This window comes from Podarcis filfolensis, assembly GCF_964270895.1.
Source record: "Podarcis filfolensis genome assembly, chromosome: 14".
NCBI lineage: Eukaryota > Metazoa > Chordata > Lepidosauria > Squamata > Lacertidae > Podarcis > Podarcis filfolensis.
In genome coordinates, this window is record NC_139616.1 from 23,093,635 (window position 1) to 23,237,813 (window position 144,179).

General features: G+C 43.5%; 1 protein-coding gene across 5 annotated transcripts; it reads right to left on the bottom strand.

The window, feature by feature from the left end:
• Window positions 1–2,995: 2,995 nt before the first annotated feature.
• Window positions 2,996–112,992, bottom strand: MCTP2 (multiple C2 and transmembrane domain containing 2). Of its 5 annotated transcripts, none has more exons than XM_083586407.1 (24): window positions 112,848–112,906; window positions 99,433–99,562; window positions 94,008–94,524; window positions 92,440–92,505; window positions 88,480–88,588; window positions 79,389–79,531; window positions 76,490–76,566; window positions 74,832–74,943; window positions 73,358–73,393; window positions 65,539–65,703; window positions 64,387–64,517; window positions 57,763–57,949; window positions 56,068–56,161; window positions 53,075–53,177; window positions 52,296–52,398; window positions 47,254–47,355; window positions 46,915–46,989; window positions 45,314–45,433; window positions 25,475–25,597; window positions 17,642–17,683; window positions 11,276–11,385; window positions 7,913–8,022; window positions 6,770–6,867; window positions 2,996–4,155 (listed from the first exon to the last, which is right to left on the bottom strand). In XM_083586407.1, exons 3-24 carry the CDS (start codon window positions 94,473–94,475, stop codon window positions 4,087–4,089), a joined length of 2,643 nt encoding a protein of 880 aa, XP_083442533.1. In that variant the 5' UTR covers window positions 94,476–94,524; window positions 99,433–99,562; window positions 112,848–112,906; the 3' UTR covers window positions 2,996–4,086. The 5 variants fall into 5 exon arrangements, with proteins under 5 accessions (XP_083442533.1, XP_083442535.1, XP_083442534.1 ...); XM_083586409.1 differs by having other exon boundaries at window positions 99,433–99,557; window positions 112,848–112,865; XM_083586408.1 differs by lacking the exon at window positions 112,848–112,906 and adding an exon at window positions 112,784–112,814.
• Window positions 112,993–144,179: the final 31,187 nt, after the last annotated feature.

Consider the following 144,179-nt stretch of genomic DNA (forward strand, 5'->3'; position numbering starts at 1 on the left):
CAGTTCAGTACATTTTAAAAGTGTGCTTGGAGAGCAGATTTAGGCTTCTCAAAATTTGTCACCTGGGATGTCACCATCATACTTCTCACAGCATAGCCTTCCAAACCATGATAAGCAAATTTAGCAGTAGCCATTCAAATTTCAGATATTTCTTTCTGCTTTTTCAAATTTTCACTGCTTCTGTTTCAGTACCTTTCCTTCAATGTTGTCAGCTGCATGTTATGTGAGAGCACAATGCATCGTGGGATTTGTAGTCCCGGTTGTTGCCATTCTGGTGATGTTTATCACGGGCTGCATAGTTGTACAAATGTATCCGTAGTATGGCATGGTGCTTGCAGTATTTATCTCTGCACAACATTATGGGATTTGAAGAGATGCCAAAATACCAACATTTTCACATCAAAGCTTTACAACGACACAGATATCGCAAGAATGTATGATCGTCACGAAAAGAAGAAGAAAAAACCATTGTGTTGCAGGTGGAACACTCCACTGATTTGTCAAAAAAAATTGGCAGACTTTTAATATGGATGCCACAGTTTTTGAGCAGGATTCAGAAGTACTGAACTGCAGTAGAAATCCACAAAAATTGCCAATGGCAATTCTTTCAAATACGTGGAGAATTATCACCATGGCTGGGTCTTCCCTTGTTGGACGTTTCTGTGCAACTCATCTTTTAGAAGATGGGTATGCATGATTTAAGACTGATAAGACTTAGGGACCTCCACATTCTTGGAGTATCCCTGTCCATTTAACCCACCAGCTTACTTTTCTGTCTCCTTGATGTTTAGACTGACAAGTCTTAGGTTACATCCTGTTTGCAACTCCCTCATTCTCATGCTGCTTTGGGATTTTTCAAAATGAATTTTCTTTTCTTGAAAAACAAATAAACACTGCCCTTCAATTTGTGTCCCCAGTCTGACAAAGCCCATATTTCCCCATGCACATTCTCTCTATGAGGATTATTACATTTGTTTTACCATCACATTACATTTCAGTAGCCTTCTCCATTCACTTCAGTGGAATACAAATGGAGAACGGTCCTCTACTGAAGTCAACGGGTAAGCCATACATATTCTGCTTCTCCCCCATAAGGCATTACTGGATCAGATTGTAAATGAACACAGCTATAGAGGCAAACACACAAATACACAGATCTTGGCTGGATTTGGATGAAATAAAACCCTAAACTCATGCAAGAAGAAGATGACCCTTTACTTTGAAATAAAATATATTCCACGTTGATATTTATTGTGCCATCAAAATGCTTTCTGTATATAAAAAAGGAATCTCCCATAAACCAAACCCACAGAAAGCTGCTCAAAGTAACTGGATACATCTGATGGAAAGCAAGTGGATCCAACATCAACTGATCTGGTATGAATTTTCATGGCATGCATTATGCATGTGGGTCTAGGAAGAACAAATGGATATCAAGACCCAGGATATTTCTATCCAAGGCAAAAATGTTCTCAGATATGGATTTGGAGCCCTGCTGTCTTTGTAACACGCCCCCCAGCTTTCAGTGAACCAGTCTTGGATCAACTGAAGGAACTCAATCATCCTCTGCTAAGAAACTTTCCAGAGTTGTCCTCAACCCAATGTGATGTTTCTTCACCTGCTTCACTCTGATACTTCACAGGAACTTAAGGATGTAAGAATTGGCTTGCAGGATCAGAGAAAGACCCATTTAGACCAGTATTCCAAAGCTAGTCAAGGAGAAACCCACATTGGAATCTCACATATTGGGCATAAAGGATATTACATTCCACACTTGCCGTCTCATGTAAGAAAGCAAAAATCTGTCAATCCTGGTTTTCTTGCTTTAACCATCTTATATTCTACTTCCCACATTTCAGCAGCAATTTGCAATTTTAGAAAACCCTTATTCACCAGTGTTTCTCCTAATATATACACATACACATTTTTCTATGCAGCTTTGACAAATATACACATGTTCCCAAACAATTTCCCCCAGTATAAGGCATTTTGTATATTATTTTCATTAATATATGCACTCGTGTGCCCACCTTCCCCTAATGTATGCATTTTTGTATTCAGAGAAATGCAAATTCTGAAAGCTGCCTGTGTTTCAGTATGTATATTGTTTTAGAAAGTGCACATTAGGTAGGTTCACCTTTAATTGCAAACGGAATCCATTCCTCCCCCCATCCCCACCAGAGTTCTTTGTTTTTTAAAAAATAACTTTTTAAAAAGTTATGTTCCCTCTTGCCTTTCCTCTGGAAGGATAAGGCTTGCCTGGGAACTCAATCATTATAGCCTTTTCATATATAAAGCAAGAACTATTCTTCTAGATTTGCCTTCCTCAACCACACTCCTCAATTACTGGACTACAACTCCCATTGTCCTTGGGCAATTCTAGCAGGGGTTGTAGTCTAACAACACCTGGGACCCATCCTAGAGTGGAAAAGGCTGCTCTTGGGAACCAGCAATTGGGAACCTTCAGCCTATGAGCCTAATTAAGCCCAGCAGGGGGTCCTAATTCACCCACAATGCTTTTTTTCTCCAACCATGGTCACCTCTCTTACACCTAATGTCTTATGATCAGGTTTCGGTCAGGTAAAGATTTTGCTCTCTACCAAAAACAGGGCTTGGAAGCACTACTGATCCACTGACTGCCAGTGGTTGCAAAGCCCTGTGCCTTTACCCACGTGATTTAAAGACAAACTGCATGGGCTAAGGAAGTAGGGTTTGCAGTCTAATCAGTGGTCCTTACAGAGCTCTGCCAATCAGCTGGTCATCAGTGCCTTTGCCCATGCAGCTTGACAATGGAAGCACTTCACCCAACATCATGGTGATTGGCAGGTTCTGCAGCCATGCCCACCTGTCAAAATGATCTGTGGGTGTCGAGTGACCTGAGAATTCAGCCCACTAGCTGGAAAAGTATCACCGTCTCCACTCTTGACCAATGCGTGGCATCAAAGGAATAACTAAAATACATTCAGGGGATTTGATGAACACACACAACTCTGGATTCCACAACCATGTTCTCTTCTCTTCTGCTTTTCTGGCATAATTTCCCCTGTTTGCAAGACAGACTAGAACTCAAAAGTCACTTCAGTCCTCTAAATGCAACTAGCAATGTATAATGTAACACAACCACCATCCAGATTGCACATTTTTAAAATAGCTCATTTTAAAAAAAAAAAAAATCATAGGCATTTTTGTTATAGCATTTCCTTTGGCGTGATGCAAATCAATGCATATAAGGTTATAAAAAATACTTTGCATATGTAGTGTTGGCAAGTCTTTAGATGAAGGTGTGGAGGGAAGGGACAAAGAGTTTGATAAGATGGAATTTTAGAAGGTAAAATCGGAAATCCATAGGGTCCAGAGAAGATTTGGTTCTGGTATTCCTGTTGAGTGGCTGATTGAAGGAAGTCTGTTGCCAGCAAAAGACTCCTCCCAAGAACAGCAGCAGGTACAAACAGTTCATAATGAATAAACATCAGCAGCAACTGCTGGGTGAGAAAAAATCGAGACTGCTACAGCACTAAGCAATTTCTCGTAATTATGATAGAACAATTTTTCAAACTGTACATTGCTTATAGCCGAAGTTGGGCATCAAAGACTCACTAATTGAGAGTTGAATACCATCTACACACTGTCATTTGGCCTAACAATGACTCTTTTCTTCTGTCTCGATGCCAATCTGCTGGATATGTTTTAAAAAGTAAAGTAACCCAGAACATTTCATATCAGCTTTGTTGATCTGCTGTGTGAAGCAAAAAGAGAGAGATTGTTTTTCTATGATACAAAAATCAGAGGAAGTCCCTTGTATGGTTTCGACTCCAAAATCCACACTGAAAGCCCTTCCAGCTTCTCCAGTTCTCATTTGGTTCTTACAGGGGCATATCAATGTGCTTGGGAAAAGAGTCAGATACACGGGATATATCTATAGAGGTTGATGCATGTCTTGCAGATGAAACATCTTGGATACAAGGCAGGGACCACAGCACTGGACTGATCAGGAGAAGGCAGGGGAGATCCTGCGTGTACATTTGCAACGGAGTGTGTCTGTCTATGTGTGTGCGCGTGTGCATGACGCATTCCAAGCTTCATATCCTACAGAGCGCTCCGTTTCTTCCTAATGGGACTAGAGCCACTGTATGGTTTCAATTCAGCACGTTGCACCTGTAAAAACAAACAGACGTCACGTTTGCAACAAGGTAACCCAAGCTCACTACGCTGTGCATTAATGGCTCCCCAAGGAAAAGCCGAGGGAAAAACTAAGGAAGGTTCAAAAGTAATGAATCATTTTCTAAACACAGTAACATGGGGGATTAATTGCAGGAAGGATTTGAGAAGTCATGCATCATTTCTTGAAAACCAAAATATTAAAACCAGATTTTTTTTTCCTAATGAGATGCAACTGAGCGGGAGGTGGGGAGAAGGGTCTTCCACCTGACTTTGGCATTTGGCAGAAAAGGCCTCATTCCATTTTATTTTTAGTTCTCTTTCATGGAGTTTGATAAAGGAATGGGACCCCCCCTCCCACCATGTCATGTGGTAAGTGTGTAGTTCTTTCAGAATTTGGAGAACATAGTGTCTACATTTGTTTACAATACTCAACGTAGTGTCTACAATTATCATTTCTTATTTGCTTCCATCCATTACAGCTGTATTCAAAGCAGTGCTAAGGGAAGTGTTCCATCAGCACAAGGAATTATTGCTGTGCAATGGAACTTTCTTCCCTTCTCCTTCCCCTGTATGCCCCCTAAATCTGTTCTGGGGTTCCCGCAACCCCAGAGCAGATTTGGGGATGGTGCAGGGCACACACATGGGGGTGCAAAGTGGGATACATTAGTGCTAGTGATAATCTTTGCACCCGCACAATTATTTGGTTGAATATCACTCTCAGGCATATTCAACAATAACATACTCAACAATAACGATAAAGGAAACCCAAAGCGAGATGTCTGAACAAAACCTTATTTCATGAAATGCAAGCCACAAGGTCACTAATACAAGTTAGTTTTGGTTTGACACAGTAAAGCCAAACTTTATCTAAACTTGGATGTTCCCGGTCCAGTTGACCCTTTGTGACTGGACCTGCTTCACTCTGACAGATTGACTTGTGTACAGAATTTCTCTTTCAAAGCATACAACCACTCTCTTTAAATTTTGCATTTAATTAAGCAAATTAATTAATATACCGCCCTATACCTGGAGGTCTCACCTTGCAAAACGGTTGTTCCCAAACCTAGTTGGACCTGAGTCTATGCATATTTAGCTTCATGAATTTCATGAAGCGGTCCTCTGTGTACAAAACCTCCTCCAAAAATAAGCCTATTGGCATTTAAATTAAAGTGTCGTGAGACTCTCTGTCTTATGCTTCAGCGACAGACTTACACAGCTACTCATCTAGAATTTATCCAGGTCAAAACACAATAATGACATCTTCCTCTCTCCAGCTCCACACTTTAAAAAAACACAAATTGAAAACAGAACCACCACCGAATGTTGTGTTTGTGGAAGGATTAGAAAATGTATGCAACAATTCTAGGTAACAACAACAACAACAACAACAACAACAACAACAACAACAACATGTCGCCCATCTGGCTGGGTTTCTCCAGCCACTTTGGGTGGCTCCCAACAGAGTATTAAAAACACAATTAAGCATCAAACATTAAAAACTTCCCTAAACAGGGCTGCCTTCAGATGTCTTCCTAAAGGTAGGCAATGGTAAACTGTTTGCCTCTGTTAGGGTGCTTCCAGATGACCTGTTTATTGAATATTGAATATTCATATTTATTGAATATTCATTTTGATTTGTTGGTAGGGAGTTTAGATGTTGCTGCATCAGGGCAAAAGTTATCACACACTTGCCAGTGAATTTCCCCATCCTAATTGCAAGAAGTCCAAGCTTTGGGGAAAATGGGTAGATAAAGGGGCCTGAAGGGCCACATTTGTCCCCCGTGTCTGAGGTTCACTGCCCCTGCTCAAAGGCCACCAAGGATAAGAGAAACCACTCAAGCAAAATTCATAAATGCAAAACCTGAAATGCAACCTAAACAGAAAAACAGGAAAGCAACTTATTTCTGTATATAAATATTAATGCATGCCGCCAGTACAAATCCTGCAACTTCTACAAGAAAGAATTGGTGCAGACAGCGAGAGCAGAAAATACACTTAAGCTTAATGACTTTGTAGACTGGGCAGAAGCAAACAAAGATAAACTGGGATTCTGTCTGCCCAGAGGGTTTCCTCTAATGACTAGCCTGTTGGACCTTGATGCTTCTGGTCAAGAGCTGTTCGTCAAATGGCATAAAAGGATGTCAAGTTCACATGCCTTTTAAAACAAACCGGGAGCCAGAGATGTTTTGCTGCTTAAAGCAGAACTTAAACAGCGTCTAAGGGTCAATACTGTTGTAAAGTCTTGCTGTACCATTCAGACACCAGTTCAGGGCTGCCCTGCCCATGACACAGAGTGAGGCAGGCGCTTTGAGCGTGGGAACCCCAAATGAAATAATGTTAAAATCAGAGCAAAGGTGGCTGGGAGAAGTGGGTCTGTGACCGTTTTAGAAAGAGAGCGCTTTGGGGGATACAATTCCTTTCCATTCGGGTTTTCATCCCTCCCTTTTCCTGTGTCCGCCTCCTCCTTTCCCTTCCCACCCTGGTTTATGGTTTCTTCAGATGCCTTATCTCCTCTAGCCCAAATGCCCCTTCTGTGTGTTCCTCCAGCGCTGCACCTGGTGGCTCTTTGGGCTGGTGTCTCTGTTGGACGCAGCCATTCATTACTTACCCTTTGAACATCAGATGGCACCCTGGAGAGGAAGTCGAGCAACTCATTATTGTCAATGGCATAAGGGTTTCTAAGCTTCTTAGTAAATTTATTTATGCCTGCAAATGAAAACACCAACATAAAACATGGTTTGGTTTTGGTTTTGTTTTTTTTTAAAAAAAAGGCAGTGATAAAACAGACACATCACACTATAGAATAGGCCTTACTTGCTCAGGCAGGAAAGGGAGGAGGAGTTTAACAAGAAAAAATTAGTGCGAAAATACAGACAAGCCAGACACGTGTTGCTGTCATGTGGAATCATTCACAAGCATCTTTCCTTAAAGGAAGTGGTGGGAGGTTTATTACAAAGCAAGCCGGCTTGTCTCGGCAATGAAAAGTCTCATTGTTCAAAAAAGGGGGGGGGCAGAGAAGCAAGAACAGCCATCACTCAGAACTTAAGGGTGGCGTTTCTGGCTACATTTTGGCCTTGGGGAGGGGATGACCCATTGCAAAATATACCAAGTTGTGAGTGTCCCCTTCCATTCTGTGCATTCTCATTAAGGAGAGTGACAATTTAAATTCATGGGCCATTCGTAATTGACAAGGCTAGGGATGGGGGCAGGAATTCAGTTTGATTCACATTTTTAATGCAGACCTACCTAATTTGCAATGTCCAAAGCAATATATGAATTGAAATACAGTTATCCTTCAATATTCACACATCTCTGAATTTGTGATGGGGTTTTCTAGCCCAAATAAGGTATACAAAACCACATATATACAAGGGGAAACTGCACAAAATTGCATATTTCAGTGACAACATACAGAGCTACAATTTCCAGAGTGGTTTAACAAGCAGTCCCTCTTTCCATGGAACTCCGGGAAGAGTAGGTCTGTGAGGGGAATAAGGTTCTCCTACCAACTCACAGCGCCCTTACAAACTACAGCTCCCAGAGCTGAAGAGGGGGCAATGACTCTTCAGAGTGGTACCATAGTGCTTTATTTATTTATTTATTTATTTATTTATTTTATCATAATTTTTATTGAGTTTTCCATATTTCATTTCAGTTCAATACACATATTCACAACTTATATTATTTGCTCAAAATGAGCTTTGACTTCCTTCCGTACCATAGTGCTTTAAATGTATGATGACCAACTTACCCCAGATTAAAACGATGTACCTTAGTGGTATGTAATACAGGGTGATCATGGCTACTGCAAGGACTAAACAGGCCAGGCTAGAGAGGAAAGGAACTGTCCAGTTGAATGTGCTGTGGAAAAACAGGAAAAATCAAGAAGAGAGAAGTTTGTTGTTTCGTGTTCACAGATATTTCACATTTTGCAAATGCAACCATGACTCAAATGGTATTCCATTCAACAAGAGAATGCCACTGGAATGCACAAGTGAAGGCTACATGTTCTGAATTTCATTTCCTTGGAAACCAATGAGATATACAGCTGAATCGCACATGTTAGAGCTTTGCTCAATGACGTGCAGATGTGAACAGGCCACCACAGATAACAGCACCACACGCAGACTCAAACACAAGGCCAGTTCACACATTTGGGCTAAATCTAGTTGTTATAGCTGCCGCTAAGGCAAGTCCCTGCCATCTCCAGGTATGGCCTAGTAAACAAGCATGAAGTAACACCTTCACTTTCCTAGGAAAAGTGGCATCTTCATGTGCACCTCCAATGTTATCTCTCCCCCACCCCAAGGAGTCTATTTGTGTACTCATCAAAGTATGAGCATTTTTGTATTCACACAACTCTGATGGATATGACTTCTCCAATGGCTTCTGCAGGGACCAATCTACTACCGGTAGTGAAAACTGCTGCTAGGAGGGCAAACCCATCCCTTACAATGAATTTTCTTAGAGGAAGTGACCCTTTGTTTCCACCCCACAATAGCAGCTAAGTCAAAAAGCCCTGCTGGAAATCGAAGGAGACCCTGTTTCCATGAGAGTTGCTTTGTTGTGTGGCACTTGGTCTGGGGGTAAAAGCACAATCAAGGGGGGGCAGATAAATTTATGGAGCCATGATAGGAATATGCTAGCTTTAGTGTCATGGGTCGGGGCTGCCTCTGAATACCAGTGGCTGGGAATTGCAAGAGGGGAGCTCTTGTGCTCAGGTTCTGTTTGTGAGCTTCCCACTGGGGCATCTGGTAGGCCACTGTGAGAACAGGATGATGGACTATATGGGTTATTGGCCTGACCAAGTAGCCCTCCAGATACAGTTGGGGGTCTAGCTCCCCTTAGCCCCAGCCAGTATGGCCAACAATCAGTGATGATGGTTCAGCAACAGCCTGGAGAGAGGTGTATCTTGGGGAGGGTGAATCTCCTAGGGAGAGTCTCAAGAGCCAAACAGGGATGCAATGTAAACATCTTCAAAACCTGATGCTGGTGCAATCAGATGTGCTGAAATGGAGGAGCACCAATTGAGTCATGAAGAACACTTTGTCTTTATTGATTTCTCTTTTTTTGTTTTTGTTTAAGGAAGTATGGTGGGGGCCTGAGAGGAAATAATGCCTCTCTCAGCTTCAATGAAGGCCTTACAATTTGAATTAAAGCAGGGGGTAAAGCGTACTTGCCCACAAACACATGGAAAATATTTTTAAGTCTGCCAACCCCAACAGAACAGAGCTATTTAAAGATCCCTTTGATAGGAAGGGTTATGCAGATGGAAGCGCTTATCCAAACCGTCATGACACTCGCTAAAACCACACTGGTGGACTTCTCCCCCTTCCCTCTCAGTCCCTAGCAACTTCAATATTGAGTTACAATGGGATTCCTGGAGGATTAGAGATGGCAGCCATATTAATGCCCCAGTGAGTTCTTAGGGATCATTGTAATCAAAATGAATATGGGTCACCCGGCGTCCCAAGCCTTCCTGCCATCCAGCTGCAAGGAGAACACAGCCCTCTGTTCACAGGCAAGGCCATCCCTTGGCCATTTCCCGCACAGCTGGGACAGATGTTGCAGAATAACAACACACATGGATCTGTTGCATTTTTAGACCCCACACGGCTGTTCTTTTAAAGAGCGGAACTGTTGACAAGCCTCAATTTGTGTGTTTCAAAGAGGAAGGTCACACAGTTGTGCCAGTGCATGAGAGAGAGAAGATGTAATCACTCTTTGCTTCTTGGGGGATAAGCCATGCCAGAGAGTGGCCCAGTGTATATTACACAGTTTTGCCACTGAGGCTAAGTAGGACTGGAAGCTGTAAGTTGGAAGGATGAGAGCCTGAGTGGGAACCATACGTAAGATGTTCTGAGATCCTTGGAAAATATGTGGGATGGTACATATGTAAAGAATTAAAACAGGGGTGGACAACATGTAGCCCTCCAAATATGGTTGGAGTCTAACTCCCATCAGCCCCATCCAGTAATGCCAATGGTCAGGGATGATGGGAGTTGTAGTCCAACAGCATGTGAAGACCCCAGGTTCCTCATCCCTGGATTAAAGCAAATTAGTAGGTGTAACTAAAAGGCAACCAAGGTTGCTTGCCTTTCACTCTTCCTCCCAACTTGATGGTCACCAACTTAGAAGGCTTTAAAAAAAGATAAGACAAATTCATGAAGGATAAGGCTATGCATAGCTACTTCCCCCTCTGCTGTTGGGGGAAGCATGCCTCTGATTACAAGTTGCTGGATGGAAATCACAAGTGGAGAGAGCATGCTGTTGCACTTAAGTCCTGCTTGTGGGTTTCCCAGAGGCATATGGTTTGTCACTATGCAAACAGAATGCTGGATTTGATAGGCTGGGCGTTTGGCTCAAGTCAGCAGCACTCTTCTTCTGTTTCCCATTTCCAGTAGGGCTCAGTAGTTTAATAGTAACACAGAAACACAAGGGTAGGTCAGAGGGATGTCACTGTTAGGAACCAAGCCTGGAGGCTTCTTGCAGGCGTGAGATAGCATTTCAGAAGCACAAGACAATAATTTGGTCTCAGTTCATCTGAACTATCCTGAAATCAGTCTAAGGGACTCTGCCCCATCTTAGTTTCCCAAATAAAGCCTTTAGCTGCTTCTGGATCAGGGTATTTTTACAGAGGATGAGATGGATGAGATTGGCAGAGCTAAGGTAGTGCCAGTGAACACACACAACATACTTACTCAGATCAGCTGCCCCTATTGATAGTGATGGGGCAAAGAAGGCAATGTTGGAGCTTACTGCTGTATCATTTTGTGCTCCTCTGCTGGGGGCAAGGGAGAGAGAGGTAGTTTTGGAAAATCCACGAGCACAGGTCTGAAAACAGTTTCCAGAGAGACTGGAAACAATGTCCAGAGATAAACCGAAGCATGCTTTTTCAGAAGCTTCCATGCATAATTTGCATGAAAGAGACCGAAAGAGAAATGAATGAATTGTTACAACGATGGGTGTCATCACCAGTGAACTGAAAACACAGTGTAATAAATGAGCATTCTGCCATTTGATATTTGCTTCCAGCACTTCCCAGTTCAATCTTTTGTTTTCAGTCATGGCATTCAGAAACATTTCAGAGCATGGGAGCAACACTTGCACTTACTTCTTTATCCTCTCTGCAAAAGATGCGATTTCCTCCAAAAGTGTTTGGACTGTTATAACAATGTCTTGAACCATGTGGATTCTTTCTATCAAGCCTTTTTTATCAGATTCCTGGGAGGATTAAGGAAAAGAAAGGCAAGGGGGTGGGGGAGAAAAGAAAAACACAAATGCATAAGGTTTGCATGTCCTAAAATTGTCCCAGACAATGTGGGTTGTAGGAAGATTATTGTAAGATGTTTGGTAATATCTTTCAGCACAGCAAAGTTTGAAATTCAGGCACTCAAACCGTCTGGAGAGGTAACCTGGAAACCTATGGTATTCATTATGAATATTCTATTTCAAGACTTAAAACAACAGAAACCTACTCTTCTGTTTTTAGCACTTTGGTGGAAGGTTCCTTCAGGTCACTTGAAAGTTCTTGGAACTGCAAAGCTGCTTATAAGAGAGGCAAAATATAGCACAGAAAGAGACATTTTCAGAAATTCATATCCTTTGAAACAGGCTCCCCCAACCTGGGGCCCCTCTAGATGTTTTGAACTACAACTTCCATCAGCAACAGTCCACACAGCCATATCACTGAGGATGGAAATAAACCAAGGATTGGCAATATGGTGTCTTCTACATGTGGCAGGCCACAATTCCCATCAGCTCCAGCTAGTCAGGGACGATGGGAATTGTCACCCAGGACACCCAGGACACAACACTGGCTACCTCAAAACTATACACTACAAGGCAAACACAGGCTGCTCATCCATGTGTTTCCCCCATAAGACCATCCTAGCAGATGGATGGGGATGCTTAACCCTCCCAATCATTGTTTGTTCCCTACAAATGCTTCCCTCCCCAGATGTTATCTCTGTACACACAGGTTTGGGCACATGTGTTTGCCAGCATGTAGCTCCATGTAGCCTTCTCCTGTCTTGGCACAGGTCACAGCACACTGCTTCCAAGGAGGAAATGTGAGGCCTATGCTTAGAGATCTAGTAGGGTTACCCAGTGCTTTGCCTGGCTCTCTCTAACTTCTGGCCAATTCTTCATGGCAACAGAATTTAAAACACACACACACACACACACACACAATACCAAGATATTCCAGGGCAAGCCTGTTCTTGCAACCTGGAACTGTGAAGAATATCATCTGGCAGCTGGATATGCATCCTGCTGACTTTGTTTACACATCTTAGATTGTGCTACAAAAATGTGGTGATGACACACTTTAGCAAACACAACATTAAATCTTCTTGTTGCAGACTATCTGGACTGCCTGCGACTCAGAGATCAAGTTAAAATGAAGTCACCACTTTATGCTGAAGGACATCCTAAGAGTCATATGGGGGTCCGTATCTATATTAATACCCATATGAATCTACATCTGTCTCTATCAATCTGTATATAACATAACAAGGGCTAAGAAATCCAGTGAACATATGAGTGGACTGCTGGTTAATCTGGGTTAGCTTCTGGCCTAAACTATAATTTATCACAGTGATGGGAAACTACTGTATTCTTACATGACCACTGTGCTCTCCTAGTAGAGGCCTAGGGCGGAGATTTCCAAACTGTCTGTTGCAACACATTAGTGTGTCGGCTGCAGTGTGTAGGTGTGTCGCCTGAATGCTCTCCGTGCTTCTCCTGGGGCTGGAAAGGGGTTAGTTTAACCTCTGGTTTGCTAATAAAACAGAATTATTGTGTCAAGAATATGTCTAAAAAGTGTGTCATCAACATGAAAAGTTTGGAAAGCTCTGGTCTATGGGCTAGAAATAAGCTGCAAGACTGAAGATCTGTCCCCCATACACTTTTAAAATTGGACACAAGCCTCATATTTGTACATGATTAGGCAGGGGAAAGTTTAAGCCTATGGACTTGCTTGTCTTTTCTTGAATCACACTGTATTTTATTTATTTACCTAAGCATTTATAATTTGCACTTTCATGCAAGTATAACAAGGCGGTATACAACATATACCATTCTTAAAAAGAAAAAGAATATTGCAAAGGCATGTCAAAATTATAGTTTTCAGAGAAGTTCTAAAAGAAGACATGGATGAATCCTGCCCAGTGTCTATGGGTAGGGACTTCTACAGGGCAGGGCCACACTTGGTTCCTAACAAGGTTGACTGAACTTTAGGGGTGTAGGAAACCACAAGAAGTGCCTCATCAGAGGAAATCAGTGATTGAAGTGGAGCATAAGGAATTATACGTTCCTTAAGATACTTTGGGTCCAACTTGTTTAGAGCTTTGTGAATGAACACAAGAACCTTGAACCAGACCCAATAGCAAATCGGCAAACAGTGCAGCTGTGTCAACAGTGGTGTAGCCCATTGTCAGTAACCTGCCCCTTTGAGCAGTCTGTCTACTGCGTTCTGCAATAGTTGAAGCTTCTGGGCTAGATACCAGGGCAGCTTCACACAATGTGCATTTTGGTAAGAGTCTCGAGGCTGCATTGTATTGAAGAATCCATTTCACTCCAGTTGTTCTGCATTCCACTTCTTTTGGTGAATACTATTTATTTTGATTGCAACTTCTTTGGCAACGTGGTCCTCTTAAGCCAATTTTTAACTGGCTCACTGAAGAAACACACACAGATGGACATCAGTGACTTGATACCCTGAGCTCAGAAGCCTTTGTTTAAAATTAAGGCGAAAATTCCCTGCCTGTATGACAAATCTGTCCTCTCAACCTTTCCTTCTCATCCTGAACTAAGCAGAGGGAGACCCCTTTTTCTTCACAGCCCCTTTCTTACTTCAACTGTTTCTCACCCGGCTGTGCTACTCAGTGTAGAATAAAAGCAGCCCTCTTCCTCTGGGAAAGCATTAAAACCATCAAAACGAATTTACAACTGAGAATTAATTACATGATCAGTGTGTTGCTTAAAATCTTCCCTGCATATTCTGAGCTAAGAAAAGACCTTGCTTCTCCATTAATTGCTTAAGCAAAACTACAAAAGAGGGTCTTGGTGAAGATTAAGCATGTCAGAGAAAAAGAACTAAGGGAGGGGTGGAGGAAAGTTGAACAGAGTCGGAATTTAAAGGCTTTTGTGTCTGAGTAATTCACCTCAGCTTGAACTTGGAAAATGAATAAGATGTGTAGCTCTTGCCCAAGGGAGGCCAAAATGTTCAACATCTAACGTTTGTCAAGCACCCATCACCCAATGGCTTACAATGAACACGCTGGGTGTTCACTCCAAGAGGCCAAGGTTTTGTGACATTGTGCAACAGTGTGTCCCACTTTCATCACCTCTGACCCTAGAGACAGGGTTATGCACATTGCCTGCAAAGCTGTCTAAAAATATATTTAATAAATAAAATGAGCCTCTGCAGAGCTAGCCCCCTGGAGAACAGGAAGCAGAGAAAATTGGGGTTATCTGTACAGGCTCCACCAGGAAAACAGGATGGATCAAAGACTTTGGTGAGAGGGTTAATTGGGCCTATGGCTGGACAGCCATACTGAGAGTAGCTTCCAAACAACTCAAGTTGGAGTGTAGGGCACAATGGTAGTTTTAACAGATTTCAATATTTGGTAGTTGTTGTTTTGGTAAAGAAAAAGTTATGCTACAGCCAGGGATCATTCAATACAAGGTGTATCTCGGTGACATCATAAACACAGTTTCTCAAGTCTCAATTAAAGAAAATTCCACTTGATTCCACTTGATGTAGATGAAAGATCAAGACAACCATCAGCAATGCAAGGCTAAGTTGGCCACACCCACCAAGAAAAGTATAGGTTGTATCCAGCTAAATTTTACTCAGAATAGACCCAATGCAATTAGTGGACTAAGTGAGTTATGTCCTTCAATACCAGTGGGTCTACAACCCAATGCCTTTTGAATTTAGATCCAAAAGCTTCTGGAGCTGATTTTACAGCATCAGGTGGTTTTGTGCTCGAGTCTCCTGAAGACAGGCAAATTTAAGATCGGGAAAATGAGAAATGACACTAAAATGCAATTTGCTGCTTTATATAGGATGGGCGAAAACTCAGCACTGTCCTCCAGCTGAGGAGCAGTCCTATCCCCTTTTGGGAAGTCAAAGCTAAGAAGTTATTCTGGTTTTGTAAGCGGAGCTGGACTGTGGGTTGGCGTTCCCTTGCCCATATCCCCAGGAAATTTGGATGAAGCTCAAGCGAATTAGATGACAGGTTGAAAACTGATCAATGCAATCAGGTTTTTAATGCGCGGGTGACACTGTGGGTTAAACCACAGAGCCTAGGACTTGCATCAGAAGGTCGGTGGTTCGAATCCCTGCAGTGGGGTGAGCTCCTGTTCCTCGGTCCCTGCTCCTGCCAACCTAGCAGTTTGAAAGCATGTCAAAGTGCAAGTAGATAAATAGGTACCGTTCCGGCAGGAAGGTAAATGGCATTTCCGTGCACTGCTCTGGTTTGCCAGAAGCGGCTTAGTCATGCTGGCCACATGACCCAGAAGCTGTACGTCGGCTCCTTTGGCCAATAAAGCGAGATGAGCGTCGCAACCCCAGAGTCAGCCACGACTGGACCTAATGGTCAGGCGCCCCTTTACCTTTACCTTTACTATCCTGAACAGTACAGCTCGAACAACATTCTTCCTTGGCAACAACTGTCTCTGTCAGATAGGAAACATTTTTTGTACTGTCCCTAGGACATTACAGCTGGAAATTTGGATAATGTGTATGGATTCATAAGAAGTATCCATGTTATATATAAAAAATATTTTTATTTTTTTAAAAAAGACCCTCTGTGTGTATGCAGTCCTTGTTGTAGAAGCAGAGCCCTTGTTGTAGAATCAGAGTTTCAGAGCTCTTACAATTTTACGCAAGAAGTTGAAATATACATTTAAAATGGCAATGCTATGGAGCGAGCATTCGAGAAAGGAAAAGTGCCCTGGGAATGAACCACTGTTATCTTCTGCTGCTGTCTCCTCTGTTGGAAAAGGGGGAGCTGGAAGCTCAGCCCTTCCACTTTTAAAGATTGATCATTCAGATGGAAGGGAGTTAATCTGCTTTTCTGTTTTTGAACTAAGTGTCTATGTGTTTCTAAGTCGTAAACAGTTAGTCTCTGAGGGTGTGTTACAATTCCCAGAAGCGAGGTCTGTTATGTCTGACATGCAACAGAATCCCAGAAAGCTCCTTCTCCCCCTCTTTTCTCTGTATACTTTTGATAAAACACACACACGTTTGATAGAAACCATGACCTTCTGTGTCAGATCCCAGCCAACAGCTTTTCCAAGTTTTAGGAGTCATTTCATTGGGGGGTGGGATGTATTTTAGAAAGTTTACTTTTGTGTGTTTCGGTGACACAATACTAAAATGTAATAATTATCCCAATGTTTCTGTGCAACAATCAGTATGCTTGGACCTCACCAGTACTCTTCTAAAGCACCATCCTTGGAAATCTAAATGGCCAGCAAAGATTCTAGGGCTGAAATGATTCCATTCATACATGTAGCAAAGGTGTGAATGCTACTTTAAGAAGATAGGGTAGGGCCAGCCCCCCTGTCAAGGTGGTTTGTGGAGGTTAGGGGATGTTGGGATCTGGCTGGCTAGTCTGATCCAGTTCCCCAGCCCGGGAATCAAAATATTGTTTCACCATCTCTTTACAGATTCACCACTGTCCCAATAGACCAACATGGCTGCCTCTCTGTGTATGTGTGTTACATTTAGAGATGCTTGAAGACCTAGTTTGGTCTTCGTTTTTAAATGGAACAACCTGATTTGTGCCTCCTGGATGGAACACAATTGTCTTGCAGTTTCGCAATTCTCTGAAATTTACGAGATAGTTCTTGGCTCCAGAAAAAAAGTCTATGAGGCTAAAGTGTATATTTTAGGATAAAACGTGAACAAAAGTGTGTATTTTGTGGGGTGAAACACAATAAGTAATATTCAAGTCCTACTCAGAACAGACCCATGAAAATAAATGAACGTTAGTCCTGTCTACTAGCTTCAGTGGGTCTACTCTGAGAAGGACAAGCATTGAATACCACCCACTGAAGTTAACAGACATGCCTAACTTAGGTTCAATAATTTTGGTGAGTCTACTTCAAGTAAAATGCAGTTGGCTTTAACCCTATAATATTAATTTTGGGCTTTTTTAAAAAAGTTGATGGCTACAGAAATGGGACTGAGGTCACTTCCAGATGACCTGTTTTATGTCAGTGGAGAGATTAGACAACACGGGCTGTTTAGTGAGCATTCATTGTGGTTTGCATGTGGGGAAATCAAACGATGTTGCATCAAGCATCATCCCACACTTTTTCATGCATTTCCCTGCTACTTTCCTTTGCCATGTTGTGAACGAATCTCAACTGAAAATAATGACAACTTGGAAGTGCCCTGAATGGACTCAGCAATGAACACATGGGACACTTGCTTTTATCCAATCTGCTCTATATTGCATCTTACCTTGTCGTCGTCATCTTCATCCTCCTCTACATCAATGCAGTCCTTAAAAAAACAAAACAGAAAATTAATCCAAATTCCAAATTGCTTAGCATAATTAATATCATTCTATTTATTTAAACATTTAAGGGGAACCCTGCTGGATCAGCCCAAAGGTGAATCAAGTCTATCATTCCACTGTGGTCAAACTGGATGTCTATGGGATCCCATAAACAATATATGAAGGCAACTAGTCCTTTCCTGATGTTTGTTCCCTGGCAATTGAGAACATGAGAAGAGGCCGCTGGATCAGGCCAATAGCTCATCTAATCCAGCATCCTGTTCTCACAGCGGCCACCCAGAGGCCTGTGGGAAACCCTCAAGCAGGGCCAGAGCACCATGTGGTTTCCAGCAAATGGCATTCAGAAGCATTACTGTTGCCAACCATAGAAGCAGAGCGTAGCCATCATGGCTAGTAGCCATGATCATCACCAGTTGCATTTTGCCTCTAGTGCTATAGGTCCAGACTAGGTAACAAGTAGCCCTCTAGATGTTGCTTAGTTACAATTCCCATCCTCCGTGATTACTAGCCAGCCTGGCTGAGGCTGATGGAAGTTGGAGAGTCCAACACATTTGGAGGATCACAGGCTCCCTAACACTGCTGTCGGCATTCGTTCAACTAGGCTTGCTATTTGTGTGAAGTGTTGTATCCAATGTCAGACCTGCTCCGAGTTGACCCTTGAAATCAATTAACTTGGGTTTATTACTTTCAGTAGCTCTGCTCTGAGTAAACCCCATTTAGATAAAGCTCAATGTCTTTATAATGATGCATCAATAATGGCTAATCAAAAATGGCTGGTAATCATCAATTCATTTGATTTCCTTCTCCACACAACATAGTGTAATTCCAGAGTCACAACTTCCTTTAAAAAAATTAATAATTAAGACCTTGGATTATGACATTTTAAAACAATTGCTTTTTAATCCTCAAGGACTCTTCCCATCCTTTGGTCCATGTTCAGAAAACGGTAACAGAAATAACTCTCAACCATGACACAATTTTATGTTGGAACAAAGCTATCAGCAGCAGATGCAAGCCGAACCGTTCTAAAGGCAAGAAGGTTCAATTCTTGTTTTTTTCTTTTTTTAACGCTATTTTAATCCATTGCCACGTTCTACTCTCGGTAAGCAGCTTTGTTCTTCCTCTGACAAATGAACCAGTTGGAATGCCAAGGCTGAGAATTCTTCTACACTCAGTTTATTCTATTCTCATTGCTTGTTTCAATGGCTGTTCGCTCCCTTTAGGGCCATTACCGAAACATTAGGGGGCAGAAAATACATTAGCACACACATAATCAATCTTAAGAATCAGATACAAAATTCTATACAGCATTATCACTCCACTTGCTAAGAAAAATGGGAGGGGGCGGTGGGGGAAAGGTTATGATTGAAGTGTAGGGGTAACAGGCATTTCAACACAGGTTCTTTGCTAGCAACACATAACAAAAGATTCTCCAGGTCAGCAGGAACATTTCTTTTGAATAGGCAGGTTTATTTATTTATTTTTAAACACAATAAGTGGAATGGAGGAAATGTTGAAGTGCAGAATTAAAAGTTGAGTTGGTAAATAAAATAAAATAAAATCCATTTTCGGGGCACAGGACTAAGCTCTTGAAAAGATTCAACTTGCGTTCCATTTTCCAGAAGGTGGAAGAAGCAACAATGAGATTGATGATCTTGGACCTGATCCTCACCAACAGGGAAGAACTGGTCAATAAGGTGGAAGCAGTGGGGACCTTGAGAGGAAGCGACCACATCCCTTTGGTATTCATTATACAGAGGAAAAGGAAAGCCAAGTGTAGTCGGACATCCACTTTGGACTTCTAGAACGTGGACATCAAAAAGCTGGGTTAGATTCCATGGTCAGAAATACTCAAAGAGAAGGGAGTCCAGATGGGGGTTTCTTAAAGGTGAGATACCGAAGGCACAATCTCAAACAATTCCAACAAGACAGAAAAGTGGGATGCATCTAAAGAAACTGGTGTGGTTGCACAATGAGCTTACAGATGAGCTTAGAGTTAAGAAGGGCATGTATAAGAAATGGAAGAAGAGGTATCTCATGAAGGAAGAGTATAAATGAGCAGCCGACACTTGCAGGGGGAAGGTCTGGTAGGCTAAAGCTCAGAATGAGCTCAGACTTACAAGAGAGGTTAAAAATAATAATAAAAATGTTTTGTTTTTCTTGGCTATGTTCGAAGCAAGAGAAAGAACAAAAATATTGTGTTCTTTGTGTAGAGAAGATGGAGAATATTGGGTGATGGAAAGCAAGTCAAAGTACTCAATACCTACTTTCTCTCTGCCTACTTCCAAAAGAAAAAATAGTGCCCAACCGGGTGATAATAAAATAAATGATGCAGAGAGGGAGCCCAAAACAGAAAAAAAGAGGTGGTAAAGGAACAGCTGGCTACTTTGAATGAGTTCAAATATCCAGTGCCTGATGAACTGCAACCAAGGGTACTAAAGGAACTTGCAGATGCAATTGTAGAGCTTCTGTCTATAATCTTAAGAGAATTCTTAGGGAATTCTATGGACTGGAGGTGGTCGAATGTTGTCCCCATCTTCAAAAAGTGGGAGAAAGAGGACCCAGGCAACTTCCAGCTGTTCCAACAGGAATGGTCCAAAAACAGAAAATTAAACAGTCGTGTGTGATCACTTAAAAAGGGATGTCATGATTACTAAGGAGCTGCAAGGGTTTCTGAAAAGCAAGTCATGACAGATCACTCTTTTTTTATTTTGATAGCGTTATAAAGCTTGGTGGATCAGGGGAATGTTGTGGATGCAATGTATCTTGATTTGAGCAAGGCTTTGGACAAAGCCCCTCAAGATATTCTTGTAGAGAAGCTGGTGCGGGGTTGGGAATGGTGACATCTGGAATCAAAAGGAGGTCATGGGGTCACTGACAATGCACCCAAGTTTGCACTGACAATGCACCCAAGTTTGGGTGCAGGTTTGGAGGGAGTATGAAATGCCCCTATGTGCATACAAGTGTACACAGGAATAGCCCTCCTGGAACAGGCCAATGGACCATCAAGTCCAGAATCCTCTTCTCACAGTGGCCAACCAGATGGCCATGGGAAGCCTTGAAAGCAGAATCTGAGTACAACAGGACTCTCCACAGTTGTGCTCCCCAGCAACTGGCACTCAGAATCATACTGAAAGTGGAGATAGAACATAGCCATCTTGGCTAGTAGCTATTGATAGACTTATCTCCCATAAATCTGTCTAATTTCCCGTTAAATCCATTTAGGCTGGTGGCCAAGGCTCCCTATTGTGGGAGCAAATTCCATAGTTTCACAATGCACTTTCTTTTGTCTGTCCTGAATCTTCCGAAATGCAGCTCATTGGATGGCCTTGAGTTCACGTATCACAAGGGAGAAATACCTTTCCCTATCCATGAATCCCATCTTCCATGAATTTGTCAAATCCTCTTTTAAAGCCATCCAGGTTAATGCCCATCACCGGCCCTTGTGGAAGCAAATTCCATAATTTAACTATGTACTGTGCAAAGAAATACCTTTTGTGCGTGTCTGTCTTGAATCCCCCAAAGTTCAGTTTCATTGGATGTCCATGAATTCTATTGTTATAAGAGAGGGAGAAAAGCTCTTCTCTATCCACTATTACCACACCTTACGTAATTTTGCACACTTCTATCGTGTCACTTAGGGACGCAGGTGGCGCTGTGGGTTAAACCACAGAGCCTAGGACTTGCCGATCAGAAGGTCGGCAGTTTGAATCCCTGAGACGGGGTGAGGTCCCGTTGCTCAGTCCCTGCTCCTGCCAACCTAGCATTTCGAAAGCACGTCAAAGTGCAAGTAGATAAATAGGTACCACTCCGGCGGGAAGGTAAACGGCATTTCCGTGTGCTGCTCTGGTTCACCAGAAGCAGCTTAGTCATGCTGGCCACATGACCCGGAAGCTGTACACTGGCTCCCTTGGCCAATAAAGTGAGATGAGCGCCACAACCCCAGAGTCGGTCACGACTGGACCTTATGGTCAGGGGTCTCTTTACCTTTATCATGTCGCTTCTTACTTGCCACTTCTCTGAACTAGAAAGCGCCAAATCTCATAGCATTTCTTCACAGGGAAGTTGCTCCTTTCCCTGGATCATCTGCCCTTTTCCAAGCCTTTTCCAGCCCTACAATATCCTTTTTGAAGTGAGGTGACCAGAACGGTACACAGTGTCAATGTAATGCTTACATGTGCAAGGTCTCCCGTATGTGAGAGGGAATCAGCCTAGGCTAATTGGGATTTCCCCTCATGTAGGTCCCTTTCACACGGTCCCTGAAAGTGGGCACGGCTAGTCAGTGTGAACCCCTGCTCCAGCCCCTCACACATGCTTTCAATGGCATAAGAAGGTCCCTATGAACCCTCCTAAAATGAACTTTTGAAAATAATATGTGATGGGGAAGGGGAGGCTGTAAAGAAAAATAGTGTGCTCAGCAAGACGAATGGCAAATCGCAACATCCATCACCCGCTTAGCATCAGTGGACAGAATCCTTGGGATTTCAGTGGGACAGCAACGTGTCGTCAGAGAATGAGTGATGGAGAGGGGTTGTTTTTAACTCTGTGTCCTCAGCCATCATCAGGTTTGCTGGATTTCACTATACCATTTTATCCCCCATAAAAACCCAATACAAACCTATCCCCTTTGCATTCAATAATGACTTGTTTGTCCCAAATTCCACCTAGAGAGTAAAACTTCAATTTTCCAGATGTAATAAAAGCCATGTTAAATGTTTTTACGGCTCCATCTGTAGGGATTAGGACTTCACTCTGATTACTTGGCCTCTAACCATTTGTCTTCGTATTTGATGTGCCTGAAATGGTCAGCTAACTGAAAATGCCATTTGCCCCAATCTGCAACTCTTTTCTCTCAAGTGGGGGTGGGGGTGGAGAGCAGACTCTGAACAGAACCAGAAAAGTAAAAATAAATAAAAATAAAATGGCAGGAAGATGCTTGAATACAACATAATTATAACCACAGTGCTATTATAATTGTTGCTGTTGTTGTTCTCAACATGGCATACATGGTCTACCTCCTCCTCATTTTACCCACACCCTGTGAGGTAGGTTAGGCTGAGTGACAATCAATAGCCCAAAGATGAGCATGGATTTATGGATGAGTGTGGATTTGGGGCCTGGGTCTCACAGTCCAACTAACCAATACACCAAACTGATTATTGCTTCCCCCAAGGTCCTATCCAGATTAAAAGTAACATAAAGTTGCTCATAAGATTTGCTCTCTTTGAAGTTTCACAAGGTGAATCACAGAGAGTTGCCTTTTGACATACAGGTTTAAAAACAGAGCCCTGCACGTTACGAAGAAGCATCCTGTTCCTTTCTAACTCCACAGACTTCCTGAACTTTTTTTAAAAAATGTGCAGGAAAGAATTCCTCTTCAGAGCCCCCTCGCCTCATTTTGCCACCTTAGGGCTCTCGTGGAAAAGGATTTGGGCACTTCAAAAGGGCAAGAGTACCAAGCAAAGTTACTTCAACTGAAGGTGGAAGAAGAGAAGGCAAAACCATTAAGCAAAGTTTAAAAGCTGACCCGAATTAATCTTAGTTTGATTCAAACTGATGACAAAAGGAGCTCGTTTTAAGAATATCTGTTGTGGTTTTGTATATAATGACTATAGCGATGTTAACAGAACCAGCTGGACACAAGCAATTGTGTTCAAGATGGATGAAGTTACTATAATATATTTTCTGTGGTGTACCATATCCATTTCTCTTATCTCACAGTCATATTGGGTCAAATATGACTGGCAGGCTTGTGAGGCATTATGCCACCTTTTCCAACCTTCCTGGTGCCCTCCAGATCTATTTTGGACTGTAACTCTTTATCAGCCCCAGTTGGGTCCTTCCCAGTCTTATCTAACCCATGGAAGTTGTAAGTCCAATACATCCGACAGGTTCCAGGTAGGATACAGCTCATCGCAAAAAAAAAATCTGCAAATCCCCCATATCTCTTGTTTTGACTTATTTTGTTGTTGTTTTATGGTTTCAGGTTGCATTTTGGTTTTAATGGATATTGTTTTGCTATTTTATATAGTGTCCACGACTTAGAGATTTCAAAAATAAATAAAGAAGTGGTTTAGAAACACTTTTAAATGAAATAAATAAATGAAATAAAGGCAGTGAACAGATGCATTATGGGGCAGAGTGTGCTCAACACAGGCCTGTCTCGTAACACCTCCAACAACTGCCCTAAATTGATAGATTGAATTTGTACTGAAGACGTGTCCGAACAAGCTGTGTGCTGCCTGTGGGGTTTGCTTTTAAGGAAACACATATAGGGCCGTATTCAACAATAGTCCTACTCATAGGAGATGTACTGAAATTAGAGGACATGGCTAAGTTAGGTCCACACATTTCTAAGGGTACAAACGTAGTTGGACCTAGCTGGAAATAACCCATAGGGCTGTTATAAAGAAGCTTGGCACAACAAGCGATGATAGGGCTGCCATATGTCCAGTGTTTTGTCCTGAATCAATAGAAAAAGCACTTGTAAAAAACACTCAAAAACTTTAAAGTCGCTCTTTTTGCTTTGGCAGCCAAAAAGCTAAGAAAGAACACCTTGGACAATATAGCAGTGAACTGTAAGGGAGACACAGGGATCTAACCAGAGACCATTATTTGTGGGGTGACACCCCTTTTACTTCTTAACACCCCTATGTATATTTGATTCAGATTTTTCATGGCCAACGGCTAGTACAAGAAAGTTATTTGAATTGGAAATGAAAAAAGCTCAACAACTTTCAGGGTGTCCTGGTTTTTTTACTTTTTGAAATATGGCACCCTAAGCAATGAATGCAGGGAAATAAATTCAGAGAAACTTTGGTTTTGATTCAAGCTATGTGTGTGAATGCTAGGGGTGGAAGGCCCTATGAATTCCAGTTTTCCTGGGTTTCTGATTTTTCTAATCCTAAATTTCCCTCTTCACATTTTACAGCAATTTGTTTTTTTCTGCAATATAATACAGTGGTACCCCTGGATGTGAATGGGATCCGTTCCAGAGCCCCGTTCGCATCATGAGCAGAACACAACCCACGTCTGCATGTGCACGGGTCACGGGTCGCTGCATCTGTGCATGCGTGTGACGTCATTGTGAGTGTCTGTGCATGTGCGAGCAGCGAAACCCGGAAGTAACCCATTCTGTTACTTCCGGGACGCAACCTGAAAAGATTCAACCTGAAGCAAACGTAACAGGAGGTATGACTGTATAATGCATTTCTTAGTGCTATCTACACTGATGTCTTCATTTTCACGCACCCTTTCCTCTAACCTGTGTGTTTTTGTAGACATTGTTGGCTGGAAAACTGCACTGCAAATTCAATTAAGTGTGAATTTTGAAGGATAGTTGTGTTTGGGTGTGCGTATTGCACATTTGAAAGATTTGGCTTTAAATGTGTACTAATTCAAATTCCTCCTCCATCCCTAGTAAAGACCAAGGGGTTAAGCCTTAATCAAGGTAAACTAGAAGTGAGGACTCTTTGGTCTTCCAGATGCTGTTGGAATCCCAACACACATCAGCCCCAGCAAGCTGATGGTGTCAGGGGTGATAGGAACTGTAGTCCATTGACACCAGGGGACCCAAGGAAGTACAACTCAAATCAGCCCCAGCTATCATGACCAGTGGTCAAGGATCATGGGAGTTGTAGTCTATTAACATCTGCAGGGTCACAAGCTCCCCATCCCTGGATTCACCTATATGACAATGCATAAATGCAACACACACCACTGTTCCGTACTAAATTACAACCAGAACCTGAAATATTAAGCACAACTTAACTTACCTGGGGGTCTTGTGCGCTGGACACTTTCTCTGGAGAGATGAGGGAGAAGTTGTAAGCAAAAAGGAGCAGTAAAGCCAAGGGCACCATGTACAAATCAAAATGCCAAACCGTGACAACGAATACCTAAATGAAACAAAGGAAGACAGAAGGGGCTATTTACATCATTTGATGAAAAGAAAAGAGGGGAAGGAAGAAAAGGGAGGTGTGAAGAACAAAGCTTCTGACTCTTCATTCCTATGTGCATCCTTGAAGCTCTGCTAACCTCTGATCTCTCCCACTTTTGCATTCATGGGAAGATAATCACCTTGGATGTTTCCATGTTCCAAGTGCACCATGTCATCTGTTAGAATTGTTAGCGTTACCTTCTACTTTTGATTTTATTCTCATTGTAGGGATGTACAATTATGTAAACAAACAAGAAAAGAGAGACCTTGATGGAAGTTGAAAAAAAAAGAGAGAAAAGGAACAAGAAGGGTGGGGGGAATGGAACACTCATTGAAACTGGATAGAAGAAATGCCTGTCACCTGCAGAACCACAAAAAGGATGTCAGGAGCCAGGCTGCCATCTTGATAACACAGCACTCAAGTTGTAATTAGCTTAAAGATTTATTGCAATACAAACACTCAGCCTCGGACACCTATCTGTATGTCCATGACTTATGAATCGGTTGACCCTTCTGGGGAGTGATTCCGGGTATGGCAGAATATCCGGACCCTATGCCCTTTCTGTTTCCAGCTTTGTTTTCTAAGACCTTTCCCATATGTCTGCTCCTTGGATGAATTAACTCCCCTTACGGTGTGGAACTGCTTTCCCTCTCGCCTTCTGACATTGCCTGTGTCACTTGAGAGAGTTGGTTGCTCTCTAGCACACTCTCTGCATTCCTGTCATTCTCAAAGTGAGGGAAATTGATAAACTACCGTTCACAGCTGTCTGGGAAGAATGCGAGCCTCTCTCTTGTTGGCTGCTTCCTGACTCCTCTTGAGCTCTTATACCTCGGGGAGAAGTGTTCATGACAAAGAATGTCTCCTATCTGGTTGTTTTCTATAGACATGAGCCATGCTGTTATAATAATAATAATTTATTATTTATACCCCACCCATCTGGCTGAGTTTCCCCAGCCACTCTGGGCAGCTCCCAATCGAGTGTTAAAAACAATACAGCATTAAATACTAAAAACTTCCCTAAACAGGGCTGTCTTTTAAAAATAGGATAGCTGCTTATTTCCTTGACATCTGATGGGAGGGCGTTCCACAGGGCGGGTGCCACTACCGAGAAGGCCCTCTGTCTGGTTCCCTGTAACCTCACTTCTCGCAATGAGGGAACTGTCAGAAGGCCCTCGGCGCTGGATCTCAGTGTCCAGGCTGAACGATGGGGGTGGAGACACTCCTTCAGGTATACAGGACCAAGGCTGTTTAGGGCTTTAAAGGTCAGCACCAACACATTGAATTGCGCTTGAAAACGTACTGGGAGCCAATGCAGATCTCTCTGCATTACTCGTTCAGGGCCAAGAGCATAAAAAGAACCTGCTTGGATCAGGCCCATGCCACATCTACTCTAGCATCCTGTTCTCGCAGTGATGCCCATGGGAAGCCCACAAGAGCCCTCTCCCCCTCTGTGGTTTCTAGCAACTGGTATTCAGAAGCATTACTGGCCTCTATCATGGCTAGGAGTGATTGATAGCCATGAGTTTGTCCTATTCTCTTTCAAAGCCATCCAAGCTGGTGAGAGTGAGTTCCATAGTCATGTTTGTTCTGCTTCCCAAAGTAGCCAATATTGAAGATCCATCACTCAGGGTATGGGGAACCTCTGGTCTGGGGGCCACGTGGAGCTAGTCACACCTGTCTGGCCCTTGGGACTCCCCCACAAGACGCACTCCTTCCTGAGTCACACCCCTCACCAGGCCACCCTCCTCCGGTGCTTTCGTCTGTGTGCAATTTGTCCTTGAACTCCAAGAGTACTTCTTGTTGGGAGGGTAAAGAGGGGAGTATGAGTTTCTGTAGAAATTGTACAAAAGATAACAATCACGTTCAGTGTTCTTTCCACTTCTGCCTCTGGACCCAAGCACCCCATGACATATGGCTTCCAAATGGTTGCCCTGGAAGAAATGGGGCTCTTTGGCTGAAAATGGTTCTCTCCCTAACCCCCACGTTACCTGATTGCCCATCTCTTTTAAAGCAGCCATAGCAGGTCCCAATTCAAATCAGGACCTGTAACACTGATGAAAAGCATGCCCTCCAAACTTATCTAATGTAGCCAAGGATAGTTGTTTGGTTGTGGGTTTTATTGTGGGGGGTTGTCTTTGCAAGGGAGGGGAAAGCGCAAGTTTTTCTCTGGCAAAAGGAATGAAAGGAAAATAAGATACACAAGGGAAGAGTTCAGGATCTAGAGAAGGGATGGCCAACACGGTGTCCTTCAGCTGTTACTGGACTGCAGTTCCCATCAGAGGTGGTTATAGGGTAGCGCAACCAGTTTTGCCACAACAATGCTGTAAAACGGAGCGTGAGAGGCAGGGACACTGAATTTTAGCACCACACAAAGGGTTTGAGAGCCCCAAGTCCACCACAGCAGTAATCAGGGATGGCAGGAGGTGTAGTCCGACGATGTCTTGAGGGTACCACACATTGACTAGAGTAATAAGGTTTTGTGTTGGCACAAGGGCTGGTGTAAATGTCTCCCTGTTTGGGGATTCACCCAATTTGAAGGGGTACTTATCTTGAAATCCTTACAATGGATTGGGGGTTGAATTGTTGCCATGCCTTTTTCCAAAAGGGGAAAAAAATTATGTAGGATTTGCTGGCATTTTGAGAAAGCTTTAGAAAGGCAAATGCATAAAAAGTTTTTTAAAAATTCCTCCTTCCCACCGAAAGACGCCTCCCCTAAATGCAGTTGAAATAGCACCATAGAGGCAACTTCAAATTATCTACCTGTGTACAGAGGTGCATGCTGTAGGCAGCTGTTTTCATCTTCTAGGTCTTAACACAAGAAACGAATAGCATCTATGCATAGCAGAGGGTGGGAGATAGAGCATAATAAGAAAAGGGGGGAGAAATCTGTTGACAACAGCTGCCTTTGCCACCACTTGGCCCCTCCTCCCAGTCAGCAGCATCAATGCAGGCAATGGGAAGTCAACTGAAGCAGCTAGAGGTGGCTATAGACAAAGCAGAAGACTGGGGGAGGGGAAAGTGTTTCTACACATGAATCATAGAGTTGGAAGGGACCACAAGGGCCATCTAGTGCAGGAATCTTTTGCCCAATGTGTGCAGCTCAAACCCACAACCCTGAGATTGTTAAGAGTTAAGAGAGGGCCTTCTCGGTAGTGGCACCCACCCTGTGGAATGCCCTCCCACCAGATGTCAAAGAGAACAACAACTACCAGACTTTTAGACGACATCTGAAGGCAGCCCTGTTTAGGAAAGCTTTTAATGTTGTTGTTGTTGTTGTTGTTGTTGTTGTTGTTGTTATTCCAACTCACAAAGGCACTCACCTTAACCCAGGCATAGGCCAACTCAGCCCTCCAGATGTTTTGGGACGACACCTCCCATCATCCCTAGCTAACAGGACCAGTGGTCAGGGATGATGGGAGTTGTAGTCCCAAAACATCTGGAGGGCAGAGTTGGCCTATGCCTGCCTTAACCTGTTCCTCTCCATACATTTCAGCCCACCGCTGCTTTTCAAGATAAAATAAATAAATAGGCTCCTATAGTTGTTATCTGTCAGGGATTAAACCAGATTGGCAGGTACAGTTCTGAGCAGTCAAATAGCCAGGGGAGAACACATTAGACAGTTGCTCCCTCTGCTCTGTCTGAAACCAGCTGCTTTGCCTGGTAAGAGAGTTGTATGCAATGCCAGCTATAATGCACAGAACTGACTTAAGTTCATTAATTTCAGTGGGTGTCTCTGACTAGAACTAGAACAGGATAAACCTAGAGTGCCTGATGGCAGGAGGACGAATTCTAGGACCATATTTTAGACATAGTTTTGCATTTAGGAAGGAAACTTCTGATTTGGGTGCATGTATAGATTTGCTGAGTTCTTTTTCACACGCACCAGTTTTAATCCTATTGATTCTCTCATGCAGCTTTTATCATTTTTTGCTTTTGCAGTTTTATTTTAATTGCTTAATTCGTTTTGGGAATGCGATTTAAGGGCAGTATAGCACTGCTTTGAAACAAAGAAATAAATAAAACTAACATGCATGTTTCCCATTTGAATTTTCAGCAAAAAAAAAGAGAAAGAGAGAGAAAGAAACGTCGCACCTACAATTTTACGAGAAACGAAGCTGAAATCCCCACGCGGCTGTTCCAAAATTTCTGAGCTGGAGAACAGATCCAACTTGCAAGTTGAAAGGAAGGGCAGGCCAGAGAGTCATCCCGGGTGTTTTAGTAATTAAAGAAAAGTGCATAATGAACCATATGCCCAAAAGGGGCCTGTTTTTCATGCAGGACAGATTTTTGTTTGAATTTTTAATTTTTATATACAGATGAAACGCTGGGTGGGATGAAGCAACTGTGTGAGGTAACGCACCATGCAGAAGAGGAAGAAGAGGAAACAGTCAATGTGAGGATGAGCTGAGCGTCCTTCGATGATTATGTGTCTAGATTTCACTATTTTGAGACAAAGAATTTTTTTTTTTTAAATGCATCCTTCTCTCCTTTGAGCAACTGTTTTAGGCATCTGTTCAAAGTCTCCATGAAAGAGATATTGACAGCTTTTTAGGCTGAACAGTCCAAGAAGAAAAGAACAGAATGCTGCCTGCCAATTTTTAATTTTTAAAAAAAATCAGGCTCACCCCACGGGACAAACAACAAGGATTCTTCTGCTATTTCTTGGACCCACCGCGTTGCCTCAACCACTCTGGTTTGGTGGAAAACCTGCCTTTGAAGCTCTAGCCAACACGTTGAACAACAGCAAGCCCAGCGCTTAAGCTCTGGAGTCTCTAAACTTCATTTGTTGTCATTTTCATTCCTTGGCTTCCCTGTTCCAAGGGAAGCAAGGAGTGTTTAAGAAAGCTAAAAATAAAAGCCACAAACCTATCAATAAAACCAATTTACTTATACACCATAAAACACCAAGTTACCCCGCTTATTTTTATCATCATCATGTTTAATACAGCTAAATTCCCAGTGAAGGCTGTCCAGCTTTGACCATATGCACACTGCATATTTGAACCACTATGATAACACTTTAAACATTCATGGCTCCCACCCCCAAATAATTTTGGGATCTGTAGTTAGTTAAGGGTGCTGAGAGTTTGGGGGCGAGCCCCTCCCAAAGCTATAGTTCCCAGAGTTCCCTGTGAAGAGGGATTTATAGCTCTGTGGTGGGAATAGGGGTCTCCTATCAACTCTCAGAACCCTTAACAAACTACAACTCCCAAAATTCTTTGGGGGAAGCCATGTCTGCTTAAAGTGATATCACAGTTTTCTGAAATTATGGTGCAAACGTGGCTCTAGATAAGGTCATGTGGCCTCCTTTGAGATTTAAGATTTTGGGTTTTTTGCATGTTTTATTTACTGTATAGGTCAAGTTTTTTTTGTATGTATAATTCTTATGTATATGTTTTGAGTTGCCCACAACCTGACCTTGGTTGCCATATGATTACTGATTTATCAACTTCCCTATATGGCCTGAGGTGACACAAAAATATTAAAAAAGCATGATGGAGGTATATAAAATTAGGTATGATGTAGAGAAGGTGGATAAAGAACAGATTTTCTCTCTCTCTAATAACACTAGAATTCAGCGACATCCAATGAAGATTCAGGACACTGGAAAATTCAGGACATTCAAAAAGAAGTCCTGCACACAGAACATTGTTAAACTATAAAATTTGCTCCCCCCAATTGGGATGGCCTTCAAAAAAGGGGTTAGAAAAAGTTATGGCGGGTGGGGTTCATAGAAAGAGAGGAGTTTTTTCTCCTTCCTAATACCAGAACATTGGCCCTTGTGACTTTCCATAGGCAACTCCCCTCTACAGCCACATAAACTTTCATCAACCCGTATCCGTATCCATCACCAGCCAGTGTGTAGAAGCTATCCTGTTCTGCAAAGGGGAAAGGCATATTTGTTGCTCTGCCTCTGGACTCACCCACCCCTGGCATGTAGCCCCTGAAAGGTTGCCCAGAAGGATATGCAGCCCTCAGGCTGAAAAAGGTTCCACAGTGTGTCTTATGGGGCTGATGGGAACTGGAGCCCAACATCTGGAGGACATCATGTTGATTGACCCTGAGTTTCAAGGGTACTTAGGAGAATATTCTCCCTGTATTTCTGCAAGACAATGAGGGTGATAAATGAGAGACACCCAATATGTCTCCACCTTTGGGAAGCCGTCTAGGGGACTGCTTAACACTTGAGACTTTGTGCCAACCATCAGGCAATGGCTTTTTCCACCTGCTTTGCCCCACCCCCAGCCCTAGGAGCCTTCAGAATGGAGCTGTTGCCATGGGCATTATGTGTATGTGTCTTTTGATGAACTGAGTGGAATATTATGAATCATGGAGGTGGGGAGTGTGTGTGTGTGTGTGTGTGTGTGAATTTCCACAGTGCTTAGTTTGTTAGTCTGTTAATTGTTAATGCTGTTAATATTACTTTGTGGATTATGAGTGCTGCAGTGCTTTGTGAATCTCATAATATGACTTTTGTTGTGGTTGTGCTGTTTAACTTATTTTTTTAGTTGTTTTGTTAATGGTGTTTTATAGAAGGTGGTTGTTTTACAGATGATTTGTTCATTGTTATACATGGTTTATGTTGTAATTGTGATGTTCTATTATGTTTTTGTTATTTATTGTTTGTGACTCAGGGAGTGGAAAGTGGACTAGAAATATAATAAATGAAATGTAATGAATTTACCTCCCTGCTGTTTGTCTGCTCAAAGTCTGCTCAAAGCTTTTCTCATAGACGCAAGGACCCGGTACCATTTCCCTCTCCAGGTAGGAAAGCAGCTTATGAAAAGCAATTTTGAGCAGGAAAAAGCTGGAAGGGAAAGGGTTGAGCAGCCCTTCTCCTGCTGCTATTCCACTCCCCACTGCTGTATCTGATGCTCCTTTTCATTTAAAAGAAGCTATGGAGAGAGGCAGCTCACATTCATCCTTGCTTATTGTCTAGTCTAAACCAAAGTTAACCAAGACTGAAACACTACTTAGTATTCTGATTGTATACACTTCCACAATCCTTTGCTTTGCTTGTCACATTATTATTTTTTTTCTCAACGGCATCTCTCCCCTTTTTTAAATTATGCAGGTGACCAATGTGATAATGAAACACTTTGGCACTGTTTTGATCCTTCAGATATAATGACAATTAGCACCATGCAGCATCTATCTTAATGCTTGCTCCATTTAATGAAATGCTTATCGTAGTAGAAGGAGTCTCACAGTTTTGGAGGGATCTATATATGAATGATTAAAAAGAAACTGGCCCATTTTTTGTACACACACACAGACAGCACTGCTGTTTCCAAGACTCAAGGACACTTGACAACAGTTCTGCATTGTACAGGTGGATCTGTGCACATCAAAGGGATAACGCTGGGAAGAAGACATCATTGACTGGCATCAGAACATATGAAGCTGTCTCATACTGAGAAAGACCACTGGCTACTGGTCCACAAATAATGAACTAAAGCCAAGGAATTTCACTATTCGCTTACTAGACGTAGCATGAATCCAATCGCCAATGATGGGCAACCCAACAGTTGTGGTTGGACTACAGCTCCTACCATCTCTGACCATTGACCATACTGGGTGGGTCTGATGGAAGTTTGACTCCAACCATCTCTGGAGGGCTACAGATTGCCCACACCTCCTTTAATTAATTGTGTTTATACCATTTGACACATCTTCCAATGAACTCAGGGCATCCAACTCACCACTTCCTGGGCAAACTTGTTATCATATTGTTTAATTCAGGGATGGAGAAGCTGTGACCTTCCATATGTGGCTAGATGACAACTCTCAGACCATTGGCCATGACGGCTGGGGCTGATGAGCACTGGAGTTCAACAGCACCCAGAGTGTACCATCTTGTCCACCATGGCATTTTAAAGGGTTGGGTCTAAATGTACAAAGCTCCCCCACCTACGGAATCATCTCCTCAGTAATACTTGTCTGGAAGCAACTTTGTTAACTTTTAGGCTCCATTAAGGTTCTTTTTTCCCCACCTATAATTTTATTTATTAATATTGAGGATTTTACTGCTGTTTCTATGAGTTTGATGGGGTTTTTTTCTCTTTTATGTTGCACATTGCTATTTTATCATTTGTTGCTTAGTTTTACTATTCAAATCATATTTTATATTGGGTTTTGTTTTTTCCATTCAATTGTAAACTGTCTTGGCAGGTTCTCAAAAGTTTGTCAGCATTTTAGTGCAGATTATTTCATTCACACACACACACACACACACACACACACACAGGCATGCAATTTTGCCCAATGTACACATTTTAAAATTATTATTATAAGCATTCCTGTGTACATTTATCCATATTAGATACATTTTGGAGTGTATTGCTTGGTTGGAGAATTGCATTGCAAAATTCAGGGAAGTGAGAATTTTAAAGGATGGCTGCATGGCAGTTCACGTATTGTTTCAGGAAGTGCCAATTAGGTAGAGTTCACAATATAAATGTGAGCTGAACCAAAATTCCTCACCCCACAATCCCACTTATGGGCTGAGCTATCTGCATAATATCTGTCTGAAGAACAATGCACAGTCCTTCCAGATCAGAAGGTGCAGAGGAGCAGTGGCCAAGGGTTAAAGACTTGTTACCATTTCTGCAACAGGGTTCCTGCCTTCAGCATCCTAGGGTTGGTCAATCAGCATGAAAGGTGGAGGCTTTTAGCCACTGAGAAGAAGCCTTCTCACCTTTTGTGTTGGTTGGAACCAAACACAGTGAAAAGAGGTGAGTCAGCCAGTGAGGATTGGCTCCTTGGGTCAGCCAAGAAAGAAGTTATCCCATACGCTCCAAAGCTAAGCATTTAGGAACACAGGCAAAAACAAGGTCCTTCGGTTTCCAGAGAATAGTGTGAAAAGTTATGTCAAGTACAATGGAACTTCAAAGCAAAAGCAACCGACGTTGCTTCAAAAGAAGATATCTGAGCAGTCCAAATCATTTGCCCAGAAAATAGTAGATTTAGCTGAAAGTCAACCTGTGGAGACCTGCAATGGTTGTTGCAACGAACCCATAAGTATGATTATTGTGTAATTATAAGATTGTTGTATAATCTTAAAAGGTTGTCTAATGGTATGGCTATGAGAGCACTCAGCTGTGGCAATTTCTGAATTTACCACTACACTACTTGACTTGACTTAAAAGGGCCCAACTTCCTCGCCTATTGCGAAAGAGCAGAGTGGCCTCTTATCTTTCTGGGTCTTTTGCAGTTGAGTCCTCCAGGGAAGTTAGGGCCACATCCTGGCTCCCTGGGCTCATCTGATAGTAGGATTTCTGTTACCCTTCTCCTTTGGGTTATATGTATTATTTATTCTCTACACTCTCCTCCTTTACCTGATGAAGAGAACTCCTGGTCCCTGACAAAAACCCTGTCAAGCCTGCTTGCTTTTTGTTTGTTTTGATGCTTTGCTGATCGGTTGGCAAACCCACGCAGCCCCCCGTCTATCAGAATTTCAGTAGTTGCGTGTTAACACAGCTCAAATTGCCTCACAGCTGAAGACGAAACGTGCATCCAGTTATCAAGATTTTGTACAAGTTGTACTGCAGATCAAGGCTGAAGCAACAGATAAGCAAACGGGGCTAGAAAATAACTTGGGGGTGGGGGAGAGACGAGAGAGCAATTCTGCCAGAATGAACCAGAAGCAATAACAACAAAGGGTGTAAGGGATATAATATTTTGGACTTTCCCCCCATTTGTGATTGTATATCGCCACCTACAGGAATTTCCCACCTCTCTCCTCCTTGAAAACTGTATAAAGATTATGGCTGATGCTTCTAGACTATTTTACAAAGTTATTTAACAGGGAACTCAATTGGAAGTGTGTGTGTGTGTGTGTGTGTGTGTGTGTGTGTGTGAGGGCCAGGATTTCCCACCAGACATAGAATGAAGCATTTTGACTAGGGCAGTTGTAATAAATTAACACTTCTTAGCATGGACTCAAGATTCATTTCAAGTGTTCAGAGCCTTTCATGTGAATTCCCTCAACAACGTGCTCACAACTAGCCCCAAATTGGGGTAGCAAATTGTGTGATGGTGTGGATGAGTGTGGATGGGTGTGGAAGATGTTTATTTAACTCCATTAAATAAATAAAAAATAAAACATGTTTTTTAAAAATGAATTAAATTTATTAGTCACTTGTCACCCAAAAGTTTTCCAAGCGACTTGCACTGGGAAAAAAAACACATTTTTTTCTGTCATCAGCATAGCAATATGTAGTTAACTGAGCTACATGGAACTTTTCCATCAGTTCTGTAGAGTTAAGAAACATAGGCCATAGTCCTGTTAAAGTGTACAGAAATTATTATGGACATTACTTTCTTGCAGAAGCCAGAATGGATAATTCTCAGCATTCTTGACTTTGCCAAATTGGTGTCCCTCACCTCCCATCAGCCCTGTCAGAGGTGTCAAGTTGCCCCCAAGACTGAGGGGATACACACATGACATCACGTTGTCTGGAGGAGGATGAGAGATCTGGAGGAGCAGGCCTCTGAAGCTGTGCATCGCTCAGCTCTGTGCCTGGCCTCCTCTGGAGGACACTATGTTGACAAAGAAACAGAATCTGGCCTGCGTGAGCAGGTGGTGGGCTAACCCTTACTTGTAGGGTATCCATAGTGGGCTACACTCCTCCAAGTCTCCCTCTTACTTTCTGTAAGTTTCCATGTGCATGCACACATACCGCTTATAAAAACATAACAACAGCCTCCTGGATCAGACCAGTGGCCCATCTAGTCCAACATTCTGTTCTCACCGTGGTCTGTAGGAAACTCATAAGCAGGATCCAAGCACAACAGCACTCTTACCCCCTGCAAGCTAGACCTGAGCACAACAGCAGCACTCTACTCACCTGCGATTCCTAGCCACTGGCATTCTAAGGCATAATGCCTCTGTTGCAGCTAGTAGCCACTGATAGGGTTCTCCTCCATGAATCTGCCTAATCCTCTTTTTAAGCCATCCAAGATGATGACCATCACTGCCTCCTGTGGGAATGAATCCCATGGTTTAAGTATGCACTGCATAAAGAAGTACTATGTTTTATTTGTCCTGAATCTACCGACATTCAGCATCATTGGATGTCCATGAGAACAAGTGTTACGAGGAAGAAAAACCTTTTTCTATCCATTTTCTCGATGCCATGCATACTTATATAAACTTCTATCAAGTCACCTCTAACTCAGTTTCTCTCTAAAATTGTTGTTTAGTCATTTAGTTGTGTCCAACTGTTCGTGACCCCATGGACCAGAGCACACCAGGCACTCCTGTCTTCCACTGCCTCCCAAAGGTCGGTCAAACTCATACTGGTAGCTTCGAGAACACTGTCCAGCCATCTCATCCTCTGTCGTCCCCTTCTCCTTGTGCCCTCCATCTTTCCCAGCATCAGGGTCTTTTCCAGGGAGTCTTCTCTTCTCATGAGGTGGCCAAAGTATTGGAGCCTCAGCTTGAGGATCTGTCCTTCCAGTGAGCACTCAGGGCTGATTTCCTTCAGAATGGATAGGTTTGATCTTCTTGCAGTCCATGGGACTTTCAAGAGTCTCCTCCAACACCATAATTCAAAAGCATCAATTATTTGGCGATCAGCCTTCTTTATGGTCCAGCTCTCACTTCCATATATCACTACTGGGAAAACCATAGCTTTAAGTATACGGAGCTTTGTCGGCAAAGTGATGTCTCTGCTTTTTAAGATGCTGTCTAGGTTTGTCATTGCTCTCTCTAAACTAGAAGGTCCCAAATGCTGCAACCTTTCCTCATAGGGCGGCCCCTCCATCCCCTTTATCATTTTGGTTGCCCTTTTCTGAACCCTTTCCAACTCTATTGAATACTTTTGAGATGTGGCAACCAGAACTGCACACAGCATGATGAGGGACATGCTGATAGTTTATACAGAGAAGCCAACAAAATATTTGGTACTGGTAACAAAATATTGGAATATCAGTATCAGAAACAGCACTCTCTCCACTCATGATTCCTGGCAAGTGGGATTCAGAAGCAATCCTGAGATAGATGGTCTGACTTGGCACACAGCTGTTTCCCATGTCCTAAATCAGCCTCTCCCATGGGAGATGCAATAGTCCATAAGAACACAGGAAGAGCGATGCTGGACCCGGTCAAAGGCCCAATTAGTGCAACATCCTGTTCTCAGAGGAGCCAACCAGATGCCTCTGGGATGCCTGCAAGCAAGACCTGAGTCCTCTCCACACCTGTTATTCTCAGAAAGCGATACTCAGGGGCCTACAGCTGCCAATGGTGGAGGTAAAACATAGCCATCATGGCTAGTATTCCCCATCCATTCTTGTAATATAGAAGCTCTCCTCACTGCCACTACAAACATCAATAGGCATTTTATGGGTATTAAAATAAAGAGATGCAGTACATAAAAATAAATTCTGGCAACTATTGTGAGTAAAAAAACACAAAACAATTCAAGGCGAGTGAAAAACAGCCCACAGACAGCACTGAGCCACAGAGGTGGGTGAAGGGACCACGATGGGGGGTTTCTCTCTCCAGAAAACATCGGATCAGGCAGCTAAAATTATTGCCGCCGTTCTCTTGTAACTGTCACCTGTGGTGGGTATAATTACAGGTTACTGCCGCCAGCACGCCCACCTCATATGGCAGTAAAAAGGACCACTGCTTGCCAAGCCCAGGCGCACAATGGAGAAGACGCACCATCTAACTGAGTCCAAAAAAGAGAACAGCCAGGGAGACTAATAAAAATGACAGCTTAGAAACAAAAGTGATAAAGCTCTGAAGCTTCGGAAACCAACCAACACACACACACACAAGCAAGCTAGCTAGCTAGCTGGCAACGTAAGTACTGAGCTCAGTTCTCTGACAGTTCAGGGTAATGCAAGCAGTCTCCTTGTTTCCTTTCTGCTGGGTTTGGGTTTTTTTGTTCTTCCTTCCTGACATAAAATGCTTGCACAAGTTATTAAGAGCCAGGAGGGTGGACCAAATCAGCAAAACAAAATGAAAGGCATAGCTAGCAAGCCACAAAGAGTATTCAAAATGGAACAAAGGTTAGCTTCGGAAAGGCTGTATCTCAGTGGTAGATCATCTGCTTTGCATGCAGAGGGTTCAGTCTCTGATATCTCCATGTTCTCTGCATGAAACCTTGGAAAGCCACTGCCAGTCAGTGTAGACCATGGGTAGGCAAACCAAGGCCTGGGGGCTGGATCTGGCCCAATCACCTTCTAAATCTGGCCCGTGGACGGTCTGGGAATCAGCGTGTTTTTACATGAGTAGAATGTGTCCTTTTATTTATAATGGATCTCTGGGTTATTTGTGGGGCATAGGAATTCTTTCTTTCTTTCTTTTTCCAAAATATAGTCTTGTCCACCACAAGGTCTGAGGAACAGCGGAGCAGCCCCCTGCTGAAAACATTTGCTGACCCCTGCTATAGACAATACTGAGGTAGTTGGATCAAAAGCATCACTCCATGTTTCTAAAGGCACCTTATTGCTCTCTCTTCCCGAGCACCACAGCATCAATGCACAAAAATAAAGGTATCTACCATTTGTGGCTCAGCACACTTGGAAGATCATAGGTGGCCAGTGTGGAACACTAGATAAATATGAAAAGCTTGATCCAGCAGGCTCTCCTTATGTTCTTATGGGTAAGTTGCAAAGTTCAGAGCAGCAAAAATATGACATATATAGGGTCTGTACCACTTGGTCCACCCAAGCTACAACTCTGCATGCACAGAAGATATAAATATGTTCATTGGAGGCATCACCACTTGTCGTGGGAGACAGAACTAGACCTGCCTCCCCCTCCAAATCCTGTCCAGCCAGGCAGCACCTGGAGATCATCTACCTCCCCTGACTTTGGTGATGCTCTTTCCCCATCAGAGGGAGGGAGGAGCCAGCACTTCAGCTTCACCATAAAAGCCTGCCAAGTTTGGAAATGGGGGGACCACCACCTTCCTACTCTGCTCCTGTGTTGTAGCCTCCCTCTCCCATTCCTCCTCACCTTCCACCAGAATCTGCCCTCCTGGGTTTTACCCAAAGGGGCTGAGACACTCATGACAGCATGCAAAATAATGGGGGATGACCACTAGCCTATATGTTTGTAATGGGGAGAAGGGCTATAATTTATCGAATAGGAGAGATGTACATCAGAAGCTATTGACCATGACAGACATATAAAGCTTTTCATATGATACCTATGAAAAGCCCTGCTAAGGGTCCAGCATCCCACAGTGCTGTGGTTTTCCACAATGGCCAACTAAATGCCTATGGGAAGCCCACAAGGTGATAGCAGTTGTATGGTGGGGTACTGGTTAGTGTCAGAGACTGGCTAAATGAGGAAGATTGATTGGTGGGAGTTGGGTGGGCTCCGAAGACTTAGATACCAGATTCTGGTGGTGGGAGACTGAAGAGAAATCTGCAGAAGAGACAAGCTGGGAGGTGGGTTGAGTGATCAAAGAGGGGTCATGAGAAGGAGGCCTTTCCAGGACACAGTTAGAGGCCGAAAGTCACAGCGTGAGCACAGACCGTCCCAGTCCTGCTGACTCTCCTCCCCCTCTGACACCCTGTTCGAGGAGAGTCTTGCACATTTGCTGAGCAACAGATCAGGCAGGCCCAGAGGAGGAGCTCACCCCATCAATGCAGGTTTCGTCTGCTTGGGAAGGATCCAGACTGAAAGGCTAGAAGGAGAGGGTGCAGCTAGTGGTCAGTTTCAGTAACATCTCAGCTGGAGGACTCTGCTGCATTGTTATGTTCTGTTAATAAAGAGCTAATTGCATTCTGTGCCTCCCATGTGTGTGCCTGCCCTGTGGTGGACCTGGCTCGCTGATGGCTCCTTGACAGTTAGAGTGCTGGACTAGGACCTGAGAGACCAGGGTTCAAATCCTCACTCTGCCATGAAGCTCACTGGGTGACCTCGGGCCAGTCACTGCCTCTCAATCGAGCTCACAGGGTTATTGTGGGAGTTAAATGAGGGAAAGAACCATGTGTGCCATATCTTGAGCCCCTTGGAGAAAAATGTGGGACATAAATGCCATAAATAAATAGTGTTCTGCCATAGGTGACCCTACTGCAGCTGGTAGTCAGTGGCATGTTGCCTCTGAACTGAGAGGTTTTATATGTGGTCAATAGTGATGGCCTTTTCCCTAAACTAAAGGTAAAGGTAAAGGAACCCCTGACCATTAGGTCCGGTCATAGCTGACTCTGGGGTTGCGGTGCTCATCTCGCTTTATTGGCCAAGGGAGCCGACGTACAGCTTCCGGGTCATGTGGCCAGCATGACTAAGCCGCTTCTGGCGAACCAGAGCAGTGCACGAAAATGCCATTTACCTTCTCGCCGGAGCAGTATCTATTTATCTACTTGCACTTTGACCTGCTTTCGAACTGGTAGGTTGGCAGGAGCAGGGACCTAACAACAGGAGCTCACCCCGTCGCGGGGAATCAAACCGCTGACCTTCTGATCGGCAAGTCCACAGCGCCACCTTCATCCCTCTTTCCCTAAACTAAAAAGTCCCAAATGCCCCAACTTTTCCACATAGCAGAGTTACTCCATCCCCTTGAACATTGCCCTTTTCTAAACTTTTCCAATTCTACAGGGGTTTTATTTCAAGTCTATTTTAGCTGATGAACATGATTTTTATTTTGTTTTGTGAGAATAGGAAATCAAAGTCAGTCCAAGAAGTCTGCTACCAGATGGTGCCCTCTGATTTCATGTTTAGAATTCAGCTGGACTGATTAAAAAAACCTTTGACTTAGTTCAAAACTGGCGATGGGAATATGTCCTGCATCTGAGGGCCCCACCCTCAATATCTGCTGTCTGAGGTGGCTGCCTTACTCTGCCTAATGGTAGAGCTATCACTGTAGAAAACTCACATTGGTTCTCTCTATTTATCCTCCTGTATCATCAAGGATGGTGAGGCCGCTTAAGTCTTCATTCAAGAAAGGTATATTTTATAAGAAAAAGCCCCAGCTTGCATACAAACTTGTCTGTACAGACTTTTAAAGGGCTGGAGTAAGGGTGGAGGAGAGACATTTGAATACAACGTCCTTTTAATTTCCCTCATATTACAGTAATTGCATTAAGAAAACTGTAATTTCATTAAATGGCATAATTACCATTAATACTTGGCAAACTGTCAATAGAAGGGGTAATTATTCCAGAGAAAAAATTATAAGCAGAATGTGCAACGATGCATAATTCCTCACAACAGCAATTCAACGCTTAAAATTTACCTTTAAAATGTTTTTAAAATATGTATTACCCAGTGGTAGCAATTAGCTCCATGTGGCAGGCGTAACTTTCAGGACCAAAAATCTGCAGAGCGAGCTTTTCAGCAGAGATTTAGAAGGCAATTCAAAGCAACTTCCCAAATACTATTAAAAGGAGGAATCTTGGAATATGTTTCACTTTTGCATTCATTAGGAGAAGCACACACAAAAATGTGTATAAATTTTCGTGCACTTTTGGGGTTTTTTAAAGAAAAGTTTGCAAACTCGAACAGGAATGCAACAGACTGAACTTTTTGCATTGGATCAGATTGTTATTACGTGTGTGATCTTTGCTGTCTATTTAGTTGTTTATTCAGCTTGTAAACTGCCTTGGGTATAGTAACACAGAAAGGCAGCATACAAATTGAAAGCGAAATGAAAATGAGCTCATGATTGGGGGAAATGAGAAATCAAGAGAAACTGAAAATTTACAGGTTCAGCCATCCCTAGATCCTAGTCATGTACCTGCCCACCACCCTACTAGCCAGCTGTTTCCATCAAAGACAGAAAGCATCCTTATAAAAACAACCAAACATTAATATATGATCTATTAAAACAAAGAGATAATGAAAACATATATGGAATTGTTTTTAATTGTTTTGTCATTGAGGCTCTTAACTGCGAGATTGCTTCAAGATATTTTGTGGGGTGAGACTCCTAAATGAAATCATATAAATTAAATATATGGATTTGTGTGCTTGTGTGTGTGTGTGTGTGTGTGTGTGTGGATGAGAGTGGAGGATGTGGATTTGAAGTCATAACTGAAAAAAACAACAGTGGGATTTTGGCTGCTGGGACTTGCTGATGAGACTCTTTCCTATTTTTATTTTCAACCAATATAGGCTAAAGAGTGAGAGAACCACCAAAGATGATGAGAATCAGGGCAGAATTATTTCCTGCATAGTTCTGGCAAGTGGCACACCCAATAGCTGCTAGGGTGTAACCAAACCGTTAATTTAAAGAAAACGAGGCTTTGCAGAAACTCAGAGATGGAACGGAAAAGGTCTATCAACATATCCTGACAAATCAGCCCAGAATCATATCCACCCACTAAGGGCAGGTCACAATTTAGAACCAGAACACAAACTTCTGCAAAATGAGCAAGTGACTCCAAATCAAGACTGAGAATTTATTTCAATAACACACCAAGATAATTTTATCAATGGTCAACCATATACAGTTAAGTAATGTGAATAATAATTTTAAAAAACAGGACAGTGCTGAATGTTCTCCTGTTCTGATTTTCAGTTCAGAAATAATTGTTCTACTGCAGGGGCGAGGAACCCCAGTCAGCACAGAGCGTCTTCTTCTCCATGGCTAAAAAGTTCCCCTTTCAGGCTGACTGGGGGGCTCCAGGACACTGCAGAAAGGGGGCTTGCTGCAGAAATAGTAATGGGTCTGTGACTGTCAGGGACTGGACTGAGGAGGAATGGTGAGGACCGCCCACCCCTTCCTGAACCTTCCCAAGAACAGGAGGACAGTGTTGATTTAGAATAGTGGTTTGCAGAAGGTCATAGTTCAGAGGCTGCAGAGGGGAAGAGCTGGGAAATATTGGGAGAGCAGCAGGAAGGAAAAAAAACCAGGGGAGAGACAGCTGACAGACTCAGTGTCTTTGGAAAGCATTCATGGACCACCACCACCCCCGGACCCAGCGTGCACTGAGAGTAGTAGAACAGAAAACTCAGAGGCAGAAAGCACAGGTCAGCCAGAGCAGGGATAATGTAGAATAAGAGAGATGGAGGGGTGGGAATTTACTTGGAGCAATGCCATTATCTGAGAGTTGGCATCATCCATCTCTCTCTGTGAATTTTGAATAAAATAACATGGTAAGAACTTCTTGTTTTCCCATTGCTGGCTGCCAGCCGTGAGGGAGGGGGAGCCCGACAGTGACCCCGCTCGCCCTGCGCAACCACAGACCACTACACCTCTCCTTGGAACACTTCCCAGGCCGTGCTCCCCAGGCTCACAAACCCTCTCTGACCCAGCTCTTAGACTTCCTTCTGTCATTTTACCTGGCTGGAATGTGTCCAAGTGTGGTAACACCTCTTGTTTGCCTGGGTGAGGGATGGATAGAGATGATTGTGCCTGGTCATACTCTCTTTTCCCACACCGAGCCATGGTATGTGGTCCTCATGAGGAAATGCATCCCTTGGAATGGAAAGGGCTCCCCACTGCTGCCTTAGCACTGTATACTATACAAAGGCATATATATCAAATCTGTTGCTCATATTAGGCAACGTCCATCACTGAAACATACCCTCTGCCTCAGAAGGTTACCCACAAGGGAATGTGACCTTCAGGCTGAAAAGGGTCCCATCACCGCTTCCATAACATGGTATTGGTATCACAGCACAGTGCAGCTAATCAGATTTGGTGACATGACAACCTTGTTAAGAGCAAACGGAAGACTAGCTCTCACTGACTTGGTCAATGGCTGCTGCAGGTAGAGGCTCACAGGCAAAGCTATCACATTAGGGCCAAGTGTAGGCAAGATATTTGTCTATGACGTGTGAGTATGTGCAAAGATTTCAGTGTGTTTGTGTACATATATTATGTAATGCCACACACCAGATTCTGCATCAAAATGCAATTTTGTTGCTTGCATACAAATAAATAAATAAGCAGATTTACCTTTTCCTGATTGTTCTGCACAACTTGGGAAAGGCCAGCTGCTATATGGATGTTGGTAGACCCATCCCCAAATATTGACAATCTACCAGACACTGCCCACACAATTTCTAGTTCTTACGGCTGCAAATATCCATTTGGAACTTGTGGTTTTGAATATATGTTATCAGGACATTTGATTCTGCACCTAATACTAGATTTTGTAGCAGGATTTATATGCTTGCCTGGAAAGGTAATGTAAACTTTACCCTAGAGTTAATAGTGACTACTCTTCCATTGCCAAGAAAGGGGACAGATTTGCAAATAATTTGCACATGCTAGTTTATATGTATATATCCCAATGTAGGGGAAATGCTTTTTATCCAACTGAGTTCGACTCACAGTAGACCAATTAAAATTAATGAGTATATCTAATTTAGGCCCCTTAATTTCAATAGGTTTACTCTGAGCAAAATGTCATTGGATGCAACCCAATTTCTATAATTTGAACAGAGATTTTGCCACAGTGGGAAAGAATGTGACCAGGGGACCTGTTTGCTCCCTCAGTCTGCTTTCCAAATGCTGTTAACTGAGGGTGGGGGACAAATTCAAAGCCCAAGCTCTTCCTCCCTATGGTTCTTTATCTCCAAATTAGACTTAGACCTCCAAATAGAGGTGCAATTCAACTCCACATGGCTCTCTGAAATATAAATAGCCCATTCCTCCAGACACATACACAGCCCATCATAACAAGGAGCATTTCACAGTCATCTACTGAGAAAAGTCATTTATGAGAACACATTTAATTCTGTGAGAAGGCTTAGCCACTTACCACAAATGCTATCACACTCCTGACGGGAGATTCCCACAGAAAGCAGCTTTGGAGAAACTGTATCATGTTCCATATTGCCATAGTGATTCTTTTCACACGGTCAACGTTTCTCGACAAGATCTAGTGAGCATGAGGTGGGAGGGAAAAGAAGATTCAAAACAAGGAGGACTTTAAAAACAAAACAAAAAGGAACAGGGGCATGATAAAAAAAATTCAAATAAATAAAGCAAGCTCTTGCGCATCTATCTAACTTTTCTGTATGTGGAAATGCCCTCTCTAGTTAAGTCTGTGTGCTTGGAATGCATCAACAAATCTCTCTACTCCTCCCTGACTATTCCACCAAGGTTAAAAGACAAAATGATGGGAGACAACTATTATTGAAGGCAGGCAGGTAGCCACAGCAGGGCGATCACTGGCTGGGAGGTAGGTACCAACGTTAGCCTCCCCAGCCTTTTGCCACTGCACCTGTAGAACAGCAGCCTGCTGTAGAGGCAATGTTTGGCTACCCAGAGGCAGAGCTACCTGCTCTGACACCCGGAGCAGCGCGGGGGTGGGGCTAGCCAGCCCACAAGGGCGGGGCTAGCCACCCACACATTGAGCATCCCTAGCTGCCCACTAGCCGCCCGCGGCAAGTGTCTGGGGGGTGTGGCAAGCATGGGGCGCACCAATGTCGCCCCCCCCCTCTGGGATGGCACCCAGAGCGGGCCACAACCCCTGCAACCCCCTTCCTCCACCAATGTGGCCACCTAGCCTAACTTGAGAAGAGTAAAAACTTTGCCACAGCTGTAGCTGACTTCAGGGGCAGGGGGCATGGTATTTATTTGGAAGCAATTGTGGATGGTGAGTTGACACCAAATGAGCTGTCTGAGAGAGGAGGTTACCCTTTTGGGTCTCGCCTTTGGCATGAGATGAGGCTGAGGGAACTCCCCATGGGCAACTGGCTGTGGACTTGCTCCTAGGCCAGAGACTGGAGCAGCTGGTACATGTAAGTGAGTTAACCCAATTTGCAAGTGAGAGGGGGATTGCTGGGGAGCCACATATGTAGTAAGAGTCTGAATGCAGATTCAGTACAACTGGTGGGGATTTGATGATTTTGCTATTTCATATTGTTTTGATTGTTTTAGTGCATTTATTGCAGCTCTCTTTTGTATCAATAGCCTGTGCAACTGTCTGGGAGCCCTTAGACAAAAAAGCAGTCTATGTACAGTGGCACCCTCAGGCTACAGATGCTTCAGGTTACAAATACTTCGGGTTACAGACTCTGCTAACCCGGAAATAGTACCTCGGGTTAAGAACTTTGCCCCAGGATGAGAACAGAAATCGCGCTGCGGTGGCAGCGGGAGGCCCCATTAGCTAAAGTGGTACCTCAGGTTAAGAACGGTTTCAGGTTAAGAATGGACCTCTGGAACGAATTAAGTTCATAACCAGAGGTACCACTGTATATCTGAAACAAACTAAAGAGTTCCAATTTGGAACTCTCCCTATGTTTAAAACAAAGCCTTCATGTTCTGCGGCCACAAACTATTGTTCCTTATGTACAAAATTTTGTTAAAACCACAACAAAAAAGACAAAGACAATCCCAGCTGAGAGACAAACATACCTTCTTTGAAAACTTGCGGTTGTCTTCCAAAAACCGCCTTTCGCGTGGAAAAAAGGTTCTGATGCTGGCTTTTACCTTTGAAAGAAATATAAATAATTGCATGACTTTGGTGTTTATGTTCAGATGCTCCATCTTGGTTTGGTACTTCAGCAACCAACTCTTTTAACCCATCCAGACTCGTGAAGATTATTAGATCTCCTGGCACCAAACTCCCCTAACCATTTTAGCCAGACAACAAGCCTGTGAGGTAGGCCAGGCTCATTGGCAGAGTATCTGCTCTGTAAGGCAGCTCCCTATGTTCCTAGGAAAAGGGCGATTCTCTGAAGCCGTTCGACTTACAGGATTAAATAGAACATCCAGCTCCAAGTAGATGACACCTTTTGAGGGAAGTTCCAGGTCTTTGTTTTTCAGGGTGTAGCAACTTTGCTCACCATTTCTAATCTGCAAATTGAAAGAAATAAAAAAAATGAGAAAAAGATAAGAATCTCAACTGAATATCACCGAGTGCGCTTCAGTTTCCACAGCAATGCTATAAGGTGCACGCTGGAGAGACAGTGCTTTTGTTTTATACGCAAGCGGAGCTTGAGCAGAGGCAAAGAGATTCCTGCATGAGCATCCTTCATCCTAAGGTGCTTTGCCTGCATCCAACTCATAAGCCTCTGAGTGCTGCTCATCACCACAATGGGGTGAATGCTGGCTGAGTGAAGAGGGAAAGTCCAATTCTTATTTAATATACAGATTAAATGCCAGCTTTGGGTCTTCTGCCCTTCATTCTGCTACAGGCATCAGTTCAATGGCTAAACAGTACTCTGCTTGAATTTCCCTTAAATTGGAGAGATCATGCGTTAAAAGAGCATAATTGGCTAACAAAAAACAAAAACAAAAGCAGAGATTTAAAATATCAGGGTCCAGTTTCACATTAGGGGTATTATTCTTTACTGAAGCAAGTCTAAAACATAACACAGAGCCAACAAGCAAAACACACTCCAGAACCCCACCAGCCAGTAGGGAATCATTTGCTCCAGTTATTTACAATTTTAAATAGTTATTTTCCTTCCAAATAGCAATAGGTTGTTTGGCCGGACAACTGATGAAGCAAAGTTACTACCAAAAAATCCATAAATTCAATGATCAATTTAGGAAAGCCACCATCTCTCAGTCTCTGAACACCCTAACTCCTCCGTCTCTGCAATACTGAAACCATCCTTGCAAGATTGCTGTAGATATGAAATGTGAAGCATGTGGAATATTTAAGATGCCGAAGACCACTGTACAATACCTTCCAACTGTTTCTGATACAAAACCGGAACATGTGTCTTCCAAGACGCACTTCCAGGCTTGCACACCTTGCTCTGACCCCCCAAAAGCATTTTTGGGGAGCCAGATATTGTGTGGCACCCCAAAATATGCAGTTCTGGGTGCTACGCATGCTCACGGCCCCTTTTTCGGGACAAGAGCAAGGTGCGAGAGAGCGCGTGAGATTGCAATGCACAAAATGGCCGCCGAGATCTCACACAAAGAAACAGGATGTCTTGTTTTCTCCCCACAGCACTTGGAAAGTATACACTGTGTTGAGACTTCCAAGCTCCATTGAATGCCATGGCCTATGGTCCCAGAAGATATCAAATATCAGCCAACTATATGCCAGATTTCCCATGGGAGGGTCACCTGGTGCCTACGTTACATATCTTTAGTTGCCAGGAAAGAAACAGTGAGACTTGTTAGGAGGCTCCTATTCCCTCACAGAGCTCCAATTCCCAAAGTTCCCCGTGAAGAGGGATTGATAGTTCAGCTACTCTGGGAATTGTAGCTCTATGAGGGCTGTAAAGGTAAAGATAAAGGTACCCCTGCCCGTACGGGCCAGTCGTGTCCAACTCTAGGGTTGTGCGCCCATCTCACTTAAGAGGCCGGGGGCCAGCGCTGTCCGGAGACACTTCCGGGTCACATGGCCAGCGTGACGAAGCTGCTCTGGTGAGCCAGCACCAGCGCAGCACACGGAAACACCGTTTACCTTCCTGCTATAAAGCGGTACCTATTTATCTACTTGCACTTAAGAGTGCTTTCGAACTGCTAGGTGGGCAGGAGCTGGGACCGAAAGATGGGAGCTCACCCCGCCGCGGGGATTCGAACCGCCGACCATGCGATCGGTAAGCCCTAGGCGCTGAGGTTTTACCCACAGTGCCACCCGCGTCCCGCATGAGGGCTGTAGGTAGGCCTTTTTTCCCCACCCAGAACTCACCGCAACCTCTCAGGTGGGTGCCATTGCCATTCTAAAAGAACGAAGGAGGTATTCAATGGTGAGAAGGGTATCATAGCCCTTTAAATGTATGGTGTGAATGTGGCCAAAGAAACTAGACGAAATAGTTTGGAATTTTCTCACATTGCAGACACACAGAGAGAGACTTCTCCTCCCCTCCCGCTGCCTCCTCTTGCCTGCCTTGTTATGCAAATCCTGAGGGACACTTGACAAATGTCTATAAAATCAAGGAGGGGGGGTGGAATCAGAATCTAACATCTTCTCACTGTCATCTCACACAGCCGGCTGCCTCTCGCATAGACCATTTGGCAGGCGCCTGCTCTCCAGGAGACCAGCTGCTCACACCGCTCCTGTCCAGTAACATCAGGGATACGAGGACTCAGGGAGAAATTAACAGAGTCATCAAAAATTGAATAAAAGATGTTAAGGAGTTGTTCCTTCCCTGTAAACATCAAACGGCCCGTCACATGATGCAGGCTGTTCAAAAAAAAAAAAAAAGTCTGAGCAAGCATTGAGCAGCTATAGCCTGTACAGAAGGGGCTTAATGCAGTCTCGAAGTCAAGCACATTGTGAAAAAGGGGGCGATGGTGCTGTGTTCAAGGTCGAAAGAGGAATATGAAGCTTGGAAGTGATAAAACTACCGTTCTAATCTAAAAAATTACGGCTTGCATCCAACCAAGGTACTATACATATTGTTGAGGAAACCCCAATCTCCATGCAGCAAGACACTTCAAGCATACCTGTGCTTCAGTTTTCCTGTAATGAAGGTCAATAGAGACTGTATCTATAGGACATATGGTTTTATTTACACATATATACAATCCAAGCATAAGATGGAGGGCCCCCAGCATTTACACCCCGGCAGATTTTGCTTTCCCACTGGGGTGAAGCCTTAAGTCACAGCTTTGGGTCCAGCACAGAGCATCAGCCAAAACTCTCTCACACAGCACCCCCCCCCCTTTAGTGTATTGTTCTCCATTCTAGGATGATGTGGCATCCAGCCAGGTAAGGTAGGGGAAAGTCCATCCGTTTGTCTCTATGGCAACAGGACAACCTCTTCAGATATGCAAGTGATAGTACTTAACTGGCCAGCTAAGGCCATTATCTTTCAAAGCAACTAGTCTGACCAGTTCAGCATGTTTCCACTTATAGATTCTAACCTCATATACAGAGGATCACAGGTTTCAAAGGGACTCATGGGTACCATCCAGATGGACCCTCTCAAACCTATAACGTTATAAAGCAGTATCATAACACTTTAAACAGTTGTGGTTTCCACCCAAAGAATCTTGGAAACTGTAGTTTGATGAGAGTGCAGAATATTGTTAAGAGACTCCTATTCCCCCAATAGAGCTACAATTCCCAGAGTTCCCTGGGAAGATGGATTTACTGTTAAAGCACTCTGGTAATGCCAAATGCCCACCCCACCCCATTAATACCCCTTGGCATCCCACCATAAGCACCATTAAGGACAGGCAAGGCTAACTGCTAAGCCAGCCTTTGCATGTTCAGACACAGAAACCTCCCCCCTTAAATAAATTCACACTTGACTCAAATTTTTGGTTTGGTTTTTGGCAGAATTTAGGCCACAACTTTATTGATTACAAAAAGTGACTGGTTGCATAGGCTCTGGTTCGACTAGCTCCCTGCCATGCAGGTAGCGCGGACCCAGGGTTCCAGCATAGGTCAGCCAAGGGTGAACACCTGGATAAGCGGAAAGCCGGGAATGGGCTAACTCCACCACCCAAATGTCCCCCTGGACTCAGGCATGGGCACAACCCCCTCCCAGGGGTTGACCAAACCATTGAGTCCCTGGATTCCTTTAACAGAATACCCTTCACAGAGGGATGGCGAGAGCATTCTCCCATCCCTATCACCTGAACCACAGCCTATCCGCAAACTTACAAGTTGTGACGATTTGCTACACGGCAGGCGAAACCCAAATGGCAACAGCCAATCAGCCAAGTGGGGGAAATTCCTGCTGTGTCCCTGTCCCAACGACAGACAACACACGACGGCATAGCAAGGTCAAGCACAAGCCCTAAAAGTAGGGAAAGTTGGGCGGGTGTTCCAATGCACGAGCCAAAAGAGGAAGCTCTGGGTCACGTGCATGGGCATAAATAGGTCCCTCAAACCGTTTGGACTGCATCCCATTGGCCAGATTGCACCCAGCTACGAGGGACCTACCAATCGGGTGCTGTGGTTAACCAATCATACCCACTCACAACACAGGGTGTCGGTCTCCAGGTCTCACGGCAATACGTGCCCTCTTTAAGGGAGGGCCCGATTTGTGGAACTGAATGCACATCTGTCATGCAAAATGCCACGAAAGGGAAGAAGGTGCCTTCAGAGGCATAGTGTGGGCAGGGTGAGGGAGTGGTCATTGCCCCAGGCACGGTTTCTTCAAGGGCGCATTTTGCTCCTCACACTGCCCCCGCCAACCCCACACTGCTTTGCGAGTCTGATTGCACACCCCAGCTTCGCAAAGCAGCATGGGGCTGGGAGGGCATCAGGAGGACACAACAGGCACGCACCCTTCAAATCAGTCCAATTCAGACTGATTGGAAAATGCCTGCCTGTCCTGCTGTGTCCTCCTCATATTGCCCTCCATACCCTGCTTTTTTCCCCCAGCACAGCTGTGCACACCTGCCCTGGGCACCATGAGGACATGTTCCACCACACAATGAAAGGGAAGAACACTCATGACTTCTCTTTAAATATTATGTCCATTTTCACTCATAAATTGGCAACAACAGGCACCTAGGAGAGTTCTGAAACCACCTGGAGAAAAATGTATAGCAACTCATTTGGTACTACTCACCTGGAGTACAAAAAAATAAAGGGAAGAAAGAAGAGATAGCATAATATTATATTCCAAAGGGAAATCAAGCTGATGAGCCAATGTTATCTCCGTTCTCTTTCTCTCAATTAATCACAGTATTTGACTGAAAGGCTACCCCACTTGCAACATAAAGGACCATCATAAATACTGACTGAAGCGTACGAATCACAAAGCATTTTGTTCTTTTCAGCACAGTTCCTACATGCAACAGGCTAGGTAGCCATATCCCACTGAAACCATCAAGGCAGGAGCGATAACGCAGAGCCGAAGAGAAAAACTCACAGACAGTAAAGGGATCGCAACTTTGCCCAGGAAATCGGGAGGCTTATCTCCATCTTCATCAAACACCGTCACTTCTAGAACATCGTGGATGTCTTTAACGGGGCTGGTGAGATTCACAGATACAAAGGAATGACAAAAGTCAAGATCTAAATGAACGTAATGTATGTCTATGTAAGAATTTAAAAGTTCACAAAAAAGAAGTCTATGGCAAGAGGCCAATAGAACATACAATAATAACCAAAATACCTTATGTGCTTTACAACATTGCAATGCAAACACAGTGTGTTATGTCACATAAATAATTTCTAAAACTTAAGAGGTGTATCTTTTCAGGAACCACTCTATTCCTGTAATGGTAATTTGTCTTAATTTGTTTGATATTCTGAGTTTTGAATTACTGTAGCACACCCCAAGCCCTGCTGGTTAAAGGTGGGTAATAGATGAAGGAGGGTTGCAAAAGATGTATTTTGAAAAAATGCATTTCGACTTAAACATTTTGACATCAGTGGCATCTAAGCTAAATAGCATCATTCTTTGCATGGCCTCAGATAATTAATTCTAATAATATATTGTGCTGCTGTAGATTCTAGAAAAAAAATTATGCAGAACTCTTCTGCAATACAGAAGTAGGCAAGCTTCAATGACTCTTGAATCAATGCTGATCTTAAATTGCCTTGATAAGTTCTGTGAACTAGTTTTAACCCTGCTCTATGGAATCTTTCAATGAAGGCTAGCGAATAACTACCTTAAAACAAAGTTTCAGATGCAAATCCACTTACAATGTGAAGACCTGGTTCCATTCCGGATTAAGGTTTTTGTAAACAGTGTAACTCTGAAGTCTGCCATTCCCCAGCTCCAACACACAAAAGGGGTCACTTTTTCCTGGGAAGGAAAGCCAGATATATAATTTGTTGGTGCATTATTTGACCACTGAAGAAAATCTTGCCAGTTATCTTGGTAAACTGCTTGACGACACTTTTCCTCATTTCAGAGCTTCCAATATAGCCTTTTCAGTAATGCATTTTTTTGCTTGAGTTGCAGGAATCGCATATTAGAAAACCTTTCAACTATTGAAAAGTTCTACTCAGCTAGCAGAGGGCTATGTGAGGGCAACTGGAAAATGACTCTGCTGCAGGGAAAGAAGTTATTGCAAAACAAGAAAACAGCGCTGCGCAAATGGTATCCTTTCCTTGCAAAACTCGCTCATTTACCGCCCCAGCACGTTAAAGACGCAGCGTTTTCCTTACAACAGTCTGCTCAAGGAGGTGCTGTCGCTGTGTGAATTATTTCTGTACTTATTGAAATGTGGAGTGTTGTTGCTGCTGAAAAATGTTTTGCAACCTTATAATTTTAAAAGAAGGCTTATCATGTTTAAATTGTGTGTTTTTTTTCTATAAATCGAGCGGGGATCTATGTTAGATGAAAGGCAGCTTAGAAGTTGTGCAAACCAGTAGCAGCAGCTGAAATAAGTTTCAGGAACTCATGCCCAGGTTTAACTTTTAGAGCGCTATGGCTGTAGGTCATGAGTTGGGAATATTTTTCAGCCTTAGGGGATGCATACCAGTGGTGGGTGGAGCCAAAGGCTAATGTGGGTGGAGCAACAGGTGCGACTCTACTTTGTATAGTGCAGTTGTAGCTTGGAAGTCAAACGGAATCCATTCCAAAAGTCTGTTCGACTTCTAAAACATTAGAAAACCAAATCGCAGCTTCTGATTGGCTGCAGGAAGTCCCTGCAGCCAATCAGAAGCCACAGAAGCCCTGACGGATGCTCAGCTTCCAAAAGAATGTTTGAGAACCAGAACACTCACTTCCGGGTTTGCGGCATTTGGGAGCCAAAACGTCCAAGTTCCAAGGCGTTCAGGATCCAAGGTACAACTGTAGATTGCATTCTACTGTGCCCTGAACATACTATATAAAAATGAAAATCTCTTCTGCAGAGAAACTGGAGGACAAATTTCAGCACAACAAATGTTTGCTAGCTTTCGTTCTGTGTTAATGTGTATATGACTTTTACTACACATACTAAAGCCAGGCTTTCCCTGACCCATAACACTGGGCCCTGGTATACTGTGTGTGGGCCCCCTAAATCAGTTTTATTTGTTTTAATGTTTTCATACTGTTCTGTTGATTGAAACCCATATTTGTTGTTTAGATGACTTGTTAGCATCCGCCTGTCTCGGGAGACCATGGAGGAGTGTGCCTTCGCGTGTGAAGTCAACGTGATGGAAGGTTGCAGTGCCTGCTGTGGCTGTAGAGGCCGATACAGGAAAGACATGTTTTGCTGCAGTTGAGGCAGGTGAAGGTGTTCAGTTGTGCTGATGCAGGCGCACCATGGCATTTTTTCTCTTGTTTTTACATTGTACACTGTTTACAATGCTTAATTTTTTATTTATACCCCGCCCACCCCAGCCAGAGCCAGGCTCAGGGCGGCTAACACCAGTAAAATTACAATACAAACATAATAGGAAAAGAAAAGGAAAAAAAAAGAAACAATTTAAAATATGGGTTAAAATACAATTTAAAATGCAGCCTCATTTTAATAGCAGCCCATAGATCAAAACCATAAGGGGAGGGAAACATAAGGGTCAGACTGAGTCCAAACCAAAGGCCAGGTGAAACAGCTCTGTTTTGCGGAAAGATGTCAAGTCCCGCAGGGCCCTAGTCTCTTGTGACACAGTGTTCCACCAAGTTTGGGCCAGTACTGAAAAGGCCCTGGCCCTAGTTGAGACCAATCTGACCACCTTGCGACTTGGGACCTCCAAAGTGCTGTCATTTGTGGACCTTAAGGTCCTCTGCGGGGCATACCAGGAGAGGCAGTCCCGTAGGTACGTGGGTCTTGGGCCGCATAGGGCTTTAAAGGTCAAAACCAGCACCTTAAACCTGACCCTGTACTCCACCGGGAGCCAGAGCAGTTGGTAAAGCACTGGATGAATGTGATCCCATGGCAAGGACCCCGTAAGGAGCCTCGCCGCAGCATTCTGCACCCGCTGGAGTTTCTGGATCAGCTTCAAGAGCAGCCCCACGTAGAGCGAGTTACAATAATCAAATTAGAGATTTAAAAAATGTTAAGCAGTTTAGAAAAGTTTGAAATACAGCATGATCACATCTTACAAGGGGGTTCGGTTCCAAGAGTTCTGCATATGCATGAAAATCACATGTACCCACATCTTGGAGCAACCCAATGGCTAGCAGGTAAGGGGAAAAGAGAATCCTTAGCAGTTCCACAGCCAATGCACCAAGCGAACCTTGCCCAGCAAGCAAGGTGGAGAGTTTAAAATATATTTCTATGCTAGCATAGGTGCCAACTCCCTGGGGCCCTTGGTGCCAGAGCACCCACAAAATTCCCCATGAAAGGGCCAGGCACCCACAAATTTTGTTGCCAGTGCCAGTGCCATGCATAGTGCATGGCATCCACAGCCCCAGATACCCACAGTCATGGGGCCAAGCTGGGACTCCTGCAAGCCAGGTAACCCCCAAAGGAACCCAGTGCAAAAAGAGATTTTTGGATTTAACTTGCATGATTTCAGCCAGCCTGCCTTCAGCCGTGTATCATTGAAATCACACAAGTTAAACACATGTAAGATGTGATCATGCTGTATAAATAAATAAATATGAAAGACTCATACACTTTGAAAAAAATGCCACTATCATATATGTATTCTCTTTGGTATTTTCTATTTTTCATAAGATAAAAAAGGGGTCAGCACTGGCAACTTCTACTATAACATATTGGGGGAAATAATCTAAAGTATAGATCAGCAATATTTCATACCAGAAAAATCAGCAGCCAACAGATCAGCAGCTTTTAATAATTTGACTTGCAAAAATCCAATATCCTTTATGTTATGGAAAGAGTTCCTTATGCACTGCAACGAAAACATTGTCAGAAGAAGTTAAAATATTTTTAAACATTTATTTTATTTACACATTTGTATTATGCCTTTTTTAAAGAACAAATTCTATGCAAAGCCAAATAGTGATTTAGACAACAGCTCTGTAAGTAAACTATAAGAAATCATTTAATTATGATCTGCTCAAGGCTCTTCCTTGCCCTCCCAAGTCCCCTGAACAATAAACTCATGACTAATTTATTTTCTGGTGATGACAACATTGCAGTTGAATATCTATAGCTGTTTTAAAATTGCATTCCTTCTATTTGCATAAAAATAAATGCCTGAAAAGCACAATAGCACGGAACGTTTTTAAAAAGAAAGCTGCCATTTTGAACTCCTCCTTGTATTGGAAAGGAAATTTCTGGATTATTTTGTACCCTATATTTCACAGAACTCTAAATGTTTCTGGCATTTTCCCCAGCACCACATACAAGTGCACAGAAAAATGCACGGCTGTCCCATGCTTGCTTGAGATGTTGAAGAATGGAATCTAAATGAATCTATAAATATGCTGTGTCCCAGGATGGCATAGGGAGTCAATCCAATTTCAAGAACCAGCTGTGTTCACTCTTACAATCCAGGGCATTTTCCTGGATTGCAGCAATGCAGGGGATGGTTGGGAGTATTTCATATTTGAATGTTTCCCCTAGTTGGATGTTATGTACTGAAGTTCTCACCCTGGACCAGCAGGGGGATACTGTAGATAGCTATGCAAATAAGGGATCGAAAGTGACGTTCACTGATTGGATAGTTTTAGAAAATTGTTACAGTTACGTTGTACTGGAGCTCTATGTAAGCAGGCTGACTGAACCCTTCAGTTCAGTTCTGTTCTGGCCTGTGAATAAACAAGAGCTGTTTGAAGAATCGCTGTGTCATCTGATATGTTCACCCACAACTTAACATTGGAAGAAAAAAAAGGAAAGGAAAACTCCCTGCATATAGAAAGCAAGCATGTCAACAAGAAGGCTATGCTTTCTTCATATCTGCCCCTCTTTTCCCCACAAGGAGGATGTACTTAAAACCAGTGACCTACCCTACTTAAGTGGAACAGGCTGCTCCTGTTCAGTGCTCTAGTGTGATGATGAGCATCATGTGGCGTTTCAGATATTGTCAGACTGCAACTCCCATTATTATCCCTTACCATTGGCCCTGCTAGCTTGGGCTGAAGGGAACTGGAATCGAATAACATTTGGATGGGAAAGTTTCCCCATTCTCATTCTGTAATTAACTAAACTTGATCTGATAGCCAATTGTCACATCGGAAGTGCAAAACAGAGCTGAAACAAATTTGGGGAAGATGGAGAAAGATCTCTCTCTCTCCTGCTCTGTAATAGTAAAGGAAATTGCTGTTTTGAGAACTATCAAATGCAAACCACCCATATGGCTTGGGGCTAACTGTACAGACAATTGATTAAATCACACCAGCCATAATATTTAGTGTGAGATATACTTCATTCCCCCATTAACAGACATGTGATTAGGATCTGGGCTTTGACGTCATTTTTTGGTGCAGTTCCCTTCTACACACACACTCCTGATTTTCCTTAAAGAGAAGGGGAGGTCTTTGAACTCACATAGCGCTGGAAAAGTTGTTTCCTCTCACTGGGGTCTCCCAGAGGGCAAACGCACAAATCAGAGATAGAAACTCCTGAGCAGGGAATGACAGAGATCACCATCAACAGGGACCCAGGCTGTTTCTCCAAGGGCAATTCCAAATGGTTGGCCTGTTTTCCAGGGAGCGCACTAACATCAACTTTACACCTAAAAACAATAGAATCAAAAGGGGTTGGAATTAATGTGCAGTAGCCGTTTCAGAAAACATGCAAACTGTCTTACTAGTGCTGTGCTGAAATCTGACCTCCAATTTCACACACACAAGTTTCCTTCATCTGCGGAAGAGTTTATGTACCAGTAAACATTTCTCCAGCCTCCCCAGTGGCCCATGCTTCCTGATCTGGGAAGAACTATGGGAGGAGTTATCTCACAATAGCACCACCCTAAGCTGTACATCTGAAGCACAAGCACCCAGGGAGACTGCAGGATGAAAATCATTGGTGAGACGACTTTGCAGAATGAAAGAACAGACACTCTCAAACACCCCCTGGCCACTGCATTCAATGTTAGGGTGACTGATCTAAACATAATCTTGGGAGGGCTGAATGGATACTCTGCTGGAAAGTTAATTTCAATTCTGAACGCACCCCATCAAAGGAGGATTGTCGGGAGCAATAAGACCTTGGCAAGTCAGTAAATTAGATTCATTCATTTGGCTATTCTTCAATCCTTATTGGCAGATTTATTCAAGATCCTTCATCAGCCTTCTGCTGGCTGCCATCTTGGATCTGCCCCACAATGCATGGGCCAGGCACCTTGGCAACCACAAAAGGAAGGCAACTTGGGGAGGGAAACCCTGCACTCCACATGTGAGAATTTCACCAACATTTTCTCTCCCCTTTGATAATTTCTGAATGCAATTTCTTTCTTGTCAATTGATGCAAGAATAGTCGGGGAAATCACAGGATAAAACATCAGCACAGTACTACAGATTACCATACACGGCATCCATTATACACTTCTTGCAATGTGCACAGTTGTTTTTAAAGTGAGTTTGAATTTTTTTAAAAAAGCTCAGACAGTTGGGGGTTCCAGAGAAGAGTCTCCAACACCTTCTTCATCACACAAACAATTTTTAAAGATTTATTTATGTTAGGGTAATATTCCAGTCAACATATGCATGTTCCCAAAGACCTGTTGGAATTATGTATATTAAGCCGAAAATATGCCCAGTTCCCTCTTTATGGGCAGATGATGTGCACATTCCTTGTGAGGCCGGACAATATCAACCACTCAACTTACATTACCCCTAACATATGTGTGTCATACACTTTTTTGAAAAAAGAGGTGGGCAACAAAAACATTTAAGCATTTTCCAAGAATTGGGAAGGGAGGGACTTGCATCCTTGTAGCTGTGAAAAATCTTGGCGTGAAAGCATTAAAATACATTTTACTCGGAAATACATGGGGCAAACTTTTCAAGAAGCTCTGTAGATGAAAGTTATTATGGAAGACGTTAAGCAAATATTTGCATCTTCCAACTGAAAGGGACTCAAAGAGGAAGAGTTTTGCTGCCATGGGTTGCAGTGGGATTGAGTTTCCAAACACAGGCAGAGATGGGAAGATTTTGGAACAGCCTTTCGGTGCTTAAGGCCTGTCGACAGGTTTTCATTTAAACAGAAACTTGTTTAGGTGTTTTCTTAATGGCCATTTAAAAAAAAATCCTCAGAGGTTCCCCCCAGTTGGGTTCCTTCTAGGTAAATGGGCACACATTACTCCAGTTTGATCCCTTTCCAGCTGTAGAACCACAGTGGTTGCCAGCCATCTGCTCTAAATTGCAGAGACTTGCTACTTCTAAATAGCCAGTTTTGGAGAGGAAGGGTGGACACACAAAACCTCTCCCTCCTTCCCCCCAAAACATTCAAGCTAATGTCATTCTAGGTGGGAAAGACGGTGGCGTACAATAGAGGCTAAGCAATCCACTTGCAAGTCATTCAAAGTATTTGCTTTCGTTAAGTGTTTAAACCAAGGGAATGAAGCAACTCTGGCTTATGTCTTTGCAGAACTGGTTGCCAGTTGCACAAGAAACTGAAAGTTTGCTCTTAAAAGGCTGCACCATTAAAAAGTAGAGACATCACCTTGCCAACAAAGGTCCGTATAGTAAAAGCTATGGTTTTCCCAGTAGTGATGTATGGAAGTGAGAGCTGGACAATAAAGGCTGATCGCTGAAGAATTGATGCTTTTGAATTATGGTGCTGGAGGAGACTCTTGAGAGTCCCATGGACTGCAAAAAGATCAAACCTCTCCATTCTTAAGGAAATCAGCCCTGAGTGCTCACTGGAAGGACAGATTGTGAAGCTGAGGCTCCAATACTTTGGCCACCTCATGAGAAGAGAAGACTCCCTGGAAAAGACCGTGATGCTGGGAAAGATGGAGGGCACAAGGAGAAGGGGACGACAGAGGATGAGATGGTTGGATAGTGTTCTCGAAGCTACCAGCATGAGTTTGACCAAACTGCGGGAGGCAGTGGAAGACAGAAGTGCCTGGTGTGCTCTGGTCCATGGGGTCACGAAGAGTGGGACACGACTAAACGACTAAACAACAACAATACCTGGGGAAGGTGCATAGTTCAGTGGTAGAACATCTGCTTAGCATGCAGAAGGCCCCCAGCTTCAATCCACAACCTTTTCAGGTAGGACTGGGAGCACACCCTGTCTGAAACCTTGGAGAGCCCTGGCCAGTTGGAGAGGACTTTACTGAGCTAGGTGGTCTGACTTGGGCTGCTCCCTATGTTTTGCTTCGTCAGCAGAGACATGAAACCAAGTCTTCTTGTGCAACTAAATACTTCTCTCAATCATATAGAACAGGTGTGGAGAACTTGTAGACCTTCGGATGCTGATAGACCCCAACTTCCATCAGGTTGAACCAGCATACACAATGGCCAGGGAGGATGGGCATTAGAATGGATGGTCAGAGATTCCGCAGCCCTGGAAAACCCCTGCAGGCTTATCAGTAATGGCTGGCAAACCTCCCAGGATGCCAATTATCTCATCAATACACTTCCTCCCCAATGAATGCTTTTCAAGGTGAGAGTGACACGCCTTCCTCTTTGTTAGAACTGCATATTAGGCAGATTGCCTCTTAATTCTATAAGTCATCTTGCCCGTGCTAGAGACAGGCAAATCTGTCAATTTCAGTTCCTCTCCGTTTCTCATTTTCCAATTCCTAAATGCAGCTTCCACATCTTCACGTCAATTTGCAATTTTTTAAAAAAGAAGTCCTCGTGAAAAATTCATCTGCATTTTAGTGCAAATTTCTCCTAACGTGCACATTTTTTTCTATGAAATTTTGCTCAATATGCACATTTGCAAAGCCGTTTCCTCTAATGTAATGCATTTTTGTACCTTTTAAAAAACTGATATATCAATTTTTATACACAATTTACCCTAGTATCTGCATTTTTGTACACATGAGTTTGCTGGAGAACAACATTTTTAAATTCAGATGAATGCAAATAAAATTAAAGATTTGGGTTTCAAAAAGTACAAATTGGGGAGCTTTGTCTTTAAAGGCAAACAGCTTCAGATTTCTCCGGCATCCCAACCCCTGATCTGCATGGCTGACATGCCACTAGAGGAGGTCTGCAGAGACGTAACATAGGGGACAACAACTCATACAGTAAACAGTTGTAGACATTACAGCAGAGTTACGATTCCCTCGCCTTGGGGGAGACCATTTTGGAACCATCACTGCTGGGTTCTTTGCATTCCATCAGATGCTCACACGGTGGCGGGGGGGGGGAGAGATGCGAACGGATTGTAGCACTGCACTGAGATAAACTGCTGTGTAAACAATTAGACACACAAGCAATTAAACAGCTGGATTGCCACATTAAAACTCAATATGCGTTCGCATTTCTTAACTGAGTCTTTTCATACTACTGGATCGCATAAAGTTTAATCACTTATTTTTTAAGCGTGCAAATGTGTTTCGCGTGGGATCTGCTGTCCCGGTGCAGGTGGGAACTCTGTTGGCAATTCCTTAGCAAAACTGCACAATCAAGTCTGGGCTGTGGTCTGAGTGATCCCAGATGGTTTGAATAGTTAGTGGCTGTACAAAAATCTTTCAGCCTTGGAGGAAAGCAGCATTTAACCCTGCTTTACCTGATGGTTTCAATCAGCAGGAATATATCAGATGCCATCAAACTTGAGATTTCATCTTTCTCTCTCTTGTCTGTTTAAACTTTCACTTAAACTATTTAGTTGTTTATTATTACTACTATTACATTTATACTTATTAATACCCTGCCTTTTTCCCAGACAGGGACTCAAGGCCGCTTACAGATAAAATAGAAACAGCTAAAAGCATAGAAAAAACAATCATTTCAAAGTAATTAAACACTGAGATTTTTAAAATGAGAGAAAGGGAGGGGGGAGAGTAAGATATTAAAACATACAGATAATTAGAGTTTTTATTTTAACTTGACTTTACATAAATTTATTTCATAATCTTCTCTTGCTGATGCCTAGAATCTTGTAAATGCTTTTTTAAAAAAACATTTATGCTCATTTCAATATTGAATTGATTTCACTTATGAGTCCCATAAAATATATCCAAGTGACTGCACAGCAAACACATGGCCTAAAAACACAACTCCATATGTAAAAACAATTCCATATATGCAAACAATTACAAATATAAAAACAGTTAGAAGTACAGATGCAAACTGGGATAAACACCTCCAATTAAAAGGTTTGTTGGAAGAGGAGGTATTCAGCAGGCACTAAATGGCGTCGTCAGTCTAATATTCAAGGAAAGGGAATTCCAAAGGGCAGGTTCCACACTCCTGAAGCTCTGATTCCTACATTGTATGGAATAGACCTCCTGATAAGTTGGTATCTGCAGAAGGCCTTGCCATCAGAGTGCAGTGATCAGTTGGGTATATAGGGGGTGAGACTATCTTTCAGGTATCCTGGTCCCAAGCTATATATACAGCTTTGTATACAGCTTGAGCTCAGCTAGGTAGCTCATTAGCAGCCAGTGCAATATTTCCAGTGGCAGTTTAACAAGACAGTCATGGTTCACCTGTGCATTTCGAGCTAGTAGGTCAGGCTACCCTTGTCCAAAAGCAGCCATAGCTATCTTACCAGCTGACAGGCACTCCTAAACAGTGAAGTCACCATGGCCTCTAGTGATACAGATGTATCCAGGAGAATCCCCACATACTATAGACCAGGGACTCAGCTACAATAGCCCAAAGAACCACATTTTGAATGTGTTATAAGCATGCAACACCAGATGGCACTGGAGAGTAAAATAAATTCTATGCAATTTTCCATAGCGTTTTTTTACTTTTGTTATAATGATTTAATTTCTTACATATTTGTAGCAGGTTTTTCCCTGTATGTAGATCCCCAGCTCTTTTGCTATTCAGGTTATTATACATGGATTGTTGATTGCCACAAGTTGTCCACAGATATGCATGCACTGGGGTATACACTTTTAAAACAGAAGGTGCGGGATGTTCTAAATTGGTTATGCAGCATGGGTCACATTCACACCATACATTTAAAGTACTACGAAACCACTTTAAACAGTCAACTCCCAAAGAATCCTGGGAGTTGTAGTTAAGGGTATGGAGAGTTGTTGGGAGGCCCCTGTACAATTCTCAGAGTAGTTTCACCATCAATTCCTCTTCCACAACCTGGGACCTCCAGCTGTTTTTGACCGCACCCAACACAGCAGTCATTGCGTCCCATGCAAATGCAAGTGGTACAGTTCACAGAATCACATTCTAGAGTGACAAAGAAGCAGACAAAGGGAGAATGGGGCTATGCAGAAGCAGATTTTATTCCCCATGGCTGGGCTCACTACATATATAAGCCTCTAAATAAGAGTACCGTATTTTTCCATGTATAACATGCCCCCATGTATAATACGCTCCCTATTTTGGGAGACTCTAAATTAAGAAAATGAGGGGAAGTTGCTTTGGGGGGGGGATTGACCAGAGTTGTTGAGCGTTTTTTGTAGGGGATTGCAGACCGCCAGCAGTCCCAAATCGTCCACCTGATTGCCACAGCAGCAGCCACCAATCAACCGCCCAAACGCCACTGACAAGCTCCAGCTCCAGCTCCCAGATACAACCAATCACACGTCACAACACTCTACTACCCATGAATAAGACCAGCCCCAATTTTTGACATTGTTTTTGGGTCAAAAAACCTCATGTTATACATGGAGAAATATGGTAATCCCTTGCAGGGTTGCAGCTCAGTAATAAAGCATCTGTTTCATAAGCAGAAGGTCCCAGGTTCAATCACTGATAGCTTCAGGTAGGGTTAGGGTTCAAATCCTTACTCAGCCATGAAGCTCACTGGGTGACCTTGGGCCAGTCAATGCCTCTCAGTCTAACCTACCTCACAGGGTTGTTGTGAGGGGGTTAAATGAGGAAGGGGGGAACCACATATGCCACTTTGAGCTTCTTGGAGGAAAAGGTAGGATAAAAATGCAACAAATAAATAAATACACTGAGAGCGCGTGAACGAGTGAGTAAGAGAGATTAATCCACATTTTGTTCCCCACATCAACTTCATTCATATTCAAGGCTTTCACAAAACACATATTTAAAGAGGGGGGGGACTTACATTCCCAAAACTTCTTCGTGCTTTTTGTTATCCTTTCCCCAGATCTCAATCTCCAACACATCCTTCCTGTCAGAGAAGTAGTGAAAATCAAATTGTTCCCTCCACTGTGGATTTGCACTCTTACAAAGTGTCTAGAAAACATGCAGTTACAAGGTTTATTTTTCTTTCAAAAGGTTGTTGCTTTCGTTAAAACAAACAAATAAATAAAATTCAATCTGCCGAAACAAAAGGGGGAGAGGGGGAAAGAACACAAATACAATCTAAAACAATTAATATTTAGGGCATAAAACATTGGAGCAGGAAAAGGTCTGTCCCGGAGGACTTAAATCTTTGACACACAAATTGAACAGGTGTGCAAATGTAAAACACGCTGAGAGGTAGCCATATTGAAGCAGGTACGATCAACTGTTGTGTGGCTCCTGAAGGAAAAGGGCCATAACTCAATGGTAGAGCATCGGCTTAGCATGCAGACTTTACCCTACTACACATATTTGTAAAGGTAAAGGTAAAGGACCCCTGGACAGTAAAGTCCAGTCAAAGGCGACTATAGGGCTGTGGCGCTCATCTCGCTTTCAGGCCAAGGGAGCCGGCGTTTGTCCACAGACAGCTTTCCGGGTCATGTGGCCAGCATGACTAAACCGCTTACACATCATGTGACTAGAGAACTCCACTGCAAAAGTGCAAATTTTGAAGGAAGGCTTTGGTGTTTCAGTTCACCTATCGTCTTGCAAAGTGCAAAACAGGTGGATTTGTCATTAAATGCCAACTGAGTCAGACTTCTCCCCCCACCTTCCTAGCCTGAGGACGTGTTATTTTGTGTTTAATCTTGATAATGGGGTGGCAAGGGCTAAACGCCCACTCTGCTCTAAAGAAGCTGGCAGCAACCACAATACGAACACAGACACTGAGCTGCATTTCAGTTTAAAAAAAATTACAGTTGAACATCCATGATTAGCTATCCACAAAATGCTTCATTTGACCCTTTCGTAGTTAGCTTCCTTTGCTGTGTGCTTACATTTCAGAATCAAGGTGTGCTAAATATCTAGTGGAATGAGGTTATTGGAGAAGCCACATACACAACGACTGCCACCGGCACCAGACGCTTAAGAGAAACAAACATCAGTGCTTAGCCCTTTCCACTAGCATGCTTACCTTGCTCTTGTATTTTTGCTCTCCCATTTTCAACACAACAAATATCTGTGCCATGCCCCCTGCAGGGATGTGCTTCCCTTCTATTAAGGCAATGGTCACCGTCCCATTCCACAGCTGGCTCTTCCGCCAGGAATCTGTCAGCCTGAAGGATCGAATGACACTTGCCTGAAAAAAGGTGAGACGAGCACAATTCCATAAATTCCCCATGTATACATTGGGTATACATTGTTTTCTAAAAAATAAGTATACATATGCAAACATATATCCAGTGCTTTTTTTCTGGGGGTACGCATACCCCTAAACATTTTGTGAATCTAATGGGAGAAGAAACTAAATTTTTAAAAAATTTAGTTGCTTCTCTAGCACGGTGAATCGTCAGTTCCGTTGCTACCCCCGATGGCGGCTTCCTTTCCTTTCCCAGTGTTTCCTGAGTCTCAGGCGGAAACAAGAGTGCCCCTAAACATTGTTTTTAGGGGGGGGAGCACTGCATATATCTATATCTACACACACACACACACACACACAGGTTCAGTAGAAGGGCTAGATGAATTAAGTAATTTTAGTTTAGACCAGGCTAAAGATCTAAGAGATTTTGCAGTGCCTGTTCTACATTAGAGCACTTCAAGTGTTTTAATTTCTGTGGTGCTTAAGCAAGTTTCTTGATCATGCATTATTTCCCCCCTTATTGCCTCACCAATGCAGTGCCCTCTCTGGATGGCCTTCACTGTGTCCCACTGCATGGGAACGCTAGTGTCTAGAAAATCAGTCTCCTTGAAATATTGTTCTAGTGATTTAAATAGACACTCCTTGGACACTGCATCGGAGAGCAAACTCGGATCAAAGTACAAATGTTCTGTTCTAGGAGAGAAGGCATACAGAGGTAAATGTAAGTCACTTTGAGTTGCCTTTGGCAAGAAAAAGCGACTAATAAATTTGTTGTTGTTTTGTTGATAGACACTGGGGCATGGCCAGAAAGTGTTATCAAGCCAATATCTGTCAAACTATACCTTTTGGTACCAGTATTAGATTGATATGTTAAAGTGTTTTAGGCCTTTTAGAAAAGCATGAAAAATCCTGAGATGTGGGGTGTAAAGCTTGCCAAGCGTCCCCAAAGTCCCAGTTTTCGAATAAGCTTGTACTGTTTCTGGAGTTCAAAGGCTTTATTCATGCAGGAACTATTTACAGAGTGAGTGCAGATCAGAGAGCGAAAGCAGCAGACATCTTGTCTGGAGAGAACAACAAAGTGGCTCAGCTTTTTGAGGTGGATTTAACTGAGACACAGAGGCTCAAGCAGAGCCATCATGTGGTTTAAAGTAACACATGCATTAACTAGAAGCTCAAGAGAAGGAAATGTATTTGCTTTTCTCCAACATACACTACATAGCAATGGGTCTCACTTCTCACTTGGCAAGACATTCAGCAAGTTGGCCACCACCAAATAGAATGTCCTAGCTTTGACTGCTGCCAGCCATGGTCCAGGGGCATAGACCAGGGTGTCAAGATGATGTTCAGAGCCATTACAGAAAATCTCTTTCTCTCTCTCTCCCATTCTCACACACAGCCACCCCTTGATGACTGCAGGTAACATCACATGGTGACCTGCATATCTGTGATGGCTCACTAACAGCTCCCATCAGAGGCAGAACTTCTCTAATTGGCTCAAATGCAATGCCTCAGAAAATTTCCATATTAACTTGCCCAGTCATCAAGCATAGAACAAATCAAGCAATGTTTATGCATGTGTGGACCACCTCTAGATAAAACGATACCTGCGGAAAAGCTCAGAAAAGAGACTGGCCTTTTTAAACAATTGTTGCTTGACAAACCTTTATCAAAATGTCTTAATCAGGAGAATTGTGTGTGCACTCTCTCTCCCAGACACAAGCACATAGCGTGCTGAATTTTTTCTTGTAAACTAAGCATCCATGCCTTCTGCAATCCCACACACAGATCCATTTATTTCTGTACAATCACGACATTCCACTGGAAATACACATCTTGACTTTCCTTGTACCAAGCTAAGAACTCCCACTTTTTTAACAAAAGAGAGAGAGAGATTTCATAAATCCAGCTGCAGAGGGTTTTTTCTTTTTCTTTTTAAGGTTTTGTCTCACAGGACAAAAAAACCAAAAGCCTGCCCGTTCCCATGGACATACTTCAAAGTCCCCACTGATCGTTTTCTCCCTAAAAGCAGCAAACTATTTGAAATCCCGTTTTCTTTTGCTCTAGCCTCCCCCCCCCGCACCCTTCTACTCCCCCTTGTTAAAAGGAAATGGGGGAAATGTCCCCAAAGGATCAAAGGGCAAGCCTACAATCTGCCAATTGCCAAAGAAAAACAGCCCCGCTTCCGTGAAATATGCTCTAAAATAATTTTGCGGCTTGGTATGTCCTAATTCCGCTCTTCCCCGCTCCCCCCTCACAATTGGATGTTTGTCTTGGAAAGGCTTCTTTCTAACTTGTCCATAAAAACAGGCCCACTTAGGTTCTGTGAGGCCTGCGAAAACGGAATCCAAGGCTGGCCATTAAAAGGGGCTGGGAGATTGCTTCCATATGGCAGAACAGCATGAGAGAGGAGAGGCCAAGGCCCTCCAGCAGGCTGCACTTGGCTGGGACCTCCTGCTCTATCCGTGGACACTCGTTGTGTTACAGCAGAACATCTGGATTATTGCTTGCAATGTCCCTGGGAAATATCCACATCCCATCAAAGCCCTTTATCTCTCTCCACCGTACTTTGAACATTTTAGCGCAAAGCACAGCCCTGTTTGATGTGCGAAGCTCACTGTGTTTAAAATCCAAAGTGAGGCCCCCCCTCCCCTCCAAACCTAGCCTGTTTTCCCCTCACCTTTTTCTCTTCCCCTTTCTCTTTATTCTTTTCTTAGGATGGGAGAGGATAGCTGAAACTCACTCCCAGAGAGGCAAAACAACACACACACACACACACACACTGGGTCATTTCTTGAAGTAATTTCCTTGTCAGTGAAATCCAGACTCAGAGAACAGGGGGTGTGAGGGGAAAGAGGGAAGAAGGGGTTTCATTTAAAAAATAAAAAAAATTGACCTCTGATTTGGAGATCATATTGGAGGAACACTGGAGTTCTTCGAGTGCAATTTCATTTTCAACTCGCTCTCCCTCCTGAACACACTCACACAACATATAAAGTCATATTTGTGCATACTTGCATTTAGGCTGTGTACAGAACATGAATCTAAAGCATATTTAAGTGACATTTTGTCTCCTAAGAATTCTGGGAACTGTAGCTTACTCTTCACAGAACTATAATTCCCAAGAAGTCAGCAGCCACCAGTTCTACATAGCTGCTCTCAAGTCTATAGGCGCTCACAACAAAAGTTTGCTAACAGGGCTAGTAAACAAGGGTGTTTGTAGGAGCACTGAGCAGGAGAGTTTAAGGTTGAGGCCCAGAGTGCTGTGTTTCCACATATATAGGATCAAGAGACATGCACAGCAAGGCAGCAGGAACAGTGGTGAACAACACCTATGCCTCGTGGATCAGGGGAATGCTGTGGATGTAATGTATCCAGATTTTAGTATGGCTTTTTGACAAAGTCCCCCATGATTTTCTTGCAGTAAAGCTGGTAAAATGTGGGCTGGACAATGCTACTGTTAAGTGCATTTGTAGCTGGTTGATTGACCCAACTCAGAGAGTGCCCACTAATAGTTCCTTGTCATCGCTCAAAAAAATGACAAGTGGGGTGTCATGGAGTTCTGTTCTAGGCCTGGAGGTGCTCAATATCCTTATAAATGATTTGGATTACGGAATTGAGGGGATGCTAATAGACTTTGCAGATGACACCAAACTGGGAGGGGTAGCTAACATCTCAGAAGGTTGAATCAGGATTCAGCACGACCTTAACAAAATGAATTTCAGTAGGGACTAATGCAAGGTTCTGCACTTAGGCAGATACACAGTTATGGGATGTGGGGATACCTGACTTCATAGCAGTACATGTGAAAAGGATCTTAGTAAATCACAAGCTTGACGTGTCAATAGTGTGATGCAGCAGCAAAAAAAAAAACTAATGCTATTCTAGGATGCATCAACAGAAGTATAATGTCCAGATCGAGGGATGCCATAGTATTGCTCTAGTCTACCTTGGTCAGACCCCACCTGGAATACTGTGTCTAGTTCTGGGAACCACAGTTTAAGGGTACAGTATTGACAAGCTGGAATGGGCGCAGAGAACACCGACCCAAATTATAATGCGTTGGAAACCAAGTCTGATTAGGAACAGTTCAGAGAGTTGGGTGTGTTTAGCCTGGAGAAAAGAATATGGAGAGGTGAGATGATAGCTATCTTCAGATAGCTGAAGGGCTGTCACATGGATGATGGAGCAAGCTTGCTTTCTCCTGTTCCAGAGGGGAGCACCCAAACCAGTGGATTCAAATTACAATAAAGGAGATTCCAACTAAACAGGAGGAAGAACCTTCTGACACTAAGAGCTGTACAACAGTGGAACAGACTCCCTCGGAAGGTGGTGGACTCTCCTGAACTGGAGATGTTACAGCAGAGGTTGGGTAGCCATCTGCTAGGGGTTCTTTAGCTGTGATCCTGCATTGCAGGGGGCTGGGCTAGATGACACTCCTGTGATATTGTTTAGATTGAGAACATAGGAAGCTGCCTAATAGCAAGTTAGATCCTTGGTCCATCTAGCTCAGCATCGTCTACCATGATTTGCAACAGATCCCTAGGCAAGGACACACTCCCTGTCCTACCTGGAAATGTTGAGAGTTGAAGCTGGGACCTTCTGCATGCAAATGTCCTACCGCTAAACTACAGACCTGATGTTTTGACCGCTACAGGATTCCCCTTTCAGCTGCATCGTGCAAGAGAGCTTCAAAAACAAAGCATCGTCTATAAATGAAACAGTATGTCCTTAAAAGGGACATAACAACTGAATTCACAGAATAAACGATTCACATAATAAAATAAAAATGCAAAAGCCTAATGGATGAGGCCAGCGGCCCCATCTAGTTGAGCATCCTGTTCTCACAGGGGGCCAACCACATGCTTACAGGGAACCCTTAAGCAGGACCTATGTCAAACATCACTCCTGCCTAGCTGTGGTTTCCAGCAACTAGTATTCAGAAGCATTGCAGCTTCTGATCATGGAAGCAGAACATAGACATCATGGCTACCAGCCAGGATAATCTTATCCCCCATGATTTTGTCTAATCCAGGGGTCAGCGAACTTTTTCAGCAGGGGGCCGGTCCACTGTCCCTCAGACCTTGTGGGGGGACCGGACTATATTTTTTGGGGGGAAAGAAAAAAAGAATAAATTCCTATGTCCCACAAATAACCCAGAGATGCATTTTAAATAAAAGCACACATTCTACTCATGTAAAAACATGCTGATTTCCGGACCCTCTGCAGGCCGGATTTAGAAGGCTATTGGGCCACATCTGGCCTCCCAGCCTTAGTTTGCCTACCCATGGTCTAATCCTTTTTTAAAGCCATCAAAGATGCTGGCCAGTTCCTTAGTTTCAGTATGCACCGTGTAAATGAGTACTTTCTCTTGCCAGTCCTGAATCTTCCAACTTTCAGCTTCATTGGTCATCCCTGAGTCCTTGTGTTACGATAAATTGAGGGAGAGAAAAATATATATCTCCGCTGTCTCCATATCATACGTAATTTTAAATACTTCTATCATGTTGCCTCATTCAGAAATGAAGAAAATAATATTGAGTTCTTCCTCCTTCTAATACATTGTCAGATGTCAGAAATGTTGCAGCGGTGGAGGTGATGCGTGGGGTGGGGGTGGGGGGAATACACCAGTGTCAAGTATATGGATCCATTAGAGTGCTTGGGTTTGTTTTTTTATTTCCTTCTGGTCTCTTAATCCAGTCCATCCTCATTTCTTCTGCCCCATCAGGCTCCTCCTGACCATACTTCCATAACCTCCCGTGCCTCCCTGAGATACCCAAATTCCCCCAGCACACAATTTTTCTTTTGTAGCCTTTATGTTCCACCATGTGCGTGCACACACACATTGAACAAAAAAATGAAAAAGAAGAAAAATGGGGGTGGGAAAGAGCCAGTAATGTTTCCACAAGCTGGCATTTCCTAACTAAAGAAAGTTATTGATGTACAAAGCCAGTTTTTTTTTAGTGTGGCAAGAAAATCAATAAACCAGGAAATATGGCTGTGTCAAGTGTTGCCCAGGTAGTCTTTCTGGGAAATCCTTTACTGCCTCTCAGACGGTCGCAGGAGTTGTTGTTTTGTCTTAAGAGCTCGCTCCAGATCCCAAACTCTGCCTTCTGTTTGAAGTACTGACATTCTTCCACCCTCTAGTGACAGCAACAGAAAAAGGCAAAAGGTTTGGAGTTCCCCTCTGCTGCTTTCTCTCCTCTTGTTTCCTTTTGCAAAATAATAATTTTGCCTCTGCTACACACACTTGGTTCACCCTCTTTGGAAACTGTTAAATTTCATTTGTGTGCGATGGCGGGAGGGGGAGAAAGATCTTGAGACTTTTGCCAGAACCTTGCAAACTAAGCAATCTATCAAAAGTTTTGTCTCAGTTATTTTATTTTTTAAAAAAGGAAATATAGAAATAACACATGAAAAGTTACCACCAAAAAAAAAAACGAGAGAGATGGAGGGGTTTTTTAAACTAGATGGACTGTGAAGACCAGAGCTTAGAAGTCTGGATTCTTTTTGAGGGATCTCCAAGGCCAATGAAATAAAGCAAAACTGAACGGCGGTTGAAGAGAGCAGCGCACTACCTTATAGGGCTGTTGCAGAGATCAAATATAGGGTTGAGATGCCAACCCTGAACTCCTTTGAGAAAGGGTGGCGGAAATCCTCAATGATACATTGGGCAATACACATGGGAATGATTGTGGAATACGGACATAAAATCCACAGCATGCTATGGTTTAAGAGAAAACTATAGAAAAGTGTTTTATCAATGGTATCTAACACCGAGAAAATAGGCAAAAATATATAAATCAAAAATGTTGGAAATGCAAAGAGAAAGAAGGTACTTTTTATCATATGTGGTGGTCTTGTAGCAGGGTTAAAGCTTACTGGGAAATGATATATAATGAATTGAAAAAGATGTTGAAAATAAGATTTGTAAAAAGAAGAAGAAGCTTTTCTTTTGGGAATTATAGGGGCAGAACTACCCAAACGGTATAGAAATTTATTCATGTATGTGACTACAGTGACAAGAATGTTATTTGCCCAAAAATGGAAAGAAGAAGCCCCGACGAAAGAAGAGTAGATACAAAAACTTATGCAGAAATGGTGAAACTTACTGGAAAAATAAGAAATAAAGATAACAAACTTTTTATAAATGAATAGAAATGGTTGATTGAATATTTACAAACTAACTATAAACAGATAAGAACATTGGCAGGATTATTGTAATAACCTGCAATTTTATAAGAGTCAATATTTAAAGTACATGAATAAATGAGTAAGTTACTTTAGAATATACAGGAAATATAAAAAATAAATTTAAGGAACTGCAGGAAGGGGGGAAGGAAGTCGAGTTTTGAAATGTTAAAATGATTGGGAAACTATTGAAATGTATATAACTGAAAATCATAAATAAAAAAAAATGGGAAAGAATGGGGAAACACTTTGGGAAGAATATCACCTGGATTCTGAGGAATAAATAAATGGCAAAATTTTGTTAATAATGGAGAAAAGAGGAACACGTGCTTTCCACTCATCCACCTCTCCAGTTGTTCCACCAGTGCGCTAATGTTACCCAAATCAATAACTTTGGGAAGAAGACAGGAGAACAAGACTGCAAGAGTTCCAGATGCACATTGAGGGCAGTTGGCAGGCAACTTACCTTGGGGGTAGAACGCTTTCTTCGGTTCGTCCATCTCTATTTGTCACGTCCCCAAACAGAGCATCCATGGGGCAGAGGAGGAGGGAAGCAGAAAGGGACAAAAAGGTGGAAATAGTTAGCAACTAAGCCTAGCCTTTGAGAAGAGCTCATACAGTGGTACCTCTGGTTATGAACGCTTCTGGTTATGAACGCTTCAGGTTACGAGCTCCACTAACCCAGAAGTACATAGCTGCTTCTGGTTGCAAACTTTGCCCCAGGATGCGAACGGAAATCGCGCGTCACAGGCGCGCACACAGCGGCAGACCCCATTAGCAAAAGCGCGCCTCAGGATAAGAACGGTTTCAGCTTAAGAACGGACCTCCAGAACGAATTACGTTCGTAACCAGTGGTACCACTGTATCTCCTGCAGATTCTTAAGTTCTACAAATGCTATCAGAAAGGCCCTGCATAGATAGAACATTTTAAATGTTTGTAACCTCCTTTTCAACTAAATGTCTCAAAAGAGACCCAAATAGACATACTAAAAGCAATACAATTTTTAAAGCTACTATGTTGTATTATTACATACAATGAAAATGTAATGATGCCATCATGCTGCAGTCTGCTTGGCCACAGACATGTGGCATTGAAAACTGGACTCTCAAGAACTGCTGAGCCATTGCGGGATGGGCAGTTGGGTGGGCAGCTCAGGCAAGCAGCCCAGGTGAGCTGTGGAGGTTTGGCATGGTCTAAGAGAGGGAGGAAGTGAGAGGTGGACCATAAAGAAGGCTGATTGCCGAAGAACTGATGCTTTTGAATTATGGTGCTGGAGGAGACTCTTGAGAGTCCCATGGACTGCAAGAAGATCAAACCTATCCAGGAAATCAGCCCTGAGTGCTCACTGGAAGGACAGATCCTGAAGCTGAGACTCCAATACTTTGGCCACCTCATGAGAAGAGAAGACTCCCTGGAAAAGACCCTGATGTTGGGAAAGATGGCGGGCACAAAGAGAAGGGGACGATAGAGGACGAGATGGTTGGACAGTGTTCTCGAAGCTACCAGCATGAGTTTGACCAAACTGCAGGAGGCAGTGGAAGACAGGAGTGCCTGGCGTGCTCTGGTCCATGGGGTCATGAAGATTTGGACACGACTAAACGACTAAACAACAACAACAAGAGAGGGAGGGGTGGCTTTGTTGAGCTCTGGGGGGTGGGGGATGCTATGGCAAGGAGTAAAGGGAGAAGCAGGTAGTTAAGTTGCCGTTTCCAAAGAAGCAGTCAGGGATTGTGTCTGGAACCATCATTTGCATGCAAATCATGTGCTCTGCCACTGCACTCTGGCACTGCACAGAGTGGGGCCCCACTGAATGCAGTGCACCTGTCCTACCTGCCTCCCTCTATGCCCTGCCAGGGACACTTGACCATCTTCCCACCTGTCCTGATGCCAGTTATTTTTCCTGGAGAAGGATAAGAGAGCCATCTCTTGAACCACTTACATTTCTTTTAACATCTCCTTGTTTCACAGCAAGCCTCACGTCCAACAATATCACACCCATGTCATCCTCTAAGCTGTTTGGATCTTCCAGTTTTAGGGTCAACTCACTAGTCCTGAAAGCAGAAAAGAAGAGTTTATTTAGCCAAAGACTGTCTTTAAGATCACAGCAGACAGCCACCAACTATTATATGGTGCCACTAAGATGCTTTTTCTGTTCTCCATAGCCTGTTACTATTAATGTGCATGATTTACATATTATTTAAATGAGCAGAGGTGGGGCAGTTGTGGCCTTCCAGGTCTTGCTGGACTACATCTCCCATCAATCCTGACCATTCGCTATGCTGCCTGAGGCTGATGGGAATTGGAGTCCAACAACATTTGGAGGACAACAGTTTTGCCAGCCCTGTTCTAGAGCAGTCATTATAAAGAAAAAGGCAGGTGTCTGCATGAGAGACAAAGGGAATAGAAAGAAGAATGGACAAAGTTTTGAGGCCAAGGAGATAATAAAGAATATTAATAATAATAATAATTTATTTATACCCCACCCATCTGGCTGAGTTTCCCCAGCCACTCTGGGCGGCTCCCAACAGAATTAATGATAATAATAATAATAATAATAATAATAATAATAATAATAATAATAAAGCGATCAAACATCAGACATTAAAAACTTCCCTAAACAAGGCTGCCTTCAGATGTCTTCTAAAAGTCAGATAGTTGTTTATTTCCTTGACATCTGGTGGGAGGGCATTCCACAGGGTGGGCGCCACTACCGAGAAGGCCCTCTGTTAGGTTCCTTGCAACCTCACTTCTCGCAGGGAGGGAACCGCCAGAAGGCCCTCAGAGCTGCACCTCAGTGTTCAGGCTGAACAATGGGGGTGGAATCACAGTGACCTAGAGTTGCACCCACACTTTGTGTACCATAGAGCTTATATGAATTTAGAGACAAACATTATTAACAAAATTCTAATTTGAATTTGCTTGCAATATTTCTTTCATAAATTTGAGAAAGGGTATTGGCACAAGTAATAAAAAATTGTACAGACCTATACAGGGTATTGAAATAAGTATATTAAATATACAGTGGAACCTTGATTCTCAAACTTCCGAATGGTTCGACTTCTGAAACGTTCAAAAACCAAGGCTTCCAATTTGCGCAGGCGCCCTGGAAACAATAGCCTACAACCGTATCGGATGTTTGGCTTCCGAAAAATGTTCAGAAACCAAAACACTTACTTCCAGGTTTTCAGCATTCGGGAGCTGAAACATTTGAATACCAAGGTGTTTGAGAACCAAAGTTCCACTGTATATGAATTTAGGTAACTAAGCACTTATCAATGTCCTAATTTATTTTTGTTTTTGTTTTTTTTTGTTTGGGGGGGTCATTATTATTTTTCCCAATTTCCCAATTCTTCATTTAAGACTCTTAGAGGAAACGTAATATCAAATTTCTAAATAATATCCCCTTAAAATTCAAATGCAAGCTGTAAATTTGAAGAGTTTATGCATTTCTCATGGTTTAATTTTAAAAGAAGAAGAGAGAGAAGATTCAGCAAGCTAAATTAGAATTCTGTAAGTTTTAGCATTTCGAGTCTCACAGAATGGATAACCAGCATCCCTAAGTAAATCAAATTAATGTTTAATAAGCTCTAAGCATACCTGTTCAGTTCCAGTTCACCCAGCATGACAACCGCTGAACCCATAAAGTCTGAAGAGGTTAAATCTCGATCATACACCTGATGCATATGGAAACAGGAGAAGTGGGAAAAGAAATATGTATCTGGACACCTGGAAACAATTTCTGCGTTTCAGATAAAAGAGCTATTTGTTCTCATTTAGTTCTACGTCAGGCTCTGCAATTCACGTGAAATGCAACTGTTGATCGCATTTTTTATTGTTGTTTATTGGCCTGGTTCAAAACACTAAGCTGTGGTTTGTTTAGCTAGCATGTGGCTTGTTTGAATGCCTGAACCGAGACAAGCAGACTAACCTGGCTTGTTATCTTGAAATGATGCAAAGCCAAGGTTTGTTGTTGGTTTACAAACCTTGGCTTGCTTTAAACTCGACTTTGGCAATGGTTTCAGCCCAACTATTCTGCTCAGTCATGCTTTGTTTGGCTATCCCAGTTCATGTTATGTACTGAAGTTCTCACCCTGGGCCAGCAGGGGGATACTGTAGATAGTTTTCACTCAGGTCCACATATGCAAATAAGGGATTGAAAGTGACGTTCAGTGATTGGATAGTTACAGAAAATGGTTACTGTTGCGTTCTAGTGGAGCTCTATATAAGCAGGCTGGCTGAACCCTTCAGTTCAGTTCAGTTCTGCTCTGGCCTGTGAATAAACAAGAGGTGTTTGAAGAATCGCTGTGTCGTCTGATATGTTCACCCACAACTTAACAGTTCAGATATTCAACAGGCTATAGGCAAGATAACTGGAAAACAAACCCAGCTTTGGAGAAGCAAATTGGCTTGTGTTTGCTCTGAGAGATGGCTCGATGTTTGTTGAGCAAACCATGGTTTCATGTTACGTGTAAATAAAGCCACTGAGAAGTTTTCAGGTGTATTCATAGCACTTCTCCCCCCCCCCAAAAAAAACCCTCAATATATTTTGTTCACTTTTGTCAACAAAACAACTCAAATTTTCCCTAAAACCAATTTGTAATTATTATTTTTTTAAATGCAGTTTTGGAAGTTTCAAACAAAAACTATGAACGCATTTTTTCTTTGAAGAAATACTCAAAAGAAATAAGAAAACCTGACAAGCTGTTAACTTTTAAAGTTGCTGGTGTTGTGTGTGTGTTTTTTAAGGGATAAAGCTTGCCTTTGCCACCCTCAGACAGATGGTTCCTAACATACCGATAGTTAAAAGTATTCATTGAGATTATGCCCAGAAATAGGTGTTTTTTCTATAGGCAGTGCTTGCAACTGCTATTACGAAGGCTTGTTCTATGGATAAGAAACAGTTTTCAACAGAAAGTTAGGACTATAAGCTCCTTTGTACCAAAGTCAAGTTCCTTTAGCTGAGATTCCTGCATTGCAGGGGGTTAGGCTAGATGACTGTTGGCCCTTACAACTCTATGATTCTATGATTCTGATCCATCTAGCTTAGCACTATCTTCACAGACTGGCAGGGGCTCTCCAGAGTTTCAGAAACATATCTTTCCTAACCCAATGTTGAAATGCCTTTGAAATATACTCAGAGTCGAGTATGGATTTCATGCTCTTTATTCAGCTCATAGTAGTAAGGAATAGAAGTTCCCCCAAAATGTCTGCTTTATATACATTATTTACACAATGGGCCCCACGTGACTGGCTAATTCTGGGATTCTCCTGTAGGCCAATCAGGTTGTGGATTCACTTCCACCTGGAGTTGGATTGGGTGGCTCCTGCGGACCAATCAGACTGCTGCATTCTGGATCCTATTGTTCTAGGACCAATCAGACTTTTGCATTTTGGATCCTATTCAACTCATGGAATGAACCCAAAGCCTTCTCTGCATGAAAATCATGAAATTGCTGACAGAAGAATACAAACCTTGCCTATTATGTACAGATTTGGGGGGGGGGTTCCTCCCATCACCACTGGTAGTTAGGCAGGCTTTTGAAATACTATAAAAATCTAGCTCCTTCCTATTAATAGTGGCACTCCTGAGAAAGTGCTGGTCTGGCCTTGCTTTCTTTCCATCAGGAAAAGAACGACGCTGAGAATTAGAACCTATCTAGATATACAGGAAATGGTCTGGGGGTTGCTATGTAGTAAACTCTACTTATGGGTGAAGGGCTACAACAGATTAGTCTATGGCCACTCTGAATAGAAACTCATTCTGTCTAAAAATATGTTAACCCAGAGAAAAAACACAGAGGGGAATTGCAAAGTTCCAAGGCCATTCTCAAATCGAATCAACGTCAGTCAAGAACATCATCTGTTCTGCATTTTCAAGATGCCATCTGCTTGTAGACAGCACATCTCAAAGATAATTCCTCAGGTGTGAGAGGTTTCATTTGTGTATTTATTCTATCTACGAGCCACCCGTAACATGTGTCTGCGGAGCGATGAACAAATGATAAATAAGACCATTTAAAACGAGAATCTCAAATGTAGACTAAAATCTAGCATAGCTATAACCAGACTCTTCTCTGAGATGGGGGCTGAGATGTCAAGCCACTTTGAGAACTGTAGCTCTGTAAGGGGATTTGGAGATCACCAAATGACTCTCAGCAGCACCCTTCACAAGCCACAGATCCCAGGATTTTGGGGGGCAGGTGCCATGACTGTTCATAGTGGTATAACACTGCTTTAAACACTTGGGGCCCAAGTGAAGCTCCTAGACTACCTTCCCATACCCTCCAACATTTCTCTGATGATAACAGGGACATTCAAAGACAACCTCATATACAATGCACCGCAGCAATCCAGAGAGGATGGTTGCCAGAGCATGGATCATCAAAGAAAACTTATCAGCATCCAGATAGGGTTGTCATACCTGAGGTTCTAGCTTAATGTGGTCAAAAGCCAGCCTTCCCCAGGCCATTTTAAACAAAATTCAGCGGCCGCTTACCTTCACGCAGAGTCTCTGGTCAAGGGCCTGTATTGGAATTATGACAGTTTCATTCCAAACAGGGTTCAGGTTCTTATAGATGACTTTGCTTTTGAAAAGCGTTTTCCCATTCAGCTGAAACTTCACATAAGGGTCACTCGTACCTGAACAAGGAAAGAACGAAAATTCAGTTGATCTAGAAAACATTGTCCCAGCTATCAGGTTAAACCAGTAATTCCCAAACGGTGTATCTTGGCACTCTACAATGAGAAGAGGATTAAGTTAATTAAGGGACCTCTCCAGATGTCCTTTTTATCGTACATTCGTGGTGATTTGTGATTGTGATGGTATCAGTGCTGTTAGAGATGGAACTGGCGTTGTTACTCATTCCGCATTTGTAAGAAATCAAACTTTTAATGTGGCACCACCCACACTTCGGAACTCCCTGCCGATTGGCATCAGGCAAACTCCTTTGCTGTTTTCTTTTCAGCACCTGCTAAAAACTTTTTCCCTGTTCCTGCCAACCTAGCAGTTCGAAAGCACGTCAAAGCACAAGTAGATAAATAGGTACCGCTCCGGCAGGAAGGTAAACGGCATTTCCGTGCGCTGCTCTGGTTCACCAGAAGTGGCTTTGTCATACTGGCCACATGACCCAGAAGCTGTGTGCGGACAAACACCGGCTCCCTCGGCCAGTAAAGCAAGATGAGCGCCGCAACCCCAGAGTCGTCTGTGACTGGACCTAATGGTCAGGGGTCCCTTTACCTTTACCTTACCCAGAAATCAAGAATGCTGACAATGTGTTTTGATCTGGCTTTCAGCTTATTGCTGGTTTTTATTATTTGTTGAGGTTTTGAATTCTTGTTTTTAACTGGGCTTTTTTTTTTTTGCTGAAAATTTCATTGTTTTATTCTTTCCACGAAACACGTTGAGGTTTGTTTTGCTTTTACAATCAAGATATATAAATATATTGTAAGGAATAATTAATACATAACGCACGACCACTTTCAGCACTGTTTATTTAACAAAATTTATGTGCCACTTGACTGTAAGAAAACCTCTGATTGGTTTCCCAGTTTATAAATGGATTGATTTCTTGCAAGTGCGGAATGAGTATTGTGTTCCACCTGTAACATTGCCACCTCCTCAGATTGAAGCAGTTGAGTGGCTGAATATGGGACAAGGCAATTCTGCTCTCAATATCGCTGCAACAGTTTTGGGGGGACATACTGCTTTGCTTCCAGTCGTTGTATGTTTTCACACATTTCTGCCCTGTCCATTCCCACCTCAGTCAGAGAAAGAGAGAGACAGAGAGATGCCATGTTCTATTCACGTCATATATTTAAAGCACTATGATTCCACTTTAAACAGCCATGGCTCCTCCTAAGGAATTCTGGGAGCTGTAGTTAAGGGTGCTAGCAGTTGTTAGGAGACCCCTATTCCCCTTACAGAGCTACAATTCCCAGAGTTCCCTCTCAAGATAAGCAGCCCTGGGAATTGCAGCTCAGTGAGGGGAATAGGGGCCTCCTAACAACACTAAGCACCCTTAACAAACTACAGCTCCCAGAATTCTTTGGGGGAAAACCAAAGCATCATCATAGTGCTTTAAATATGTGGTGTGAATGCACCCATAGGCTCCTGTGGATCAGCCAACTTAGAACTGGATATCCCTTTATTTAATGCAAGGGAAGAGAAACTACTATCATTGCACATTCACAGAAGGAAGGGCAAAGCTCCACAGATAATACCGCTGAGCGTTAAGCATTTCCAATAACCTTCCAGAGGATGTTTCAACGCTTAGAAATGAGATGAACAGAGGTGATTTGCCTTACGTTCTATTGTTAATTTCTCTTAAATATTCCGGTCCCTTCTCTCCTTTCTTAAAAATAAAATAAAGGAAGGGGAGACAAGAAGGCTCAAGAGAAGAGCCGGCCTTTATCTCCCTGATAAGCAGAGGCTGCCAGCATATTAATAATAATTAAAAAAAAGAAGTCCCTCAACTATTAACTACATTAAAAAGGCTATATCTGGAGGAGGCCAGGGAAGCAACTGGTAGAATGAAAACATGAATAAGGAGATTGAAGGCAGGTTGGTCCAAATGCATTCGCTTATCTGTTTCTTAAAAGGAACAAGAACCGCACAACAAAGCACTTTTTAAAAAGAAGAAAGGAAATGAACAGAGACAATATGTTTTTTTTGACTAATGCAATATTCAATCCCCAAATAACCTCTCCTCTTCGAGAAGGGGAGGAAAACATTCTCTGTGGGGATATTCTGCGTTTCTCACATCAACGTTGGAAGTTTTACGGTTGCCGGAACATCCCCACGGCTGCTACCCCGCCTTCCCTTACTGTAAAACAATGCCATTCGTGCAAAACGAAGGGTTTTTGTTGTTTCTGTTAGTTTTCTTTTTTTTAAGCGTGCATCGGGGGGGACGGACGGGTTGGCGGGCAGTTGAGGGGGGTGGGCGGCGGGAGGCGAACTATAATGAAAGAGCCTTTTAATTAAATGAGATTGCCTCCCTGGGATCAGGACTTCATGCTTGTCAGCTTACTCTCAAAATAAACATCTCAGAAGCAGGGCCTCGGCGGTGTCACTTACGGAGGCAAAGCACGCCGGGTAATCCCTAGGTATCTTGACAGCTACATAATGTTCAAACTGTTTCACGGGTGAACGGCAGCACTTGCGTGAAAGAAAATATTAATGTCTGGAATTAATAGGGAAAAAAAGGGGGGGCGGCGTTTGACAGCACCAAAACGGGGGGTGGGGGGGTAGGAGTGTCAAGTTAGGAGAACGTTAATTGTGAGGAGGGAAATAATTGAGAGGCGCTGGGGGGGGGAGAAGAGGAGAGGCGAGAGAAAAGCAACGAACGCGGCAAGCGAAGGAGGGCCTCTCTCTCAGCGCCCACCCCAGAAAAGAAGAAGAAGAAGAAGAAGAAGAAGAAGAAGAAGAAGAAGAAGAAGAAGAAGAAGAAGGAGAAATTGTCTCACTGTCAAGAAAGTAACGTCTCTACTAGGCAAGCCAGCCAGGAGGAGGGGTGAGAAAGGAGAACAGGCGAAAGGAGGAAGGAGCCTCCGTCGCTTGAGATGGCGACGCCAAGGATGAACAAGTGATGGGCCGTCCGCGTCAGCCAACAGATGGGCTTTAACCCCGATAATCAGCAGCTTTGCAAATAACGGGCCTGAGAGGCATTTCCGTAAGCAGAGAGCCGGCTGCCGAGATCCAAACCGGTAGCCAAGCGACTCCCCATTTCAAAATATGTCCATTTGGCCTTCCCTGCTGAGCTCTGAAATGATATTTTCTCTAACCTGCGTGCTGCCGGCACAGCTATGTTTCCAGTCTGTGCCGAAATCCTACACAGTAGTCCAAGAACTTCAATTTTTAAATAAATATATGTTTACCTCCCCTCTATGCTTAGTGGCCAAAGAACATCTGTTTTTAATAGTAACAACAACAACAACAACAATAACAACAACAAAACAACAACAATAATTTATTTATACCCTGCCCATCTGCCTGGGTTTCCCCAGCCACAAATATACAGTTGTATCTTGGAAGTCAAATGGAATCTGTTCCAGAAGTCCCTTCGACTTCCAAAACGTTCGGAAACCAAAGCACGGCTTCTGATTAGCTGCAGGATTTTGAAAACCATTTGAAAACCGGAACACTCACTTCTGGGTTTCTATTGTTCAGGAGCCAATTTGTTTGGGAGCCAAGGTGTTCGAGATCCAAGGTACAACCATATATACTATACCTGAAACTGTTACATACAGCATATAATACCCATTTCCGCATTTGTAAGAAATCAATCTTTTAGTTTGGCAGCAATCAACCGTTGGAACTCCCTGCCAATTGACCACCAGACAGGCTCCTTCGCTGTACCCTTTTTGGCTAAAAACATTTTTGTTTAGGCAAGCCTGTTCAGGCACGGATATGCTGATGTGTTTCTTTCTCTTTTTAGTCTACTGTTATTTTAAATATTATTTCAAAAATATTTTAAATAGTTGTTTTTAACTGTTTTTACTGCTATTTCCATTTTTTTCCATTTTGCAAACAGCTTTGAGGTGGTTTTTATTGTTGCTGTTGTTTTACAATCAAGAGGTATATGCATTTTGGGAAACAAATAAAATAACAAATAAAATAACAAATAAATATTTTTCCCTTGTAAACTTTGTGGGGTGTTTTTTCTCTAACCTACATGCTTTCAGCATGGCTATGTTTTCCCTTCAAGCAGGCAAGCACAAGCTGAGAGGAAAGCAATATGAACTATACATTTTTTGCCCTTCAAACAACCCCATAAATGCTGGCAAATGTTACTACCACTAAATGCTACTGTTTTGTTTAAAAATAAAAATAGGGCACATTGAAAATTTATCCGGGGCCCTGCCTTCCTTCCTAGCTTGAGTGTAAATAAATTCTACATTTGTTTGTTTTGTGTTGTGCATTACCTAAAAATATTAAGCATTTGAAGCAGCACCTAAGTATAATTTACTTAACACAGATGAATGGCATCTAATATAAGGGGCGGGACAGAGTATAAATTCTAAAACCTGAATTGTGAATTATGAGAATGATTGGTTGTTAAGCCACTCTGGAAATTGTAGTCCTGTGAGAGGCATATAATTATGATTATTATGATTAATTATGATTATTATTACAATTAATTTATTAATCATGTCCAAGTCCAATGTTCTAATTGGTATGTCACCTTGGCTTTCAAAAAATCAAAAATTTAAGGAATAGTAGTAGCAGCAATACCCCAGTAGCATGACCTCTGCCAATGTTTCCAGTGAAATTATATGTTATTGGCATGTTTAGGCCCAAGACTAATCTGAAATATCCATGCACAGTTTTGACATTCTTATAAGAGAGAAAGGTTTTGAGCCCTAGTCTCAAGTCCTCTTCCATTCTCTCTGTACGCATTTGGGGCAGATTGTTGGAAAGTTCCTTTTGTAGCGAGAACTTCCTAGCATCACCAGTGCACTGCCTGTACAATCCAATTGGCATTTAATGTTTCTCAAATTAGAGGCAGATATGGTGTTTTAAATGGTTACTGCTGCCCTCTAGCAGTTAAAAGGAGAACTGCCTCTGAACTTTCCCAGTTTCTCACTTGTAGGTGTGTCCTGAAATCAGTGGAAATACCACAGCGGGGGAAATGAAAATAAAAAGTTAATAAAATCAGGACACACTAGTTTTCTTCTCTTTTTTTACCAAAATACATTTGGATATTATAAAATGGAATATATATATAGAGAGAGAGAGAGAGTGCCAGTTTGTTTTGTGGTTAGAGTACTGGATTAAGACCTGCCTCTCAACCTAACCTACCTCACAAGATTGTTGTGGCGATTAAATGCAGGAAGAGGGGGACCATATACACTACCTTGAGCCCCTTGGAGAAAAGGGTGGAATATAATCCAATCGATCCATCGAATCAAATACCTGGTAAAAGAGGTATTTCACAGTGACTGCCCAGACATCTATGAGAAGCCTGCAAGCTGGACATGAGCAATATAGAATCCAGCCCATCCAGCAACTGGCACTGAGAGACATAATGACTCTGACAGTACAAGTAGAAAATAACCATTGTGGCTAGTTGAGAGCCAGTGTGGTGTAGTGGTTAAGAGTGGTAGTCTTGTAATCTGGGGAACCGGGTTCGCGTCTCCGCTCCTCCACATGCAGCTGCTGGGTACCTTGGGCTAGTCACACTTCTTTGAAGTCTCTCAGCCCCACTCACCTCACAGAGTGTTTGTTGTGGGGGAGGAAGGGAAAGGAGAATGTTAGCCGCTTTGAGACTCCTGAAGGGGAGTGAAAGGCGGGATATCAAATCCAAACTCTTCTAGTAGCATGGATAGCCTTGTCCTCCACGAATTTGGAAATGTGTACATGATGCTGGGGATATGGGCTGCCTGGATCTCTGCAGAAAGGAGGGAACCAGATGACCCAAACCAAGTCTAACACTGCTGCAGTGGTCGAAGGTTTGTTTGTGCATATGCCATAATGGGATCAAGAGCCATTTCACATAGCAAAAGCGGCAAACACAAACTCATCGACAAGTCTTCTCATCGGTGCATGACTTTGCTTTTTCATTCTTATCTATGTATCTAAAACTATCATGCATGAATTAGTCCTCAGGGCAAATTCTTGCCTGCTTGCCACTGTGGCAATCACTGAAAGCCTGAGAATAAGGAACTGCCTTTCTGTTCAATTTTCTGGGTGCTTGAATTGTAAAGGTGTCTGCAAAACAACTCATCTTGATGTCCAATGAGACGCAACTAGCAGCCCATGATCCTGTCACGACTATAGCAGTGGGAGGGAAGGAGTTAACCCTTCCCCTCCCCCCTTTGGATGCCATTTTGCATTAAACCACTGGAAGCACTCGTAAGAGATTTGGGCATCTGTATGCTATATTTTCCTGGTTACATCTGAATCAGAAGAGGCCAGGGCCTGGTTGAAGGCCAGTGAAATGAGGCCAAATCATGGTAAGATGGAATCTTTGTGGGTAAGGGGTTCCCAGATCTGGGAGTTCACCTGTCTCTGAAGAAACAGGTGCACAGGTTGTGGGTGCTCCTAGGTATAACTTTTGTCACTGTAGGCTTATGCAACTTCTGTGGTGAGGAGGGGCTATTATTAGATTAGGTTGAAACACCAACCACACCTTTCCAGGACAGGGATTGGACTACTGTAATGCACTCTGTGTAGGGCTTCCCTTGAGATTGGTCCAGGAGCTGTAGCTGGTGTAGAACGCTGCTACCGAGTTGTTGAGTGGAGCACCAGGTCATGCAGATATTATAGCTGTGCTGGGAGAACAGCACTGCCTGCCAATCAGCTACAAAGCCATGGCTGTAGTGTGGCATAGTGGTTAAGAGTGCTGGACCAGGACCTGGGAGACCAGGGTTCAAATCCCCAAGCAGCTATGAAGTTCACTGAGTGACTTTAGGTGTGTCCCTACGTCTTAGCCTAACCTACCTCATAGGGTTGTTCTGAGGATAAAATAGGAGGAGGAAGTGTGTGTGCCACTTTGAGCTCCTAGGGGGAAAAGGTGGGATATAAATACAGTAGTAGCTGCAATAACAACAACAACAACTATAAAGCCCTGAGCAAATCAAGACTAGGTTACCTAAAAGACCGCATGCCCCTCTATAGACCTGCAAGATCACTTAGATCATCTGGGGAAATTCTACTTGTGGTGCCACACTCTACAGCAGGGATAGGCAACCTAAGGCCCGGCGGCTGGATGCGGCCCAATCACCTTCTCAATCCGGCCCATGGACGCTTCAGGAATCAGCGTGTTTTTACATGAGTAGAATGTGAGCTTTTATTTAAAATGCATCTCTGGGTTATTTGTGGGGCATAGGAATTCGTTCGTTTATTTTATTTTTTCAAAATATAGTCCGGCCCACCACAGGGTCTGAGGGACAGTGGACTGGCCCACAGCTGAAAAAGGTTGCTGACCCCTGCTCTACAGAATATCACAGGGTGGTGATCGGAAAATATACATTTACTGCTGTCGCCCCATCAGTTGCGTCCTACGTCTTGCAAAGACTTATCCTTTTTGTCTAGGCTTTCCCTGTTTACCATAAGATTCGACCCGGATTTATATGCATGAATTCCCTAGATCTGTTTCATTTGTTTTTATGTCTTTATACTGTTTTGTTGATTTTAGGCTACATTGGATACTGGTTTGTATACTGTACATATTTAAAAAACATTAAGGGGTTTAGAAAGGCTTTAAAATAAATATATAAATATATTTTCCCAACAGAAATTGCCACATACAGAGCACACTTTGCCAGTTTATGAAACAGCTGAAATTTTGTCACAAGAATTGTGCAAACATGTGCATATGTATGTGCAGGTGAGCAGTCTTTCACTGCTGTCTTGCAATGTTTAAAGCATCACAATCTTTCCTGCAGCATGGAAAAATATCCACAAGAGGGCACCACCAAAACAGACACAGATTTTGTCCCAGTGTCCTGCGGATACTGTCACATATAAAGTATGTGTTTTGCAAAGTAAAAGCTTAGTATTTCCCACAAAAGTAGATCCTGCCTCAACCACAGCTGGAGGACCCCAGGTTCCCTTGATAGTTTTCAGCCATTATCCCAGCTCACTCTAAGACAACTTCATGTGACTACTTCATGAATGCAAAATTCAGTACTGGGCAGAAGAATTGAGATTTTGAGAACTGTTCCCCTTCTGTTTGTTTTGTTTAAGCAGCAATTTTGTAGCTCTTGTCACAGCAAAGATAGGTTTGAAACTATGAAGTCAGAAAGCAGAAAAAGTAGTTCATGGCCAGTGATTGAATACAGTGTAACTCGGGTTACATACGCTTCAGGTTACAGACTCCACTAACCCAGAAATTGGGACGCGGGTGGCACTGTGGGTAAAACCTCAGTGCCTAGGACTTGCCGATTGTATGGTCGGCGGTTCAAATCCCCGCGGCGGGGTGAGCTCCCGTCGTTCGGTCCCAGCTCCTGCCCACCTAGCAGTTCGAAAGCACCCCTAAGTGCAAGTAGATAAATAGGTACTGCTTTATAGCGGGAAGGTAAAAGGCATTTCCGTGTGCTGCGCTGGTGCCGGCTCACCAGAGCAGCTTCGTCACGCTGGCCACGTGACCCGGAAGTGTCTCCGGACAGCACTGGCTCCCGGCCTCTTAAGTGAGATGAGCGCACAACCCTAGAGTCGGACATGACTGGCCCGTACGGGCAGGGGTACCTTTTTAACCCAGAAATAGTGCTTCAGGTTAAGAACTTTGCTTCAGGATTAGAACAGAAATCATGCTCCGGCTGCGCGGCAGCAGCAGGAGGCCCCATTAGCTAAAGTTAGCTTCAGGTTAAGAACAGTTTCAGGTTAAGAACGGACCTCTGGAACGAATTAAGTACTTAACCCGAGGTACCACTGTAATTGATACAAAGAAAGAGTTTCCGTGCAAAATCCCATCATGTATACAAGAAATCATAACATGTGGATAAGACCCAACCCTCAGGTGCACAGCAAGTTGCAAAATTGGCTCTTGGAGCTCAGCTAAAGCTCCACTCCAGTTATCTGTACATCTTTGAAGAAGAAGAGGAAGAAGAAGGATCAGCATTGTACATATAGCAAGAGACTGACTCACCGCAGCGATCCCTGATGACCAGGTTTCTGCCTTCCTTCAGATGTATTGTTAACAGATATGCAAATGTGGTGGGCAATTTGCTCAAACCATCGCTTCCTTCCTCAAGCATCTGTGGGAAAAGTTTCAAAAGGAAAGGTATACATCAGTTTTACTTCTCATAAAGAGCATGTACTAAACACAGATCCACCCTATCACAATTCTATGAATCTGAAAGCTAGGACCACATGAAAGACTACTAAAAGTAGACACAACACATTGTGTCTTGCCTAGGCATTAAGGTCATCATCCAAGGCCCTTCATTGACTGCCATCATTTGTGTGCTCAGGCAATTATTTGCCATCACTCTGTCCTTTTCTGGTTCCATTGGGATCATCTTCTTATTCACAACACTGTTTCTCATGATGCTTTCATTTAATTGTATCTTAAAGAGGGGTGGGCAAGTCTGTCAATTTTGGTTTCTCGGTTTCTCTTTTTTTCCCAACCTTAAATTCCATTCTCTACATTTTTACATCAGTCTGCAAAAAGAAATTCACACAGAAAAAATCCTCGTGTAGAAAAGTAAAGGAATTTTGGGATACAGTTTACAATGAACTCAAAAAAATATTGAAGATTACCTTTTGGGGTGGGAGAAACATGAAGCCTTCCTTTTAGGCATCATAAGACACTGATATACCAAATATTTCTTTATGCCACCATGGCAGCAAGAATTCTAATAGCTAGAAACTGGAAAGGAGATGTGATACCGACGAAATTGGCGTGGCAATCAAAACTGTTAGAATCTGCAGAATTGGCTAAAATGACGGAAAAACATTTATAAAGGAATGGGACCTGTACAGAAAGTATCTCAGGGAGCACTGCAAGAATTTGAACTCATTGGCAGGCCTGGAGTAACTTCTGTAGAAAATTTGGAAATTATAGAAACTTAAGAGAATAAAGATGCATTAGCATTGATAAAGATGTGTGACAATTTAAAAAGTAATAAGGTATCATAATGGGGTGATGGAAAGCCATTATAGAAGATATATATTAGGAAATTATTGTATTTAGATGTATTGTGTTAAAGCGTTTTTTGTTGTTGTTGGTTGGTTGGGTTTTTTGTTGGAACTAATAAAGCAAAAATAAATAAATAAATAAATAAATAAATAAATAAATAAATAATCCTCAAGAAATTTCATCAGCATTTTAATGTGAATTTTTCCTAAAATAGACATTTTTATATGCAATGTTGTCTCTCTCTCTCTCTCACACACACACACTCTTACAAAGCAATTTTCCCTAATCGAAAGCATTTTTACAGGTTTCTTTCACTAACATATGCATCTTTATGTTAGTTATGTTTACTCTAGGATATGCATTTTCATTCATATTACTTGGCTGGAGAATAGCACTGCAAAATTCAGGGAAGTGCAGATTTTGAAGAATGGCTGTGTTTCGTTTGCGTATTTTTCAAAAAGTGTGAATTTGGAGGTTTGCCTTCAAATGCAAACTGAACTCAATTCCCGCCCCCCAATCCTCAACTTTAAATTTATTTTGTAGTTGTTGTATATACCACTCTGGAATCTGTTTGGATGATGGGTAGTTTGGGCATTTTAAAAGTGGGTAAAACTGGTCTGATTCTGACACTACAATCAAATTGTGGCTTGACCATTGGGGAGATGCTTTGAGATCCTAAGCTTCCCCCTTTGCGCTCAAATTCATTACCTCTTCTCCAGGTTCACACAAACCGTAGTTACCCTCCAAACCAGAATCAGAAACCATAGTTTGAACTGGATTTTCAGTTCTGAGCTGGAAGTAAAAGGTAAAGGACCCTGACAGTTAAGTCCAGATGCAGACAACTCTGGGGTTGCGGTGCTCATCTCGCTTTACAGGCCGAGGGAGCCAACGTTTGTCCACAGACAGTTTTTACGGGTCATGTGGCCAGCATGTCTAAGCCGCTTCTGGCAAAACCAGAGCAGCATACAGAAACACCATTTACCTTCCCACCAGAGCAGTACCTATTTATCTACTTGCACTTTGACATGCTTTCAAACTGCTAGGTTGGCAGGAGCTAGGCCCGAGCAATGGGAGCTCACCCCGTCACAGGGATTCGAAAGGCCGACCTTCTGATCAGCAAGCCCAAGAGGCTCAGTGGTTTAGACCACAGCCCCACCCATGAGCTTGTGGTAAACCATAGTTTAAACCAAGAAGGGAAGGAGTAAATTGGAAGACATGAGTGTGAAGCCCTTTGTAATGGCCAGTTTGACTATTACATCTAATCTGGGTCATTGATTTAATGATCCCTAGATTTACATTTGCAGAGGTAACATGAATACAGGGATTGGGAGAGGAGAGAGTGTTGTGTAGTTATTAAATTAGCTAGAGTATCTATATGCATATAGACAGGGCAGATAGATAGTCAAAGCTGGGGGGGGGGGAATATGGGAGAATCGTACGTTGGAAATGTTGTCTATAGGAATAAAAGAAAATTATTATAAATTAATTTGGAGATGGTATTTAACACCAGTCAGATTAAATCAAATAAACAAGGAATATTTGGTGTTATGTTGGAGGGAATGCCAGGAAACTGGGGATGATGTTCACATGTGGTGGGGGTGTAAATATGTACTATTTTTCTGGCAAAGGGTGTTTAAGGAGATAACAGAAATCACTGGGTTAAAGTCTAGAGGCAGCATTATTATCAATTTACGATGGGGTGGAAGGTTCACAGGCTACGAAGCACTTGCTCACAAATTTATTGACAGCTGCATGAATTATGATAGCTAGGAAGTGGAAGGGGCAAGCAGAATATAAAATGGAAGAATTGTATAAAGAGGTGTGGGACATAGCTATTAATGATAAATTAACAGGTGCCATTAAGGTAAGACGGGGAATATTCAGGAGACGTGATTTTGAGGAGATATGGAGGGTGTTTGTAGAATTCGTACTGTTAAAATGGAAAGGGGTCAAACCATTGCAAGAGGTGTTGAAATTATGGGAAGTCAGATAGTTACAATGGAGTGGTCTTAGTGGTGTGGAGCACATTTTTATTCTTATTTATGTATGATTATTACTTTGTCAAAATAAAATAATAATGATGATGATGATGATGAGAGAGAGAGCTAGAGTAGGACCTGGGAGATCAAGGTTCAAATTTCCATTCGGCCATGAAGCTCACAGGGTGATTTTGGGCCAATCACCACCTCTTAGCCCAGGCATCCCCAACCTGTGGCCCTCCAGATGTTTTGGCCTACAATTCCCATGATTCCTAGCTAACAGGACCAGTGGTCAGGAATGATGGGAATTGTAGTCCAAAACATCTGGAGGGCCAAAGGTTGGGGATGCCTGTCTTAGCCTAACCTGGAAGATTGTATAACCAACTAAGGTAAGAGTCACGTTTATTGCTCCACCTACTTTTACCTGTCCATGTGTGTCCTCTGGAAGGACATGCAGCCCCTGGGCTGAAAAATGTTCCTCACTTTCTGTTAGGTCACAGTGCATTCAAAACAGATTTCAGAACAAGTCACCACATCATTGGGGACTAGTGCTGCAGACAAGGTTACTTCTGCAGGAGGCAACATGAGAGTAACACAAGAATCCAATCTTAGGGAAGGCAGAAACCAAGGAACATGCTGAGTCAAAGTCCATCTAGCTCAATATTGTCTTCTCCAAGATTTCTGACAGGGGACTTTTCTAGCCCTACCTAGAGGTGCCATTATTGAATCAGATCTTCTACATGCAAATCAGATGCTCTGGCACTGAGCCATAGCCTTTTCCATTAGATGGAGGTGAACCCAACACACCTCCACCTGCCTTGAGAACCATTAACCGCACCACAATTCTTCCACATTCCTTCCTGTTATGCAATGCCCATTGCTAGATTCTACAAAAGTGATTTCTATTAACACAAGCTTCAGAGGCTCTGCACCTGGTATTTGCAACTTACAGCCTGGCATTCATTTTTTTAAAAAATGTACCACTCACCGACTGCTCCTCAAACAGCTGAGAAGAGCTGGAGGAGTCAAGGATGGAGCCTCCGCCATACGAACGCTATGAAAAGAATAGAACAGAGGTTGTATTGACATTGCATTGTATTGCTGTTGCTCAATCCTTCAGCGACGACGTTCCATTCCAGTGCGAAAAAAGAAAGAAAAGAGAAAGGTGCAAAAAGGAAAAAAGGGCTTATCTTTGAGCAAGTTGAGGAATGTCACCGGACAGCAGACCAAGTCACATGCTTTCCCCCATCATTCACATACATAATGTGTCAAGCCTGGTGCTGTGAGCCCATACACACTATGGTCCAAACTGCACAATCATGCAAGCCAGATTACTTGGTCTAGATGATTCGCAGCAGCTCTGCAGGGTTCCAGGTGAAGGACATTCCCAACCCCTCCCTGGAGATAATGAGGATTAAGCCTGAGACCCTTCTCGCTGCAAACCAGATACTCTACCACTAAGCTGCGGCACTTTCCCAAGGTTCCAGTCCTCATGTTTCTGAATAAAGGGTTGAAGTAAACGGGAACATTAGAGCCTGCCTTATTAGACTATCATCTGTTGTCCACATTGACTAGCAGTGTCTTTTGGGGGTTTCAAACAGGAGATAATCCCAGACCTACCTGGAGGTGCCAAGGATTGAACCCAAGACCTTCTGCATTTGCTGTTTTACTGTTGTTGCTGCTGTTTGTAGGGTAGATGGATAACCACGCAATTGCACATACAGGCCTATGAACTAGCTCACACTTCACATTATGCACAAGGTAAAGGGGAAGGGCAACCAAACAATCCATCCCACAAACTGGATCACCAGCCAGCTGGCGTCAGATCTGGGCCAGTGCTGTGGTGGCACATTCTTTCCAACTAAAGGATCCCCAAAATCCTAGGTTCAAAGAATGGTGAGATTTCCCCTACCAATATGAGGATTTGTAGGGGAAATGTCAGGGATTGGATGGGGATTGGTTGACTGTAATATGTAAGGATGAGTGACCATATCAGTTTTGCTTTCTAACCTTTCCATTTTTAAGATCAGTTCTCCATATTTCCGTGTCAGTTTGTGATGAAAGAGTCCTCATGAAAATTCATCAGCGTGTTTGTGCATATTTAACATACACATTTTTGCACACCATTTCCCCTAAAATAATGTTATTTTCATCAACACATGCATTTTTGTGGAGACATTATCCCAGTATATGCATTTTTGTACACATTACTTGGTTGGCAAATTGCATTGCAAATTTCAGAAAAGGACAAATTTCAAAGGACTGCTGTGTTTCAGCTTGCATACCGTTTTAGAAAGTGTGAATTAGATAAATTCATTTTTAAATGCAAACTGAATTGACTTTCTCTCCCACCCTTAGTAATATGCTTGTTGTACAGTAGAAACACAGATGTGTATATAGCATATAAATGTTTTGATCCCCTTTGGGGGCTCACCAACTGACCTTCCCTCCACAACCTTGAGGGAATGTGGCACACAGGGCAAAGGTTCCTCCCCCTTCCTCTAGCATCAGGTCTAAACCAGCCCACTGACATTGGTCAACCCCCAGGCACATTACCTCAAGAACATCTTCTGCAAGCTCACTGCTAAAACTGCTTCTTTTCAATAATTCAAAGAGATCTTCACTGGATTTCCGCTTCACGTCCAACTGTGGGCCACAGGCAACCGGTTCCTCAACTCCAATTTCCAAGTGCACAGTCTCCTGCTGGTTCCACTGCCACTTCTCCCCACTCTGTTTTGAGGAAGAGCTGCTGCTCTCCTGAAGGAACATCTCCGTTGCAGAAAAACCACTGGGGAAATAAGTGGACAGAGCCTTGGAACGCGAACAATTTATTTCTTCTTCAACAACGGTCTCCACGTCCAACATGTCCGGTACTGAGGAACTAAGACGCCGGTCTAACGGATGCCTTTTCCTGGTCTCCACTAGTTTAGAAGAGCTTTTCTTAGTCCTTCTGATGCTGAAGTTTTGTAACCTTCTTGTTTTTTGTTTGAATGATCCCCAGACAGAAGACTTATCCAGTTCCATGATTAAACTGGATTTTCCACACCAGGTCCTAAGGCCTTTCCATTGACTCCTAGGGGTGATGTAGAGAGGGACAGAACATAAGGAGAAACGAAGTGAGCTGTAGCAATACAGAGACTTGAATCATAGATTGGAATGTCTCAGACCTGAGTCAAAACAGGTTGCATTACTAATTCCTCCCAGTGTAGGAACAAAATAATCTCACAGGCAATCAGGAAGGAAATAAAGGAAAGAGAGTTTTTAATCCTACATAAATCTATCATGAGGATAAAAATAACCAGGGGGTGAGCTATTTTGATTATTTCCAAGATTTGACATGATGGGAATTCTCAAATGCTATATATAAAAAAAGATGCTACCAGGCATTGTGCTGTAGGACAGGCAACTAGACTCTTTTTGGGTGTTTATTGATGAATCACCAACAAGTATTAACTCCGAGGTGTAAGCCTTATTGTGATTATACACAGCAGTACACAGCCAAGAGCATAGGCTGAAAATGTTCCACAGGTCTGCATTTGGTCAAAGCCTCAATGCAAGGCCAGCTGTGAAAGCTGTGTACACTACCACAAGTTCCATGACTGATTTACTGGTGCAGTCCCCAAACTCAGTATTGAAAGGGCACAAGATGTTGGACATAACATTATGTTTGCTGACTGGGAACAGTTGTGGACCACCGGTATGAAATTTACAGCATGTAATGCCCTAAGAGAGAATATTATGAAAATGATATATAGGTGGTACATGACCCCAGTCAAGCTCGCAAAAATATATCATTTGCCTGATAATAAATGTTGGAAATGTAAGGAGGTTGAAGGTACATTCTTTCACCTTTGGTGGACGTGCCCAAAGATTAAGGCTTTCTGGGAGATGATTTATAATGAAATGAAAAAGGTATTTAAATATACCTTCTTGAAGAAACCAGAGGCTTTTCTCTTGGGCATAGTCGGCCATTTGGTGCCAAAGAAGGATAGAACTTTTTTTATGTATGCTACAACGGCAGCAAGAATACTTATAGCAAAGCACTGGAAGACGCAAGATCTACCCACTCTGGAAGAATGGCAGATGAAATTGATTGACTGTATGGGACTGGCAGAAATGACCGGCAGAATCCGCGACCAGGGAGAAGAGTCGGCAGAAGAAGATTGGAAGAAATTTAAGGACTATTTACAGAAATATTGCAAAATTAATGAACTTTGAAAGATGCTGGATTGAATTTATGTGGTCTCTAGCTGTTATGGTAAAAAGAATTGGTATAAATATTGTTTAAGTTACAAAATTTAAGAAGTTGATTGGAAAATAAGGTGTTAGGTAAATGGAATGTTAAGAGATTAGGATTTGCTGGATAAACAATTTGAACTAGAAAACAAGAAGGGGAGGTATGCGGAAGTCAAGGAAATATGTTATTGAAAAATTGGTATTGAAATTGATTTTTGTTTGTATAAAATTGAAAACTCTAATAAATATTTATAATAAAAAAAAGAAAGTATTGGATCGCCTTACTTTCATCCAGCTTCTAGAAAACGACCTGGGTCTAAGGAAAGGCATTGACCTCACATGGAGCAATAAAGAGGACTTTGAAAGACTCTGAGCCTTGCATCCAAGTATAACCATTGTTTGGTCCCATCTGCTGGAAAGGCGATATCGGCATGATAGCCCTGACCAGGCAGGCATCAATAGAGCAAGAAAGAAGGCCAACCGTTCTGTTGCACAAAAGGTGCAACTCCTAAATGGCAACCTTTCACCAGGAGGCCTTCTAACGCAATGATGGGGTACACCTGTCTGAATTGGACAATGAAATTTGGTTAAATAACATTTTGGAGGGTGTCGAGGGTTGGTTGCAGGTGTGAAGGATTTAGTGGTGGGTCGGTTTTGGCTCGACCAGTGGTTAGACATTGGGTAAGCCTATGTATTGGCTGAAGGGGAGGTTGTAGCCTCTGCCTACCCTGCCCTGGTTAATGGTATCCTGTATCCAGAGGGAGTGCCTTCTGTCCAATGCCTAGGGCCATAGCACTCCTCCAACGGGGACCCCTCAGGGGGTACGCCTATTTGATGTAAGTCATAGGCTGCCCCTAATGGTGGTTTACACTTAGATGAATTCCCAGCAGACCGGCTGGAGTGATATAATCTGATATAATCTGGCTTCACCCAATGCCTATGCCAAACTACTCACATCTGTAACCAATAAAAGGTGTGGCCAATTTGAACCCAGAAAACCATATGTTGTTGTCTTGTCTGGTTATTTACCCTTAGGGAACTGTGAGGTCATGGGTAGGGTTGTCATATGTCCAGAAATTCCCAGGCATAGACAGAATACTGTAGTCGGAAGCAGTGTCTGGGCGGAAATTGCGTAAAAAAGGTCAACAGCTTTTGAAAAATGGCAACCCTAGTCATGGGGTCTTGGCACACAAGTCCCATAATCCCTGATGACTGCCCATGAAGGCTGGGCTGGTGGAGAGCTGTAGTCCAGGAACATTTGGAGGGCCACAGTGCCCAATCCCTCATGCTAAAGGGACATCTAGAGCATCAACTGAAATATATGTCATTATAACAACCTGCAAAAACTATAAGGAAGGGAAGGATAAAATAAAATAAAATACATCTGATGAGGGGGCACATAGTTGGCTAGACATTCTCAAACCATGCAATGGGATCTATTAAGTCAATGAAAGCTTCTGTAAGCCCAAACCACCTACAGCCAGAGGTGATGTGTCCAGATCAGACAAACATGCAGAAGGAATTTCCAGCCCTACCTGGAGATCCTGGGGGGTTGAACCTGGAATCTTTTGCACCCAAGACAGATGCTCAACCACTGAGCTATGGTCTGTCCCCAGTTCAGCTGGGCAAAATAGCAATATAGGAAACTATCTAATACCAAACCAAGCTATCTCTAGCTCAATACTGTATACACTGACCAGTAAGTGGCCCTCTAGATTTTCAGACAGGGGTCTGGAAACATCCGACCACACCTGGAGATGCCAGATTTTGAACATGGGATCTTTTACATGCAAAGTGTGTGCTCTCCCACAGAGACAGAGCCTTACCATTTGAGAATATGAATGCATTACCTTTTTTTCCCCCAGAAAGAAAGGAAGGAGCCCTCAACTACCAGAAGATGTTTCAAAGTTCGTCACAACAGTACCATTTCGTCTTCCTAATGATCTTCACACCGTGGCCACAAATGATTTGCTTTCGCTCTCTAAGTAGTAATTCAAACAGGAAAGCCATTTCCTTTCAAGATCCAGTCACTGTGGAAAAATAAGTTACTCTCCTCCTGTTTAGCTAGCCTTCAGCCATGAGCTGGAAGGCGGAGGCATTTACCGCATCCTGCGGGGGGTGGGGATCCTAAAATGCCTCTGTAAGCTTAAGAATTAAAGTATTTTAACACTTTCCTCTTGACAAAAAAGTGTTATTTCATGAAAAGGAATGGAAAAAACTATTTCTTGCCAATTGTGTGCTGTTTTAATATTAGATATGAAATGACATCTAGTTTAGGGGTAAATGTAAAGGTAAAGGTAAAGGACCCCTGACCATTAAGTCCAGTCATGATTAACTCTGGGGTTTCGGCGCTCATCTCGCTTTATTGGCCAAGGGAGCTGACATTTGTCCACAGACAGTTTTTCCGGGTCATGTGGCCAGCATGACTAAGCCACTTCTGGCGAACCAGAGCAGCGCACGGAAATGCCATTTACCTTCCCGCCAGAGCAGTACCTATTTATCTATTTATTGGCAGTAAGAATCCACACGACGGGGTGAGCTCCCATTGCCCAGTCCCAGCTCCTGCCAACCTAGCAGTTCAAAAGCACATCAAAGTGCAAGTAGATAAATAGGTACTGCTCCGGCGGGAAGGTAAACGGAGTTTCCGTGCGCTGCTCTGGTTTTGCCTGAAGCGGCTTAGTCATGCTGGCCACATGACCCATAAAAACTGTCTGTGGACAAACGTCGGCTCCCCTGGCCAGTAAAGTGACTGGACTTAACTGTCAGGGGTCTTTTACCTTTATATAGCTGAGTTTCTAACACTGTATGAGTGTCTTTCTTTCTTTCTTTCTTTCTTTCTTTCTTTCTTTCTTTCTTTTGGTATAGCACTTTCTCTTGGGAAAACCCACGTCTTACTGCTGAATCAGAGCAAACAGCAATCCGAAGAAAACCATTGCAATTTGCTCTAATTCAACATTAAACCTGGGTTTTCCCTGGGAAAGTGCTGGGATAAAAAATAATAATTGCTCAGACATGGAGCTTTAAAGCTGGGACCTGTACCTAGAAATGCAACACAAAAGAAAGTCTGGATGATCCCTAAATCACAGAGCAGATGCTTTGCACACCAAAAGGTCAGATGCTCAATCCCTGGCATCTCTGTGTGGGTATTAACTGCTAGAAAGTCACTGCCAGTCAGTGCAGACAGCACTGTATTAGGTGGACCAAAGATCTGATTCCATATCAAAGGGAAACGGATCCAAGGTTGCAAGGGGTTAAAGGCTCATTACTATTTCTGCAGCAGGGTCACAGCAAGGTTGCTGTCTCCAGCATCCTAGAGCAACTTGATCAACATGGAAGGGGAGATTTTTAGCCACAGAAAAGATGTCTTCTCACCCTTTGTGCTGATTGGAGTGAGAATGAAAGGTGAGTCAGCCACTGAGGATTGGCTCCTAGGGTCACTCTGAGGAGTTATCTGTATGCTCCAAAGCTAATCATTTAAATACACTGGGGGGGGGGGTGACCCAAGATGTTTCAGTTTCAAGAGAATGATGTGCAAGTTCTGTTACTTGCAATGGAACTTCAAGGAAAGCACAACTTCCGTCACTCCAAAATAAGACACTGGGGCACTCCAAATCGCATGTATGTGCACAGAAAATAGATCTAGCTGAAAGGCAGCCCATGAAGGCCACATCAATTGCCTCAATGCATCCCCAATTATTATGATTGTGGAATTATAATATAATATCATCTCAAAAGTTTGTATTACCTTAGAAGGACTGTGGCTGTGAGAGGGTCTGGCTGTGACTATCAATAAAAGGACCCCTTCTTCTGCGTTTGCCAGTGACCTCAGTGTTATTATCAAGGAAGGGACACAGCTCCGTGGTAGAACATCTGTTCTGAAATGCAGAAGGTACCAGCTTCAATATGTGGCATCTCCAGGTACGGCTGAGAGAGATTCCCATCTGAAACCCTGGAGGAGCTGCTGGTAGCAAGTGTGCACAATACTGAGCTAGACAGGTCAGTGTTCTGATAAGGCGGCTTCCTATGTCCCTCAGTTCCTATGCCCCTAAGCCAGCAGTCTGCTACGCCAAAAACGTCTGAAAAGCAATGGCATGCCCATCAAGGGAATCCCACTCTTTGCAGCCTGGTTCCTTGTCTGAGGGAATCAGTTGCTCAGTTACTTCTGCTTGCAACCCTTGGCTGCACCCATCAACTCTCCCGATTCTGAAAGGGACAACAGCAGGCCGCCACATGCTCAGAGGAGTTTTTAAGCACAATTCAACCTTCTCCTTTTGCCAGCGATCAAGATGGGGTGGGGAAATCCTGCTTCCTCTTGCTGATTCTTAATTGTTGTGGCAATTCGAAGCATTTCCAGAGCAAGCGGGCTTATGCAACCAATCCTGCGTCACGTTGCCTGCCAAGATCTCCAGGACTGGTCTAGCTGAGAAACCCATGGCCCGAAGGCAGAGGGAGTCAGCTTTCTTGGACAAAGGGAGCAGAAATTGAGGCACAGTTAAAGGGCAATGGCCTTACTTGGTCTACTAAACTTCACTTTAACTCATCAGTTAGGGAGTCTAATTCACCAGTTATGAGCAGGAGGAAGGACTGTGGCTCTGTGGTAGAACACATGCTTGGCATGCAGAAGGTCCTAGGTTCAATCTCCAGAATAATAATAATAATAATTTTTTATTTATACCCCACCCTCCCCAGCCAAGGCCGGGCTCAGAGCAGCTTACAAGCAATAATAAAAACAAGATGAATGAATGTCCAGCTACAGCTGCGAACAGACTACTGTGTAAAGTAGAAGACACCTAACTGATGTAAATTGTTCACAAACCTAGTTTTTGACTGCAGTATTTACAATGCATATGCATGGAATGTTTCTTGGAGGGTTGGGGGGTATATGGGGATGGCTTGCTATATGTATTTTCAGAAACTTAAAAATAAAGTTAAGAAAAAGAACAGGGAGAGAAGACCACAGCTGGCCTATTTCAGATTTTATTTTTTTTAAATATACAGTGGTACCTCGGGTTAAGTACTTAATTCGTTCCGGATGTCCGTTCTTAACCTGAAACTGTTCATAACCTGAAGCACCACTTCAGCTAATGGGGCCTCCCGCTGCTGCTGCGGCACCGCCGCACAATTTCTGTTCTCATCCTGAAGCAAAGTTCTTAACCCGAGGTACTATTTCTGGGTTAGCGGAGTCTGTAACCTGAAGCGTATGTAACCTGAAGCATATGTAACCCGAGGTACCACTGTAATTTTATGTATAACTACTGTAAATCACTCTGATAAGCTTTTATGAATCATAGTACAGTGGTACCTCGGTTCTCAAACGTCTCCATTGACAAACGTTTCAGAACCCAAACGCTGAAAACCCGGAAGTAAATGAGTTCATTATTTAGATCCATTCCAACCTGGGTTCAGGCCTGGCCACAGAACTGAGTCAGCCTTGGTTGCCCTGATGGATGACCTCTGCGAAGAGCAGGACAGAGGGAATGAGACCTTGGCTCTTGCTTCTTGACCTCTTGTCAGTGGTTCTGATCCTACTTTCAGGATTCGAGTCCAGAGAGTAACATTGGGAGAGTGCCTTTCAGACCCCTGACGGCTACACAATCTGATCTCTGGTGCAATTTAACGAAGCTGTCGGTGCAGCAGCCATTAGAAGTTTCGGGGTGAGGTGCCATCAGTATGCTGATGACACTCAGCTCTATTTCACCATAACATCTGAATCAGGAGAGGCTGCCCAGTCCCTGGGCCATTGCCTAGACACAGTGGTGAAGTGGGTGAGGAAAAACAAGCTGAGTTTGAATCCTGGCAAGATGCAGGCACTGTGGAATAGTAGCTCCCGTGTCCAAGAAAGTGGTCAGTTGCCTACCCTGGATGGGGTTGCACTCCCCCTGAAGCTTCCCAGTTTGGGAGTGCTTCTGGATCCAGTTCTGTCACTGGAGGTTCAACTAACCTCAGTGGCTAGAAATGTCTTTCACCAACTTCAATTGGTTCAACAGCTGCATCCATTCCTGAACCAGGAAAGCCTTGCCACAGTATACACAACAAATTGAAGAAAATGTTTAAGATAGCTTTCAACAAAAAAAGAAGCTTTTCTTTTAGGGATAGTAGGTAGTAAGATACCAAAAGACAAAAAAAAAATAATATTATTATTATTTATGTATGCCAGAACTGCACCTAAAATATTCCTGGTTAGGCAAGCCTACCCAGCTGCTTAGAAAGTTGAAGTAATTATAATTTGCTTTAGTATTTCAACTTCTGTATGTTTTAAAGTATGGTTGTGATTTTTTCCCTCTCCGTTTTATTGTTTTATCTTTTTGTCAACAGCTTCGAGATTTTTAACAATCAAGCGGTATATAAATTTTGTGAAATAAATAAATAACTTGCGTTAAAAGTGGGCAGCAGCAAGTGGGCCGCATTCATTAGGATGCTGACACAAACCTGTCCCCTCCTACTTTTCATGCAAATGTTCACCCTTCACTTTTGTTTCTGCAACTAATTCATGGTGTGTCATTGCACCTGCACGTTTTTGCCAGTCTCGGTTCGCTCCAAGCCACAATAGTTAAATGTGTCATTTGCAAAGTGTTGTTTGAAACAAGCCATGGCTGACAGACACACCCGTGCATCGGCAGCGCTGCGTTGAAAACAAACCAAAACAAGCACAGAGCAGGGAAATCTACATGTGCAGGTTGAACTGTGAAATAGAGCAATGCAACTAGTCTGTAGGGCACTGTCGATCCTCTCAATGTGGCCAGGGGATCAGGGAGCATTATAACCAAGCCGTGCAATCAAAGCAAAGCAAAACACACCCACCGACTGATTATTACCTCCAGATGATCAAGAGAAGGCTTAAATCAGGTAGGCTATGAAATCAACTTCCCTGGCCAAAACAAACAACCATTTGTTTAAGGTGGAACTTCCCAGCTTGTCCTTGAAATGCAAACAACATCCCACTTAACATTTAGAGACGTCAACATTGAGTTGCTTTAACTATTTGGCAGCATTTGGAGCGCAGATCTTCAGTGGGCGAGTCACTTCCAAGCTAAAGTGTTTCTCCTGCGGCCACCACCACCCACCCGTTTCTATCGGAGTTTTGTTTAAGGTTTGTATTTTCAAAGATGGTGAAAGAAGCAGATCACAAGCACGGAGCTCCTTTACTTCCATCTTGAGCATAGCTCAGTCAGTAGGGAATGAGACTCTGAATCTCAGGGTTGTGAGTTTGAGTCCCACGTGGGGTGAAATATTCCTGCATTGTAGAGGGTTGGACTACATGATCTATTATTCTATTCCATATGGGGAATATCAGAGGGTGCAGCTTCTCTCCTCTTTGGAGTAAGCTGAACCTTCCAATATTCTCTCACATCTGCACTGAAGATACAGGAGGCCAGTCATTCTTTGCTACTGGTCATCCTGAAAAGAGAAATAAAAAGATAGAGGGGGTTTTTGGGGGGAGGGGGTTATAGGTTGGGTCTGGGAGGTGGGTCTGGAAGGATAAATTTGTCCATTTCTGTTCTGTCTCATTTTTCCAATCTTAAATTCAGTTCTTCACATTTCTGCAGCAACTTGTGATTTATAAAAAAAAAATCCTTGAGAAAACTTTATAGCATTTTTGAGCTATATTGGGATGGGGCGGGGATTTCACTCGATGTACATTGCCTTCTAGGTTACCTTGCTGCTGCCCACACATACCCTTGAATAAATTGTAGGATTTGCCATCAAACAGTGTACAAATGTTTTTTTTTAATGGGTCTACCTGGAGGCAGTGCTCTTTGTAACAGAAGGAAAGAGAAGGAAATCAAAATCATCAAGAAACCATGTTTGCTGATGATGGACTTCCAAACAGACACCACCACTGATATTTGGACCAGAAGACTATGCATTGATTTTAAGAGCCAGATGTCCAAGCAAAGAGTCATGCAATCATGATCTTCAACTTTGGACCCCCAAATGTTGTCGGACTGCAACTTCCATCAGTTCCCTGCTGGTTTAGTCAATGATAAGGGATTACAGGAGTTGTAGCCCCAAAATATCTGGGAACCCATGGCAGAAGGACACTGATTTATACATGTGAACAGAGACCCAGTTTCTGCTATACAGGACAATTAATTAGTCCAAATACCGTATTTTTATGTGTATAAGACGAGGGGGTTTTTTACTCTAAAATAATGTTAAAAAAACATGCCTCGTCTTATACATGGTTAGTGAATGGGGTGGACAGGTGATTGTCTGCAGCCGTGAGCAGGAGCTTGTCAGCAACAATTGTTGGCTGCTAGAAGGGCTGCTTTGGATTGGCTGCTGCTGCTCTAATTGGGTTGGTGATTGGTTTAAGCAGCAAACACTGCTGTTGATTGGCTGCCGCTGCCGTGACTGGTGGCTGCTGTTTTGGGACGCGCACAATTGTGATTGTCAGCAGACAGCTTTTCTCAGGTGGATTAGAGATTTTCTGCTGGGGAAGGGTCTGTTGGCAATTTGCTGTTGCTGTGTCAAGTGGGCGTTCAACGTCGGTGCTGCAGGTGAGCGATTTTCAGCTATCCCCCCCAAAAAAGCAGTAAAACTCTGGCCAATTCTCCGCAAAAGAGGCTCAACAACTCTGAGCCATTTCCCCCCTATTTTCTTAAATTTGAGTCCCCCAAAATAGGGGGTGTCTTATACATGGGGGCGTCTTATAGGCAGAAAAGTATGGTAGCTTGGAGATATAACAAGGGTTGCAATCCTAACCACACTTACTAGGAGTAAGCCCCACTAAATTCAGTTGGTCTCACTTCTAAGTATATCATCTAAGTGCAATCATCAACCTGTGGACGAGAACAGGTTTAACACTGGGAACTTATTTACTGCAAAGTTTTGTGTTGTCCATGTGACATTCCCTTTCTCTCAATCACTCAATCCCACACTTGGGACTAAACATTTCAAATTCCTGTATGCCAAAGATAGATCACAGGTGGATCACCTATCTGTGTTTTTCCTAAACGTACTAGTCACCATGTTAATGTTTTTCTCTTACTTTTTTTAAAAAGTCCATGCTTCTCAGAAAAGTACTCAACTTACAGGGTAGGAAGGCATCAGATCTATCAGAGTGGGTTTGCATAACAGGCTACTGCACAGTGGAAACCTGATCTCCCAAATTAGTTTTCTGAAGCAACACAAATTTCCTCACCGACAAACAACCGCCTACTGTGCCCTGAGGACAGAAGTGGTGTCGCTCTATACTTGTTAAGGAGAATTTCCTCGGAAGAAGATGATTGCACCATAATGGCATAACCTTGCTCAAGCAGGCTGACTTCAAGCAAATTATGAGCTGCCAGCAGTTGAAAGGGAAGATAGATAGCTCAGTGGTAGAGCACATGGTTTACAGACAGAAAGTCCCAGGTTCAATCCCTAGCATCTCCAGGTAGGGCTGTGAGAGAACCTTACCAGAAACCATGGAGAGCTACTGCCAGTCAAGATTAGACAATACTCTGCTAGATGGACCAAAGGTCTGATTCAGTAGAAGGCAACTTCATATGCTCCTGATAATACACTTGTACGATAAGCTGCACAAATGGTGTATACAATTATGGTTTAAAACACAGAGAGGTTGTTTCAAGTTGCATCTGCTGTACATATCGAGGCACAGTAGGGATTTCACTTGATGTACATTGCCTACTTGGTTACCCTACCGCTGTACACACATGCCCCAAATTCCTGTTTATGAATCATAGAATCATAGAAGCTGTATTCTAAACATGTGCTACCATTTGAGCATGGGCAGCAGCTGTCTGAAATGTACGCATTTCAACTGAACTGCAAAGTCAACGTGGCTGAAGTTTTCTATGTGGATCACAGCTGGTTTGAGGTATCAAACAGCATGATTTTCTCAAGAAACTACAGGATAGTTCTGGATTGTGGTGTGAGTCATGTGTACACATCTTTGAACACCAGCAATGGGAGAGCACTAGAGTCAGAGTTAAGGGTAATGTGAACATAGACTGAGCTAGTTTAGAAAAACAGGAGAACCCTCAGTTCTAACACTGCACAATTCCACACCAGCCTGCTATGATTTTGAATGGTTTGACTAAGCTCCCTCACCACCACATCTATGACATTTAGTATGTCAAACAGGCTAATGAGATGTTCTCTCCATACAGTCCTGCTCCTCAAACAGAAAAATCCTGTAGGTTCGATAAAAAACAACTGAAGTTATATACTGTAGACCCCCAAGTTCCAAACTGAAGATTTGAATGATGCCATCCTAGAGAGATTACCAAAAAGGAAAGCTATTGTAGTCATGTGAAACTGCACCTACCCAGACATCTGCTGGAACTCAAACTCTGCTAACCATGTTAAGCTCCAACAAATTCCTCAATTGCCTCATTGACACTTTCATTTCCCAGAAGGTGGAAGAAGCAACAAGAGGATCATCTATCTTGGACCTGGTCCTCACCATCAAGGAGGAACTGACCAATGAAGTGAAAATACTGAAAACCTTGGGAGGAAGTGATCATATCCTCTTCAGATTCATTATACAACGGCAAGGGAAAGCTGAGTGTAGTCAGACATGCACTCAGGACTTTATGGCCAATTTCAAAAAGCTTAAGGAACTACTGGGTCAGAAATACCCAAAGAGAAGGGAGTCCAAGATGGATGGGAGTTTTGTAAAGGTGAAATATCAAAGGCACAAATGCAGACAATTCCAACAGGAGAGAAAAGTAGGAGGCATCTAAAGAAATGAATATGGTTGCATAAGGAACTTACAGATGAGCTGCCATTTAAGAAGGGCGTGTATAAGAAACAGAAGAAAGGGGAAATCACAAAGGAAAAGTATAAATGAATAGACAATACTTGCAAGGAGACGGTCAGGTGGACTAAAGGTCAGGAGTTCAGGCTTGCAAGAGAGGTTAAAAACAATAAGATTTATTCAGCTATGTTTGAAGCAAGAGAAAGAACAAGCAAGTTCTGCATGGAGAAGACAGAGAAATGCTATTGGGTGATGGAGAGAAGGCAGAACTGCTCAACACCTATTTTGCCTCTGTCTTCACCCCAAAGGAAAACAGTGCCCAACCTGGTGATAACAGAATAAATGATGCAAGGAGAGAGCTGTAGCCCAAGATGGGAAAAGAGGCAGTAAGGAAACACCTAGCTACTTTAAATGAATTCAAATCTCCAGGGCCTGATAAACTGTACCCAAAGGTACTAAAGTAACTTGCAGATGTAATCTCAGAGCCTCTGTCTATAATCTTGGAGAACAGGTAAGGTTCCTGCAGGCTGGAGATGGGCGAATGCTGTCCCCATCTTCAAAAGGGGGAAAAAGAAGACCCAGAAAAGTACCGACCGATGATACCAGGAAATACCAGGAAAGGTCCTATAACAGATAATTTAAAAGTTGGTCTGTAAGCACTTAGAAAAGAATGCTATGATTACTAAAACCCAGCAGAAATTTCTCAAAAACCAGTCATGCCAGATGAATCTCATTTCTTTTTTCTTTTCTTATTCTTTCTTTTTTCTTTTTTGATAAAGCTACAAGCTTGATGGATCAGGGGAATGCTGTGGACATGGTTTATCTTGATTTCAGTAAGGCATTTTACAAAGTCCCCCAGGAAATTATTGTGTAGAAACTGGTAAAATGTGGGCTGGACAAGGTAACTGTTAAATGAAATTGTAGCTGGTTGACTGACAAAACCCAAAGAGTGCTCATCAATAGTTCCTCACCATCCTGCAGAAAAGTGAAAAGTGGCATGCCACAAGGTCCTGTCCTGGTCCCATTGTTCACCATCTTTATGAATGACTTGGATGAAGAAATTAAGGAGATGCTCATCTAATTTACAGATGACACCAAGATGGTAAGGTTAGCTAGTGCCACGGAAGACAGAATCAGGATTCAAAATGACCTTAACAGTTTGGAGAACTGAATCAAAACTAAACTAACAGCATGAATTTCAATAGGAACAAACAGAAGGTTCTGCACTTAGGCAGGAATAACGCGCTATACAAATATAAGATGGGGGACACCTGGCTTGCCAGTAGTACATGTGAAAAGGATTTGGGATCTTAGTAGACCACAAGCTTAACATGAGTCAACAGTGTGATGCAGTAGCAAAAAACAAAGGGGGGAAAACTAATGTTCTTCTAGGTTTCATCAACAGAAGTATAGTGTCCAGATCAAGGGAAGTACCGGTAATAGTACCACTCTATTCTGCCTTGGTCAGACCATACCTTGAATGCTATGTCCAGTTCTGGGCACCACAATCTAAGAAGGATGTTGACAAGCTGGAATGTGTCCAGAGGAAGGCGACCAAGATGTTCAAGGATCTGAAAACCAAGCCTTATGAGGAACAGTTGAAGGAGTGGGTATGTTTAGCCTAGATAAGAGGAGACTGAGAGGAGTCTAGATAAAAGGAGACTCCCAGGAGATAATAGCCATCTTATACTCAATACTCAAGCACACAGGCCAATACAGTGGTACCTCAGGTTGCATATGCTTCAGGTTACAGACTCCGCTAACCCAGAAATATTACCTCAGGTTAAGAACTTTGCTTCAGGATGGGAACAGAAATTGTGCTCCGACGATGTGGTGGCAGCAGGAGGCCCCATTAGCTAAAGTGGTGTTTCAGGTTAAGAACAGTTTCAGGTTAAGAACGGACCTCCGGAACGAATTAAGTACCTAACCCGAGGTACCACTGTACTGAGTATCTATGAGGTGCTGAATGTCAGTTGAATAAGAAAAGCACAAAACTGTACGGTGAGGTGATGGTGGATTGAAATATTGGGGGAAAGGGTTGGGTGGTTCACTGGCTGGCTGAAACCCTGAACAGGAGCACTCTTGGCAGAAATCAAAGATGCATGGGGATTTTCCATTCCACATCCCACTTTTTCTGCCTTATTTTCCAGCAAGTAGATTAACTTTCACTGTTTTGTACCCAATGAGGGCAAAGACACTGGGTGACTGAAGGAAGCCTTTGGCACATCCTAAAAACTTTCCTTTCCTGAATGTACTACAGTAGTTCACTTTTCTTCCAAAGTTCTGCATCACCTTGCAATGGCTGTACCCAGCAGTGGGGGCTCTGTAGCCTTCCATATGCTGTTGGACTTCAAATCCCATCATCCTTGACCATTGACCATGTTGGCTGGGGCTGATGGGAGCTGGAGTGCAGCAACAGCTGGAGAACCAGAGGTTCCCCATTCCTGCCTCAGGCCCCTCACCCTTCCACAAAAAGCTTTCTGGGTACAGGTAGGTTTGGGAGGAAAACACCCCCAACACACACATTCATACAGATTCTCAAACAATTCCATGGTCACACTAGAGGCACAGCCTGACCACATAATTGAAATCACATAATTAATATGCCATTTAAATTCTGTGTATGTGGGGAGGAGGCTTAATTTATCCAGAAGAATAAATTGCTCACAAAAACCTCTGGCTACAGTGACACACCTCTGGCCACGGCGCTGCAAGCTACTTGGAGCATTAAACAACTGAAACAGAGTGGTTGAAAACACTACTTTTGTCCTTCAGCACAAGTCATCTTCCATGATCATTGAAAGAACCACAGAAACCACACCATATCTATCCCCACCTTAAGTCACACGTTAAACTCAATATGAGTCAATGCTCCTCTGAATGTAGTTTCAGCCTGAATGAGGTGTTAGCACCAACACTTCAGAAAGTTTGATATTAGCAGGCAAGGGGCGTGGGGGGAGCAGAAACCAAATGTCAGTTACCCAGCGGGGTTGCCAAATGTTCACCAGCCTTCAGACAGTAGTTAAACTTGCAGGAAAGGTGGTAAGGTTTTCATGCCCATGCATCATTTCATCTTATGGTTTCTGCAGATCATGCTGTTATTTTTTTAAAAAAAAAACCTTGAGAACATGCTAGGAGGGTGAATTTTGTTGATTGGCAACCCTACAAAAGATAATAAAAAGGCCTGCCTTTAACTGTTGCCTAACAAGAAAACAAGGGATGTGGGTGGCGCTGTGGGTCAAACCACAGAGCCTAGGACTTGCCGATCAGAAGGTCGGCGGTTCGAATCCCCACGAAGGGGTGAGCTCCCGTTGCTCGGTCCCTGCTCCTGCCAACCTAGCAGTTCGGAAGCATGTCAAAGTGCAAGTAGATAAATAGGTACCGCCCCAGAGGGAAGGTAAACGGCGTTTCCGAGCACTGCTCTGGTTCTCCAGAAGCGGCTCAGTCATGCTCGCCACATGACCCGGAAGCTGTACGCTGGCTCCCTCAGCCAGTAAGCGAGATGAGCGCCGCAACCCCAGAGTCGGTCACGACTGGACCCAATGGTCAGGGGTCCCTTTACCCTTTACCTTTAACAAGAAAACATTCAGAAAGTGAAGCATTTTCTGGCACAGAGATAAACTGATGGAGAAAGTTCCACCTGCTGAATTTCTATGTCTTGGGTTACTATTATAAGCACAGGAGTCAAGCTGGTAAATGATGGCAACCCTATTTGTCTACTGGTTTGGGACCAAGATACTTGAAGAGCTGTCTTTGCCTTCATCAACCAGCCCAGCCACCACCTTCACTGTAAAGAGCCCTTGCTTTCGATCTCACTCCCATCAGAGGTGTGGCTGGCTGGGATGCGGCACAGGGCCTTTTCAGTTGCAGCACCCAAGCTGTGAAACTACTTCCCCAGAGAGGTTCATTCAGCTCCTTTCCTGATAGGGAAACGTTTTTGACCAGAGGGCCACATTCTCTTCTGGGCAACTTTCCAAGGCCACATGCCAGGGATGTGCATAATCAGAGACAAAAGTGGGCAAAACAACCAATGTAAATTTTGCTTTTGAACAAGAGGCTAGTTTCTACACATACTCACATGCCCCCCCCCCCGCCTTTATCAAGGCGAGCAAGAGGCATTTAAGATTTCAAAGGTACTGTCCAATCAGGAAGAAATTCTCAGGGTGAAAAGCAAGGCTAATGAGGTGTATGGCCTGGAGAACGTTCCAGGGCCAGACAGAAAGAATGGAGGGCCACATCTGGTCAGAGTTTCTCCATCTCAGCATTAGTGGTTTTTAATTAAAGGCTTTTTTATTCTATTTTGCCAAATCTTTGATTAAATTAGATATGATCTTTGTTTTGTCTGACTCAGTTCGTTTTAAAGATCTGTTCTTTCATTGTTAACTTATTTTTGAGTTATCCTTGTGAGTCTCCACTTGTGAGTCTTTTTTAATTAAATTAAATTAAAAACTGTTCTAAGCCTATCTGCAACGCTGGACCATCTAATAGATGTGTGCTCTCAGAAAACGGCAGAGGCTGTGATCCCAGAAATTAGCCTCCAGCTTTCTGCTTACGTGTTCCTGCATCAATAAATCCATCAGCCCAGCTAGCCGGTTGTTTAAAGAGGGGGAAGCTAGAGGCAGCTTCTCCATGTCACACCTATCTCTGGTGCACCAACTTAAGGAGAAGGGAGAAGTCCTTGAGATGTACGGTTCTCTCCAGCAGAAGAAGCATGCCACAGGTTTTGGAGAAGCTGCTCCCCACCACCAAGCCAGTGCTCAAATGATAGAGGGGGGCGGATAGGCTTCCACCTTCATCTCTTAACTATTGTGGCAATACATGTGTGTTTCCATAAGGATCCACAATTTTGACTAAGGTTCTGGGGAGTCAGGGTAGGGTTTGGGGGTCTCATTGTCTCATTCCCTTCCCTGCATTGATTAGACCATGGCAGTCAGCAGTTATACAGATCGTTAGAGTTACCATCGGACCAGAACAGCCTGGCACAATCTTTGACAGACATGATTAAAACAGATCTACAGAAATCAGCACACAGTCAAAACATAATGGAGATAAGCATTTATCTGCTTATTGAGCTGTGCTTTAAAAAATGGTGGCGGGGAGGGGAGCGAGGAGTCTGGTTCAAAAGTTTAGTCAGTTCTGGGACTGCCAACTCTGCCACTGGGCAGCTGATTTGGGGCATCACAAAATGACAGCAATTTGGGAGTTGTTTAATTTATTTGTTACTTGTACTGGGGGGAGGCACTTGTGGTATTTGACAGGCCTTAAGTATTTTGTACCTTGATGTGGGGGGCATTTCCTGTACCCCCGAACCTGGATGTAAATCCCAAAGAACTCTCTATGTTCAAGTAGACTGCGTGTTCACTCTCTCTCTCTCTCAATGTATCTCATTTGCTTAGAAAAGCCTCCCCCTCCAGATGTCTTTGGACTTAACCACTGCCACCCCTGAAAATAGGCCATGTTAATTGGGGCTGGAGTTGTGGTCCAGCAACATCTGGATGGCACCAGGCTTAGAGGAGGCGAGACCATTTCCCCAGCAATCCTAACAGTCCAATCCAAAATCATGCATACTAAGAAGTGCAGTGGTACCTCAGTTTAAGTACTTAATTCGTTCTGGAGGTCCGTACTTAACCTGAAACTGTTCTTAACCTGAAGCACCACTTTAGCTAATGGGGCCTCCTGCTGCCGCCGCGCCGCAGAAGCATGATTTCTGTTCTCATCTTGAAGCAAAGTTCTTAACCTGAAGCACTATTTCTGGGTTAGCGGAGTCTGTAACCTGAAGCATATGTAACCCGAGGTACCACTGTAAAGCCCAACCAGTTTCAGAGTGGGGCTGACTCTCAGGTGAGTGGGGTAAGGAGGGTGGCAGCCCAACTAAGTCCCGCTGTAGGGATGCAACAGTAGACTGACTGACTTAGAATCATACAATTGCACGGCTGGAAAAGACCACGAGGGTCATTTAGTCCAACCCCTGCAATGCAGGAATCTTTGCCCGACCTGGGGCTCGAACCCACAACCCTGAGATAAAGAATCTACCTCCCAGGAAGTTGAGATTTTGGCAGCGTGGTGAGCGACTAGCATATAAGGAGCGTTTTTATTTCTCCTCTCGGTCAACCTCCTCAGCAAGTTGAAAAGGGGCAGGAAAGGTGAGCGCATCCGCCTCTGTCCCACAACATCTCGACGGCCACATGCGCCTCTTCGCTGCTCCAGGGGCGCCCATCCGCTACTTTCCGAAGCGCCCAAATTGCGGACGGCGACCTCCAACTCCAAGCTCCCTTCCACCCACCCCGCTTTTAAAAATCCCCCCAAAATCTCCTCTTTAAAAGTCTTTGTCCCCAGCTGGTTCTTCCCTTCCAGCGCGGGGAAGTGCACCATCCACCAACCCCTCCGGTACCTGCCTCTCCGTCCCCGAAAACGCACAGAGACTCCTGACGCGCGGCGCGCCGATCCAACCTTACCTGCCGTCCAGCGCGCGGCTCCTCCGGGGGGGAAATCGCCTCCGCCTTCGCCGACGCAGCTGCTTCCTCCTCCGGCTGCTGCACCCTCCCTCCAGCGGTTCGCCGCCGCCTCTGACACTCCAGGGGAGGAGCCGGGCCGAGACTGCTCTACCAGCGCCGGAGCGCAGCCCCAAGCAGGGGAACGGGAAGAAGAGGATGAAATCGGGAGCCACCTCCTGCCCCCGACTCTCTCTCTCTCTCTCTCTCTCTCTCTCTCTCTCTCTCTCTCTCTGCCGCCTTCCTTCCCTCCCTGGAGTGGGAGAGATGGGCGTCCGTCCTGGAAAAGTTGCGCCTTGCCGGGAAATTAGTTGGCAATGAATGAGTTAAGTGTCAAGGCTTTTAAAAAAGGTGGGGGGAGAAACTCTTATGCAACTGGAATTGGGCTCGGAATCCTGACCCACCCACCGCAAGCCACTACCCCTGTTTAAGCACGCCCCTTCTCCTTGGCCACGCCCTTTCTTTCTTTCAATAAATAGAAACCATAAATCAAGGGAACCCGAGCATGTGTAGAGTGCTGATCTCTCTTCTTTTCCCCCACACTGCAACTGCAGCCTGGCCCTAGGCCATGGGCAGCCAACACTGTGCCCTCCCATTTGTTTACTGGATCCTCTTTATGAATCACTACCCATAAAACATCACTGAGTTTCACATTAAAAGCATCAGCAATAGAAGCAGTCTAAAACAATTCCATTTGTAAGGTGGGGGGATACAATTCCATATAAGCAAGTTTCCGGGTTTTGTGTTGCTGTTACCAATATGCTGATGACACCCAGCTCTATTTCTGCTTTCCAACTAAATCCAGGGAAGCTGTCTGGTTTCTAAACTGGTGTCTGTCAGCAGTAATGGACAAATGGAAACTTAATCCAGACAGGACGGGTATTCTTGGTCAGTCAGAAGGCAGAACATGGAATAGGGATTCAGCCTGTGCTGGATGCCGGTAACACTCCCCCTTGAAGACACAGGTTGACAGTTTGGGTGTGTTTCTGGACTCAGCCCTGTGCCTGGATGCCCAGGTCTCTGCAGTGGCCAGGAGTGCAATTGCACAGTTAGTGCACCAACAGCACCTGTTCCTTGACATGACTGATTTGGCTATGCGATACACACCTTAGTTACATCCCATTTGGGTTACTGTAATGTGCTCTATGTGGGGCTGCCTTTGAAAAATGCTGAGAAACTTCAACTGGCTTAAAGAGCTGCAGTTAGATTGCTGGTCGTGCCAGTTCTGCAGATCAAAGCACTTGAGTGGACATGTATGGGCAAGGCGATATCTAATCACTACATCTCACTGCATTATGTTCCTGTCTGGAAGCCCTCTTGTAGAATGAGAATTTCATCTCCACATGCAGGTACAGGGTTAGGTTTCATGTCCACCTGAGCCCCTCTGCACTGCTAGCTCCAGGAACTCTTTACCCAGTAGACACACTTTTCGACTTCTTTAACTATGAACCCCAAAATCTGGGATCCTCTCGAAACCGGTGCCAAAGTTTTTCAGCGTTTTGCAGCAAAAACCCTGTGTTTTGCAGTGCCCCCACAAATGAAGTAATTAGTACAGCAAACCCAGGTTTGTAGTTGGTGCCCCCCAACTCAAAGTGGTCCAATTCACTCCAAACTTTGGCAAAGGTTTTGCCGCATTTTGCATCAATAACCCCCACATTTTTCAGCGCCCAACAAACGGAGGAACAGCCACTCAAACTCAGGGGTCAAAGGGGAACCAAAAACCCAATATTATCCGATTCACTCCAGACCAGTGCCAAACTTTGGCAAAAGTTTTGCAGCGAAAATCCCGAGTTTTGCAACACCCCACAAATGGAGCAATAGCCACTCAAAACATGGGGTGACGGGGTAATCAAAAACCCAATGTTTTCCAATTCACTCCAAGCCGGTGCCAAACTTTGGCAAAAGTTTTGCGGGATTTTGCACCAGCCTCCGCCGCATATCCCAACACTCCCAAGGAGGAGGAAGACTGCTCAAAGGTAGGTGGGGGGAGGGGGGAGCAGGAGGGCGAGGGTGGTAGGGTGCCCCGAATTGCCCTCCCAAAATTAGAGGTTGGCATTCAACTTAGTTTTACTCAGAGTAAAGCCACTGAAATGAATGACTTAACAGTCCCACATTGGCCATGGCACAATCCACCAGGAAATTCAAGTCTGTGTTAATGAATGAGCATGCAGATGGCACAAAACAAACTGCTGGAGGATGTAGCCTTGTGCCTCTTGGGGCTTATCGAAGCGATCAGTCTTTGCGAGCGCTAACTTTGCTATAAACCCAGATGCCCTACCTTCAGCAAGCACTGCTTTTGTAGGGAAATATAATTCATCCCTCTACTCAAAACGCTAATCTGTGTCACTGGGGAAATTAAATCTGCCTTTCAGCTCATTTCCTGCAACTTTTCATGCGGTGGAGAGTTATGTGTGGACAAACAGTGGCTGTACAAATAGAACAAGCACCTATTGCACAGTGCCCATAACATCACCAGAACTGAGCAACACAAGTCCCCTCTCTTCCATGGCCAAGGCATTACAGATAGTGTTTCTAGCTAATATTTTGTTTTATTTATTGCAAGGCCATATCAGCCACCACTCCGAAAAACAACAACAAACGGGAATAGAACTTGAGAAGCTTTTCAAAGGAAAGGAAAGGTGGTGACAGCCAGAGTTCTGGGATTGTTGCTTCATCATCACAAGAAACTGGGGGAAAGCCAATGACATAAACAATGGTTTTGAAGAAAAGAAAATACTTCTTTTGGGGGGGATAAAGAAGAACAGAATGAGGTGGGGAGGGAAGGAGGAAGAGCACACTGAATTTAGGATTAGATAAATGGCAAATGTGTCCTCTTTTTTGTGCTCTTCAAAATATGGCAAACCTAGCTTGTGGCATGAACACAGTGTGTGGCTGGCAGCTGGCACAGGAGATATATAAAAAAAGGTAAAGGACCCCTGACAGTTAAGTCCAGTCACGGACAGCTCGGGGGTTGCGGCGCTCATCTTGCTTTACAGGCCGAGGGAGCCGGCGTTTGTCCGCAGACAGTTTCCGGGTCATGTGGCCAGCATGACTAAGCCTCTTCTGGAGCAATGGAACACCGAAACCAGAGCAGCGCACAGAAATGCCGTTTACCTTCCCGCCGGAGCGCTACCTATTTATCTACTTGCACTTTGACGTGCTTTCGAACTGCTAGGTTGGCAGGAGCAGGGACCAAGCAACGGGAGCTCACCCCATCACGGGCAAGTCCTAGGCTCTGTGGTTTGACCCACAGCGCCACCCGCATCCCTTGTTTTCTTGGTCCAGTCGTGACCGACTCTGGGGGTTGCGGCGCTCATCTCGCTTACTAGCTGAGGGAGCCAGCGTACAGCTTCCGGGTCATGTGGTGAGCCGCTTCTGGAGAACCAGAGCAGTGCTCGGAAACGCCGTTTACCTTCCCTCTGGGGCGCTACCTATTTATCTACTTGCACTTTGACATGCTTTCGAACTGCTAGGTTGGCAGGAGCAGGGACCAAGCAACGGGAGCTCACCCCATCACGGGGATTTGAACCGCTGACCTTCTGATCGGCAAGCCCAAGAGGCTCAGTGGTTTAGATAGGAGAGTTGAAATCCCTCCACCCATCAATTCACTTCACAGTATGGACCTCACTGGGTTTGGTTATTTTGGTTGAATTATTCTGATTGCGGGGTTGCGGGAGGTGCTCTCTAGGAGGCTAAGACAGGCAAGGACCCACAGCCCAGGTGGGGCTCACTAGCTCAGGGAGGAGGTGTGTGATTCCTCAGCTAGAGTAGTTCAGGACGGGTCACATGCCTCAGCAAGCCCAGATGCTGCAGTGAATATGCAAGACAGAAAAGGAAAGCCGGGCTGGCATCCCGGCCAATCCAGATGTATGGCAGCCCTAAGTTAAAGAAGCCCCACTTTTCCTTTCAGGTATGAGTACATTACAAAGACTTCACTTCCTTTTCCTCCTCCTGCCAGCAGCACACAATAAATTCCTGCTACCTTTGCTTGCTTTTCTATAATACATCCTATTTTCTGGGTAGCCAAATAAACCTCCTATCTAATGCAAACATCACTGAAGTTATAAAACTTTGTGTCCACCGGACTTTGGGCTCACGTTTTGTCTTGGTAATATAACACTCAGCTCAGTGTTGTATGGATTGGAAGAATGAGATTAAATATTTGCCTAGAAGGCAGATTTAATTACATATACCAGGGGTGGGGAACTCTGGGCCTAGGACTTCAAAGGAGGCTTCCTAGGGCTCTGTAGCTGACCTCCTACACATACTTATCGGGGAGAAAGCCCCATTGACCTGATTACATTGCATGATCCAACTAAGTTCTATGCAGAGTTGATCCATTTAAGTTAATGAACCTAAGTAATTCAAGGGCGTTATGTACTGAAGTTCTCACCCTGGGCCAGCCGGGGATACTGTAGATAGTTTTCACTCAGGTCCACATATGCAAATAAGGGATTGAAAGTGAGGTTCAGTGATTGGATAGTTACAGAATGTGGTTACAGTTGCGTTGCAATGGAGCTCTATATAAGCAGGCTGGCTGAACCCTTCAGTTCAGTTCTGTTCTGGCCTGTGAATAAACAAGAGCTGTTTGAAAAATCACTGTGTTGTCTGATATGTTCACCTACAACTTAACAAACGGCAATTCGAATCCTCGCAATGGGGTGAACTCCCGTTGCTCGGTCCCTGCTCCTACCAACCTAGCAGTTCAAAGGCACCTCAAAGTGCAAGTAGATAAATAGGTACCGCTCCGGCGGGAAGGTAAACGGCATTTCCGTGTGCTGCTCTGGTTCGCCAGAAGCGGCTTAGTCATGCTGGCCACATGACCCGGAAGCTGTATGCCGGCTCCCTCGGCCAATAAAGCAAGATGAGCGCCGCAACCCCAAAGTCGGTCATGACTGGACCTAATGGTCAGGGGTCCCTTTACCTTTACCTTTAACTTAACAAAGGGCATGACCGGGGGGCAGGGAGGAGCACCTGCCCCCCAAAATAAATAAAAATGCATAGCAGACTGAGGTTCTGCCCCCCTAACAAAAGGCCTACACCCCCTAAGAAAAATCCTGGCTACACCCATGAAGTTAGTCCATTTCAAAGAGTCCACCCTTGATTTTGATCTCTGTCTAAACATGCAAGATTGCAGTGTTAGCTGATTTACCAGGTATGAGCAGGGAGGGTTGCTTTGAAACATGGAGATTTTGTTTAACTACTACAAAAGAAGAACACATAAAAGTTATGCAGGAAATGTGTGCCATTGCATGACCCTCCTCTGCAAATTGCTCTGCAGGCTGTTTCTTGTCGGGGTCAGGAAACGAGCAAGAGAAACAGTGTGGCTCCCTCATGCCTCTTCCCATTCCCCTGGGTTTGTTCTGGGCATTGTCACATTCATGGGCAACAAATGCCAAGTGTGAGACAACATTATTCCTAACACAGTTGACTCATAATTCCTTGTATCCCATTTTAATCTCCTGTTGGAAGCTGCCCAGAGTGGCTGGGGAAACCAGCCAGATGGGCGGGGTATAAGTAATAAATTATTATTATTATTATTATTATTATTATTATTATTATTATTATTATTCCACCTGCTCTTTCTAGGGCTCCCTGTTTTGTAGCTTTTAAAAAAGCTAAAGCTCCAATGCTGCACCAGGAAAAAATGGAATCCTGCAACCTCGTAAAGTTATGTAAATGAAGGAGACTGGCAGGATTCCTCCTATTCTTTTGCATAATTCAAGTTTTGCTAATCATCGGCAATGACAAGCAGCAAAATAGGAATGGCCTTTTATACAACTGGAAATTTTGATACAGCGGTACCTCTGGTTACGTACTTAATTCGTTCTGGAGGTCCGTTCTTAACCTGAAACTGTTCTTAACCTGAAGTACCACTTTAGCTAATGGGGCCTCCCACTGCTGCTGCTACACCGTTGCCGCACAATTTCTGTTCTCATCCTGAAGCAAAGTTCTTAACCCGAGGTACTATTTCTGTGTTAGCGGAGTCTGTAAGCTGAAGCGTCTGTAACCCGAGGTACCACTGTATAGCGATTTCTGGCTTGGGAGATTTCAAGGAGCATTACACCTGCTCCCACACACTTACAAGTAGAGATGGATGACTCTTAGTTGCTCTGAGTCATTTTTATGAGTAAGGCAACTAATAAATATTATCATTAATAAAAAATGACAACAGTGAAAATAAATCTGTCCGTGTAGAATTCTCTTAGTTTCTCATTTTTCCAATCTTCAGTTCTTGTGAAAAACTTTCTGTATTTTAGTGCACATCTTATTTTCTCCTAATACACATTTTGTATGCATTTTTGCCCGATGCACACATTTTTGCAAAGCATATTTCCCTGATGGAATGCATTTTTATGTGTCACTTTCATGAATATGTGCATTTTTATGCATACTTTAGCTCTCTTTTTTTGCTTTTTTGCTTCTTTATTTTTTGAACTTACACGTGCAGCACATAGAAATTTAAAACAACAATCAGGGACGGGAGTGCTTAATACTGTAAAGGATCAAGTTAAGTGACACAGGTGCACACATAGGCACAGCAGAGAGCTGACTCTCAATGCCCTGTGTCCAGGGCAGCTGTCTACCAGCTCCATCTGATATGCTAACTGAGATTATTCCTGCCCACGGACAGTCTCGCCAGAGTGGTATATGCTCTGGTTATCTCTCGCTTGGACTACTGCAATGCACTCTATATTGGGGTACCTTTGAAGGTGGCTTGGAAACCACAACTAATCCAGAATGTGGCAGCTAGACGGGTGATTGGGAGTGGCCACCAAGACCATATAACGCTGGTCCTAAAAGACCTACATTGGCTCCCAGTGCATTTCCGAGCACAAATCAAAATTAAAGCCTTGAATGGCCTAGGCCTGAAGGAATATCTCCACCCCCCATTGCTTAGCCCAGACACTGAGGTCCACCTCCGAGGGTCTTTTGCTGCTCACTCACTGAGAGAAGTGAAATTACAGGGAACCAGGCAGAGGGTCTTCTTAGTGGTAGCACCCTCCCTATTGAACGCCCTCCCTTCAGGTGTCAAGGAGATAAAGAGCTACACCATTTTTAGAAGACGTCTGAAGGCTGCCCTGTATATGTCATGAACACACCAGCTCAAAGTGTAATATTGCAGCCGGCTGCTGAATGGAGTCAGGAACAGGGAGGCTGGGCTTTCACACCAGCACAGGAGAGCCCACAGCTGCCAGGGTCGATTCTCCCTAACCTTGGACAGCTGGCTGATAAGGGAGGAACAGAAGCAGGCTGGAACACAGCCGAAGCCCAAACAGGTGCAGAAAGCCACAGAGACAGGAAGGGGCTGCAGCTGACCAAATAAGTCCTAGGTGTAAGTGTATAGAAAGGCTGCTAGACAGGAAGCAAAATAAGAAACGTAAAGGTTAAAGATTCAGTCTCTTCTGTTGACACAGGAAGGACTCCTCAGAAGGGTCAACTGAGTGATGGGGGCCGGAGGCTTGCTAGAGCCATCCAAGATTATTGCTTGTTTTTCGCAATAAATCCTCCTTTTTAATTACGTACGCTTAGTGTGTTATCAAGCCGGGAACCTGGACTCCTAACAGTATAGGGAAGTTTTTAATGTTTGATATTTTATTATGTTTTTATATTTTGCTGGAAACCATCCTGATGGGGGAGGTATAATAATAAAAATTGTTGTTGTTGTTGTTTCAGAATACAACCAAAATCAACACACATTTGGATTAAGGTGCAGGAACGACCCAAAGCACTGGTTGCAAACCAGCTGCCCTTTAGCTTAGTCTATGCATTTACTTGGGTGCAGAACTGCACTGCAAAATTCAGAGAAAATATTTTCGAAGGATGGCCATGTTTTCAGTTTGCATATCATTTCCAAAAGTGTGATAGGTTCGTCTTTAAACACACACTGAATTGAAATTCTCCCCTCACTCCCCACTTCCAAGCATATCTTAATAAGGACTAGAAACCTATTTTACAATAAATGGGAGCAGATATGCCCAAGATGCTGATTCTGCACCCAGTACCCTTGGGGTTTGTTTTCTGCACTGGCAGGTATACACACAGAGTCACATTCCATCCTGGTCCTTGCACACAGCCCTGATGGTGCATGTGCAGGGTTAAGGTTGTCCTGGACACAAGCCAAGCCAATCTAGTCTCTGCCCTGGCAGGCCCATTCTGTTGATCTTGTGTCACCACCAGCTGCAGTTACTTACACACCATTGATTCCCAAAGTGATGGCTTCTGCACACAGCTCGCTGGTTTGTGCTGCCCATCAGTCCTGACAATGTACAGTGCGTGCTTCTGGAACAATCCAAACAGGAAAGAGACACCATTTATGCCTGGTTGGAAATGCAATCGGACGACAGCAGTGCACAAATAGGGAATATTTCTGCACCTGCTGAAGAAAGGCAGCTGAGACCACAGGCCTTTTCTTTTCTTTCTTTTCTGTGCCCCATAAAAGTGTTTGTGTTCTCCTGTTTGCCTAAGGCAGCTTCTCCAGAAGGATATTGCAGGATGCACGTGACCGCTTCTCATAACTCCTGTTGATCAAGTCTCCAGCTAGATTAGATTACAACATGAAGTTTGGCAGTTCTGACATGAAGCATCAGCCAAGGGAGAGAATCACCTGCCTGATTCAGGAGAACTACCTGCAACAAATCTCCTTCATAAGAAGCAGCCTTGATCCATACAGCTCAATATTGTCTACATTGTCTGCCAGCAGCTCTGCCAGTTGCTTCTGAATCCCAGTTGGTGGAAACCACAGGAGGGGGTGGAGTGATGTTGTGCTCAGGTCCTTCTCATTGGGGCATCTGCACAGCCAAGATGAATACAGAATGCTGGACTAGATTGGCCACTGGCTGATCAAACAGGGCCAGCCCAAGACATTTAGGCACCTGAGGCAGGCCCCCAAATGGCACCACCCTCCACACTGGTGAAGAAGGGGTGAGGGAAGATCTACATCAGATACAAGGGGCGGGGAGAGAAAGATTGACATCAGCATCTGCTGCCCCTGTGGATCCTACTACCTGAGGCAGTTGCCTCACCTTACCTCATGGGTGGGCCGGCCCTGAATAAAGATCTACATTGGGACCTACTGCCCTGTGGATCCTGCCACCTGAGACAGTAGCCTCACCTTGCCTCATGGGTTGGACATCCCTGCCAGCAGGGCTTTTATGTTCTCCAGGGTTTCTGGCAAGGAACATCTTCAGCCCTACCAGAAGATGCTGAGGGCTGAACCTTGGACCTTCTGCATGCAAAGCAGATGCTCTAGCACTGAGCCCCAGTCCCGGGCAGTTCTGCAGCAGGAATCCCATCCATCTCAACTGTTCTGTTTTGACCACAGGCAGCTGATGTTTTCTGGTCCCTGGCCATTGCCTTTTCAGGAGCATCTGGGAAGTCCTCATGGCATGCCGTTGAGTCTTTATTTGTTTTTTAAAGCATTTTCACCCCCATTCTAATAGTGGCTTAGAAATGTCAGAGCTGAGATGGAAAGTAAAAACCAGGACACACCGAAAGTTTTTGAGCTCCCCCCCCCACACACACACAAATGCCATAATTGCGGAGCATTTTTTAAACCAAAAAAAGCCAAAATTAACTTGCCTAAGATCCAGGACAAAGTGCCACCTTTCTTTGAAAACCAGGGGAAATCTGGATGTATGGCAGCCCTACTGGAAAGGGGGGAGGAAAACAAACCCCAGCACTTCAGTTTCAATATTGCTGGCTGGTGCCAATGACAGCTATATTCCAAAAAATGGCAACAGGTTGCCAAAGGCTGTCCTACACCATTGAAATGATGGCAATACAGCAGAGCTCTGAAAATAGGCTAAGCAAAATTTACCTCTATGCTAAATTCTCTTCCATATGAATAATGGAAGTTCTGGAGTAAATAATCCTGATGTTTAATAAGGAAGTGTAAATAATCATTGCAACCACAAACTACCTCCTTGTTAGGGAGTTCCTCATTGTCTGCTTTCATTTCAAAACTCGGAAGAGATGCCTCTTTGGAATCCCGCAAGCAGTGTCTGAGCATAATAGCACTCTTCCTTCTGCATGCCAAGCAGGTGCCCCGCCACTAAACGACCGGCCTATATAGTACAGTATTTCCCACACTGACTGCCAGAGGCTGTCTAGAGTTTCAGATCTATCTGACGATGCCGGGGATTGAAGCTGGCACCTTCTGCATACAAAGCAGGTGATCTGCCACTGAGCTGTGGCCTTTTGCCAGACACTTCTGGTATATTCCAAGTCAAACCACTGCCCCCTCTAGCTCAGTATCGCCTGCACTGACTGGCAGCAGCTCCCCAATATTTCTGCCAGAGCTGCCTGGAGATACTGCAAACTGAACTGGGACCATCTACAGATACCCTACGACTCAGCTACTGTCTTTCCCAGCAACAAATAAGCACACTAGGAGCCAGTCCTTTAGGACTGGTGTTATATGGTCCCAGCAGCTGCTCCCAGTCGCCAGTCTAGCTGCCACATTCTGGATTAGTTGCAGTTTCTGCATCACCTTCGAAGGTAGCCCCACATACAGTGCATTGCAGTAGTCCAAGCGGGAGATAACCAGCTGCTAGCTCCCTACACCCTGCACACTATATTCTTTTCTGGTGTGTTTTTGTTTAAAAAAAATTATTAAATTTTCTGTTTTACAATTTCAGATACTCATTTTACATCCTTAAGATATCAGTGACTTCCCTTCTTCTCTTTCCATGGTTCATTTGACATATCTTATATCCCTGCATATTTTACAAAAACCATACCAATCAGTTTTCCATTATTGCATCCATCAAAACTTATTTACACTGTTGACTTTATCTCAATGCTGCCAGCGTTTTCAGCCGAACACAATTATTTTCCATATACAGTGGTACCTCGGGTTAAGTACTTATAATTCGTTCCGGAGGTCCGTTCTTAACCTGAAACTGTTCTTAGCCTGAAGCACCACTTTAGCTAATGGGGCCTCCTGCTGCCACTGCACTGCCAGAGCATGATTTTTGTTCTCATCCTGAAGCAAAGTTCTTAACCCGAGGTACTATTTCTGGGTTAGCGGAGTCTGTAACCTGAAGCGTATGTAACCTGAGGTACCACTGTATTCAATAAACGTTTTCCAATCTTCTTTAAACGTATGTTCTCTTCTTCTATATGTTAAGTCTGCAAGTTGCACATATTCTGTCAGCTTAAGTTGCCACTCTTTTTCGGTTGGGACTTCGCTCGTTTTCCATCCTGCGTACTGTATTTATTTCTTCTGCGAGGTCCTAAACTGTTCTCAAGAAAGATGTTTCGTAAGGGCTTTCTTAAAACAAAACAAACTTAAGAATGTTTGGTAAGTGTGTTACAGGCATACACCTATAGGCGTTGTAGGAAACTGTCTTATACTGAGGGGAAGTTTTCATCAGAGTTATTTAACAGTCAATTTCTCTTCTCAGGAAATACTGAAAATTGTAGCTCAGGGAGGGTAACAGGAATCTCCCAGTCATTTATAAACAAGCCAGTGTCATTTCCCTGCAGCCTGCCTGTCTGTTCCAGAAGAAAACAAGTGTCACTTGGTAGTTTTCATGCAAACATGTGTACGTCTGAGTGAAGATCAAAGGCTTTCTTTTCGCACTCCATTCTCATTGTTCTCTGATATGCCTTTTGTAGTACAATTTCAAACTAATCTGCCGTCCATGTAAATCTTTTTTTTAAAAAAATCTAAACAGTCCAGGAAATTCCGAGTTGACAAGGAAACAGTAACATAAACAGTTATTTTTAAGGCTCTGGGTTTTCTAGACCGGATCAAACCAGTGAGCCACCCAGACCTTATGTCCTGCCTGCAAGGACTTCGCAAGGTGGCTTGCCGGTTGCAAAACACAACAGCTTGTGGGAAATGATTCTTTTTGTGGTCACAGCAGGAAGCCAGTTGATGCATTCAAGCTTCAGATCAGGCCTGCACCTAACAGGAGAAGCCATACAGTGTCCAGTAGTAGTATATTAGCCTCAAATTAGATTGCATCCTTAGGAGTGAATCAGTCTCTCTTCTTTCCCCAGGAAGATGGTTCCCACTCTGTAGACTTTCCAAAGAATAATGAGTGAGTCTCTTTTCTCAGAAGAAGTTTACGGGAATTTGTCTTGAGGAGGGATGCAGGAGAACTTCTGATGAAAACAGAAACAAGCGTGGAAATTGCCAATGTTCGCTCATTCATCTCATGTCCAGATTAGAAATTTATCCTGCAAACACTATTGATATTTGCAATGGTTATTGTTTTCTTTTTCTTTATCAATTTTAAATATATACTGTGGTACCTCAGGTTAAGTACTTAATTCGTTCCGGAGGTCTGTTCTTAACCTGAAACTGTTCTTAACCTGAAGCACCACTTTAGCTAATGGGGCCTCCTGCTGCTGCTGCTGCTGTTGCTGCTGCTGCGCCACCAGAGCCCGATTTCTGTTCTTATCCTGAAGCAAAGTTCTTAACCTGAAGCACTATTTCTGGGTTAGCGGAGTGTGTAACCTGAAGTGTATGTAACCTGAAGCGTATGTAACTCGAGGTACCACTGTATATATTTTTAATAAATTTTACATAACAAATTTTAAATTATCACTACCCCCTACTTACAGAGAAAGGTTGTTCAGACTGTAGATCAAGGGCTCTCAGACCTTTTATCCCCAGCTTGAGAGGGCTGGAAATCACTAAGGCCCGCCTGTCACAGAAGGTTGGAAAAAAGGCAAAACCTGTCATGAACTAGTAGCGGGCAGAGGTAGGGTCTGGCATAATCAGCTGGCATTTGCTACCTTTGCTGAACCCCTTGACTGGGTTTCTGTAGCTGTACACTTTAGGTTTCAAATGTTGTACATTATGAAGGACAGTCCCCATTTCTTGGTCCCTTGTAAATCACTGCTCCCATTTTTGCCTTGTTAAAATTTGGTTTTAGCATGTGAGATGTTAGCATGTATTTATTTGATTCCATCTCTGAATCATTCCCCACTGAATACCTCAAAGCAAAACTGGCACTGCATAATACCCATTCCGCATTTGTAAGAACCTGATCGTTTACTGTGGCAGCAGCTACACTTTGGAACTCCCTGCCTTATGATATCAAGCAGGCACCTTCACGGTACTCTTCATACTGGAGAGCCAGTGTGGTGTAGTGGTTAAGAGCGGTAGTCTCGTAATCTGGGGAACCGGGTTCGCGTCTCCGCTCCTCCACATGCAGCTGCTGGGTGACCTTGGGCCAGTCACACTTCTCTGAAGTCTCTCAGCCCCACTCACCTCACAGAGTGTTTGTTGTGGGGGAGGAAGGGAAAGGAGAATGTTAGCTGCTTTGAGACTCCTTAGGGTAGTGATAAAGCTGGATATCAAATCCAAACTCTTCTTCTCTTCTTTTCAGCACCTTCTAAAACCATTTTTTGTTTAGGCAAGCCTACCCAGATGTAACCCCTTCATGGATCACTGCCTTGCTGTGGCAAAGGGGCTTGAAGAACTCAGAGAAGCTATGAACTATGCCGAGCAGGGCACCCAAGATGAACAGGTCATAGTGGAGAGTTTTGACCAAACGTGATCCACCTGGAGGAGGAACCGGCAAGCCACTCCAGTATCCCTGCCAAGAAAACTACATGGAAAAAGACAACAGGCATATAAAAGTTATGACGCTGGAAGATGAGTCCCTCAGGTCGGAAGGCGTCCAACATGCTACTGGGGAAGAGCGGAGGACAAGTACAAGTAGATCCAGAGCTGATGAAGCGGCTGGGCTAAAGCCAAAAGGATGTTCAGTTGCGGATATGCCTGGAAGCGAAAGGAAAGTCCAATGCTGTAAAGAAAAATATTGCATAGGAACCTGGAATGTAAGAACCATGAACCTGGGTAAGTTGGATGTGGTCAAAAATGAGATGGCAAGAATAAATATTGACATCCTGGGCATCAGTGAACTAAAATGGACGGGAATGGGCGAATTCAGTTCGGATGACCATCATATCTACTACTGTGGGCAAGAAACCCGCAAAAGAAATGGAGTGGCCCTCATAGTCAACAAAAGAGTGGCGAAAGCAGTACTGGGATGCAATCTCAAAAATGATAGAATGATCCCGATACGAATCCAAGGCAGACCTTTTAACATAACAGTAATCCAAGTTTATGCACCAACTACTGGTGCTGAAGAAACTGAAATTGACCAATTCTATGAAGACTTACAACACCTTATAGAAGTGACACCAAAGAAGGATGTTCTTCTCATTATAGGGGATCAAGAGATAAAAGGAACAACTGGCAAGTTTGGCTTTGGAGAGCAAAATGAAGCAGGGCAAAGGCTAATAGAGTTCTGTCAAGAGAACAAGCTGGTCATCACAAACACGCTTTTCCAACAACACAAGAGACGACTCTACACGTGGACATCACCAGATGGGCAGCATCAAAATCAGATTGATTATATTCTCTGCAGCCAAAGATGGAGAAGCTCTATACAGTCAGCAAAAACAAGACCTGGAGCTGACTGTGGCTCAGATCATCAGCTTCTTATAGCAAAATTCAAGCTTAAACTGAAGAAAGTAGGAAAAACCACTGGGCCGGTAAGATACAATCTAAATCAAATCCCTTATGAATACACAGTGGAAGTGAGGAACAGGTTTAAGGATTTAGATTTGCTGGACAGAGTGCCTGAAGAACTATGGATGGAGGCTCGCAACATTATACAGGAGGCAGCAACGAAAACTATCCCAATGAAAAGGAAATGCAAGAAAGCAAAGTGGCTGTCTAACGAGGCCTTACAAATAGCGGGGGAGAGAAGGCAAGCAAAATGCAAGGGAGATAGAGAAAGATACAGGAAATTGAATGCAGATTTCCAAAAAATAACAAGGAGAGATAAGAAGGCCTTCTTAAACGAGCAATGCAAAGAAATAGAGGAAAACAACCGAATGGGAAGAACCAGAGATCTGTTCAAGAAAATTGGAGATATGAAAGGAACATTTCATTCAAAGATTGCCGTAATAAAGGACAAAAGTGGTAAGGACCTAACAGAAGCAGAAGACATCAAGAAGAGGTGGCAAGAATACACAGAAGAATTATACCAGAAAGATATGGATGTCTTGTACACCCCAGGTAGTGGGGTTGCTGACCTTGAGCCAGACATCCTGGAGAGTGAAGTCAAATGGGCCTTAGAAAGCACTGCAAATAACAAGGCCAGTGGAAGTGATGGTATTCCAGCTGAACTATTTAAAATTTTAAAAAATTATGCTGTTAAGGTGCTACACTCAATATGCCAGCAAGTTTGGAAAACTCAGCAGTGGCCAGAGGATTGGAGAAGATCAGTCTACATCCCAATCCCAAAGAAGGGCAGTGCTAAAGAATGCTCCAACTACCGCACAATTGCACTCATTTCACATGCTAGCAAGGTTATGCTTAAAATTCTACAAGGAAGGCTCAAGCAGTATGTGGACCGAGAACTCCCAGAAGTGCAAGCTGGATTTAGAAGAGGCAGAGGAACCAGAGACCAAATTGCAAACATGCGCTGGATTATGGAGAAAGCTAGAGAGTTCCAGAAAGACATCTACTTCTGCTTCATTGACTATGCAAAAGCCTTTGACTGTGTCGACCACAGCAAACTATGGCAAGTTCTTAAAGAAATGGGAGTGCCTGATCACCTCATCTGTCTCCTGAGAAATCTCTATATGGGACAAGAAGCTACAGTTAGAACTGGATATGGAACAACTGATTGGTTCAAAATTGGGAAAGGAGTACGACAAGGCTGTATATTGTCTCCCTGCTTATTTAACTTATATGCAGAATTCATCATGCGAAAGGCTGGACTGAATGAATCCCTAGCCGGAATTAAGATTGCTGGAAGAAATATCAACAACCTCAGATATGCAGATGACACAACCTTGATGGCAGAAAGTGAGGAGGAATTAAAGAACCTTTTATTGAGGGTGAAAGAGGAGAGCGCAAAATATGGTCTGAAGCTCAACATCAAAAAAACGAAGATCATGGCCACTGGTCCCATCACCTCCTGGCAAATATAAGGAGAAGAAATGGAGGCAGTGAGAGATTTTACTTTCTTGGGCTCCATGATCACTGCAGATGGTGACAGCAGCCACGAAATTAAGAGACGCCTGCTTCTTGGGAGGAAAGCAATGATCAACCTAGACAGCATCTTAAAAAGTAGAGACATCACCTTGCCAACAAAGGTCCGTATAGTAAAAGCTATGGTTTTCCCAGTAGTGATGTATGGAAGTGAGAGCTGGACCATAAAGAAGGCTGATCGCTGAAGAATTAATGCTTTTGAATTATGGTGCTGGAGGAGACTCTTGAGAGTCCCATGGAGTGCAAGAAGATCAAACCTATCCATTCTGAAGGAAATCAGCCCTGAGTGCTCACTGGAAGGACAGATCCTCAAGCTGAAGCTCCAATACTTTGGCCACCTCATGAGAAGAGAAGACTTCCTGGAAAAGACCCTGATGTTGGGAAAGATGGAGGGCACAAGGAGAAGGGGACGACAGAGGACGAGATGGTTGGATAGTGTCTTCGAAGCTACCAGCATGAGTTTGACCAAACTGCGGGAGGCAGTGGAAGACAGAAGTGCCTGGCGTGCTCTGGTCCATGGGGTCACGAAGAGTCGGACACAACTAAACAACTAAACAACAACAACAACAACCCAGATGTAAGGGACGCGGGTGACGCTGTGGGTTAAACCACAGAGCCTAGGACTTGCTGATCAGAAGGTCGGCGGTTCGAACGGGTGAGCTCCCGTTGCTCGGTCCCAGCTCCTGCCAACCTAGTAGTTCGAAAGCACATCAAAGTGCAAGTAGATAAATAGGTACCGCTCCGGCGGGAAGGTAAACGGCGTTTCCGTGCGCTGCTCTGGTTCGCTAGAAGTGGCTTAGTCATGCTTGCCACATGACCCCGAAGCTGTACGCCGGCTCCCTCAGCCAATAAAGCGAGATGAGCGCCGCAACCCCAGAGTCGGTCACGACTGGACCTAATGGTCAGGGGTCCCTTTACCATACCCAGATGTTTTAGAAAATTGATGCAAGTTTAAATCTGTTCTTAGCCTATTCTTATTTTAATTTTTTGAAAGTCTTAAATCATCGTTGTTGGTCATTTTATTGTTTCCCTTTTAGAAACCACTTATAGGTTTGTTTGCTTTTTACAATCATGTGGTGTCTAAAATTGCACAGAATAAATAACCGTGAAAACATCAACAATACACACAATTCCATATATGTACAAACAAACAAACAAAAACAATTCCATCTATAAAAATAATTAAAAACAAGGAATGTCTGCAATAGCCACCCAAAAGGCAATCATTGTGGATTTAAAAACAGAGAAATGCCTCCATCACTTTTAATAATCAACAGCTTTCATTAAAAAGGCAACATGCTTTTATTCTTCATTTTACACAGTGATGTTCTATGTAAAAAGGGCACTTCTCAAATACAGTTTGTGATGCTAACTATAGTCAGAGCCACTGACAACTTTTTGCAACTGAGAAGGAATTTTGGCCAAAAAAAAAAATTCATCCATTAAAAGGGGACATCCTGTATACCTACGTCTGCTTCTTACGGGACCAGGGATATCTTTGGAAGTGTCAATGGAGCAAGAAAATAACTCGGCAGAGAACATTGTGTTCAGATGTACGCTGGGGCTGTCATGTTTTGACTAAGATGGATCCCTCCGTGAGTCATTTTTAGCCCCACAGTCCTGTTCTTTATCTGGAGTTCATCACTCCCTTGCGATTCATGCAATATCAAAAGAAGGTGGAGGTGCATCACATATCAACCCGGCACATGGCAAAGTTTGATGAAAAGAAGAGATTTACACACACAAAAACCACAGTCTTTCCACCCCAACAGAAAATACCAATTGATTTTCTTTTTAGGAAAGATAATTCATTTCATTCAGTTCAGTGCCATGGGTGGCATTACTCAGTGTCCTACTTTGTGAACTAATTGACTCTGTGGGTACATATTTATTTATCTAATCTATCTATCTATCTATCTATTGCAAGATGTAGATGAAAAGGCTGGTCCCTTCTCTGCAGGAAAACCATAGAAAGCAGTCACTGTGAAAAGGAATGAATTATGGAAACCCAGCCTGATGGGCAGGGTAGAAATAATAAATTGTTGTTGTTGTTGTTGTTGTTGTTAGGTGTGGAGCAGTGTTGGGATGCAAGGAGAATGGTACAGTGTATACACTGCAGAAACATCTCTCCTTTTGGGTGTGTTCTTTTAAAAAAACAATCTGTAGACAGCACTGATTGGCTAGTGTCCATGCCATGCTCAATACGGCAGACCGATGTGGAAATGTGGAGAAGTGAACTTAAGATTAGAAAAATGAGAAAATGAGGACAACCAAAATGGACAGATTTACCCATGAATACAGGTTCCCTGTTATATATTTTGGTAAGGACTTGTTGGTTCTCTATGTGCTTGGATGCCTCTCAAGATACCATCACCAAACTTAGCACAAGGATTCCTGAGGAGGATGGCAGTTTTTGTTGATGCTGAGATACCATCTCCCATAACTCTGACTTTGCCAGATTTCAAACTCGGCATGAGGGTTCTGAAGGTGGCAGCAGTGGACTTCATTGACTTTTGGATGCCAGGAGCCATTTTGAATCAAGATGGTGGACCGAAACATCACTTTGGTATTACTTCATCCATTTTTTGGCACAGGTTTGGTTGCTGTTCACAGTATTGTTGCCACACTTGGCACAGCAGTTCCCAAGGTGGGAGTGGCAGTCTTCATTAATATTTGGACACCAAGCACCATTTTGAATCAAGATAGCAGACCATAATGTGACTTTACCATCATTTTGCCTATTTTTTAGAATAATGGGCCCAACCTGCACCAGTCTGGATTGCTCTGAAGATATTGTTATCCAATTTGGTGGGACCAAATTGACACCAAAGTTGGTACAAGGGTTCCTAAGGTGAAGATCTTTGTCTATGTTTGGATGCCATGTGCCATTTTGAAAAAAGATGGTAGAACAAATTAACTCTAATTAAATATGTCTCCTCTCCCCACCAGGACCAGAGTAGGTGCTCCCCAGTTCATGACAGAGTTCTGGGTTGGTGTGTGTGTGTGCACAGACATGTGTGTACATCCATTTAAAAATAATATTTATTTTGATGTTGTTTCTTTGAATTCCCAGGCAGATCCAGGCACTCCCTGGTAGTACATAATACTTCTAATATTTCTACTTGGCAAGGGGGATGAAATTCTTCTGCCAGTGATCCACATATTGCTTCACCAATAGCCCAGTCAGATGCCAAGTTCCTCTGAAACTGACCCTGACAAACATCTCCAGTTGATGTAAAGTCCATCTTTCATAGCCTCTCAGCTACATTACTGGAGTAAGACTCCTGCTTTGAGCCACAAAGAAGGATGATTGTATAGATTAGGATGCAGGGACTCTTCATTTTGAGTCCAGCCTTGGACTTATACAAGAATTAATCTTGACAAGAAGTAGTCTGCTGCAGCGAGATCCTCATCCTCCCGAGCAGAGTGATTTAACAAAGGAGAAGTTAAAAATCCATCTTAGCTGATGCTATTTTTCTTCTGTGGCAAATGCCTGGGAAGGCGGGGGAAATGAAAAGCTGAAAATTGGTGTCAGGGTCCTTATCCTCCCAGTTGTCAACATTGCAGAGATAAATCTGCTTCAGTCACAATCCATCACCTCTCGCAAACCCACAAGGACCAGAATGAACAAATGTGGGGAAAGGGGTGGGTGAGAAGGAAACAGTTATGCCAGTCTGTGGGTTAGTGTAGAGTTGTGGTATTTCTGAAGGTATATCAGTGCAACAAAGGGGTTTTTAGAGGGGTGTCATCATGCATATATAGTCATACCTTGGGTTACAGATGCTTCGAGTTGCGCACCGCGCCGAACCTGGAAGTACCGGAACAGGTTACTTCCGGGTTTTTTGAGCTTGCACATGTGCAGAAGCGCTAAATCACGCTTTGCACATGAGCGCCGAATTGTGTCCCACACGTGTGCAGACGCAGCACTGTGGGTTTCGGACGCTGCAGGTTGCGAACGTGCTTCCCACATGGATCATGTTCGCAACCCGAGCGTCCACTGTAGTTAGATCTATGTTTTGCCTACTGAAGGAGTCATTAGTCTGCTTTGACAGTAGTGGAAGCTGTAACTTATCATGAGGGCTTAAAACTTTCTTGCTTCCCTTTCCCTGTCTTATTTGAACAAGTCTAACTTCCTATTCCTGTATATCCCCCCCACCTGTCAGGATGCTGTCAGCAGCCCCCGGCTAGTTGCCCAGGAAAGTATAAAGACAAGGAAAGGTTTCTCACCGTCCTTTTTTATTTCAAACTTTACAGAGAGGAGCTATAGAACTCAGCCTCTTGGATGCTGGCATTGTCCCAAGTGAATCTCCACCCCACCCCACCCTTCTCTCCTATTTCCTCATTCTTCACTTCTATGGGTGCTGCTACGTGCCCTCTGCCTTTGAGCTCTAGAGCACCCTTCCCCAACCCTTGGCCCTCCAGATGCTGGCCAGGGCTGGTTGAAGCTGGTGTCCACCAACATCTGGAGAGCAACAGGTTATGGAAGGCAGCTCTGGAAAGTCATAAATAGGGAAGACAACCATGGTGGGGTGGCCCTATTGAAGTCTCGTGGCTGTTTTAAGTGCCAAATCAACACACCCTCAACACTTATTATCTAATTCTGGTTTTTGAAAGAAAGAGTTTTCACCAACTAAGCTCTGCTCAAGAGTAGACCCACTGGAAGTAATAGACCTACATTAATAATGTCCATTAATTTCAATGGACCTGCTGTGAAGAGGCCTATAATAGTTCCCTTGAATATGTTTCAAGTAGTCATCTGAAGCTTGCCCAGGAGATGGCAGCATTGCTTTGTGAACAGATCATCTCTCGCTTTCTCTTAAGAAATATAATTCTGCAGAGAGACTATGGGTGAGAGCATTATGAAAAGACCATTGTGGAGAAAAGGTGGTTCGAGATCTCCTACAGCACATAGTGCCAAGTCGAACACTCCGCTCAGCTAAATAGCAGATCATAGGTTGCTTTTTTCAGTAGGCATAATGTTAAGAATATCTAGTTACAAGTTCTTCTAGGCCAGAGATCTGGATCACCATGCGGCCCTCCATGCCTCTCTGTCTGGCCCTTGGGAGTCTTCCAAAGCCACAAACCTCTCCAGAAGTTACCGGTTAACCACTTTTGCTTCCCACCCTCCTTGAGTGATTGCACCTGACTGGAATGAGTCCTTGACGTACGATAAGGCCTCTTTCTTGCTTGGATGGATGGAGGTTAGGAAGATGCATTAAGTAACATAAGAACATAAGACTAGCCTGTTGGATCAGGTTAATTTTATCATCACCATCATTATTTACATTTGTATACCACCCTCTCTCCAAAGATCACTGGGGGGGGGGGCGGTAACAGCAAGTCAATGGCCAATATAGTCCTTTTCACAGCGGCTACCCAGATGTTTGTGGGAGACCCTCGATCAGGACCTGAGCACTCACCCTTTCTGTGGTTTCCAGCAAATTGTATTCAGAAGCATTAGTGCCTCCAGCTGTGAGTAGAAACTAGACAAAGGGTGGACTTCTCATCCATTGCTCCACCTACTTTTGCCTCTGGCCCCTCTCACCACTGGCATGTGGCCCCCAGAATGTGGTCACCCAAAAAGCAATGTGGCCCTCAAATTGAAAATAAATAAATAAATCTTCACCTCTTCTCTATGCAGAGAGATTTTAAGAAGTTGGCTTACACTGGACCCATCTAGCTCAGTTTTGTCTGCCCTGGTAGGCACCCAACTTTGAGAGACAACAAACAAGTGCTCTACTGCTGAGTAGTGGACCATTGTACCCTAACCTCAGGGGTCACTGTTTCGCCAAAAACCCAACGTCCTATTCACTCCAAAACTGTGCCAAATACCTCCAAATTATCCCCTGTAACAATTGGTGGTGCAAAACGCACGTTTCAACATAGGCCTGGCCAGGATGCAGGTCTTCCTGCTATATAAGGTAAAGGTACCCCTAACTGTTAGGTCCAGTCGCGGGCGACTCTGGGGTTGCGCGCTCATCTCACTCTATATAGGCCGAGGAATCCGGGGTTTGTCTGCAGAGAGCTTCCGGGTCATGTGGCCAGCATAAACTAGAGCAGCGCACGGAAACGTCATTTCCTGTTATATACTCTGGGCTTTATGAGGCTTTACGAGGCATCGCACCCTCACCTGAGCCTACTCCAGTTGAAGCATCACACACCTACTCCCCAAACCAGTGAGCCCCACCTGGCTATTACGCTATTCAGGTCAACTTTACAAGGTTTCATTTCCATTCCTCTCAGAAAACCTTTCTTTGGCAGGTCTGCTATAATCCTGAAGTTTCTGTGTCCAAGCCTCTTATACCACAGATGAACACAGGTTGCACTTGAACAAAAGGACATAAAAAGAGAAACTAAATACAGCAATATGAGGCAAGCCTGAGGCAAGAAACAAAATGAGAGCGTTGGTTCCCTCTTAACTAACATTCTTAACTCAGCACACACTGAAGGGAGGGGCCGATTGAGGAGCCAAGCACACAACCCACCAGATACCAAGCACTCTACTATTCAAATTAGGCCCCAGTGTTTTTTTTTTTACAATCCCCTTCTCAATGTGCCTATTTCTAATTCATCAGTTTTAATCCACCTTGTAAATTCTCAAAACTTTCTTATTTGGAAAATCAAGGATTTTTGAACAATCTTGTTTGTTCTCAGTAACCAAAATTATATTGTCAATATATACAAGCAGGAAAGTTATTTTCCCATTTTTTTTATTTTTCTCATGATACATCGGTTCAATTGGACCACATATATCAGTATGAATAAGTTGCAAAGCCTCTTTCCTGGCTTGCTTGGGGATAGAAGGTCTTGTTCTTTTGCTCACCAAACAACTTTCACATATTTCACTATCCAGGCCAACTTGACATGGTTTCATTTCCAAACCTCTCACCAAACCTTTCTTTGGCAAGTCTGCTCTAACCCTGAAGCCTCTGTGTCCAAGCCAGGCATAGGCAACCTCGGCCCTCCAGATGTTTTGGGACTACGACTCCCATGATCCCTAGCTAACAGGACCAGTGGTCAGGGATGATGAGAACTGTAGTCCCAAAATATCGGGAGGGCCGAAGTTGCCTGTGCCTGGTCCAAGCCTTTGGTGCCACAGATGAACAAAGCTTCCACTTGTAGCTCCTTTTCCTTGCACAGATATTTTGTTGCCATTTGCAACTGTAACTGTCTCTTGTGAGTTTTCATTTAACTCTCTGGGAAAAATTGGCATCACACGTCATGGGCACGGAAGCTGCCGAATCAATTAACCAACTAGAAGGGTTGCTGTTAATAGCACCAGTTTTCCTATAACTTCATTTTGCTAGATATTTCTGATGAACTGCAAAAGCATTTTTAGTTTGCTTTATATTGCCACCCCGGAACTTTTCCTTATGAGTGCCACTTTGTTTTGTACAATTCCTAGCAAAACCTCCTATTTTTTCCTCATGGCAAGCATCTAGTTTTGTCATTTTTGTCCGTACCTTGAAAAGCAGTTTTGTTTCTAAAGCACAAGCCCCACAAAATGAGCCCTGGGCGCCCTAACCCATGGGGTCAAGATTTCGCCATGTCGGTTGGCGAGACTGCCTGTGTGGTTCTGGTCTGTGGGGGGTTCACTCCGACAAAGTCGGCAGCGAGGACTGGGCTGGTATGGCAAGCTTTGTTCACCCTTTGCACCCCACCCCCTGGCAAGCCTGCACCTACCCCGAGTACCGGCAAACCATGCTATGCCACTGTCTTTGGGGCTGCTGGGGCAAGAGGCAGAAGGAGCAGCAGTAGGTAGAACCCGAGTTTGTGAAAGGCAGATGCGACCCTAATCTTGTTGTAAGTAAGAAGGCAAGCAGGAGGGGGCCGACTAAAGACAGACTGAAGTTGGTGGAGCACTGCCCCATTTGACCTAGTGGACCAGTCTCAACTGCTACTAACTACCCCTTTGGACTCTCCCTGTATTGCACATAGCAATTATTTGTGTTTCTGTTCAGCAGCGACTAGATTTTTTTGCCTGCCACTAGGTGGCGAAATCCAACAGAAATCCAATTATTTGTTTCTTTCCACTGTTTTTAGAAACCTTGGCAGGCAGGGTGCATACAAGTAGTTAAAATTAAAACAAAAAAATGAGCAAGGCTACACTTAGGCGGGCCAAGTGTGAAAATGGTTGCAAGTTGCCCATCAAAAAGGAAGACAATTTAGTTTGGGGAAGCTGGGAATTGCGCTCGTAAGCAAACAAACAGCCAGAGTGTTGCACAATGACGATTTTGCTATCCAAGCATTTAATGGGTTTTGAAAACCAGAGCTGGGGTTTTTTGTGGTCAAGACATAATCACTCCAGTGTGCTGGGTGTGTGGAACATCCAGTCATTCCGCACAAATCCCAGGCCAGGGGTGATGAGGAAATCCAAGCAGATTGGATAAAGTTGCTGCTGCGATCAGGTCCCTTTGCCACTTTCTGCCTTGGAAGACTTTGATCTTAAAGCAGTTGACTGGCTGAGATGAATCTGTACCCACCCCCCACCAGACAAATTTGTGTGTGTGTGAATTTAGTGGCAATTTTTTGCATGCTGCTGTGATCTTTTTACACGGTTTTAACATCTTGTGGTATTTTTATGTATTGTGCTTTTGTTATTATTTTTTTTACTGATTATAATTTAAATAATGATTCCCTGTAATTGCTGAGAGTGAATTTTCTGTTTAATTCTTACTTGCTGATATCTTGAGAGTTAATTTTATAATGTACTATTATGTTCTAAGGGATTATTGAATACTGCTTTGTTTGAAATAAGTTGTTTATTTAAAGTCATATTTTTATTATTTGTATGGGGTCGGATTTTTGTTCATCTTTGTTGTACTTGTTTGTTGTTTGTTTCTTCAGCTTGTAAACAGCTTTGTGAATAGCAATATGGAAAGGCAGTATACAGATTAAAAATGAAATGAAAATGAAAAATGGATGGCATTGCCAAACTGGTGTTCAGAGATATAAATCCTTTCTTAAACTCAAGATGCCGTAAGAGGTTAATAACTACTATATAACCTTTGTTATAAAACTGTGATATACATAGGAGCCAACTCCTAGGGGCCGTGGAGGCTTCAGTCCCCACAATAAAATATTTGAGGGTGCTGGGCCCAAAGTTGATTCCTATTCAAATAGTGTGTTTGCACTGCATCATGTGATCGATTATGTGGGGCGGGGCTTACCTGGGTCCCCACAATATTTTATTCAAGTTGACACCCCTGGTTATATATACTATATAACCAATATAAAACCTCAAAACCAGATGCTGGGGTCACAGACAGAAATCTCTGTTGTCCTGTTTTGATTTTTCCAGGAGTTTCTGACTAGCTACAGTAGAAAACAGAATGCTGTACCTAATAAACTCTTGGCCTGATATTTTATGTGTTTAACCTGAAAATACTGAAGAAAATATATGACAGCAGTTTGGCCCCTAACATCCCTTTGAATAAATGTTCTGTTGTATAAGAGCCAACTCCTAGGGGCTGAGGGGGGTTTTAGCCCCCCCATAAAATATTTGAGGGGGCCGCCCCCCAAAAAGTTGATGGGCATTGCCATTCAGATGGGGGGTGTGTGTGTGTGTGTGTGTGTGTGTGTGTGTACTTCGTCACGTGATCGATTATGTGGGCGGAGCTTACCTGGGCCCCCTCAATATTTCATTCAAATTGGCACCCCTGTTCTCTTGCTTTCCAAGAACAGAAAGAGAAATGATGTCGCTGGAAGAACTGAGTGTGCAATGCAAAGGATCTCCTTTAGAGGGCAGTGCAATGTCTAGTAAAAATTAAGTTTACTGCAGCAGCGTAGAAATCTGAGCAAATTTTAGGAAGGGAATCCTGAGCGAGTCCCAAATGGCACATACCGCACCTGTCTTAACGAAAATGCCAGAGTCCTAGAGATCAGTCTATGTCAGGAGTGAGTTACACTCACTGTTGGGTGTGTGTAACTCTGGAACCACTGTTGGGATTTGATGATGGTAGACTGTCTCTCTATATATATTTTTAAACATCTGGACTGTCTTCAACATTAGCCCTAGAGTAAACTCATTGAAACTGATGCATACTTCTAACTTAGGTCTATTAATTTCAATAGGTCTGCTTTGACTAGAATTTAGCTGGATGCACCCATTTTTTATATCTCATCTAGTGAGCTTTTGCTTTCTAAAATCAGTAATTGACATGTGACTTTCCATGAAGGGAAGTTGATTATTTTATTGCATTGCATTACATTGCATTCTTTGTCTATTTCCTTTTGATTGTGGACCGCTTTGGGGAGCAACTTTTCATTTTGAAAAGAGGTGTGTTGCAATATAGGTCTCACTTGCATTATACAGTTAAAGTAGTCATCACTCCCCCCAAAGAAATGGGCATCATAATTTGTTAAGAATGCTGAAAGTTGTTAAAACAGAACCCTATTCCACACACAGACCTACAGTTCTCAGAGTTCCCTTGGAAGAGGCATTGATTGTTAAACCATTCTGGCCATACATACCAGTGTTATAAGAATTTTAAGGTCTCAAATATAGAATAAATATTCATAAATGCACACATATCTAAATATAGGAACCATGTGTCTGAAATAGTATGGGAGAACAATCCTGAAGCCATTTTGACTCTCCCAATGACCTCAGTTATTCCTCTGCAGTAAGGGAGGCAAATGGGGAGGCAAATTGTCTTTTTGCTTGCAAATCCTGTCTTAAGGGCGTCTTTGTGTATTAATAGGGTGAGCTTGTGACCTGTATTAACCATCACAAAAGAATGGCCAGGCTGCCCAAGTAATGCAATCAGTGACCATAATCAGGACAGGATTTCTGCTGTAGACCGCCTCCTTCTGGGATGTATGTATGATGTTTTGGGGGGTGGTCTTGGGCTATAGGGCGGGCAATTTCAAAAGTCTATATAAGGGCTTACACACCATTGTTAAGGGTTCACCTCCCTCTTGCATGTGGTGAGTGGGACCCTGTTGCAACAGTTCCTTGAATAAAGATCAGGCTTACTAGCTGCTTTGCTCCTCAATATACTCTGGTTGACCTCTGTTTTCTGCCTCCGATAGGGAACCCACTTAAGGATTCTATACGGGCGCCAGAATACCCCATAAGGGAAAAGGAGCAGTTTTTCTTATAACACCAGAGAAAGAGCAAGGATATCTTTGTATGATGTACATTACCTGATTTGTTTTCCTGCACCCTCAGCCCCCAAAACTCCTGTTCATTAATCTGTCATCTGCACATTTGTAACAGCTGTCATACATGTACACACCTCAGCTTAACTGTAGCTTCTGTTTTCTAAATGAATGGTAGATGATTTGAGATGAAACACATCAAACAGCAGTATTTTTTTAAGAAACTACATGATATCTATGGATTGTGGCTAATGTCATGTGTAAGGTAAAGGTAAAAGGACCCCTGACCATTTAGGTCCAGTCGTGACCGACTGGGGTTGCGGCGCTCATCTCGCTTTACGGGCCGAGGGAGCTGGCATACAGCTTCCGGGTCATGTGGCCAGCATGACTAAGCTGCTTCTGGCGAACTAGAGCAGCGCATGGAAACGCCGTTTACCTTCCCGCCTGAGTGGTACCTATTTATCTACTTGCACTTTGACGTGCTCTCGAACTGCTAGGTTGGCGGGAGCAGGGACCGAGCAATGGGAGCTCACCCCGTCGCGGGGATTTGAACCGCTGACCTTCTGATCGGCAAATCCTAAGCTCTGTGGTTTAACCCACAGCACCACCTGCATCCCAATGTCATGTGTACTCAACTTCAAATACCCGTGGTAAAGAGTGCATTGGAGCAATGTGAGCACAGCATATGTCACACTCAAAATAAACCCATTGAAATCAATGGACTTTTGTTTGTGGTGACTTCATTGCTTCCACTCTAAGTTAGACATTCATCAAATAACAGAAACAGACATACATTGCCATCTAATCATAGTACAGTTGTACCTTGGATCCCAAACGCCTTGGTACTCGGACGTTTTGGCTCCTGAACGCCACAAACCCGGAAGTGGGTGTTCTGGTTTGCAAACGTTCTTTGGAACACAAACATCCGATGGGACTTTGGCGGCTTCCAATTGGCTGCAGGAACTTCCTGCAGCCAATCAGAAGCCGTGTTTTGGTTTCTGAACATTTTGGAAGTCAAACGGACTTCTAGAACGGATTCCATTTGACTTCCAAGGTACGATTGTAATGTGAGTCTCACCTAATTCCCAAACTATTGTTGTGAATGAAAACACAGCTATCCTTTGAGAGTCACACTTCTCCCAATTTTGGAATGCTGGTCTCTATCTAAAAACAGGCACAGTAATGTGTATATTACAGGAAAACTATGCATAACAATGGCATATATACCACTGAAAATAATGTGCAACAATGCGGGATGTTAGGGAAGGTTGCTTGTGAAAAATGAGTATGACAGGCAAAGTTTCATCCAAATATGTGTAAATTAGCAGAAATTTGCCCTGAAATGCTGGTGAATTTTCCATGATGACAAATTGATGTGCAAATGTAGAGAACAGAAGGGAGTGGGAATGTGAAATGGAGAGAATCCGAAATGTACTGATTTCTTCATCCTCAGCTGACTGGTGGCAGGCAACTCAAAGCCCAGGCCCTTCTCTCTTCTTAGGGTTCTTTGTATTTGGACCTGGCTTGGACCAGTGGGCAGCCCTTCAGAGAGAGGAATATGAAGCAGGGCACTAGATCACCTTGAGGAGAAAAGAGAGCAGGAGAAAAGGGGGGAAGTGGAAGCTGTTGTTGTTGTTTAGTCGTGTCCGACTCTTCGTGACCCCATGGACCAGAGCACGCCAGGCACTCCTGTCTTCCACTGCCTCCCGCATTTTGGTCAAACTCATGTTAGTAGCTTCGAGAACACTGTCCAACCATCTCGTCCTCTGTCATCCCCTCCTCCTTGTGTCCTCAATCTTTCCCAACATCAGGGTCTTTTCCAGAGAGTCTTCTCTTCTCATGAGGTGGCCAAAGTATTGGAGCCTCAGCTTCACGATCTGTCCTTCCAGTGAGCACTCAGGGCTGATTTCCTTAAGAATGGAGAGGTTTGATCTTCTTGCACTCCATGGGACTCTCTTACTTGGCCTCAACTTTTCCTCAAGCTGGCTTTGAATTTGTCTTTCACCTTCTGGATTTACTATCACATTCCTCCCCCAATTCATCTCTTGCTCCTCTTACAGAGTCCTCTCTGCCCTGTTTGAATTCATTTAGCTCCAGCCACTTTTAATTTCCTATCAGCAATGAGAGGGGGGGGGGGGGGGAGAGAGAGAGAGAGAGAGAGAGAGAGAGAAGATGCGTTCCTTCACTTGCTTCTCTCCCCTTCAAAGCCTCTTCTGATAAAACCAAAAGCCCACAGGCAACATTTTTCATTCATTTCATTCTCTGAATCTAATTTGAGCAAATGTGCCACGAATGACAAACTTAAGCAGCCAGAAAAAAAAAGGTTTCCAGACCTCGAGGCTAAAAGTTTTATACGTTTAAAAAAGAAAAATCCAAACACCATTGAGTTTGTTTGTTTTGGGGGTAAATTATTATTTTGGGAGATAAAAGCCAGTTTCAAAAGTCTTGCATCCCCATGTGCCTCAGTCTCAAAGAAGGCAGAGAATCAACAGCTAATATTTCAAATATTGGTACAACAATATGGGCAGGAATTAATTGTATGGAAAATTTCCATCCACTTCAGCTCCCACCAAGACAGAGACAGTCATTCCCAAAGGTTCCCATTCTTTACAGCAATAGTAGAAGAAGAATGATGATGGTAATGTATTATTTTATTGTTTATATGCTGCCTATCAAACACCAAACATTAAAAACTTCCCTATAAAGGGGTGCCTTCATGTAAATGATTCCTAAGGCATTATTCTAAAGGTATTCCCCTACTTTTAGGCTGCAATCCTAGATGCAGTTACCTAAAAGCAAATCCTACTGAAATCAATGGGACTTCCTTCTGAGTAGACATTAAGGGACTTGCACCATCAATTATCTGGAATATCCCTCCAACTGGTTAAATATCCCCCTGAAGTGTTGTCTGATCTCAAGCTGCTGTCACTCATCTCACATCAGAGGGACAGCTCAACAGATCTCGGCAGCAAGGGAGGCTGGTGGGCTTGAGCACACAAGACTGAAAGAACAGAAATCATAACTAGGTGTTGTTTTTTTAATGGTTTGCCTTCCCAGTTATGAGTCTCCCCTCCTTTAGCCTCCGGCAGTTTGTCTTGCACTTCACAAAACACATTCTTAAGAGATGGATGGATGGAAAGAACTAGTTTTTTTTAAAAAAAAAATATGATGCATATTTTCTAGCTAACAAATAAAGGTTAATGATAGATTTATGGCTGCATTTAGATCAGTTTCCCTTCTGGGCAAGTAAGTAACTTGCTGATCATGAAGGGGACTGTGCTTAGGGATGCTTGCAGGTGAGAACTGCAATCGCAGAACAGTTTTGGAGCACTTTTCTCAAGACCTTTGGCTCAGCCTTTCTGCAAGAACTTGAGAAGAGCCCTGCTAGGTCAGATCAAGGGGGCCCACTGAGCCCAGTATCCTGTTTCCAACAGTGGATGGCCAAATTCCACTGTAAAACCAACAGCCAGGCCAGTAGAGGAAGAGCCTTCATTTACTGTGCGACCCCACTGTGTGTGTGTTACTTGGAGATCCTACCTTTGTAAATTCCATTTAGCTGTTATGAACAGGAGTGCTTGATATGCCTATATTGAATGTTACCAGGGTGCCTCTTGATATTAGACCTACACATCTAAAGGGGATTAAAGCACCTGTTGTTGCTTGTTGTTAATATATACCCCACCTTTTGTTGGCTGTTTGCAGTATGGTAGCGCTGCAGAGAGCTTGCTGGGGAGACCATGCATTAAAAGAAGGACTCAAAAATAACTTAAACAAGCTTTTAATTACAAAAGCAAAAACTCCTTTTACACTAAATACATTAACAACCAAACCAAACCAGACCCAACCACCAACCCATCCCCCAGGGTAATGGGAGAGCTAGGTGCTGCTCCTTATATACTACACCCAAATGCTGACACACCTTAATCAAATACAACTCAGCAGCACCTGCTGTGCTTCACAGCTGCAAAGCTGGGTCTCGTTATCTTGCTCTGGCCCTTGCTCTGGCCCCTTAAAGACATACACATCGGGTGGAACAATGATGAACCTTTACATTTAAAGAAACCATTCAACACCTTTTCCCCTGACGGGACTCAAGGCAGTTTACAGATAAAAATAAGAACCACTAAAAACAGGTGGGGGGGGAGAGAAACAATAATTAAAAC

Excerpts from the sequence above, each read along its gene's own strand:
- MCTP2 (XM_083586406.1), bottom strand. The coding sequence starts at position 94,475 with ATGGAACTGGATAAGTCTTCTGTCTGGGGATCATTCAAACAAAAAACA. Across the intron at positions 88,589-92,439 it reads AGCTGTTTGAGGAGCAGTCG|ATGCTTGAGGAAGGAAGCGA; the intron begins GTGAGTGGTACA and ends CTTTTCCCACAG. Across the intron at positions 73,394-74,831 it reads AAGGAGATGTTAAAAGAAAT|AGATGGACGAACCGAAGAAA; the intron begins GTAAGTGGTTCA and ends CGTGACAAATAG.